This window comes from Notothenia rossii (assembly GCF_949606895.1).
Source record: "Notothenia rossii genome assembly, chromosome: 9".
Lineage (NCBI taxonomy): Eukaryota > Metazoa > Chordata > Actinopteri > Perciformes > Nototheniidae > Notothenia > Notothenia rossii.
In genome coordinates, this window is record NC_136907.1 from 54,073,013 (window position 1) to 54,206,801 (window position 133,789).

General features: G+C 43.8%; 6 protein-coding genes and 1 long non-coding RNA gene across 8 annotated transcripts in view; 6 read left to right on the forward strand and 1 right to left on the reverse strand.

Moving 5' to 3' along the window:
- Positions 1 to 35,175: 35,175 nt before the first annotated feature.
- Positions 35,176 to 36,256, forward strand: LOC307020041 (uncharacterized protein). Its single transcript, XM_079651131.1, has 2 exons — positions 35,176 to 35,300; positions 35,665 to 36,256. Exon 2 carries the CDS (start codon positions 35,811 to 35,813, stop codon positions 36,153 to 36,155), a length of 345 nt encoding a protein of 114 aa, XP_079507257.1. The 5' UTR covers positions 35,176 to 35,300; positions 35,665 to 35,810; the 3' UTR covers positions 36,156 to 36,256.
- Positions 36,257 to 43,160: 6,904 nt separating this feature from the next.
- LOC307020737 lies at positions 43,161 to 45,025 on the forward strand. Its single transcript, XR_013802974.1, has 4 exons — positions 43,161 to 43,338; positions 43,657 to 43,851; positions 43,981 to 44,060; positions 44,125 to 45,025. It is a non-coding gene; the product is annotated as an uncharacterized lncRNA (long non-coding RNA).
- A 13,229-nt stretch (positions 45,026 to 58,254) lies between these two features.
- Positions 58,255 to 60,710, forward strand: LOC307020534 (nuclear factor 7, ovary-like). Its single transcript, XM_079651954.1, is given in 2 exon segments — positions 58,255 to 59,255; positions 59,258 to 60,710. Coding segments are annotated over 2 exon segments (1,389 nt in total). The 5' UTR covers positions 58,255 to 58,504; the 3' UTR covers positions 59,896 to 60,710.
- A 4,788-nt stretch (positions 60,711 to 65,498) lies between these two features.
- LOC307018756 (WW domain-containing adapter protein with coiled-coil-like) lies at positions 65,499 to 82,839 on the reverse strand. Of its 2 annotated transcripts, none has more exons than XM_079649163.1 (13): positions 82,509 to 82,839; positions 82,028 to 82,061; positions 81,225 to 81,414; positions 79,628 to 79,719; positions 76,887 to 77,002; positions 75,093 to 75,190; positions 74,109 to 74,393; positions 72,704 to 72,820; positions 69,562 to 69,710; positions 69,333 to 69,424; positions 68,613 to 68,802; positions 67,331 to 67,458; positions 65,499 to 67,241 (listed from the first exon to the last, which is right to left on the reverse strand). In XM_079649163.1, exons 1-13 carry the CDS (start codon positions 82,547 to 82,549, stop codon positions 67,172 to 67,174), a joined length of 1,602 nt encoding a protein of 533 aa, XP_079505289.1. In that variant the 5' UTR covers positions 82,550 to 82,839; the 3' UTR covers positions 65,499 to 67,171. The 2 variants fall into 2 exon arrangements, with proteins under 2 accessions (XP_079505289.1, XP_079505288.1); XM_079649162.1 differs by having other exon boundaries at positions 68,613 to 68,805.
- Positions 82,840 to 83,480: 641 nt separating this feature from the next.
- LOC307020738 (MAGUK p55 subfamily member 7-like) lies at positions 83,481 to 121,442 on the forward strand. Its single transcript, XM_079652263.1, has 18 exons — positions 83,481 to 83,814; positions 85,045 to 85,079; positions 85,333 to 85,451; positions 86,280 to 86,357; positions 88,465 to 88,545; positions 91,947 to 92,081; positions 94,280 to 94,361; positions 94,491 to 94,576; positions 95,602 to 95,676; positions 96,339 to 96,535; positions 97,691 to 97,749; positions 98,421 to 98,465; positions 102,013 to 102,186; positions 116,380 to 116,460; positions 116,560 to 116,653; positions 116,788 to 116,896; positions 118,867 to 119,010; positions 120,651 to 121,442. Exons 2-18 carry the CDS (start codon positions 85,049 to 85,051, stop codon positions 120,882 to 120,884), a joined length of 1,824 nt encoding a protein of 607 aa, XP_079508389.1. The 5' UTR covers positions 83,481 to 83,814; positions 85,045 to 85,048; the 3' UTR covers positions 120,885 to 121,442.
- A 2,268-nt stretch (positions 121,443 to 123,710) lies between these two features.
- On the forward strand, positions 123,711 to 127,007 carry LOC307017545 (uncharacterized protein). Its single transcript, XM_079647142.1, has 3 exons — positions 123,711 to 124,596; positions 124,993 to 125,645; positions 125,732 to 127,007. The coding sequence occupies exons 1-3, from the start codon at positions 124,077 to 124,079 to the stop codon at positions 126,497 to 126,499; spliced, it is 1,941 nt and encodes a 646-aa protein (XP_079503268.1). The 5' UTR covers positions 123,711 to 124,076; the 3' UTR covers positions 126,500 to 127,007.
- Positions 127,008 to 132,950: 5,943 nt separating this feature from the next.
- Positions 132,951 to 133,789, forward strand: part of LOC307019909 (uncharacterized protein) — a 9,972-nt gene continuing 9,133 nt past the window's right edge. The window contains exon 1 of the mRNA XM_079651009.1: positions 132,951 to 133,275. Within this exon, the coding sequence (XP_079507135.1) occupies positions 133,055 to 133,275 (221 nt within the window). The 5' untranslated portion in view covers positions 132,951 to 133,054. The remainder of the gene's footprint in view (positions 133,276 to 133,789) is intronic.

The window sequence follows — 133,789 nt, forward strand, 5'->3', positions numbered from 1 at the left end:
CATGGCCCGGGGGGCAAATCAGGCCCGTGGTGGATTTAATTTCGGCCCACGGGATAATTTCTAATTACTATTAGATCTGGCCCGCCGGTATATTGCACGCACACCTTCACTCAATCCTGAGGGTTTCATTGATGGGCTTGCACCCAAGATGAGATGCCAAGTATCTGGCTTGAACTAGCATCACAGCAGCAAACTGAGTTTCATGGATGTTTCCTTCTGCACTTTCTCTCACGACAACAGGGCAGGTTTGGTTTTTTCTTTGAGAGAAATATTTTTTTTAAGCTGTTGTTGGCCTGTGGAAAAATGTGATCATAAGAAATGACTCCGGAAAAGCTGCAGATAGAGCCATAAGAAATGAATGCAACCGATTATTGAATGTTTAATGTTGTTTTATAGGCAATAATTTAAGCTTTGTTAGTTCCAGGTTTAATATGTGCAATAAATTCATTTCAATACGTTTTGCAATAAACATTGAACCAGTCCGGCCCTCGACTAGTACCCATTTTTTTATTTTGGCCCACTGTGTATTTGAGTTTGACACCCCTGCTGTAATCTATAATTTATTTATAAGTGCCTCGTAATTGCAGAGTTTCAACCTCATTATTCTCAGGTATCTTGTTTTTCCTAATCAGTGTTCACCACAGTTATTATTGGGTGCTCAATAATGATGATGTTGTAATTTAGGTCTGAAATTTTAAATCCTTCCTCAGAAATCGAATCATTGTATGCATTCAAGTGCTCTAATTCCCTTCTCAGTCATTTCGCTCCCAAGTTTCCCATGTGGACCCGCATTCATTTAATATATTGATGTACGGCAAAAAGACACAGAAGTGGCCTCAGTGCAATTAAGCCGAGCGCAGCAAGTATTGTCTACATCCTCTGAAAGGATTAGTTTTAATGAGGACACGATAAGAGTTGTGGACGGAGGAACTCAATCCTTATCTTAATGCCCTTTTTATTTATTCAGTGCTACTGCAAACATATTCTTTCTGCGGTCTCTGATAAAAACAATAAAGTGTCTTGAGGATTGGACATAAATATGCTGTTTAAACAAAGGTATTTGTTCCCGCGTTTGTACAAATCCTATGTGTTCACCATACGTTTCCTCTCAGTTGTGTGTTTGCCACTATATTACACAAGGGAAAAGTCATGAGTATATAATTAAGGATAGTATTTGCACATGTAAGGCATCTATGTTGCCCCCTGAATTGTTGTTGCAAGTGTTACTTCCATTAAGTGAACACACAAAGGAGACTCAACATCCACATGCTGGAGATGATGGGGTCTTGAGTAAGTGCCGCAACGTAACAACATTTGTTTTGTATCATGTTTACACTCTAAAGCCAAAGAGGAGATTAAGGAGGACATTCATTCAGCGGTTTACTTTGAGCAACTGATTCAATTTTTCATGTCACGTCTGATTTAAAAACAGACAGTCATATGAGCTGATCAGATTTTGGCCACTATACGTATGTCACAATGTTTATTTGGGTTGTGCAACCATTAGCCAATAACCAACCAAGGTACAAACCATCCAGGCTCTTTCCAGGCTGTTTTTGCCACTGTGTAAAAATGCCTTTAAACCAGCTGAACACTTATCATTAAAATACTGGCACAATAATTTTTTGATGAAACAGTGCAACCTCTTCTTGGGCACTCTAACAATAGACCCAGTAAGATTTCCCATTCACTGGGATTTATATTTGTCCAGTCATGCTAACTATCACTGGAGGGTCAGAGGTCAAGCAGCCCTTCAAAAGTAGCTCTACAACGTGATGTAATGTTTTGTTCTTCAGATTAAGTATTTCTTGCAATCAATGTGGCTGCATCTGAAGTTTGTCGGGCAAGGCTGTAATTTGGTAGCGTATGCTAATCCCTTTCCCTCTTGCTCGGGTTGCAGCTGCACACATCGCAATGAATCAGCATTTAACGCTGTTTTTTCCAATTATCAAACGCATACGTACCAAAAAGACAAATTAATTCACCTTCTACATCAGTCTTGGTCTAGCGTTGCCAGATTACATATCAGAAAAAGGACATGTTTGTCAGCAGGGAAAATTATTTCCATATCCGAGTGAAGTGTATTTTCAATACTGCCTACACCTCCTGGCTCACTAACTCTCACCACTTGCCAAGTCTTTTTAGAGAGATATTCTCCTTTAAAAAAAATGGTATGTGTTCTCCACAACATTTATTTGTTCTCATTACAAAGAGGTAGGAGAGAAAAAGGAGATAAAGGGATATAATCAGGTAAAGGTAGAGTCACAGCCGACATTTCTTCAAAGCAAAAAATGAAGGACAAAAGAACTTGGAGGAAGAAAGTCTATTAAAAAGCCAGGAAGTAAGATGAAACCAACACAACTTTTGATGGATTCTTAAAACAAGCCATCTATTGATTAGACCATAAAACTAACCTTTCATGTTTGCCGATCTTTCATTTCTAAAAACTCTTAAATCATGTTGAACTGCACCGAATGCAGAAGCCAAAATGCATTGAAGTTTAATGGCCGGCTGTAGGACTTCAACCATTCCTGGGTTTGCTCGAAATCAAACTAGCGTGAAGTGGGAGGAACTCGGCTGATTGGACTGCACATTGCTCATTTATATTTATTTATGTGTTGACATACAGACTTGATGAAAAAGGAAAAATACTTTTTAAAGACATTACATTTTAAAACCTTAATCACATATAAACTCAGAGAAAAAAAGGGAAGTTGACATTTAAAACAAAAAATAACACAATCTTCCTTTTACAAGTGAGAAGTTGAACTCATAAGCAATCAAACACTCTTTCACCATTGACTTAACCTCCGGAAATTATTAATATATTTTAAAACAATGTCCCATTAATGTAGACAAAGGAAGGTGATCGGGTTAGCCGCAGTTAGCTGGCTAATTAAGCTAAAGATATCTTCATGAGTTGGATGTAAGAAAAGTAATTTTATAAAAAGGAATCTTTTAAAATAGGTGCTAAACATATCAGCTACATACATGTCAAGCTAAAAGTCTGAATCTAATGCTAATTGAAACAATAACCCTATTTGTTGTTTGTTGTTCTTTTGTTTTCTAAGTATCTCATTAGGAAAGCATTATACGTTGAAATTATGAAAACTTCCGCATTTGTGCTTGAGGTGTTTTCTAGCTTAAAGACCCAGAGCTACAATGATTTTTTTCCAAACATTGTAATTGTGGAGTTGTATACAAGTAATGACTATAAATAATATAGTAAAACATAAAATCAAAAGCCTTGCCTGTATGTATTGTATTCTCAAATAATATCAGGAATCGCTACCACTTTACAATAAGACTACCCTTACAAAGGATTCATAAAGGGTTTATAATTAAGTTGTTAATTAGGTTGTAAACACTTTATTAATCATTAAGAACCATTTATAAACCAGTTCTAACATAGTTTTCATACATCAACACAGGCTCACTATTTGGCAAGAAGAGTAAGCCTTATATTAGCACTAGCTTACTTTGTCTTCTTCATCAGCCAGCATCCTTGGTATGTGTTGTTCACTGAGTTGATTCCCCCCTTCCATCTTTATGTTTTTTGGCATCTGTTTATGACCATTTATTTATGAGTTACTAACATTTATAACTGCCAAAAGGGAGCCTTGAAAAGTGTTAAAAAAAAATCACCATTTATTAATGAGTTACTACCATTTATAATGTCTTTAAGTTATATTAAGCCTTAAAGCTATGCATAAATTAGGGCGTGGTCACATTGAGTGACAGGTCTGTCCAGTGACTGCTGCTGTTAGCTTCCTGCTCTGCTAGCAGCTCTGTGATGCTGAAGGGGCTCAGCCTGCTCAGCTCATCCGGGGAACATAACTTGAACTCGGCCGTGTTTGTTGTGCTGGTGCCTTGTGGACTATTCTTCATGCTTATATCGGAATATTGTGACTCGCTCTGCGGTTAAAACAGACGGTGCATGAATGCAGTTTTGCGTTAAGTGAAATCCTAGTACTTTATTTATGTGTTTATCATTTTAATCAGCTAACGTAATGAATGTTAAGGCTTGGGTTAGCATGTAAGCAAGTGGTAGCTAAATATGTGCTAACGATGCTAATCGTAGCCTCAAGTTAACAAAATAGAGAAGTGTTAAGCGTTAAGTGGGATAATACTGTAGAACAGACGGCTTCTGTTTGAGGTTGGTAAAATAAGGTCATCCTTGTAAGTAAGTAAGATATTTTATCAGTATTAAAAGTTGTATTTATCATCTGAATTTGGCAAAACGAGTGTAATATTCAAAAAACCAAGACTTTGTTTATTTGAAATCAGATGAAAACAAACTGTCACGGACCCTGCCGTGTTATCTATGATTATTACTATACGCTTTTCATTCATAATTTCAGCGGGAGAGAGGGGGAGTGGCGCTGAGGAACAGCAGAGAGTGGGTTGAAAGGTGTCTGTGTCTTATTATGGAATAAGGGGAATGCAGAGACAGGCTACAAGGGTTTAAGGTTCAAGTTAGACAACTAATGTCTGGGTTAGTGTTCATGACTTCATGTTTATGTCATCTTAATGGTTAATCTCAATGCACACACATTTTCTTTGCTTTCCAATAGTTTATATTATATTATATATATTGTTAAATAACCTGTTCAATACAAACATACAACTTGTAAAAATTAAACAAGATTTCTGTGAACTGATATTTGTTTAGTGAGCTTATTAGAGGATGTTCCTTGAAATATTGAAAAATGTCAATGAAAATGTCAGAGTTAGTATATTTGTTAATAATTACATACAATACATGGAAATGTACCAATACGCGGAGCCGTTACGTTACGTCACTATACCCAAGAAGAAAAAAATGGAAAAAGAGAAATCTCCTACGAGGCGTGGATGGGGGGAGAATCAACTCAGTGAACTACAGATACCAAGGATGCTGGCTGATGAAGAAGATGAAGTAAGCTAAGTAGCCAATATAAGGCTTAGCAGTACAGATACATGTGGGCTCACTATTTGGCAAGCAACCAGTCACAGTTGCCCTGTTTATCTCATGTCTTATAAAAGCTTATTAATGATTTATACATTGTTCACAACCTAATTAATAAGTGAATTAAAAACTATTCGTAAACCCTTTATAAAGGTAGTCTTATTGTAAAGTGGTACCGTCCCTGTTCACACTTTAACAGAAGCAGGCCCATTGGTGAGTCAACATAATATTTTCTTTTAAAGCACTTATTTACACTTCTCTAAAAATAAAACCTTCTTTAGTCACACTAAGCAACTGGGAGCCCCATGAGCTTTACAAAAGTTTTGTTACTTTTTCAAAGATTAACAGTTTTGCAAAGCAATTATCTCCCAGCTAATTGGCCATTGTTCTTGTGAGGCCAAATTGTCCGTAATTGTAATGGTGCTCCAAACTGTCTGAGGACTTTTCCTTTGTTAATTGTTATTAAGCATTAACATTATTGTCTGGCATATTCTGTCCGCATAATGCACCTCTGCTGGATAGTGTCAGCTCAGAGCTTTTTTGAAAATGTCTTCAACCTATTCTCTTTGCCTCAGGAGGAATGAGTCTATTGATCCCAGTTGGATTTTAAATGGGAAAATGGTTATTAAAGACAGGGCAGTACACTTTACAGTATCTGATGCTTGAATTCAAATACCTAATTGACTACACAGATGTCATAGGTCAATACAGGTAACTAGTGCAGAAGCCAGTTGAGGACAAGCAAGAGAAAATGCGTTAGAACAAATGTTAAATGCAAAATACACATGAACTTCTTATAAAACCCCTTTTTGAAAGGTTAGGGAAATGCCACATGTCTCACTCACAAACTAATCACACCAATTGTCTTGCACTGAAGTATTCCAAAACACCCTTTGTTTGAAGGAACACACAGCAAGTGGTTCTTAGACCTCAAGTAAATTCCTGATTCACTGAGTTTATTATGGATGAATAAGGAGAACTGGAAAAAGCGTTGTTGCGTTTTCCTCAAGCCGCAGGGTCACAGCTGGTCTCGGCTCAGTCAAATGAATGGAGGGAAAATTACCCTGGATTGTGCTTTAAGCGCATTTGTTTGTTGATTAAAACGCGTCTTTTACGGTTCTTTCACTGCTTTCCGTTCTACAGCCTTCCAACGGCAGAAGGGTTTCATCTATGCATTGCTCTGGTCTTGACTTTCACTTCACTGATTGCTTTCATACACTTTTGAGCTTAATTAATGGCTATGCCAAACCAGGGGCTCATTATCCAAAGAAAAAATGAATGAACTTTTTTACAGATAACAAAAGTGGCAAATAAAGCTTTGTTTTAAACAACTGAAACGCATGACAAAAACAGGCATACCAAAAACAGGCATTCCAAAAAAACATGACGCAATAGTGCCTTTTTATGGCAATTTTGGCCTTACATAGTTACGCAGGCTTGCTATTTTGTGATTTTTGGTGTTATTAAGTGGCCTCTTTTGTTGATTATGAAGCCTTATATTTGCACTTTCATGGTTAAGCGCAGGTGCTTGCTAAAGCCTGGTCTACCCAACAGCTGATCCAAATACCATCACGTGTGGGACTGCACTCCCCCGGGTCCTCAGCAACAAACACGCCAAGTATGAAGTTGCTTGGTTTAAGGGTTGGCGAGATAATCTAGACTCTGATACACACACACATACAAACAATGCTCTAACCTATTTCTATCCACTGTAATTTCCCTATAGCCAAACTCTAAAGAACAAAACCGGTATGATTCTCTGATGAACGCCTAATTAGTTCCATCTTCATTCTCAGTTTTATAATATGTTTAAGCACTAACTAGCTCTCTGGTTGCATGGCAGGTGGTTATTTGCTCACGGGTGTGTGTTAGACTCTCAGTAGGAATACTCATGAGGAGCTTGCTTGCTGTGAAGCTTCATCAGTAGGCCTGACCACTGACTAACAGCACTCCCCTGTGGTGAGTCTGTATTGTTAAAGTTCCTGACAGTCCTAATGAGACTGTCAGAAACAATATCCTGCCCAGTCAGAGGATGTATGAGGGATATAGCCTTCATCCATTTATATATGTGCCTATGTGGAATTGTGATTTGTCTATCTTGCACACAACCAGGAGATTAATGTTTAAATAAGCAGCGTCACGTCAGTTCAAATGTATCTGACTGAGAAGTAAAGCAATCCACTGCTACTCTAAATTGCCCACCAGCTCTGGGTTGTAGCAGATCTAACTTATTACCATAAAACGTCATTTTTGTAAATACATTTAGCCTCTTGTCATTTTGCTTGGAAATTCTCCAGCATAATTCTCTGCAAAATGGGGAATAAGGAATCAACTTTAAAAAAAAATCCTGGATGAATTATGGCTTCTGTGTGCAAAGCTTAAAGAGACAAGCCATTATGTTTCAACAGACAGATTTCAGAAGTCTCCAGGGTTATAAACAGTAATTAGTCTTGGAAGTAAATTAACACATGAATGATGCAAACAGGCACTTGCAGAACATCACCCCCACTCTCTTCAACCTCCACTGGCTCCCGGTCAAGTCCCGCATCACCTACAAACTCCTCCTCGTCACCTACAAGTCCCATGCCCTCTCCTATAGTACCTCACAGATCTCCTCCCCCCATACATCCCGTCCCGCACCCTTCGATCCTCAGATTCCGGCCTGCTCTCCATTCCCCATTCACGCCTCCGCACCTTCGGGGACCGTGGCCGTTTCTCAATCGCAAGGAAACTGGCTTCCAAGCCAATATTTCAAGGATGCTACGTCATCGAGTGCCGCCGAAGGACTGTTCCAATCTCCAGTATGCTTGGAATTCCACCGAGGCCGTGTCCTTGGTTAGGGGGACATTTCGAGGCTGCACATGGGTAGACTTCGCGTTCTTAAAATCCCCACAATGCTTTGCGCACAGACCAATTTCCCCAAATCTGTGGCAAAAAAAAGCTGTAAACACGATACTGACATAATCCACTTTAAGGATTATGCGTTATTATCGCGTAAAAGCATTAATTAATTAATTAATGCCGACAACTATTTTATCGCGCATTAACATTTTTTTTAATTTGTATTAGTAATATAATTATTTAGAAAGTCCATTGCTCACTGGCTCTGACAACACATACAAACTGTGGGTCACAGGAGGGGTTTCAGTATTGAGTATTGGCTTGTTAGTATGGGCGTCATCACGTCTCAACCAATTTGAGATGTTTGGACTGCTGTATTGCTCAAAGGTACCGAACTCTTACATGGACATTTGAAATCTCTTCCGGCGGAGTTGATAGAACCAGAGTTATGTGTAACCACTGCAAAGTTGTAATTTTCTTATCACTGGACTCTGAGGGTAACTTGTTCTTCTATAACAAACTAGATTAAACGTTAATGCCCTGGCAGTGGCAAATAGCTTTGGTTTTATGTTTGATTTGATTACATTAATTCATGTTGAAGTTGATATTAACTGAACTAGTTTAACGGATACTGTGTAAAGGAAATACTGCTGTTTACAGTTAAACCAAATGTTTTTGCACTTTTGTTCATATAGCAGTACTTTTAAAATAAAAGTGCGCAATACACTACTTTTGAATTCATTATTACATTTTGCGCATAACAGTAAAAAAAATTAAACATCCAGCATGCAGAGGGAACCATTTCAATTACTTTGTGTTTTGTGTCAGGCACCCAAATAAGTAGAAGCCTCCAAAAGTCCTGAGGGAAATTCCTGGCTCTTTAATTGTTAAATGCTCCGCTATTTTCACTTAATATTCATTAACTCCCACTCATCTGCTGATTAGCGCTGCACAAAGTGTAGTTGGTTATCAAAGCTAGTTCTCTGAAAAAGCTGCCTGTCAAGAATACTGATGTGAACACAAGTGAGCCTATACTGTATAATCAAAACAATGAGCTGAAAGACCCTAAAAAGGTCCTTTGAGATGGTTGCAAACTGTAGTAAGAAGATAATTATGCTAAATCCTTATTGGTGGAAAGAAATATACAACTGTTATTAAAGAGAGTTTACAACAGAGCCCAGCAGACTTAAACCCAGCGAGAAAACCACAGAAAGGAAGCCTTTAATATTCTAGTATTCTTAATAAACAACACCATGAGACATATGTGAACTCAGACATTCTTTCATAAGAGGATTTACTGTACTATACATCACAGCCAAATTGCCCCCGGGGTTGAGATATTCAATCACAAGATATGATTTATAGCTCACAAACAGATTTCCAATAAGAATGCCTATCTCCACCTGCTACCTCGAATCCACAAGTGTGAATATTCTTGTGTAGAGATGACAATAAAAGATACAGTGTGTACGGCATATAGGCATAGTACATGTAGTATCGGCATCTTACATCTCACTAACAGTCTACAGCAGGGGTGTCAAACTCAATTTCATCGTGGGCCACATTAGCATTATGGTTGCACTCAAAGGGACGGTTGTAACAATATACATATATAAATACATAATATATATGAAATAATGTATTATATTATATTTGTTCCTCTGCATTGGATTATTATTGGATAGGGTAATAACTTTAATTATAACATAATTAAAGTATACGTCTGAAAGCAGAAGTCTAGGGCAAATAATTTATGGGAAACATGCTTCTGTAAAATAAGATAAGATAAGATGGACCTTTATTAATCCCCATGGGGACATTCAGTGGTTTAACAGAAACAGGGTAAGATTGAAAAACAGGACAGCACAGATTCACACAGATTAATACAATTAAGGATAAATCAAAGATAAAAAAAAAAAAAAGATAAATAACTATAAAATAAGAAATGAATTAAAATGAACATACAGTATATAGATATACTGTAAAGTAGTATGTATATTTGTATATTTGCAAGCTCCTGCAGGCCACATAAAATGAAGTTGCGGGCCGGATTTGGCCCCCGGGCCTTGAGTTTGACACCCCTGGACTACAGGATGTGAGCTTTAAAAAGGCAGCAGCCACCAGCTCTGTCATCCATCAAAAGTTTTACAAAGTCAACCAAAGTGTACCCCCCTTCGACTCGAAGTTCACTTAGAGGGGAGATCGATCACTTTAATGCCAGCCCCCAGGCAGTGACGAGCGGAGAGGAGTTAGTCGATGGTGTCGGAGGTTGGAAACGGTCAGTGGAAGGGTGGGGAAGAATGACAAGGACATAGCGAAAGGATGACAAAAAAACAAGGTTGAGATGAGAAGGAAAAAACACAAGGGAGAGATAAGAAGTGAGGCGGAGAAAAGTCAGATGGAGAGGGAAAATGTGTAATCAGAAGAGGAGGGGACGTGAATAAAAAACTGAACTGATGGCCAAGTCCACAGCTGGTTCGCTTGGATTATTGGGTACCCATAAATAAACGCGTGACAGAGATAAATATAGTATGACAGGTCATCAGCACAGTTAACCATGTCCCCCAAGGACACCTTTGGCGAAAGAGGTTATAGGACATGGGGGCTGCCCCGTTGTTCACACAGTGACTGATGAGCTGCTGATTAAAATCCTCAGAGAACAAACTGAACACAGAGAAAATGAAAATGACCTTTAACCGCCGTGTATACAGCAAACACTGAGGGATTGAAATGCAGCGATGGTATCTATCTATCACTTCACCTGGAGATATATTGTTTGTAATGCTATAAGGTGACATTGATCAAGCCTATCAGGGTTTTAAGAAATTATAGAAGGTGCAATAATTCTGAGCCGCCTTGTGGGAAAAAAGCGCATTATCTTGTCCAGAGTGTTGAAGTCCTGCTGACTTTGGCTAAATAGTTCAAACTTGTAATAAAGAAAGAGGAAAGAGTTCAGGAAAAGTTCAGCCTGGAAAAGACCAGGAAAAGACTGAAAATAATAAGTTAAATGTCAATGTACTTGCTATTTCTATGTTGATAATACAGCAGAATAAATCATGATTTGTAAAAGGTTTTGCAAATATAAAAAAAGACAGGGACCAACAGAGAGTGAAATTGACTCCTTGAAGGGGGGATTAAAGTCAAAAACCTGACTTGACTAAACTTTAAAAACTTGTCAGGGCTAAAATGTGAAGGCCTATTTAAGTGAAAAAATCTGAATAATTCGATCGGTATTTGCCGATGGATTGAAAATGTAACACATTTAACACATGTCGGTTAACAATTTAATATAGTGTAACATGGACACTTTGCTCATGCTCATTCTTGCAGCTCATTTAAATTGAAGAGATCAAATACACATCTAAACATAACATGCAAATTAAACATATTAAACATCAATCTAACCATCAAAGCTGGTCAAACTCACAACAAGAATTCTCAAGTGCAGCATTTAGTTCATTTGATGTCTTTGAAGAGTCAAAACCAAATCTACTGAAGTTTATCAGCACCCTTGCTTTTAAGCTGAAGGACATGATAGAGTGTGTAGGTAATTGTAAGCGTAACATTGACACCAGAGCATATGCTGGTCCATCCATCCATCTTCTCCCGCTTATCCGTGGTCGGGTCGCGGAGGTAGCAGTTCCAGCAGAGAGCCCCAAACTTTCTTTTCCCTGGCCACATCAACCAGCTCTGACTGGGGGATCCCAAGGCGCCCCCAGGCCAGAGAAGAGATATAATCCCTCCATCTGGTTCTAGGTCTACCCCTTGGTCTCTTCCCAGCTGGACGTGCCTGGAACACCTCCCTAGGGAGGCGCCCAGGTGGCATCCTAACTAGGTGCCCGAACCACCTCAACTGGCTCCTTTCGACGCGAAGGAGGAGCGGTTCAACTCCGAGTCCCTCCCGGATGACCGAACTTCTCACCTTATCCCTAAGGGAGACACCAGCCACCCTGCGGAGAAAACCCATCTCGGCCGCTTGTACCCGCGATCTCGTTCTTTCGGTCATGACCCATCCTTCATGACCATAGGTGAGGGTAGGAATGAAAATGGCCCGGTAGACAGAGAGCTTTGCCTTCTGGCTCAGCTCCCTTCTCGTCACAACGGTGCGGTAAAGAGACTGCAGTACCGCTCCCGCTGCTCCGATTCTCCGACCCATCTCACGCTCCATTGTTCCCTCACTCGAGAACAAGACCCCGAGATACTTGAACTCCTTCACTTGGGGTAAGGACTCATTCCCTACTTGGAGTGGACAGTCCATCGGTTTCCTGCTGAGAACCATGGCCTCAGATTTGGAGGTGCTGATCCTCATCCCAGCCGCTTCACACTCGGTTGCGAACCGATCCAGTGAGTGCTGAAGGTCGCAGACCGATGAAGCCATCAGAACCACATCATCTGCAAAAAGCAGTGGTGCAATCCTTAGTCCACCGAACTGCAGACCCCCTCCCCCACGACTACGCCTCGAAATCCGATCCATGTATATTACAAACAGGATTGGTGACAAAGCGCAGCCCTGGCGGAGGCCAACCCTCACCTGAAATGGGTCCGACTTACTGCCGAGGACCCGGACACAGCTCTCGCTTTGGGAGTACAGAGATTGGATGGCCCTGAGTAGAGACCCCCTCACCCCATACTCCCGCAGCACCTCCCACAGTGACTCCCTGGGAACCCGGTCATATGCCTTCTCCAAGTCTACAAAACACATGTAGACTGGATAAGCATACTCCCAGGCACCCTCCAGGATCCTTGCGAGAGTAAAAAGCTGATCCGTCGTTCCACGACCAGGACGAAATCCGCATTGTTCCTCCTCAATCTGAGGTTCGACAATCGGCCTGACCCTCCTTTCGAGTACCTTAGAGTAAACTTTCCCGGGGAGGCTGAGTAGTGTGGTGCCTCGGTAATTGGCACACACCCTCTGATCCCCCTTTTTGAAAAGGGGAACCACCACTCCGGTCTGCCACTCCTTCGGTACTGTTTCCGACTTCCACGCAACGTTGATGAGACGTGTCAACCATGACAGTCCCTCAACACCCAGAGCCTTCAGCATTTCTGGGCGGATCTCATCCACCCCCGGGGCTTTGCCACTGTGAAGTTGTTTGACGACCTCAGTGACCTCCCCCCGGGAGATTGGTGTCGATCCCCCTTCATACTCCAGCTCTGCCTCTAACATAGAGGGCGGAGTTGTCGGGTTCAGGAGTTCCTCAAAGTGCTCCTTCCAACGCCTTAACACTCCATCAGTTGAGGTCAACAACGTCCCATCCTTACTGTACACAGCTTGGATGGTTCCCTGCTTCCCCCTCCTGAGGTGTCGGACAGTTTTCCAGAACAACTTTGGTGCCGCCCGAAAGTCTTTTTCCATGTCTTCTCCGAACTTCTCCCACACCCGCTGCTTTGCCTCGGCCACGGCTGAGGCTGCTGCCCTTCGGGCCTGTCGGTACCTTGCAACTGCCTCGGGAGTCCCCCGGGATAACAAATCCCTGAAGGCCTCCTTCTTCAGTCGGACGGCTTCCCTGACCACCGGTGTCCACCAGGAGGTTCGAGGGTTACCGCCCCTTGAGGCACCTAGGACCTTGAGACCACAGCTCCCCGCCGCGGCTTCGGCAATAGAGGCTTTGAACACCGACCACTCTGGTTCAATGTCCCCAACCTCCACAGGAATGCCCGAAAAGCTCCGCCGGAGGTGTGAGTTGAAGGCCTCCTGAACTTGGGCCTCCTCCAGACGTTCCCAGTTCACCCGAACTACACGTTTGGGCTTACCAGGTCTATCCAGAGGCTTCCCCCGCCACTCGACCCAACTCACCACCAGATGGTGATCAGTTGACAACTCCGCCCCTCTCTTTACCCGAGTGTCCAAAACATACGGCCTCAGGTCCGGTGATACGATAACCAAATCGATCATGGACCTTCTGCCTAGGGTGCTCTGGTACCACGTACACTTATGAGCATCCTTATGTTCGAACATGGTGTTTGTTATGGCCAATCCATGACTAGCACAGAAGTCCAGTAACAAACCACCACTCCGGTTCAGATCAGGGGATGGATAAGTGTCTCCATCATTGCCCACATGTGCGTTGAAGTCTCTCAGCAAGATTAAAGAGTCCCCTTCAGGAGCCCCATACAGGACTCTTTCCAGGGTCTCCAAAAAGGCAGTATACTCTGAACTGCTGTTTGGTGCATAAGCACACACAACAGTCAGAGTTTTCCCCCCCATAACCCGCAGGCGTAGGGAGGCAACCCTCTCTTCCACTGGGGTAGACTCCAACAACGAAGCACCCAACCGGGGACTTGTGAGTATCCCCACACCCGCCCGGCGCCTCACACCTTGAGCAACTCCGGAGAAGAATAGAGTCCAACCCCTATCCAGAAGTAAGGTTCCAGAGCCGACGCTGTGCGTGGAGGTGAGCCCAACCAGATCCAACTGGTAACGCTCCACCTCCCGCACAAGCTCCGACTCCTTCCCCCCCAGAGAGGTGACGTTCCACGTCCCCAAAGCCAGCTTCTGTCGCCCGGGTCTGGTCTGTCGAGACCCTCTGCCTTCACTGCCACCCTTCTGGCAGCGCACCCGACCCCATCGCTGTTTCCCGTAGGTGGTGGGCCCGCGGGACGGAGAAGCGGAGGTGTTGCCCACGTCGCCTTTTCGGGCTGTGCCCGGCCGGGCTCCGTGGCAAGCCCGGCCACCAGACGCTCGCCGACGAGTCCTCCTTCTGGGCCTGGCTCCAGAAGGGGACCCCGGGCTTCCTCCGGGCCGGGTATCCTCACTTCGTGTGTCGTCTTTCATGAGGTCTTTTGAACCAATCTTAGTCTGGCCCCTTGCCTGAGACCAATTTGCCATGGGAGACCCTACCAGGAACACAAGGTTCCAGACAACACAGCCCCCAGGTTCATCAGGGCACACAAACCTCTCTACCACGGTAAGGTGCTGGTTCTTCTGTGATCAGTTTGTTAACGAAGTGGACAGAGGCTGTTTTTTCCCCCTAAAAGTGACTTTTAATGGTGGTTTTTGCATTTAAATGATGGGTCTTATCATTCACCAGGGTCCCCGACACAATGCACATAGTCTGGAGCTCGCTGGGGTCCCGCATATGCTTTAATCACACTTTTGTCCATTTGCCTAACAGTTTGTTAACGAAGTGGACAGAGGCTGTTTTTTCCCCCTAAAAGTGACTTTTAATGGTGGTTTTTGCATTTAAATGATGGGTCTTATCATTCACCAGGGTCCCCGACACAATGCACATAGTCTGGAGCTCGCTGGGGTCCCGCATATGCTTTAATCACACTTTTGTCGATTTGCCTATCAGTTTGTTAACGAAGTGGACAGAGGCTGTTTTTCCCCCCTAAAAGTGACTTTTAATGGTGGTTTTTGCATTTAAATGATGGGTCTTATCATTCACCAGGGTCCCCAACACAATGCACATAGTCTAGAGCTCGCTGGGGTCCCGCATATGCTTTAATCACACTTTTGTCCATTTGCCTATCAGTTTGTTAACGAAGTGGACAGAGGCTGTTTTTTCCCCCTAAAAGTGACTTTTAATGGTGGTTTTTGCATTTAAATGATGGGTCTTATCATTCACCAGGGTCCCCGACACAATGCACATAGTCTGGAGCTCACTGGGGTCCTGCATATGCTTTAATCAGGCGTTTTAACACTTTTCCCCACGAAAATGATTTTTAATCATTTTTTGGGGGCTATATAAATCAAATTTCGGTTAATGCAGAGCACAATCGTACCTTTTACTATTTTAATGTATTTGCATTATATATCTTTGGGCTATAAAAGCGACATATTTGGATGACTTTGTCAGTTTATGGAGCTTATCCCACAAATCCCGGAGGATCCGGGCCAAATTTGGGAGCTCATAGGCGGCCTGCCATAGGCCCCCACCCGTGGAAAGAAAAAAAAATGAAAGAAAACGGTCAATTATATGTTAAAATAATCAAAAAATGAACTTTTAAAATTACAACGGACAAGGGGCTCAGAGAAGGGGCTCAAGTGTTCGGCGCTTCGGGACGAAGCCCCGAACACTTTTCCCCTCCCCCGTTGCAATGTACAACGGAGAGGGGAATCCAGACTTCCCCTCCTCCGTTGTAAAAAAACGTTCATGTTTTCCAAGCTACTGTCTGCACGAAATCGGAAACCCGGTTTTTGAGAGGACTCAGAAAAAAAACGGCTGTGTAACTTCATGGAGGAATTCATCCGCTGTATGTGCACTCTGGCTCGGATACATTTTGTTGCCCGGAGACCCCCCAGCATGGTTCTTACCAAACTTTAAGTTTTTGAACTGGGCTCCGGAGGAAGGCAAGGGGAGTTGACAGGGGACTCAATCCGCCTCATGAGGCACTATTCTCGGATACATTTCAACACTTTTAGCCATTTTTGATGGTTCTCCAAAAAATAACTCTGACTTTTTCAGAGTGTGGAGGAATGCAAGGGGAGTTGACAGGGGACTCGATCTGCCTCATGAGGCACTATTCTCGGATACATTTCAACACTTTTAGCCATTTTTGATGGTTCTCCAAAAAATAACTCTGACTTTTTCAGAGTGTGGAGGAATGCGAGGGGAGTTGACAGGGGACTCGATCCGCCTCATGAGGCACTATTCTCGGATACATTTCAACACTTTTAGCCATTTTTGATGGTTCTCCAAAAAATAACTCTGACTTTTTCAGAGTGTGGAGGAATGCAAGGGGAGTTGACAGGGGACTCAATCCGCCTCATGAGGCACTATTCTCGGATACATTTCAACACTTTTTGATGGTTCTCCAAAAAATAACTCTGACTTTTTCAGAGTGTGGAGGAATGCGAGGGGAGTTGACAGGGGACTCTACCCGCCTTATGGGGCACTATTCTCGGATACATTTCAACACTTTTAGCCATTTTTGATGGTTCTCCAAAAAGTAAAGTGTTACTTTGTGAGTGTGGAGGAATGCGAGGCGAGTTGACAGGGGACTCTACCCGCCTTATGGGGCACTATTCTCAGATACATTTCAACACTTTTAGCCATTTTTGATGGTTCTCCAAAAAGTAAAGTGTTACTTTGTGAGTGTGGAGGAATGCGAGGGGAGTTGACAGGGGACTCTACCCGCCTTATGGGGCACTATTCTCGGATACATTTCAACACTTTTAGCCATTTTTGATGGTTCTCCAAAAAGTAAAGTGTTACTTTGTGAGTGTGGAGGAATGCGAGGGGAGTTGACAGGGGACTCTACCCGCCTTATGGGGCACTATTCTCGGATACATTTTTTCATTTTCACCCATTTTTTATGGAACTCCAAAAAGACAAGTTAGTCTTTTTTTCCCTTCCTCTTCTGATTTCTCACTGATTGAATGGCAAACGCGACCCGCCATCGGAGGGCCTCCGCCAGCCCGGCCTCGTGCCGGTGCTATGGCGGTCAGTTCCTCCGAACTGCGGGTTCGACTCTGATGGCCGGGAGGGACGAGGGAAACGTCGGGGGGGTCTGCTGGAGGCTCCTGCTGGGGTCTTGCGTTTCACTGGGACCTGGCTCGAAAAACTCGAAACAATGACTCCAGTGCGGTGTTGCGGCCATGCGCCTCCGGGTACCAGACTCCCCTGCCTCCTCCGTGTTGCGTGGGCTGCGTGGGGGTAACCCTGCGTGTCTGTTACCCTGCGTGTCTCTTACCTCCCAGGCCGACCGATATGAAGCGTTTCCAGGACGAACCGTCTGACTCAGGGGTCCCACCACGGGTTCCGTAGCGGGGTGGAATTTCCACCTCCCCACTTCGCCGCGGAATGCAAGACAAACACCTGTTTCTCTCATCCTCCACTGTGGCATAGCGGCCTTAGTCGGCTGCGGCATTCAGCAATTGGCCTTGCTCCGGGCACAGGACCCTACTTCATCAAACTACCTGTTTGATCCTGCGTAACAACCACATATATGCTTATCTGCAAAGACATTGATCGAATGGCAAACGTGACCCGCCATCGGAAGGCCTCCGCCGGCCCGGCCTCGTGCCGGTGCTCTGGCGGTCGGTTCATCCAAACTGCGGGTTTGACTCTGCTCCTGGGAGCGCATATTATGCTTGTCTGTAAAGAGGGACATGCCTGGTCCCGCCCAGGTGTTCTTCTATGGCTAGTGTCCAGCCAGCTGCGGTATTATCAAATTTGACCCGCCATCGGAGGGCCTCCTCCCCGGGTCCAGCTTCCGGTGCTTGGCGGTCGGTTCATCCAAACTGCGGGTAATCCTGGAGCGGACAAAGATATGTGTATTTGCCTGAAGGATGGAAATAAACAAAGAATGATATTTTACAGGACATGACGGATATGTGTTTTTTCCAGGCTTTTTGGAAATAAACCAAATGTGATTTTGCAGTGCATTATATAGCTCATTTACCCATGAGATGTTGTGCAGTACATTACTGAGCTCATTTAACGATATGGTCTACCAGGCGGAGTGGGATGCTGCCATGTCCCAACTGGTCTCCGGAGGAATATAAGGAGAGTTGACAGGGGACTCTGCCCAGTGCTCATGAACCAAATGAGGGGTGTGTTAGAGGGGAAGGCTCTGGCTGTTTCTGCAGCCTCTGCTTCTACCTTCTCTCCCCACCCCGATACCAGCACGTGCCTGCTGTAAAAGGCAGGTGCACAGGCTCTCACTGCCACTAACTCTGAGCCTGGCTCCCAAGCAGCACGTTCTCCCCGGCAGTCCGCCAGCAGATGAAAAACACCCACCTCTCCGCCTCTTCCGAGGGACGAGGGAACCACGCGGGGGGGTCTGCTGGAGGTTCCTGCCGGGTGCTCCGTACTGCGTTTCACCGGGACCTGGCTCGAAAAACTCGGAACTCTGACTCCAGTGCGGTGTGGCGGTCTTGCCCTGACCGTCCACCGTGCGCCTCCGGGTACCTGACTCCTCCGGGGGCAGGTGCGAGGGGTTCAATGCACCAAATGAGGGGTGTGTTAGAGGGGAAGGCTCTGGCTGTTTCTGCAGCCTCTGCATCTACCTTCTCTCCCCACCCCGATACCAGCGTGTGCCTGCTGTAAAAGGCAGGTGCACGGGCTCTCACTGCCACTAACTCTGAGCCTGGCTCCCGAGCAGCACGTTCTCCCCGGCAGTCCGCCAGCAGATGAAAAACACCCAACTCTCCGCCTCTTCCGAGGGACGAGGGAACCGCGCGGGGGGGTCTGCTGGAGGTTCCTGCCGGGTGCTCCGTACTGCGTTTCACCGGGACCTGGCTCGAAAAACTCGGAACTCTGACTCCAGTGTGGTGTGGCGGTCTCGCCCTGGCCGTCCACCGTGCGCCTCCGGGTACCTGACTCCCCTGCCTCCTCCGGGGGCAGGTGCGAGGGGTTCAATGCCTCCTCCCCCCGCTGCGGCGAAAGCCGGAGCGGGACGGAGCACCCGGAGGTACTGTTATCCCCACGTTTTTGTACCCAAAACTGTCTTGTGAGCTCGTGGCAGAACCATGAAACAAAAAACAATCAATGTATCGGACCCATCACCAGCCCCGCGTTGGTGCGGAGGTGGGACCATTTTAACCAGGTGGTAACCCAAGTCCTCCCCTTGGTCCGTGTTCCCTGCATTGAAGCATCGGACCCATGGTTGCAATCACCAGTTGGCTAACGCATATAAACGGAGAAACAGAAAACCATTTAAATATAATTCATTGTGTGTGTTTTGGGAAGGATGTTGACCGAATGCCCAGTGTGCAGTCTCCGCTATCTGGCTTTGAATAAGCACCTTAAGCACAAACATGCAGTGCGGAACCTGGAGGAAAGAGGCATCATTCTTAAAATGGCCAGTGGTAGAATAAATGTTCGGACCAAACCCTGTCCCATCACAGGGTGTTCGTATGCTGGGAAGAAACTACACCGTCATGTAACTCGTGACCACCCTGAGTTCTCCCGAGATGAGGCGCATCAGGTCATGGCAAGGCTGAAGCATAGTGTGGCCATGCAGTTGCTCCATGACCTCCGAGAGACTAATCCCATCATTGGAATGGCTACATTATTGGATATAGACAATGAGGAGGAATACCCGGTGCACCCTCCACCCTTCTCCCCACATACCGAGTGTGACGAAGAGGACTGCATGCAGGTGAGGCTGGACAATGTGGCATTGAGGGATCAGAAGGATGCCCTCATTGATGAGGTGAAGACCCTGCGCTCCAGGCTAAAACAGGGTCTAAAACCCAGGAAGCAGAATGCCACTGCTGCTCTGCTTGAGGAAGACGAAGAATGTATACGATTTAAGGGCGTAGCAATCTCAAGTACCCCCGACATGAACTCAGTAGCCTCCGGCAGTAGCCTCCCTCTCAAGACCCCGGTGAAGACTGTCATGCGGTCCATAGAACCCTCTGCGAGTGAGACCCCTCTCAAGTCTGTGATGCGGTCCCCAGAATCCTCCGGAAGCAAGACCCCGGTGAAGACTGTCATGCGGTCCGACAAAGCCTCCGGTAGTGAGACCCCGGTGAAGACTGTCATGCGGTCCCCAGAATCCTCCGGAAGCAAGACCCCGGTGAAGACTGTCATGCGGTCCGACAAAGCCTCCGGTAGTGAGACCCCGGTGAAGACTGTCATGCGGTCCCCAGAAGCCTCCGGAAGCAAGACCCCGGTGAAGACTGTCATGCGGTCCCCAGAAGCCTCCGGAAGCAAGACCCCGGTGAAGACTGTCATGCGGTCCCCAGAAGCCTCCGGAAGCAAGACCCCGGTGAAGACTGTCATGCGGTCCCCAGAAGCCTCCGGAAGCAAGACCCCGGTGAAGACTGTCATGCGGTCCCCAGAAGCCTCCGGAAGCAAGACCCCGGTGAAGACTGTCATGCGGTCCATAGAAGCCTCTGCGAGTGAGACCCCTCTCAAGTCTGTCATGCGGTCCCCAGAAGCCTCCGGAAGCAAGACCCCGGTGAAGACTGTCATGTGGTCCCCAGAAGCCTCCGCTAGTGAGACCCCGGTGAAGACTGTCATGCGGTCCATAGAAGCCTCTGCGAGTGAGACCCCTCTCAAGTCTGTGATGTGGTCCCCAGAAGCCTCCGGAAGCAAGACCCCGGTGAAGACTGTCATGCGGTCCGTAGAAGCCTCCTGTAGTGAGACCCCTGTATGCCAGAAGACCCGTGCGTCTGTCTCCAATAAGCTGAAAGCTAATCTGGCTAAGGACTGGCCCTCTCCCCAAAATCAATGGTCCACTGGGAAGGGACGGCGGAATACCATGCGTGAAATCACGTTGCCTAAAAGCATGGAGACGTACATTCAGACATACAGAGGTCATTGTGAGGGTCTCGCACCGACAGTAAAACGGAAAGAGAATTGTATGTCCAATGTCAGCCGGATAAAGAAATTCATAGTATTCATGGCCCATGGTGTTGACCGGCTGTCAGACTGGCTGTTTCTAAAAGACACAAAGAGGGTCCGTGGCTGGAGCGAGTATATTTCAGAGTCGGGCCGGACAGTCACAACATCGCTGTTGTTCCTGAAGACTGTGAACCATTTCCTGAGGTACTTGTCTGCATCAAAGCTCCGGGGGTGCAGGCTCACCCAGTCTGATATGACCCACATCATCAGAGAGGTGAAAGCCAACATTAACGATTTGAAAAAGTCTGTCACTCTCCACCAGTTTAAGGTGAAGAGGGACAAGCTGGATCGTCTGCCGAGCCAGGCGGAGCTTCTCGCCGCCATGGCGGCCGCTGAGAAGCGCATCCCTGATCTCCTTGACCTGATGGCTAGCAATCCGACCTCAATCACCCAGTACCTGCTATATGGCTATCTAACCCTCCATTGGAGCCTCCTGTATGGCCACCGTCCGGGTGTGTACGCAAACATGACCAACACGGAGGTCTTTGAGGCGGACAGAAGGGGCACTGCTGAGGGCTACATCATCCACGTGCAGGATCATAAGACTGCCAAGACATTTGGTGAAGCACAGCTGGTGCTTACAATAAAGGAGTTTAGCTGGGTCATGCGGTGGATGGGGATAAAAGAGGGCTTGTCGGGTCCTCAGAGTGAATTCTTCCTTTTCACATCGGGGAAGCAGGCTTCCAAGAACCTGAACGCTCACTTGAAGAGGGCTTGGGCTGATGCTGGGCTAGAAACAGCCGTCACCTTCACCATCTTGCGCACTGCCCTGGCTGACAATATCAAGCATCACCAAGATCCAGAAAGCAGGTCGATTCTCGCTAGGTTTATGTGCCACGACGTAAGCACTGCAGACCAGTTCTACGCAAATACGCCTGGAATAAAGGAGGCATTGAAGATCCGCTCCATGTTCAGGGCGGCGGCAGCAGCTGCAGCAGCATCATCATCAGAAGGAGGTCTACCACCGTCAGCTACCTCCGAAGAGGACTCAGGGGCGGAGAGCAGCGATACCTCTTCTTCAGGACCGATTGATACTCCTGATGAGGGGAAAGGGGCCGTGGACTCAACCTTTTTTCCCCGGTGCACTGTACAAGTTAGACGGCTAATATGGCCCCCAGGCCCCTGTTAATCATGTTGTAATCATGTTGTTATTAGCTTTATTTTGTATACTGTTTTTGTAAAAATGGTGTGATAATTAAATAAATAAATAAAAAAACATTAGTATAACCTTGAAGGTTCCCAGGGGCAAATACAGTGCCAGCTATCAGACTATTTAAACAATGTGTACCAATGATTAAGACACCTTCCCTGGCTTGTAAAATGCGGTGATGCGCCCTGGACGTATCAGACTATTTTAAACAACTTTTCCCTGCCTTTCAAACACGTATCCCTGGGTGTTTTAGCCTGTCATTTTGCAGGATATCATTTAACATTGACCCTCTCCTGAAAATGGACATATTCTGTGCATTTCCGGGAGAGGTTACATGTTAAATTATATCCTGCAGAATGACAGGCTAAAACGCTCTTCCATACGTTTAAAAACAATTTTCCGACTATTTTAAACAACTTTTCCCCGCCTTTCAAACACTTGTTCCTGGGTTATAGCCTGTCATTTTGCAGGATATAATTTAACATGGAATCTCTCCTGGAAATGGACATATTCTGTGGATTTCCAGGAGAGGTTACATGTTAAAGGCCATGTAATGCATCTAACACAGGTGTTTTTTAACATGTAGTTTAGATATCACCAGAATGAAAATAAATAAAAATGTTTAAAGTTTCGTCATAATTAAATGACATATACGTTAAAAACCGATGTTGGTTCCGAAGTTTGCCGAGTACGCCCCCGATCACTCCCGAACGAGCGGTGACGTCACACGTGGCAAACATTGCCATTTGATCAAATCAGTCCAAATGGCAAGCAACGCGATAACTTCAGACAGCGACAGCGACAGCGATCATTCAAGCTCAGATTCGGTGGGTTATCTGGATTCAGTTACAGAAGTAGAGAGTGAACCAGCTAGCCTTTCACTTCAAGGCATCTTGCCTTTTAAGTACGAGCCTCCTGCCCAGCAATCGAACAACGAGGCAGAAACTTGTGAAAGAGAAGCGGATTCCGCAGCCGGCGAGACTCGAGTCGGCAATACTGAATGGTAAATTCTGTTTTATTTAATTTGACCTGCACTAAATGTCGATCTTAATTTGTCATCTGTTCCTCACACGTCCGGCAGATATTGTTTTGTTTTTTAATGTTATGTAGGCCTACAATATTCAGGTGTACATGTCAATGCTGTGAAAGCATGCCCACTGCAGATGAATGTGTATGCTGCAGAGAGATCTGGCAGGTGATGGAACAAATAGACAGTTTGCAACCTACTGACCAGATAGCAGAGTCCTGCATCGGGTCAGGTATCCGCGGGTACCCGACGGGTGACCCGCAAAAAAGGTGATTTGCAGGTGGTATTTTTTCAAACGCTTTTTTCCGGGTTCGCTTCTGGGTAAAACAAAGATGATGCGGGTCCGGTTGCGGGTGTTGCATAATAAATATATTTAAACAATAATAATTTAGTTTAATGTTTAAATCCTCAGACCTCTCCTCCGCGGTACCGAGCATAATCATAACCTCTGCAGTGCATCTATCTGCTGCTGAGCGCACCACATTCTGAATGGCTGAGGTGAAGCTCTCTAGCGGAGAATACAGCATTTTCAATAACTCTTCCTCAAGAGCGAAATCCAACGTCTGGGAGGCTTTTGGTGTCATCCTAGATGGAGAAAATAAACAACATCCCAGGCTTTTTGAGCCAAATATGCAACTGCGTGTGTTAATAATTGCACGTTGTCACTGCTTATATGCGGGTTCGGGTCGGGTTGCGGATCATGTGCCGGCGGGTCGGGTCGGGTTGCGGAACTAATTGGCAATATGTGCGGGTAGCGGGGCGGGTTCGGTACTGCACGTCACGGGTGCGGGGCGGGAGCGGGTCTTGAAAATCAGACCCGTGCAGGACTCTGCCAGATAGAAGACACCGACGAGAAACCAAGGTGCATTATTAGCCACCCAGGCTTTAGAGAAGGCTGTCTCAGTGTTTGGACACTGAAAATAGCGTATCTTCAATACAAACAACAACACAGAGCAGTTGATGGCCCACTACACCAGTAAGTAAATATTGATTGACCCAACTGCCTATTGCAGCTTTGCTTTCATATAATACTTTTAGTCGCTACAGATATGGTACACTTTTAAAGATACCATTAAACTCTTTCAAGCAGTCAACAACAGCTTGGCTTTTATTTTTTCTGTGTATGCAAGTTCAATGTATGCTTGGGAAAAGAAACAACTACACAGGTGAGGAAATATATAAGAGGTCTATGATTCTGTCAAGCAGTCATGTAGGCCTATAACCTCATATTTATTTTGTAGCCTACAAGTAAAATACAAATATCATGTTATAAGCCAATTTGTAACCATTGCTACATAATAGTACTACATAACATTTTATTTTTCTCCAAATATATTTATAATCTGTATACTTTTTTTTCATTAGGAAGCATCGATATACAGCTTATCGACAGTTTGTACGTTGGTGCTGGGGTGTAGGCCTACTCGGCCCAAAAATCAGAGTCCCGCTGCCTGCATGTGCAGTAACCGAGATACGGAAGACTTACCCTGAACCGGGAGGCCGCTATCAGGGATTTCAATGGACAAATCTGTAATTTGACATAAGTCATGCAGCTGAACTGGTTAAAATGGTTTCGCATGATGTAAATAATTTACAAAGTACATCATTTACAATATTATTTTTCCAAAGAAACATGTAAATATAACAACATTTTCCAAATCACAAATTTGTAAGATTGTATTAATTTACTGTTTGATAAATAAAAAAGGGTTCTTTTGTTAATTTTTCACTTGTAACATTTTATCTTTATTGCAGTGTACATTAGTCTTTTTGGTATATGTGCGAGCCCACAAATAATTAAAAGTGGTAAAAATAATAAAGATATTCAGACGTAATTCATTTTTGGCCTTACTTATTTCACTTCAACTTTTATATATTTCAGTCACTAGGCAAGTTCACTGTACTCTGGTGACATTTAGCTCAAGCTGTCATAACACCTGTAGTAACTTAATTCTGACCCGAGTTTTGTGCACAATCTTCCAGCACCCATGATCAATGTTTATAGCAATCAGGAAACATTCACAGCTCACAACTACACATCGCTTCCCCATCATGAATTGTTAGATAAAAAAAGTTTAGCGAGGTCCGGTTACACATATGTTGAGCGAAAATAGCGGAAGGATACAAAACAAACAATCCAGACGAGGCTGGTGTTTGCCACGTGTGACGTCACACAGCTGGGTTAATGGCTGGCAAGCTTTTCGCTACCGGAGCGGAATAACACGGGAAAGTGGCACACATTTCATGTTATTTGGGGGGTATTTATGGAAAGAATCATTGATGTTGATATGTCAAATGAAACAGTGGAAAGTGATGAAGCGATTTATTAACACAGAATAACATTTATTTTGGACATTACAACTCTCTTCCATACGTTTAAAAACACTTTTCCGACTATTTTAAACAACTTTTCCCCGCCTTTCAAACACTTGTTCCTGGGTTATAGCCTGTCATTTTGCAGGATATAATTTAACATGGAATCTCTCCTGGAAATGGACATATTCTGTGCATTTCCAGGAGAGGTTACATGTTAAATGATATCCTGCAAAATGACAGGCTACAACTCTCTTCCATACGTTTAAAAACACTTTCCCCGACCATTTAAACATTATTTCTGGCTTGTAAAGTGCGGTGATGAGCCCTGACAGTATCAGACTATTTAAAGGGTTACCAGGAGCATGAGAATATCCTCCAACGAAGGGGTGGTAGTGTCATGAATAAGGCCGAATATGGATGCCGATGTGCGGACGGTAAATCACCGCAAAATCCACCCCCTTTAGGGTAACCAGGGGCATGAAGTTCTGTAGGGTGTGAACATCTGGGTTTAGTCCGTGGGGGAGTGCTTAAGTCCGGGGGCCCGGGGTCTCACGGTGCACGAGGTTATGGAAGTACCACTGTTGCCGGAGGTCCTCAGTCCGTCCTTTGGGGCTCTGTCAGGGGCTACAGAGAGGTGGTTTTCCCGGTCCCTCTTCTGGAGGTATGAAATAACCTGAGCTCCATGTGAGGGAGAGAGGCTGGAGGTCATTAGGCCGTCCTTTGGGGCTCTGTGAGGTGCCCAAAAGAGGTGCTTTTCCCGGTCAATTTGAATGGAAGTCTGACATGAGCAGAGTGTGCATGTGAGGGAGCCGTGCTGGAGCTGCTTAGTCCGTCCTTTGGGGCTCTGTGAGGTGCTTTTCCCGGTCTATTTTAATGGAAGTCTGACATGAGCAGAGTGTGCATGTGAGGGAGCCGTGCTGGAGCTGCTTAGTCCGTCCTTTGGGGCTCTGTGAGGTGCTTTTCCTGGTCTATTTTAATGGAAGTCTGACATGAGCAGAGTGTGCATGTGAGGGAGCCATGCTGGAGCTGCTTAGTCCGTCCTTTGGGGCTCTGAGAGGGGCTAAATAGAGGTGTTTTTCCCAGTCTATTTTAATGTAAGTCTGACATGAGCAGAGTGTGCATGCTTTGAAACTAATCCACCCACGCTTAGCATGCTATGTTAGGGTATAAATCGTACCTTGTCACCATGCACTGTGCTCCCTGGGACGACGCGCCCTCCTGTGGGGACACATGAGAACTGCACTCAAATCACTTTGTGCTTTTTAAACAGTTTAACATATTTTTTTCCACATGTAAAAAACGCTTTCTGCCCTGTAAATCATTTCTAATCATTATTACCGTTATGGAGGGGCTGCAGGAACACTTTCCCCGCCTTGCAAACATTTATTCCTGGTTAAAATAATCAATTTGTTCCGCCTGCTTTCCGTCAGCACCTCTGCGGCTGTCGGATTAACACAGATGAATGCACTTTTAACACTCACACAGCCAGAATTCCTGCTCTTTTCCTGGGTTACAAAGTGAGGTGACGCAGCCTGTCCTCTGAGTCTCCCCGCCTCTCATAGACTTATTTCTGGGTAAAAAAAGCCATGTGCTCCGCCCCCTGGATCTCTGCATGTGTGTGTGCCTGTGAGTCTCTGGCTACTGTCCACATGCCCGCATTATGAGGCACTATTTTCGGATACATTTTCTCATTTTCACCACTTTTCATGTTTTTATTATGTATATTGTTATATTATTATTATTATTATTGTATATATGTATACTGTGTATACTGTTTTTGTAAAAAATCATGTGATTATTAAATAAATAATAAAACATGAATATAACCTTGAAGGTTCCCAGGGGCAAATACAGTGCCAGGTGTCAGACTATTTAAACAATGTTTACCCAGGATTCAGACACCTTCCCTGGCTTGTAAAATGCGGTGATGCGCCCTGGAGGTATCAGACTATTTTAAACAACTTTTCCCCGCCTTTCAAACACTTGTTCCCGGGTTATAGACTGTCATTTTGCAGGATATAATTTAACATAGAATCTCTCCTGGAAATGCACAGAATATGTCCATTTCCAGGAGAGATTCCAAAATGACAGGCTACAACTCTCTTCCATACGTTTAAAAACACTTTTCCGACTATTTTAAACAACTTTTCCCCGCCTTTCAAACACTTGTTCCTGGGTTATAGCCTGTCATTTTGCAGGATATAATTTAACATGGAATCTCTCCTGGAAATGGACATATTCTGTGCATTTCCAGGAGAGGTTACATGTTAAATTATATCCTGCAAAATGATAGGCTACAACTCTCTTCCATACGTTTAAAAACACTTTCCCGACTATTTTAAACAACTTTTCCCCGCCTTTCAAACACTTGTTCCTGGGTTATAGCCTGTCATTTTGCAGGATATAATTTAACATGGAATCTCTCCTGGAAATGGACATATTCTGTGCATTTCCAGGAGAGGTTACATGTTAAATTATATCCTGCAAAATGACAGGCTACAACTCTCTTCCAGACGTTTAAAAACACTTTTCCCGACCATTTAAACCTTATTTCTGGCTTGTAAAGTGCGGTGATGAGCCCTGACAGTATCAGACTATTTAAAGGGTTACCAGGAGCATGAGAATATCCTCCACAGAAGGGGTGGTGGTGCCGTGAATAAGGCCGAATATGGATACCGATGTGCGGACGGTAAAGCACCGCAAAATCCACCCCCTTTAGGGTAACCAGGGGCATGAAGTTCTGTAGGGTGTGAACATCTGGGTTTAGTCCGTGGGGGAGTGCTTAAGTCCGGGAGTCCGGGGACTCACTGTGTGTGAGGTTATGGAGGTGCCCATGTCAGGGACACATGCTGGAGGTCTGTGGTCCGTCCTTTGGGGGTCTTGGAGGGGCCATAGAGAGGAGATTTCCCCGGTCTCTGTCCTGGATGAGTGAAATAAACAGAGTCTCCATTTCAGGGACACATGCTGGAGGTCTCTCTCCCGAGAGTGGACGTCTATTGCCTGTAAATAGGTCTAACATTAGGTCTGTCACTTTGGCTAACCGCACCACTGTCGGTCGTCTACCGAGAGTGGACGTCCATTGCCTGTAAATAGGGCTAACATTAGGTCTGTCACTTTGGCTAACCGCACCACTGTCTGTCGTCTCCCGCGAGTGGACATCCATTGCCCCTAAATAGGGTCAGGGAAGCCGTCCGACTGAAGAAGGAGGCCTTCAGGGATTTGTTATCCCGGGGGACTCCCGAGGCAGTTGCAAGGTACCGACAGGCCCGAAGGGCAGCAGCCTCAGCCGTGGCCGAGGCAAAGCAGCGGGTGTGGGAGAAGTTCGGAGAAGACATGGCAAAAAGCCTTTCGGGCGGCACCAAAGTTGTTCTGGAAAACTGTCCGACACCTCAGGAGGGGGAAGCAGGGAACCATCCAAGCTGTGTACAGTAAGGATGGGACGTTGTTGACCTCAACTGATGGAGTGTTAGGGCGTTGGAAGGAGCACTTTGAGGAACTCCTGAACCCAACAACTCCGCCCTCTATGTTAGAGGCAGAGCTGGAGTATGACGGGGGATCGACACCAATCTCCCGGGGGGAGGTCACTGAGGTCGTCAAACAACTTCACAGTGGCAAAGCCCCGGGGGTGGATGAGATCCGCCCAGAAATGCTGAAGGCTCTGGGTGTTGAGGGACTGTCATGGTTGACACGTCTCATCAACGTTGCGTGGAAGTCGGAAACAGTACCGAAGGAGTGGCAGACCGGGGTGGTGGTTCCCCTTTTCAAAAAGGGGGATCAGAGGGTGTGTGCCAATTACAGAGGCATCACACTACTCAGCCTCCCCGGGAAAGTTTACTCTAAGGTACTCGAAAGGAGGGTCAGGCCGATTGTCGAACCTCAGATTGAGGAGGAACAATGCGGATTCCGTCCTGGTCGTGGAACGACGGATCAGCTTTTTACTCTCGCAAGGATCCTGGAGGGGGCCTGGGAGTACGCTCATCCAGTCTACATGTGTTTTGTAGACTTGGAGAAGGCGTATGACCGGGTTCCCAGGGAGTCACTGTGGGAGGTGCTGCGGGAGTATGGGGTGAGGGGGTCTCTACTCAGGGCCATCCAATCTCTGTACTCCCAAAGCGAGAGCTGTGTCCGGGTCCTCGGCAGTAAGTCGGACCCATTTCAGGTGAGGGTTGGCCTCCGCCAGGGCTGCGCTTTGTCACCAATCCTGTTTGTAATATACATGGATCGGATTTCGAGGCGTAGTCGTGGGGCAGGGGGTCTGCAGTTCGGTGGACTAAGGATTGCACCACTGCTTTTTGCAGATGATGTGGTTCTGATGGCTTCATCGGTCTGCGACCTTCAGCGCTCACTGGATCGGTTCGCAACCGAGTGTGAAGCGGCTGGGATGAGGATTAGCACCTCCAAATCTGAGGCCATGGTTCTCAGCAGGAAACCGATGGACTGTCCACTCCAAGTAGGGAATGAGTCCTTACCCCAAGTGAAGGAGTTCAAGTATCTCGGGGTCTTTTTCTCGAGTGAGGGAACAATGGAGCGTGAGATGGGTCGGAGAATCGGAGCAGCGGGAGCGGTACTGCAGTCTCTTTACCGCACCGTTGTGACGAAAAGGGAGCTGAGCCAGAAGGCAAAGCTCTCTGTCTACCGGGCAATTTTCGTTCCTACCCTCACCTATGGTCATGAAGGATGGGTCATGACCGAAAGAACGAGATCGCGGGTACAAGCGGCCGAGATGGGTTTTCTCCGCAGGGTGGCTGGTGTCTCCCTTAGGGATAAGGTGAGAAGTTCGGTCATCCGGGAGGGACTCGGAGTTGAACCGCTCCTCCTTCGCATCGAAAGGAGCCAGTTGAGGTGGTTCGGGCACCTAGTTAGGATGCCACCTGGGCGCCTCCCTAGGGAGGTGTTCCAGGCACGTCCAGCTGGGAAGAGACCAAGGCGTAGACCTAGAACCAGATGGAGGGATTATATCTCTTCTCTGGCCTGGGAGCGCCTTGGAATCCCCCAGTCAGAGCTGGTTGATGTGGCCAGGGAAAAGAAAGTTTGGGGCTCTCTGCTGGAACTGCTACCTCCGCGACCCGACCACGGATAAGCAGGAGAAGATGGATGGATGGATGGTTATACACCATAGTTCCTTCCAGTCTCATCACAAAGCTCAAGAACCCCTTAGATCCTCATCCTCAGCAATGGAGCACCCAAGGGATGCCGGTTAGGCCTACTGTACTTGCCGAACACACACAAATGTGTAGCCACCTTAAACTCCATCCTTTTTGTGGTGGGCCTGATCACAGATACAAATAAGAAGGGTTATCTGAAGGAAGTAAAATATCTGACGTGCTGGTTTCAGGGCAATAACCTTCTCCTGGCAAGACCAGGGACATGCACAGACATTTGGGGGGGGGCTCAAGTGAGAAAAAGGGCACTTCCCATAATCATTTATTAAAACAAATTAAAACAAAAAGTTAAATATAGTTGTGTGGCATACAGAGCCATCAGTGGGTTGATATACCTACATTATTAGTAATTACATGGTTAACATGATTTGCATTTAGTACAGCTCATGTTCAGAGTGTGGTGAGAATTGTCTGTGTGTTTTCTGATAAGGAATGCTTGGTTTATTGTTTGAAAAATGTATTGTTATCTAGCAGTATGTAGTGTCTAACTCCGACCAGCAGAGGGCGCGTTCGGGGACAAAGAGAAGTCTCGCGATGACCTTACATTTTTTGATGTTAAACACGAACAAAACTGAAGTTATTGTACTTGGCCCGAAGAATCTACGAAACAAATTATCTCAAGATATATTAACTATGGATGGCATTAATTTGGCCTCCAGTGAGACTGTAAGGAATCTTGGTGTTATATTTGATCAGGATTTATCCTTTAACACCCACATAAAATCAATTTCAAGGACCGCCTACTTCCATCTACGTAACATTGCAAAAATCAGGCATATCTTGCCTCAAAACGATGCAGAGAAACTAGTCCATGCATTTGTTACTTCAAGGCTGGATTATTGTAACTCCTTATTATCAGGGTGTACCAAGAAGTCAGTCAAGTCGCTTCAGCTGATTTCAAAATGCTGCAGCTCGTGTATTAACCAGAGTTAGGAAAAGGGACCACATTACTCCTGTTCTGGCTGCCTTACACTGGCTCCCTATAGAACACAGGATAGAATTTAAAATTCTTCTTCTCGCCTACAAAGCCCTTAATGGGCAGGCGCCATCTTACCTTAAAGAACTCATTATACCCTATTGTCCTACTAGGGCATTGCGTTCCAAGAATGCAGGGTTGTTGGTTGTTCCTAGAGTCTCTAAAAGTACAATGGGAGCCAGAGCCTTTTCTTATCAAGCTCCACTTTTGTGGAATCAGCTTCCCGTTTGTGTTCGGACGGCAGACACCCTATCCGTTTTTAAGAGTGCGCTTAAGACCTTCCTTTTTGATAAAGCTTATAGTTAGGGCTGATTAGATTCAGCCCCTAGTTTTGCTGATATAGGCTTAGTTTGTCGGGGGACATCTTACTTCTTCCTTCTCTCTGTCTATACCTGTGTACTCTCATGTTCCGATTAACCCAGCTTCCCCAAATGTCTTTCTTTTTGGTGTCTATATACGCCGGGATCCGGAGTCATGGATGATCCTGCGGTCCTGTGTCATGGATTGCGAGTCCTGGATCTTGAGTCGTGGCTGTGGTCCTGGATCATAAGTCCTGGATGGATATCCTCGTGGATTCATCTTCCTATTATACACACATGCATTTCCAAACATTTGGACTACCTATGTTGCAAATGTATTATCTTTTCAATTTATACACGACATCTATTGCACGTCTGTCCATCCTGGGAGAGGGATCCCTCCTCTGTTGCTCTCCCTGAGGTTTCTCCCATTTTTCCCTTTAAACTGTGGGTTTTCTCTGGAAGTTTTTCCTTGTACGATGTGAGGGTCTAAGGACAGAGGGTGTCGTATTGTCATACTGATATTCTGTACAAACTGTGAAGTCCACTCAGACAAATGTAACATTTGTGATATTGGGCTATATAAATAAACATTGATTGATGATTGATTGATTGATCGCGTGAATACGTTCAGAGAACGTAAACACACACTTGAATGAAGTCACGGGTTGCGTTCCAATAGTCCATTTAGCTGAGGAACCTTCCTAACCAAGTGAAATGACCCGGAAGTACGTCAGTGGCAGCCATGTTAAGTGCCGTTCCAATTCTCCAAATGAAAGGAAAGGAGGTTTCAAACTTCCTTTATAACCTCCTTTAGCTTAGGAACCACTGGACCTCCCTTACCGAAAGGAGAGGAGAAAATGCTGCCCCACAATGCCTTGCAGCCGCAGTATTAGCGTCATACCACAGTCAGCCGTTCACGGAAACAAATGATCATGACGGAGAAATTATATCATGAAAGTTACGGTGCTTATTAAGCATTTTAAAACGTATGTGGTAAGTTGCCAAAGTGCTTTGTTTTGAACGTTCATCAGTATTATAATCAAAAAGAGAAATATGAACGTTAGTTTTTACTGAAATGATCAAATAAAGTCAACATTTCACAGTCTATACTGAGCTGTGTGGGGTTTGTTCAACTTTTAAAAGATGTTTGAATGGTGATGTACACAGTGATAGGTGTTAAGGACTAACGTTTATAATAAATACATTTGTATTGATTTTAAGATATTTTCATAGTTCATACAATCATACGTATTGGGATCATTTGTATTAATGTGGACCGGAGGGAGAGGGTGACGAGCATAAATTTCACTTTCCTTTTTTATTTCCATTACAACTTTGGTCATGAAGAATATGTTTCTCTGTTGTCCACGTTCATAAAGCATAAAACAACAGCATCAGAGCACGGTGCAGAGTCTCTAGATGAGTCCCTCGTTCTTATTAAACATCCATGTAGTGCGTTGTATAGAACACTGTAGTTTCCATAGTTTCACCACAGCAGCAGACGCACACAATGACGTGCGCTGGCGCATCATAAACACGTCAGATAGTGAAAGTGCATTCGGATTCTCTAAAGTACCGCAGTCTCTTCTCCTAAGTCCTTTTGAATTCTCCTATCCACTATCCCTTGACCCTGTGACGTTTCACTCAGAGGTCAAGGAATAGGAGATAGGGTTAGGGCCCGTCTACACTACAGGCATCAAAAAATCTTGAAGCTGGGCGTGTCTGAAGCTTGGCGATTTTTTGCGAGCAACGCGACCAACAACCAATCACATGAATGTCCCGCCCCCGACATTCAAAGCAATAGCAATGTTAAAACGAAGTAAACTGGATATAAACTCTCCAAACAGGCGAAAAACCTACCAGTTTCACCCACTGTCTCTGCCACCTCCCTCCATGCCTGGTTCCTCCGGTTTGTATCCAGGTAAATAGTTCTGGTCGCAAAGAACCGGGCTATTTGCTACCGTAATATCTCGTTTGGAATATGAGGAAATGAACTGCGGTCTGGCTCTCCCAGCTTGCACGCGGTTTGATTGGCTGCGCTTGCACTGGCGGGATTTGCATAAACTGGATTTGATTGGCCGATGCCAAGCATCGAACCTCAAAAGTTGAACATTTTTCAACTTTTGATGCCGATAGATGCTCGTGATGCTTGCAAAGCCATGCCATGCTCCCCACAATGCAGTTCGGCGAAGATTAAAAATCTTCTACGCCACCCCATTCAAGTGAATGGGCGAAGCGTTGAAAGCATTTTTCGATGCCTGTAGTGTAGACGGGCCGTTAGAATTTAGGAGTTGATTTTTGGATTATCGGAACGCAACCACGGTGTGTGTGTGTGTGTGTGTGTGTGTGTGTGTGTGTGTGTGTGTGTGTGTGTGTGTGTGTGTGTGTGTGTGTGTGTGTGTGTGTGTGTGTGTGTGTGTGTGTGTGTGTGTGTGTGTGTGTGTGTGTGTGTGGCGAACAGTTTTAATAAGATACATATTTTTGCTCTTTGCAGGTAAGAACGGAGAGTTGGAATTGTGTAATTGATGGATGAATATGTTATGTGTGAGTTTATGATCCCGGTTGGACTTTATGTTGTAGTGTTTATGAACGTTACTTGTTCAGCAAACGTAACGTATTGAAAATGGCTAGCCAGTAGTTAGCATTGGTGGCCTAGTTAGCTTGAGCGAGCGTGAGGCGGGAGAGTAGAACTATGAGCCGGTCTAAAGAGCCCGGACGTGTATAAGTAATAGATAAATAAATAAGTTAAAAGAGATACATAATTGATTTGGTTAATGTGACAATGTTCGGTAGACATGATTGGCTGACTTTGTATCGGAGCAACAAATTGATATTGAATGCACAAGATGAAACTGGTCTGGAATAGCAATGCAATAGACATGATTATTGTTTGGATGTTGATGCAGATGTTCATTATGTTTCTATGTTAGTATAGTGAATACGTTGAGAGAACGTAAACACACACTTGAGTGAAGTCATGGGTCCTTTCTCATTTCGTCAAATCCCCCTCCTCGACTCCTCTGTCCTTCGGTAGTGACCCGGAAATGAATTTCAGCGCACCATGTTGAAGGACATCTCATTTCTCTAAATGCACTTCGAGGACCGAGGATCGAGCGTCGAGGAGGTTTTCTGGAGGAGCTATAACCGAGGATACACTGATGAGTCCTCCACGGTCCTTCGCGGCTCCTTCGCGGATGCATTTCCGGGAACGTTGGGTATAAAATAGGCGTGACACACCGCTGGAATCATTTCAAAACCATGGCGGGAGCAATGAACATATGTAAGTGTTGATAATGATACGTTGCATTAGTTATTTAAGAAGTGAAATGCGCGATCCAACTCCGCCCGTCTGTATGCAGTTAGAGCCCTCTACAGTAACCGCATTCCTTATTGACATTTCACCTGATATTCTTTATGTTTTTATCCACATTTTAACTACACCCAATCCTGCTACAGCATGCCATGATGTTTAAAAGTGCAAATGTTAATTTTTTTGTAAGAGTGTTAAATCAACCAGAACTTTGTTTAGCATTCAGCACCATCATTTGGTTTGGGCTATGTTGTACACTAGAATCCATCACTCATTACAGTCTGTAAATCTTCCAACAGTTTTAAGCTACACCTTTTACTTTGTCTTTTCACAGGGACAGAGCAAGACACTCTGACCCTCATCAAAGTGAGGGTCGAGAACGATAACCTTTTTACTGGCCGAAGGCACACTGCCAAGAAAGCCTGGGAGTGAGTGACATTTTCCTGGATTGGGAACATAATAGATCCGTATTTTACGGCCATGCATGAGGCCATCGGTGGGAGGCCATCCATCGACCCTCCCACCCTGATGGACTCGGCCACTGCTGCCGTGGCTTCTGGCAGTGGCTCAACATCCACTGAGGCTGTCCAGAGCCAGGCCACAGAGGATGAGGAGGCCACAGAGTCTGGCTCGGACAGCCAGGAGTGTGTTGAGCCATCCACCTCTGCCGGTCCCCCTCCCCGAAAAAAAAGAAAAAGCGCTTTGCAGTTCCTGGAGGCAGAGGCGGACAAGGAGGAGGACCGCTTCAACCGCCAGCAGGCAGACTCGGAGGAAGCCTCCGCCAAATTCCTCAAGCTCTTCGAGGAACTAGTTAGGAAGGAATAGTGTCTTTTTTTTCTTCTTTTTTCTGTACTTTGGATGTGTTCATTTATTCTTTATTTATATATGTTACAACATTTAGTAAACATATTTAAGTTTGACCTTAACTCTTGTGTGGTGTGTTCATATTTCTGTTATTCAGCCAGTGTTCGTGGGTCTGGTGGACCCGAACACCCTGTATGTAATATAAATTTGTAGGGGGGGGGGGGGGGGTACAATGGGTGGTCACTGAAAATGTGTTCTGATATCTGTTCTTCACAGAAAATTCAATTTAAAACCTTTATTTATCCAGGTGAAATCTCATTGAGATCATTGATCTCTTTTTCAATGGAGACATGCAGAACCAAGGCCATTGAGTGAGTTAGAGAAAATAAATTATCAATTTTCTTTAGAAAAATAATAAACAGGTCCCACAGACCCAAACACCATACAAGGGTTACATCAAGCATGAAGCCTTCTTTACAATTAGACATACAGAAACACACATGTTTACTGAAGATACAAGGAGATATTTATTTTATACAAAGCTGAATATACATTTTATGATTGTGACCTGACTGAAAAGCCAACGTTTTTAAAGTCTTTTTGCAACCCAAGGCATAACTGTCTATAGTCATACAGAAAGTCATGGCCACTGATTTCCGCTTTTTAAATCTCCACCTCAAATAATTCTGCGCATAAACCAACCGTGTGTAAAGTATCCAAATGCAATATCAGGGATGTTTTATTATAAATAATATATACATTAACATTGAGGCAAGTTACTGCATGTAGCTCAAACCCTACATAAGTAAAATTGCTAACACGTGTCTCTTCTTTCTTTTCAAGTTCAGTCAAAGCATAACAATATTTTATCACTGAACATTACTAAATTTCAACACTAAACGTAACACTTTCTTAAGAGATTGTGTGATGGCCTATTTCACATACAATTTGTAATAAAGATATGGTTGTGTAAAGTCCTTTGCTCTAAATAAACTTGAGCAAGGTGAAATTGGAAATAAGGCATATAAATGGACGAACAAAAGAACTGAGTAATGCATCTGGCCAGTACATTTTTCATCGGTGAAGAAAACAAACGGGTAACAAAAAAACTGGGTCCGGGTGGGGTCTTTATTCTAATGTGGCACCCATCAATGGCACCCTCACATGAACTAAATGCCGGGCTATGGGCCAACTGCTGGAAGCCCTGCCCGACCTCCTCCAGCTCTGGACCAGCAAGCAGCGAGATCACAGACTGCCTGAGAGCAGCGATGTCCTCCACTCCCTGGTGGACCAGTCTGTGGACCGTGGAGAGGGGTACCTGAAAGGCCCGGGACACCACACTGTATGACAAACCGTGTGCCAGCCAGTAGGCCTACACAGTTGTCAATACAGTCATGTGGTGTCCCCAGGCCTGTCTCCTCTCAGGCCCCAGACACCGCATCAAGGCCTCCAGGGAGTCTCGGATCATCCTGAAGTCCTTCAGCAGGCACCCATCTCCGAAGTACAGCTCCAGCGCCGGGACACTGCTGTTCAAACTTTTGTATGAGTGTGGGTGTTGAACCTGCAGGAAGAATAAAATGTACAGGTCAATACCTTTATCCATCAAACTAAACTGCACATACATATTCTGTCATAACAAATTAATCCATTGTTTTATTCCAATGAAAAAAGCCAGCTATTTTTCAACTATTTAAAACAATTGTAATCGCACACTCAAATACCTCAAGATGAAGCAGGATGGCTTTGCGCATTCTCGCTTTCCAGCGCTGGGATCGGCGTCTCTCCTGATTGCTGTTGTTGGTCAGAAGTTTTTGCCACTGCTGTAAGGCACATGCTACAGCGGGTTTCATGACTCAATTTGTTTCATGTGGTCACTGAATCTGTTTTTCGTTGTTGAGATTTAAATCACAGGTGTCCCTGGACCTTATATAGCCTGTCAGGTCCCTCATGATTCGTTAATTAGCCTACTTGGATTAGAAATTTGTTGCAGGTGTTTTGTGAAAGAGGTGTGAGTTGATGATTTATCATGTCATTTAGCCTACTAGTTTAAAAAGGTTAACATAGCCTATAGTATAGTGTATAGACAGTCATTGTTTTTTTTTGTGTGTTTGTATGTTTGCATGTGTGAATATATGAAACGTACATAAGCCTCATGTAGCCTATATGTCTCCCTTTATTTGAGGGTACTTTTTATAATAATGTTTTAGAGCTGCCCAATACAGAAGAGATGCTAGTATGTGTCGAAAATACTCATACATTTGTGTCATACTTGTTGCAAATGGAATTAAAAGTAAATATGTGGGGGAACAATGTTCAGCTGATCTAACAGAGATTACAAAATACAGCGCTTTAACAAAACACTCACAGCTGATGCAGCTGTTGCCACGTCATAATTAACGGATGTCGCTTTGATATGACCGCGCAGAGGAGAGGAGTTCTCATTTCTTTAACCGCCTGCTGCTTCCCCTCCTCTCTCCTCGGTTCCCCTCCTCGGCTCGCATCTCCTGTGGGCTGGACTAAGTATCGAGGATAGGAGTCGAGGAGGGGAGTTGGAGAAATGAGAAAGGGCCATGGTGTGTGTGGCGAACTGTGATAATAAGATACATATTTTTGCTCTTTGCAGAACAAAATAAAAGACTTTCAAATTAAATGTGTAGTGGAGGGCTACTTCACTCTGTACCACGCTACAGTTGCACATCTCTGACTTACTGACCAATTTATTTTAATACCCTCACGCAATTGGCTAGTTGCACAAGATGGCGTCTATCAACTTCCGGCGGCTGGGTGTGCGGTTGTGAACTTCCGGTCTACGGTGTGGAGTGGTTGAGCAGAGCGGGTAGGTAGGTAGGTAGGTAGGTAGGTAGGTAGGTAGGTAGGTAGGTAGGTAGGTAGGTAGGTAGGTAGGTAGGTAGGTAGGTAGGTAGGTAGGTAGGTAGGTAGGTAGGTAGGTAGGTAGGTAGGTAGGTAGGTAGGTAGGTAGCATACAGATAGCGGTAGAGCAAAGTGAGAAGGCTAACGTTAACGTGATGGCACTATTTTAAACTCGATGTCTCCAAGACCTACCGAAGGTTAACATCAGTGATGTACATCGGCTGGTACAAGCGGCAGGCTCAGCCCCGAGGAGCAAAAGAGAAAAGGGGTTCAAGATGTACATATCCAGTTACATCGACAATTATGAAGGTAAGTGACAAACAAAGCTGTAGTTACTGGCTAACTTTGACAACTTGACAGTCTTGATACAGTGTAAAGCATTTTAATGATGTACTATTACGTTTTTTGGATAAAATGAATGATGTCCAATTCCCCACAGTTTCAAACAAAGATCTACCTTCAGGGAGAGTGAGCGTCAGGGCTAGCTGTTACAGGTCCATGAGAAAGCATGAAAAGCCTCAAGATCTCAGAGTAGGGAGAAAAATAAAAAGTGTTCATCGGTTCAAAGCCTACATCGGGTTCATGTTCTGGGGTTTTGATGTGGCTAGAGTAGGTAACCTGTGATTTAGGATTCAAAAAAGCCCAGCTAGCTGACGTTTTGCAACAGATTCGTGATAATAGTGACAATAAATTAGCTCACATCAACTGCTATGTGTGTGTAGCATGAAGGGGCTACAGATTTATTTTCGTTTTGTAACCCTGTCGTGTAAAATGATAAATACATTAGCTAAACCCAAACTTAGCTTTCATCAAAGATTCTTAATGAGAGGTTGAAAACTGTCTCTGCTTTCATGGAAACCCCAGAAACTGGTTGTGACGGCTGCTGTTCTTTGCTGTTTATTTATAGCTTTGAATTCTTTAAAACCAATATTATCTTCTTAAACTTGTATGGTAGTCAGGAGCATCACTTTCTAATGTTTATTGATATATTTAGAGGGAGGGGATCTAAAGGAATGCTTCAAAATTCAGATTAGATTAATTTCTACCATTTTCTTAAATTCATGGTAGTTTCAGTAATCCCATGGTAATTGAGGACACAAGTTATCTAAATGACTAATCTCATCTTTATGGCTTTCAGAAAGGACAGGAGACCGACAGGTGACTATCAAAGGACTAGCAGCAGCAGCAGCAGCATGATGATGATGATGATGTTAAATGTGTTGTTTTAGGAACATCCATTGCAAATACATGGAATTCAATAAACATTGAATAGCATATCATGCAGTTTGTCTGTGCCTTTTCCTCCGTGTTGTCCTGGTTTGCTGTGCTGCCTCCTAGTCGCCACCATGGTTTGCTGTGCTGCCTGGGGATGCTCAAATCGCTCCAAGAAAGGAGTACGAATGTACAGCTTCCCCACTGACACAGAGCGGAGGAAAAAATGGCTGGCAAAAAAATATGTGAGGTAATTATATACAAACACTGCATTTGCACTTTTTCACAAAACAAAAACCACACCATTGGGAAAGCTTAATGTTTTGCTTTATACAAAAAAACGGAAAGGCTTGAAAAACACTGAGAGTTGAGACTCAGGGTGCAGGGTGAGGGTCTCATTGCAGGTATTCAGGCTCCATTGAATCCCCCTCTGGTTTTTGTGCTGAAAGAGGGAGTAACAGACAGGAGAAAGGGTTATACACACCTATATAGCACACCTATTGGATGGGAAATTGCCTTGGGGAGATAAGGTGTGGTCTTTGTTCCCAACTGAAGTTCTGGAACTTTATTATTTGTGAGTTTAACAAAGTATGACAAATGGCATCAGTAACATATGTGATATGAATTTCTATAAAGTTGTCTCACATTCTTGGTCATATTTTATATACAGTATGTAATGAGTATAACATGTCCAGTAAGTATAAAGCGTTTCCTAATACTGTGTGTTCAACCACTATGGTATGTACTATGGTATGGTATCCTAGCTTAATCTGTTATCTGTAAACGTTCCCTAAATCTACTAATTTAGGGATAATCCACTGACATCCTTTAATACACATGTTAATTTGAATCAGATGTACTGATAATATCCGCAATATAAATCTTTAAACTTCTTCTTACCTTAAATCCGTCATGAACGGTCTATTATGCTGCAACTCTACAGCTCTGCTAGCCTTGGCGCCAGTGGCGGCTGGTGGAAAATATTTTTGGTGGGGCTGTTGATATAGTGAGTAAAAGAATTTTTTGGGGGAGAAATTACCCCTTAAATTGGGACTTCTGGTGATGTAATGGTCCCATAAAATTGTGGTTCTAGGGCCAGGAACAACCAGGCTGAGTCGGGCTGAGTATGCTAAACTAACTGCGGTGAAGCCAGCCTCCACTCGGGAAAACCTAGTCAAGCCAGCCCTCACGTGATATTGCAGTGCGCGAATATCCTATGCATTACGGTAGAATAAAAAAAAAATCATCCCTCTGTGTTTAGATGAGAATAAAACAAAAACTGTCCAGTATCAAAGACTCATTTCACTTCAGGGTGATAGCAGGACATCCCATCTAGTCACTCAGAAAAAATCAGGACATTCTGATGTAGAGGTTCAAAATAAAAGACCTTGAAATCTCTATTGTATGAGCTATCATCCCTGTTTTTGGATGAGAATAAAACAAAAACTGTCCAGTATCATAGATCCATCTCACTTCAGCGTGATAGCAGGACACGCCATGTCATCACTCAGAAAAAATCAGGACATTCTGATGTACAGTTTCAAAATAAAAGACCTTTGAAGTCTCATATATGAGCTATCATCCCTGTCCCCAAAGGTATTTTATTTTGAAACTGTACATCAGAATGTCCTGATTTTTTCTGAGTGACTACATGGGGTGTCCTGCTATCACCCTGGAGTGAGATGGATCTATGATAATGGACAGTTTTTGTTTTATTCTCATCTAAAAACAGGGATGATAGCTCATATATGAGGCTTCAAAGGTCTTTTATTTTGAAACTGTACATCAGAATGTCCTGATTTTTTCTGAGTGACTAGATGGGATGTCCTGCTATCACCCTGAAGTGAAATGAGTCTTTGATACTGGACAGTTTTTGTTTTATTCTCATCTAAACACAGATCTAAACACTCTACCGTAATGCATAGGATATTCACGCACCGCAATATCACGTGAGGGCTGGCTTGACTAGGTTTTTCCGAGTGGAGGCTGGCTTGACCGCAGTCTAAACTAGAGAGAGAATCGCTGTCAAGGGGGCTACAACTTACAACAAGATGAACATATTTAACCGTGATTTAATTGTAATACACGTTTCAAAATGATGCCAAAGTAACAACATACTGATACCGGATAGTAAAAACCATGAATTAAGGCTTTGACAAGTCTGCAGACAGACGGCAGGTGAAAAACCTTTTAAAATGCGTGTTTTCTAATGGAGATTTGGCTAAGCTTACGTTGTAAATGCTCCGACCGTCCACACTCACAACAACGGACTGTAGACATAAATAAACCAGCGACTGTATTCACCATGACACAGACAGTATGTGGTTTGTACTTGTTTAACTTTTGTCTAGTTTCTGAACAGATATGAAGAGCTGTGAGCTCTGAGTGCTAAGAGCTAACAGCTGTGTTGTTTTTCTGGGGAGCTCATTGAAGATGACGTCACGGCTCCGCCTACACTGCGTTACTACCCCAGTTCTTTACGAGTCTAAAAAACAACTCACGTCAACGCACGTAAGCAACGTGGGCGCCAACGTGGGCGCCAACGTGAGCGCTCTCGTGACCAAAATATTTGACGGCGCTGATTGGCTGAAATTATGTTTCGGCGGCACAGTTTACTATTGAGACTTTTGCAACGTGCTGGTTGCTGCTGTTTGGCTCGGGGGCAGCGCCCCGTAATGATAAACTAATGCCAAGGGCAAGGCCAGGCAGGAAACATGTGACTTATCAGTAACTTTAGACATCGTAATACAATTTTAAACAAGATTTTATTGTAGATTATACATTTTACTGATACCAATTGTATGATATTTACCTTGTTCATTAAAAATAAAAAATATAAAATATATATATTTTTTAAATCTTATTTTTTTAAATATATATTTTTTAATTTAATATTTTTTTTAATATTTTTTTTTGTATGTGGGAAGAGGTGGGGCGGCGCCCCTAGCGCCCCTATGGGCCGGCCGCCACTGCTTGGCGCTAACTTCCGGGGAACGATTGAGAGGCTCCACGATCCGCCATTGCTGTAAAAAAGTGGTCCATTGGAGTGAACGGAGATGACGTAACTCTCATTCTATATGGCGCTGGTATAATCCATGTAGGGTCCAATTATTTGTGTTAGGTAAGTGCTGGTTTTGTACCCTACATCTATGTTAAGCTGTTCAACGTTCTACTAACACTATTTTATGTAGTTATAATATAATAAGATAATCAATTGAGACATCTGAGAGAGCTTATCTGTTTGAATGTCCTTAAATTACAGTATTCCAAACAGCAGAACTTCTGTGTATGTGATGTGACTGATAACCTGACATGGTTTAGCCTTTTCCCACACCTACTACTTGCCTGATCAGCCTGCTCTCAGCTTTCTCATTTGTCTGTGTTGTATTGAAGCAGTGTCCTAAATGTAAAATGACTGACATTTTGTTTTACTGTGTAGATTGTCTTTGAGAACTGCTCACCTGTGAAGATTGCAGTGGCAAAGTGTTCCTGTGTAGCTGGAACAGCACTCTGCAACCACAATGTTGCACTGCTGTTCCAGACCGCAAACTACTCCACACTCAACCTGGCTGCTGTACCCCCTGTCCTCAGCTGCACTGAAACAGAGCAGCGATGGCACAAGCCAAGAACCATGGTAAGTACAGTATGTGTTCACAACCAATCCACGGTTTAATGAGTATTTCCTTTGTGCCAAGAGCTGATTTAGTATGTTGCATCAACAACCTTTTCAATTAATTTGACAATTCTTTTGTGTAATTAATAGGGTGTGAAACCAGGCAGAGTGAGTGACATGGTGTTCATTTCCACTAAGCCAAAGCAGTTTACAGTTGCTGACGGTGTAAGGTAATATCTATTGTCCTAAGTAATTGTATGTAGCCTGCTACAACTTTGTGATTGTTGTTCAAAGGAGTACATGTTACAAGGCCGTGCGGGGGGAGCTGCCAGACCCAGATGTCCTCAAAGTCAGCGAGGCATACAAGGACTTCTCAGCAGACATCGCACCACGAAAAAAAACGAATGGCTCACTACTCAACTCAACGACTAACACTCTTTCAGAGGATATGTTGGAAATGCACACATTATATATATTTTTTGCATCTACTTTCAGGATATTGTACATCTGTTCATCTGTTATATAAACTAGCATTACTTAAATATGCAGAGACTAATTGAAATGTTTAAATATGTATTTTTCCCCCCGATATAACATCAACCTATGTTTTGTAAAAGTTTATTAAATGAATCTGTAAAATGTTATCATATTGTGGATTTATTAAATTATGTATTTTCCTTTGTTATTTATGTGCGCGTTTGTTTTGAGGATATAATTCATTAGTACCTAAACATAGTGTCATGTCCAAGAAACTTATTGTGAAAGTTTATTCTTTATGTTAGAGTTGTCATGTCCCTTTGTCTTGTGCTTTATGTCTATACCCTTAATTATTTCTTCCTCTCATTTCAGGCCTCCACGCTCCCCGCCCCTTTTCTGTCTCCTGCGTCCTTGATTATTTTCCCCGCCCTGATTGTTTCCAACTGTGTCCCCTTTACCTGTGTATATATTGTGTTAGCTCCCTCCTGTTAATTGTCAGTTCGTTGTCTCTCGAAGACCACGTATCGGCTTACCTCACGGACCTTTTCACGGACCTTTCACGGACCTATGCTATAGATCGCATTATAGTTTTCCTCGAAAGAGTGGTTTTGTTTTCCTTGTTTTATTACTGTGCAAATTCCAGTAAAGTCTTTATTTTGAAAAGCTATCTGAGTCTGAGTTTTGAGTCGTGCAATTGAGTTCATGCCTCAGTGTTCTCCCCTTGACAGTACGAACTGACCATCAAAATGAACTCAGCCGACTCAGATCAGATTAAGAACGCTATCCGTTCTCAGGGCCAACGTCTTGGGCAACAAGAGGAGCGTATGGCCACCATGCAGCAGGGAGTGCAGGATCTAACCAGCAGCCAGGGGGAACTACAAACATCGTTGACGACCCAAGTTAATCTACTGGCAGCAGAGGTTCAGCGTGTGCTCACTCACCTGCAGGCTGTTTCTCCTCCTACGACTCCTCCGGTTCCAGCGGTGACCGGATTCGATCCCAACCGGGTTACTGAGCCGCACAGTGCTTCCATGCGTCTGGCTCCACCCGAAAGGTACTCCGGGGACTCAGAAGGCTGCCGGCCGTTCATCGTGCAGTGTGAGTTACACTATCACCACCAACCGGCTGCTTTTCCCACGGACATTTCCAAAGTGGCTTTTATGATCTCTCATCTCTCCGGCCGAGCAGCAGCGTGGGCCACGGCAGAATGGTCCCGAGGCTCGCCTATCTGCGGGTCTCTGGAAAACTTCATAGACACTATGAGGAAGACCTTCGATCAAACCACGCCGGGCAGGGAAGCAGCTCGGGCTCTGATCAAGCTGCGACAACATCAGCGGAGTGTGGCTGACTACGCCATCGAGTTCCGGACTAAGGCAGCCGACAGCGGCTGGAACTCCGCTGCATTGTTTGACGCTTTCGTCAGCGGTCTCTCGGATTCTTTACAAGACCAGCTGGCGCCTCTCGATCTGCCCGCTGATTTGGACTCTGTCATATCCATGGCTTTACGTATAGACAATCGTTTGACGGAGAGGAGAAGGAATAAATCCAAGGATGCGGTTGATCCACCTCTCCAGAGGAGACGCTCGCCGCTGGATATTACTTCTTCTTGGAGGCCCCGTCACCCCTCACCACCTGCGTTCCGGACAACAGCGCCCCCTGGCTCCGTGGAGGAGCCAATGCAGTTGGGCCGCGCCAAGCTGTCGCTGGCAGAACGTCAGCGTCGATTCAAGGAAGGTCTGTGTTTCTACTGCGGGCAGCGCGGACACCCACAAGCGGCTTGTCCGGTAAAAGAGGAGGCTCACCAATGAAGAGGAGTACGTTGGTGAGCCGGATCTCTTCCTCTGACTTTCCTCCTCGCACCCTGACCCGGATCCAGGTAAAAATCAGAGACAATGTAGTTACTCATGGTGTTCTCATTGACTCAGGGGCGGACGAAAGTCTTATGGATTGGGGTTTAGTTAAAAAATGGGACATAACAACTAAACCTCTACCCCAGCCTCTTGAAGCGAGTGCTCTCGATGGGCGGCTGTTGTTTAAAGTGACTCACCAAACGGAGCCTTTAGAAGTAAGATGTAATGATAACCACCATGAGACAATGTCTTTTCACTTATTTAACTCAGCCCAACATCCACTCATTTTGGGGTTTCCCTGGTTGAAACTTCATAACCCTCACATAGATTGGCAATCTGGGAGGGTGGAGGGGTGGGGAAAGAATTGCATTGATCTCTGTTTTAAGCAGGTAGCAGAGATTGACAGGGGATGTAACACTGGGAGTGTTAGGCAGGATACAGTCCCAAAAATATATCTTCCGGATGTACTTTCAGTTCCTTCCTGCTACCACGACCTTAGTGAAGTTTTTAGTAAGTCCAAAGCTCTGGCTCTTCCTCCTCACCGCTCCTATGACTGTGCTATTGACTTGATTGCCGGGTCTCCCATTCCTAAGGGTCGACTTTATGCAATTTCAGGACCTGAGAAAGAGGCCATGAAGGACTATATTGATGCCTCCCTCAAGACAGGGCTTATTCGTCATTCCTCATCCCCAGCAGGGGCAGGTTTTTTTTTCGTGGGCAAAAAGGATGGGTCTCTTAGGCCCTGTATCGACTACTCACCTCTCAATGACATTACGGTTAAAAACCGGTACCCCCTCCCTCTCATCTCGTCCGCTTTCGAGCAGCTTCAGGAAGCCAAGGTTTTCACCAAATTAGACCTGCGGAACGCCTATCATTTGGTCAGGATCAGGGAGGGTGATGAATGGAAGACGGGTTTTAACACCCCTTCAGGACATTATGAATACCTGGTCATGCCGTTTGGATTGTCAAACGCTCCTGCAGTCTTCCAGGCTATGATCAACGACGTGTTGAGGGAGTTTCTGAACCGTTTCGTTTTTGTTTATCTGGACGACATTCTGATCTACTCCCCTGACCTTCACACCCACAAACAACATGTCCGCCTGGTTCTACAGAAACTGCTCCAAAATAAGTTGTTTGTCAAAGCTGAAAAGTGTGAATTTCATGTGGAAACAGTCACTTTTTTGGGCTTCATCATTTCCCCAGGTCAGGTTATGATGGACCCAGAGAAGGTTAGCGCAGTAGCCTGTTGGCCTACCCCTGACTCTCGCAAAAAAGTGCAGCAGTTTTTAGGCTTTGCTAATTTTTACAGACGTTTTGTGCGGAGCTTCAGCGCTATTGCAGCCCCTCTTCATGTCCTCACGTCCCCTCAGGTGCCTTTTGTGTGGTCTCCTCAGGCTGAGGAGGCTTTTTCTCGGCTGAAAAAGATGTTCACCACTGCCCCCATACTTACCATGCCGGATCCCACTCGCCAGTTCGTGGTGGAAGTGGATGCCTCCAACGAGGGGGTGGGAGCGGTCCTCTCCCAGCAACAACAGAAGGACAACAAACTTCACCCCTGCGCCTTCCTGTCCAGGAAGCTCTCCCCGGCAGAGAGAAATTATGACGTGGGAAACCGTGAGTTGCTGGCCGTGAAGTTAGCGTTGGAAGAGTGGAGGCATTGGTTGGAGGGAGCCGAGCATCCTTTTGTGGTCTGGACCGATCACAAGAACCTGGAGTACATCAGAAAGGCCAAAAGACTGAACTCCCGCCAGGCTAGGTGGACCTTGTTTTTCAACCGTTTTGACTTTGTTCTTTCCTACAGGCCGGGGTCTCAGAATGTCAAGCCTGACGCTCTGTCCCGTCTGTTTGACCCTGTGCCTGCAGCCAAGGAGCCGGAACCCATCATCCCATTGAACCGGGTGGTAGGAGCGCTGACTTGGCCAGTAGAGAAGGAGGTAATACGTGCCAATGCTGGAGCTCCTGCACCAAGGGGTTGCCCGCCTAACCGGATTTTTGTTCAGGAGGCCGAGCGACCACAGGTGATCCACTGGGCTCACACTTCGCTGCTCACCTGTCACCCCGGAGTCAAGAGAACTATGTTCATTGTTAAACAACGTTTCTGGTGGACATCCATGGAGAAGGAGGTGAAGGAGTATGTGGAGGCGTGCCCTATCTGCGCTCGAAACAAGACCTCTTCCAGGTCGCGAATAGGGTTATTACAACCACTCCCTATTCCCAACAGGCCCTGGTCAGAGATCTCCATGGACTTCGTCACTGGCCTGCCCCTCTCTAGAGGTAAAACCACAGTTCTCACGGTAGTGGACAGATTTTCCAAAATGACACATTTCATTGCTCTGCCAAAGATGCCCTCAGCTAAGGAAACGGCGGAGGTCATGATGCAGAATGTGTTTCGGCTTCATGGTTTCCCTAAGGATATTGTCTCCGACCGGGGCCCCCAGTTTGTGTCACGCTTCTGGAAGGAGTTCTGCAGCCTCATCGGTGCCACGGTCAGTCTCTCGTCTGGATATCATCCGGAGTCTAACGGCCAGACAGAGCGCCTAAATCAAGAACTGGAGACCTGCCTGCGCTGCCTGGTGTCCCAGAATCCATCCTCCTGGAGCGAGCACCTCACCTGGGTTGAGTATGCACACAACATCCTCCCTACTTCTGCCACGGGCCTGTCCCCGTTTCACTGTGTTTATGGCTACCAGCCGCCACTGTTCCCAGCCACGGAGAGGGAGGTCACGGTCCCGTCTGCCCACGCTCTGGTCAGGCGTTGTCGGCGCGTGTGGGCTGCGGCTAGGAAGATACTCTGCAGGAATTCACAACTGGTTAAAAGAGCAGCAGACCGAAAACGCCGACCAGCCCCTGTATACCAGCCAGGCCAAAAAGTCTGGCTCTCTACACGAGACCTTCCCCTCCACGTACTCTCCCGAAAACTGGCTCCCCGGTTTGTGGGTCCTTTTCCCATCACCAAGGTCATAAACCCAGTCTCAGTGAGACTACGGCTTCCCAGGGCCATGAAGGTACATCCCACCTTCCATGTAGGAAAATTAAAACCATTGAAGGAGAGCGCTATGGTTCCCACCGTCAAACCCCCCCCGCCCCCCCGGATGATCGATGGAGGTCCGGTTTACACGGTCAAGTCACTATTGGCTAGTCGGAAAAGGGGTAGAGGACGACAGTTACTGGTTGACTGGAAGGGTTATGGTCCTGAGGAGCGGCAATGGATTCCTTCCCGCTTCATCGTGGACAAAAGCCTCATTGAGGATTTTGACCGCCTCAACTCAGAGGAGCCTGGGCCGTCAGGAGCCGTCCCTAGAAGGGGGGGTACTGTCATGTCCAAGAAACTTATTGTGAAAGTTTATTCTTTATGTTAGAGTTGTCATGTCCCTTTGTCTTGTGCTTTATGTCTATACCCTTAATTATTTCTTCCTCTCATTTCAGGCCTCCACGCTCCCCGCCCCTTTTCTGTCTCCTGCGTCCTTGATTATTTTCCCCGCCCTGATTGTTTCCAACTGTGTCCCCTTTACCTGTGTATATATTGTGTTAGCTCCCTCCTGTTAATTGTCAGTTCGTTGTCTCTCGAAGACCACGTATCGGCTTACCTCACGGACCTTTTCACGGACCTTTCACGGACCTATGCTATAGATCGCATTATAGTTTTCCTCGAAAGAGTGGTTTTGTTTTCCTTGTTTTATTACTGTGCAAATTCCAGTAAAGTCTTTATTTTGAAAAGCTATCTGAGTCTGAGTTTTGAGTCGTGCAATTGAGTTCATGCCTCAGTGTTCTCCCCTTGACACATAGTATGGTATAACTGCTTTTTGTAATGAAATACACAATTGGTTTGGGAGCAAGAAATCTTTTAAAGACCCAGTGAAGTGCATGTTTTTGCACCAAAATGAAATGGCAGTTTCATTCCTTACATATCATTGTGCCTGTTCATGGCTAAAATAATTTTTAATAATTCATAATTAATGAATTAATGAATTATTAATTGTGCCGTCTGAGCCTAACGGAAGTTGCAGACGATAGTGGCTGTGACGTCACAAGATGTACCAGTTGCGATTGTAAACATGGCGGAGACTTTGGAAAGTGATACTAGTGTGAGAGAAATGATTGATTTGGACAGCTTTTCGGACAGGATAGATGAGGAAAGTGATCAATTTGGTGCACTTTGAGGGCAACATTAAGAGATTTATGGATACAGCTCTCAACACTCATGAAACATTTCAATAATCAAAAAACATTGGAAGGATTTCTTCACCTATTTTATACAACTAATATTACATAGATGGAAATATTTGTTTACATAGATGACCAAACCCACTGAGATAAATTAGGCTACAGTTTACCTCCCTGAGCTGACGTTATCTCTCTCAGTCCCACAGGAGAGCACTCTCCCTCTCCTTATTGTTGAAACAGCTAATCTCCGTTAGCTCCGAGCTAGCACCAGATGCTAACGACAACCCTGTAACTCTCTCAGTCTCTCTTTCTCTCTCTCTCGAATCGACCAGTGGCCTTTATTTATCATGATCAATCAAAGAATCTACGAAACAATGACACCAGCCAGGCTCACCTTCATCTTTTGGGAACAGAAACATCGCCACTTCGGCAGACTTGACATTACTACAGCCAGCGGCAATGCATCGTTTCCCCTGTGTTTTTCATCCCTCTTTCTTCACTGTCGCCTCCATTGTCAGGTTTTCTCGATTGGCAATCACTTCCAGTCGACTCCGACACACTTTCCAGGAAAATACTAGCTCAAAAACGTTGAGAAATTCGACTTTGAAAAAGAGAAAAAATGAACGGTGGTGAATGTAAACAGTGCGGCGGCGTCCATCTCGTGAAGTCACGTAGTAGATCGCAAGCCACGCCCACGAAGGCGAAGGTCGACTGCAGATTTCCCCGGCAAATTCAAAACTCTTCAAATTCGTTGCTATTCCAACATCTTTTGATATGGGTTCAAATGGACAATTTTGGTCATTACTATACGTATTAGCATAACAGATCATGCACAGGTGCACACTTCACAGGGTCTTTAATCGTTGTTGCCCAGGCTTGCCGAAATGAATGGAAACTTATCTCCCGATTATAACATTGTATAACTTGCTGCTGTTAAATACCGTCAAAATATGTGCAATATGTGTTTTATGTGCAATATATACTTTTTATACATATGCCATCTTTAATAACTGTAATATATACCGGGCTGCTAAATCCTAAGAACTGCTACAGGATTTGATTTTTGATTTGTTTTTGATCTGTATTTTTGAAAATTATGTAACTTTTTTTAGCATATTGTTTATTATATTATAACTTAGTACTTTTTTAGCATATTGTTTATTATATTACAACTTAGTACTTTTTAACGCATGTAAGATATTCAACACTAAGCTGTCTCGGTGGCTCTTTCCTGCTTCAACGCTGCAAATTTCCCCTCTGTGGGACTAATAAAGGTATTCTGATTCTGATAACGGGATGAATTTGTACAAAGGGGCACACAGCAATGTAGTGCCGACTTTCTTACACGCTGGAAGGCCAATCGCTTTTCTTTACCCCGAAATCCGCTCATTCTTGCTCTCGGTGTGACATAACAAACTGTCAAGCTGTCAAAACTCTGTCCTCAAACCGGAAGTACTCAGCCGCACACCCAGCCGCCGGAAGTTGATAGACGCCATCTTGTGCACAGAGCCAATTGTTTAACAATCAACAGAATTCTACAAAAATAATCTGTAAACACAGAGACAATGGTCTTCTTTAGTATTCACAATGCACACAAGCAGACAACAAACTAGTACAATTAATAGTTATTAAATGAGCAGCCAACAATCAAAATTATGAAGTTACTGTTTAAGGACATTACAGGCTAAAAGATCGTTTTTTCATGTGCTTGTACAATTTATTTATTTTTGGTCTATTTTGCTCCCATGTTTTCTTTCACTCTAATGGAAAGAAAACGTCAAAAAAACACATAAATGGTGTTCGTCTTACTAACGTGTCTGAATTCATCTATAGACTTAAAGCTAATCTGCATTTAAACATAACATTTCAGGGGAAAATATTGACTTGACGTAAGTAACTATCTGGGGAAGTTGTGAGGTGATATGTTTTTTTGTTTTATCCTTTTTACCTGCAATACCTTGGTAACTGTATGCAAATTAGCGCATTTTAATTAGGTCTATTTCACGTCTAATTTGCAGATCAATGTAGCAATTGTGATGACGTTATTAGATACACATTTTACAGTATTCACCTTTAGTGTCTGTCTCCCCTTAAGTACAGTACATTAGCCTGCTGCCCATGATAAATTGCATTAGCTAAACCTTGAGCTAACAACTTATCCATTAGCTAGTAGCCTACCTTACTTAACCATAATTGTTGTTGTCTTATGGCCAATTAGCTGTAAACTTGAGGCACTGGCAGTTTAGTCATTTGTTCATCACCACTCACTTTCAAAATAAGCCAAGAAAAGCGGGCATAACATGGGAGAGTAAAGTGGGAGGTGCTGCCACCTGTCTGTCTGAAGGGACTGTAAAGTGGGAGGTGCTGCTACCTGTCTGTCTGAAGTGACTGCCGATTTCCGCTGTGCGCGAGACGTGGAGGGAGGGAGGGAGGATAAAGAGAGCATCAGAACTTCACAGTCTCATCTCCCGACCTGATATTTTTATTTTGTATTCAATCAATATATTTTTGGAAAGGGAAACTGTGCACAAAAAGCAGTAGATTTATATTCATTTATTTATTTATTTTAAAGGGAAAAAAGGGCTCTTTTCTGGAGGAAGAAAAAGGGCAGGGGCTCAAGCCCACTTTGATGTCTATGTCTGCACGTGCCTAAGACTAATGACTTTGTTTTGCACTTTGGAAAAAAGCTGAAAAGTCACTAAGCCCCGTCTTTAACATCAACGGTCCTTGGATGGATCGGACGGAAAGTATAAGCAGTGCTGTGCTTATTTATTGTGAAAGTGAATAAAAATAGTTAGACCCTAGAGTCAATGATTCATCTTAATAACTCAGGATCTCAGTATTTATAAAAACAATTGTGATTATTACTTGTGCCATAATGTTGCAGCCCTAGATTAATAGTCAGATTTTATTCATACTAGAGAACAAGTTTTTTTCTGTGTCTTGGTCACAAATCTTAAGGTTCCAAATGAAGTCCCCCAACAATGTCTAATATGATTATCTAAATACAAACAAAGTTAAACAAAAATCATAGTATTGTAGTGCCGAGAGACGGGAGTCGGAGGCGGGGTATCGAAGGTACAAGCTAGACTTTTATTTAACATCAGAACAACATGTAAACAGCTTTCAGCCCGGGAAGATAAGACCGGGGGAAACAGGAAGTCCGGTCAACTCACTAATGTCCGTGCGGAACAATACCCCAACCCATAGTTCCGTGGGTGAATAATGTCAATCACCACACAAGCCCCCCCAGAATTCACCCATAGTCAAAACCCTCGCGCCTGGGAGGAAGTACCGCCCGACCCCGGCGCGTACGGACCACAGGGGCTGAGGAGGGCGGGGCCGCAGGCGAGGGCAGGGGCAGGGGCGCCAACGAGGGCGAGGGCATCCCCACAGGGGGTGGGGGGCGGGACATGGGAGGGCGGCCCCGACGTGGGGGCAGAGCCAACTCCAACGGCCTGGAAACGTCCACGTGAGCAGGCTTAATCCGATCAACGGACACAGTCTCAGGCCTGCCACCAACGTCCACCACCAGGCTCTTGTCCCCGTGACGTATGACCCTGAACGGACCGTCGTAAGGGGGGCGCAGGGGACCGCGGTGAGCGTCGTGGCGAATAAAAACGAAATCCGCCGACCGTAATCCGGGGGACACCCGGAAAGCTGGGTTGCTGTGCTGCGACGTGGGGACGGGCGTGAATGTCCCGGCGGTCTCCAGCAGGGAGGAGCGCTGCCCGGCTGCAGACCAGGGCACAGTGGCGGTGGGAATGAATTCCCCGGGGACCCGTAGCGTCTGGCCATAGACGAGCTCCGCCGACGAGGACTGCAGGTCTTCCTTGGGGGCACACCTGAGGCCGAGCATAACCCACGGGAGCTTATCCACCCAGTTGCTGTCTGTCAATCCGGCACGCAGTGACGCCTTCATGGATCGGTGAAACCGCTCACACAATCCGTTAGCCTGGGGGTGATATGCGGTGGTGCGGTGCAGCTTGACCCCCAAACCCACAGCAACAGCGTTCCACAGCTCCGAGGTGAACTGAGAACCGCGGTCAGAGGAGAGGTCAGACGGGGTCCCGAAGCGCGCCACCCACGTGCCGATGAAAGCGCGGGCGACGTCGGAAGCTGACGTCGAGGTGAGGGGAACGGCCTCGGGCCAGCGGGTCGTCCTGTCCACCATCGTAAACAGGTAGGTGAAACCGTGAGAGGGGGGAAGCGGACCTACGAGGTCGACATTGACATGGTCAAACCTCCTCTCAGGAACCGCAAACAGTTCAAAAGGGGCCCTAGTATGGCGGTGGACTTTAGCCCGTTGACAAGCCACGCATGCGTCGACCCAGGACTTCACGTCCTTCTTAAGCCCCTGCCACACGAACTTCTGCGACACCAACTTCACGGACGGTTTCCTACCGGGGTGGGAAAGATTGTGAACCGCCTCAAAAACGGGTCGGCGCCAGTCCGTAGGGACTAGCGGTCGAGGCTGGCAGTGGAGATGTCACACCACAGCTTCGCGCCCGAGTCACCGACCGTGACCTCCTCCAGTCGCAATCCCGTGACCGAGGCCTTGAGGGTCTGGACCCCGTGGTCAGAGGCCTGGTCAGCGCCCATGCGGAGGTAATCGAGGCCCAGCTGCACAGCTCCGATGACCGCTCTGGAGAGGCAGTCCGCGACCACGTTAGCCTTGCCAGCGATGTGTCGTATGTCCGTGGTGTACTCGGAGATGTACGAAAGCTGGCGTTGCTGTCGGGCGGACCACGGCTCGGCCACCTTGGACATGCAGAAAGTAAGTGGCTTGTGATCCACGAACGCCGCAAACTCCCGGCCTTCCAGCAGGAAACGGAAGTGGCGAACAGCCAAATAGAGACCAAGGAGTTCCCTGTCGAAAGCGCTGTACTTGCGCTCCCTGGGAGTCAACTGGCGGCTGAAAAAGGCAAGCGGTTGCCAGGCGCCGTCGACCCATTGTTCATGCACCGCGCCCACAGCGTAGTCAGACGCGTCGATGGTGATAGCGATGGGGGCCCTGTGTGACGGGTGAGCTAACATGGCGGCTTCGCTCAGGGCGGCTTTGGTGGCATCGAAAGCGGCTTCCCTTTCAGCCGTCCAGTCTATGGCCTGGCCGGGGGACTTGTCCTTGAGGGCCTCGTACAGCGGGCGCATGGTGTGGGCCGCCCGGCGGATGAACCGGTGATAAAACGTCACCATCCCGAGGAACTCTCGGAGCGCCCGAGCTGTAGACGGTCGTGGGAAGGCGGACACGGCCTCCACTTTCGATGGGAGGGGGGCGGCTCCATCTTTGCTGATGAGATGCCCGAGGAAGTGGATCGAGGACAACCCGAACTGACACTTTGCCGGGTTGATAATCAGGCCGTGTTGGCTGAGCCTCGCAAAAAGGACACGGAGATGTGCCTGGTGCTCTTCAGAGGAGGAGCTGGCGACAAGGATGTCGTCTAAATAGACGAAAATGAATGGCATGTCTCTGAGCGCCGAATCCATCAGCCGCTGAAAGGACTGAGCTGCGTTCTTAAGTCCAAACGGCATACGCAGGAACTCGAAAAGCCCGAACGGCGTAATCACCGCAGTTTTGGGGACGTCTGAGGGGTGCACCGGAACCTGATGGTAGCCCCGCACCAGATCCACCTTGGAGAAAACCAGCTTGCCCGCCAGGTGTGAAGAGAAGTCCTGGATGTGAGGGACCGGGTAGCGGTCTGGCGTAGTGGCGTCGTTAAGGCGGCGGTAGTCACCACACGGTCGCCAGCCACCGGCTGATTTAGGGACCATGTGGAGCGGCGAAGCCCAAGGGCTGTCCGAGCGGCGGATGATGCCCAGACGCTCCATGCTGTCGAACTCCGACTTGGCGACCGACAGCATGTCAGGGTTGAGCCGCCGGGCCCTAGCATAGACTGGGGGGCCTTCAGTGTCAATGTGGTGCTCTACCCTGTGTTTGGTAGTGGCAGCGGAAAAGGTGGGCTGCGTCAAGTCGGGAAACTCACTGAGAAGGTGCTGGAACTTGTCACCCTGTGAGAGTGAGCTGGAGAGCCCGCTGAATGACGCCTCGCCGCGGGTACATGCGAACGAGGCAAACGTCAGTGCGTCCACCAGGCGGCTGTTCTTGACGTCCACCAGCAGTCCGTGAGCGCACAGGAAGTCTGCGCCAAGGAGGGCGAAGGAGATGTCAGCCGTGATGAAATCCCACTTAAACCGCTGACCCTCGAAACACAGGTCCACTGTCTTTGTGCCATAGGTGCGGATAGGGGTGTCGTTAGCGGACGTCAAAGGTGGGCCGTGGCCCTCACCGGCGGCGTCCTCCACCGTAGCCGGCAGGACGCTCCGCTGGGCTCCTGTGTCACAAAGGAGTCTGCGACCAGAGAGGGTGTCCCTGATGAACAGGAGCCAGTTGGATGTGCCCACGCTCGCGGCCACTACCGAGCGCAGGCCTTGGCGTTTCCCGTTTCCTTGTAGGTGCAGGGGGGACGGCACATCCTCGCTTTCGCCCCATAGCGTGCATGGTACTGACACAGGCCAGGGCTGGAGTCGCTGACGTCGGCCCTGGAGCTTCTGCTAGGTGGCATGCCTCTACCAGGGAAGGAGCCGCTGCGTGTCGGGGCCAGCACCTCAGGGGTAAAACGCTGGGTGGCCAGGAAGAACCGGTCAGCTTCTTCGGCTAAAGCGCGTGGCTCAGTAATAGCCGTGTTAGCGAGCGCTGTCTGAACATGCGGCGGCATGTGCCGAAGAAACAGTTCTATGAACAAAAAATTGGGTTCTTCCGTACCTAGCAGGTTGAGCATCATTTCCATGTGGTCAGAAGGCTTGCTGTCTCCCAGGCTATGAATAGCGAGCAGGCGTCGGGCCCGTTCCGACCGAGACAGCTCGAAAGTCTTTAGCAGGAAAGCCTTGAACGCTGCATATTTATCCTGGGCAGGGGGAGATGTAATAAAGCCCACCGTCCGGGTCGCAGTGGAGCTTCCCAGTGCCGAAACGACGTGGAAATAGCGTGATGCGTCATCAGTTACTCCGCGGAGGGCGAACTGAGCCTCCGCCTGTGCGAACCATGCAGCCGCAGATGTATCCCAAAACTCCGGCAGTTTGAAAAAAACGGCGTTATTTGCCATGCTCGGTTCAGTCTCGGATCCTTCTACGAGACTTATGTCGGGGTCACCAATGTAGTGCCGAGAGACGGGAGTCGGAGGCGTGGTATCGAAGGTACAAGCTAGACTTTTATTTAACATCAGAACAACATGTAAACAGCTTTCAGCCCGGGAAGATAAGACCGGGGGAAACAGGAAGTCCGGTCAACTCACTAATGTCCGTGCGGAACAATACCCCAACCCATAGTTCCGTGGGTGAATAATGTCAATCACCACAGTATGTTATTTAGCACAGAAATATGACTCCTCTGAAAGTTTGCCAAGAGTGTGTAATTGACCTGTTTTCAGAAGGCTGATGTGGAGCAGTGCCAGCAGGAAAATATGATAATCTTACTAAAGAACAAATATCAATGTCATCCCAGACCAACCTGATCTCACCAGAATGCGTGACTCCACCACGACTCCTTAACACCGCATTGCGTGGTGGAGTCACGACATTTGTTACATTTACGTGTCGGCACCACGCAAACAACGCCAATGTAAAGTGAATGAGGCTCCTTTGTCGTGGTGCACACACACGCATTTCTACAACGTCCTGCAGTGAGCTTTTTATTCTATAAAACGTTTTTAAAATCTACTTTATAGCTTGTAGTAACTCACGGGAGGCTTGTTTTATTTTATTTGTATTCATAATAATTTGTATTTTTCCAGACACACCCCTCTGGGCGTAATACATGCTTTTGGCTTATCGATTAGCAGCCGTATTTCTAAAACAAAGCACACAACACATAGGTTGCTCCACAAAGCTCCACCCCTTCGATAACATAATGTGAGACAAACCAGGAAACAAGTTTATGACTTCTCAGGGCAAGGACACACCGACAGACAGTTGGTAAGATTTACCTTCATTATAAATCTGTCAATATTACCTGAGCGAAGAGACTTGTAGGAGAAAGTTCTGAGGGACTTAAGGAAGGAAATACTCATACCCTATTTCCTGTTGGGGACTGAAAAACACTAAAGGTTGCAAAGTGAAAGTAACTCAGTCAGCTTTCCACGGCAGGGAGAAAATCCAGCCTGTGTTCAGCTTTACTCAGGGACAAAATGGCTTCCAGATCAGAGGAGGATTACTGCTGTCCGGTCTGTCATGAAATCTTTAGAGTTCCGGTTGTTCTGTCATGTTCCCACAGCTTCTGTAAAGACTGTCTGAGGATCTGGTGGAAGGCGAAACCACTGTGTGAGTGTCCAGTTTGTAAGAGACGATCCTCAATGGTGAACCCACCTGTTAGCCTGGTGTTGAAGAACCTGTGTGAGGCCTTCGTACAGGAGCAAGACCGGAGAGCATTGGAGATCCTCTGTAGTGTGCACTCTGAGAAACTCAAACTCTTCTGCCTGTACCATCAGCAGCCGACTTGTCTCGTCTGCAGGGACTCGGAGAAACACACCAACCACAAATTCAGCCCCGTTGACGAAGCTGCGCCAAAGCACAGGGAGAAACTCCGGGCCACACTGAAACCCTTAAAGAAGAATTTAAATGTTCTCGAACGGGTTCAAGGAAAGTTAAGCAAAACAGCTGAACAAATTAACGTCCAAGCCCGACAAACTGAGACTCAAATTAAGGAGCAGTTTCAGAAGCTTCACAAGTTTCTAGAAGAAGAAGAGCAAGCCAGGATGGCTGCTTTGAAACAGGAAGAGGAACAGAAGATGCAGATGATAACGGTAAAGATGGATGCTCTGGGCGTAAAGATAGCCGCTCTTTCAGACACAATCCGAACCACAGAGAAGGAGCTGAGAGCTGAAGATGTGTCCTTTCTGCAGAACTACAAGGCAATAGTGGAAAGTATCCAGCGGCAGCACCCCTACTGGAGGAACCACAGCTGGGCCCGGGAGCTCTCATAGATAAGGCCAAACACTTGGGCAACCTGACCTTCAACATCTGGAACAAGATGAAGGAGATGGTCTCCTACACGCCGGTGATTCTGGACCCAAACACAACAAATTTAGAACTCATCGTGTCTGATGACATGACCAATGCGAGAGGAGGGGAGAAGAAGAATCTTCCCGATAATCCGGAGAGGTTTGACGATTATTACATCGTCCAAGGCTCTGAGAGCTTTAACTCGGGGACTCACACATGGGACGTTGAAGTTGGCAACAATACATTCTGGTCAATAGGTGTGTTAGCGGAGTCATTCCAGAGAAAGGGACCCACACAGGCCGGATTATGGGAAATGCGGTTCCATAAAGGGGAATACTCGGCACGGGCACTACCAGCTGCAGCCACTGATCTGGGTTTGCAGAGGAAGCTGAAGAGAATCAGAATGAGTCTGGACTGGAGCAGAGGAAAGCTGACCTTCTCTGATCCTGACACTAACACACTCTTACACACCCTCAAACACACCTTCACTGAGAGGCTGTTTCCATACATTAGCACAGTGGATAAAGTACCGCTGAAGATTTTACCACTGAAGGTCTGTGTGAGCAAACAAGTGTGAGAGTTTTTAGTTTGAAGGCGGTGATAATAGTAGTGAAAAGCTCTTTATTTCTTTTTTATTTAATATGTGTCCAACTATTGATGTGAAAACACATTGAGCACATATCTTCAATGACAGTAAATTAGTGCCAACTTCATCAATCTCGTTTGACAGTAAGATATCCGCAGCAGCAAAAAGAATATAACTACAAGTCCAACTACAGAAGCTATCTGAAGATATCTGAGTTTGCGTTAAAAGGAGAATAAAATCAGGACTCAATATGTTTTTTTACATGTGGAGTCGTGGACCTAATTATCTTCCACTATAGAGTAAAAATAAGAAGTGGATGAGAACAGTATATAAATAAGCAGTCACCTAAAGAAATGTTCACTACATTATTTGTATGGCCAAAATAATTTGTGATAGCAATATAGAAAATGTTGGCCTTTGGGAGGAAGACAAAAAAATATTGGAAATTATTTATGAGGAACTGCATTATTTACACAATGTCATAATGTGCATATTTGTATGCATTTTTCAAAGATCACAGTTATTGTCAATACAGGTATGTGGCCCTTTGAAATATTGATGTTTAGATAAATCGAGAATACAATTCTTGTTTAGTATTTTTTTGTTTGTTTTTATTATGCCACCTGTAGCACCTTGGGATTGCTGTTAGCAATGAAAGGTGCTTTAAAAATCGAATGTATTATTATTATTATTATTATAGTACTTCCTGTAAATCGATTTAATTTGTTTTAATATGTCTACACTTTGAACAGTCATCTGCATTTAATCTTCCAGACAGTTTTACCGACTAACTTAAATAAACTGCTAAAAACGTTGGATGTATTTGGATTATTAGTAATGTATTTAATGGTTGAACTGACATATGAGACATTAATGGGTTTTGGCCAAGTGTTCAATTATGTAAGAGGGACAGTTTTGAAAGAGAGAGGATTTATGTATATTACTAGGAGTTTAAAAAAGACCTAAACTTATCCATAAATCCGAGCCCTCAAACTATTTTTGGCTCTGAAATCCAATTTTGCACAGAACTAAGAGGGCTTACCATCACTTATATTGAAAAAGGAACATGTCTTTGGGGCTGCTAAATTAGAATGGATATTTGCATGCCGGACTAATAGGAACACGGAAAATGGAAAAAAACAACCCCTATGCAAGACTGCTGTTCATCGACTTCAGTTCAGCCTTCAACACCGTCATCCCCTCCAAACTAATCACATAACTCAACGACCTGGGCATGCACGCCCCCCTTTGTAATTGGATTTTAGACTTTCTAACCAATAGACCCTAGTATGTCAGGTTGGATAATCTCTCTTCCATGACCCTCAGCCTAAATACCAGTGTCCCACAAGGCTGCGTGCTGAGCCCCCTCCTCTACTCCATCTTCACCCATGACTAGGGTTGCAAAATTCCGGGAATTTTCAAAGATAGAAACTTTCCACGGGAATTTATGGGAATAAACTGGGAATTTTCCAAATTGAAGGTTGGCTCTTCATAGGGAACTTAAACATAGTTGGGGAAAGTATATTTTTAGCATAATCTTGACTAAAACAAACAGATGCCATTCAAGTACACTTGAATATCCATGCCATAGCACACTGCTTACTGCATGGCTATTGAGACCACACAAAGGTTCGCAACAGGCTCACAAATGTGAGAGTGGAAAAACTGGTTGGCATTCGGGCAAACCTAAGGCTGTTTGAACCTGACACAGAGCTATCCTCAACAAGGCTGGACAGTGACACTGAAGAGCAAGACTCAGAGTTGGATGTTGATGAGGCCCAGGAAGAGCCCGTTGACTGAAAGGGTTTAGCAAAAATGCAGGGGAGGATTGCTTGAAGGAAGATTTGCATGTTTACAGTTTTTCTCGATTGCTAACACACTTTTTTTTTTTAATTGCTCAGTTTCTCAGAACACTAAACACAATTCACAAAACCCCACACCCAAAGCGCAAAACACCTCATTTCTCCTGCTAAATTAAGAACTGCACTCAAAACTACATAAACACTTACCAAATGCAAACGTTTGCACCAAATATAACACACTTCATTCATAATACTAGATTGTTTGACCACCCAACTACACACTGCTGAGCATAATCTAAAGCACGTTCATCTGTTATGGGCTATGCTCTGTACATAGAGGTTTCTGCAGAGAAAGATTGCTTGAGTATACAGAAATACAGTAAATGAAGAAATACAAATGAGTTGTTGAAAAAAAATCACATTTTATTCAAAGATAACATTGTGCAACATGCATCTCAGCACATAGTTAATCTGCTTCGGAACTCTCTAAATGTGATGGCATTGTTTGCCAAAACCAAGTTTGTAGCTGCTGCTTCCTGTGCCTCATTGAACATCCTTGGCCTTCCTCCTGCACCTCTTTGTGTCTCAGTCCTTCAGATAAACAACAAATACATAGTGGTTGGTCAGTGTCTGTGTTGCATACAAGTAAGTTTACCACAGTACATTGTGCAGGATTTTTGTACAGTTATCGTATACAACATGCTAACAATTCAGTTACAGTAATGAAGTAAATACGTTTCACACAACAGATATAAGCACTGATATATCACGAGAGTATTCTTCTTTTTCCACGTCCTCTCCCTCCAGCTCTACCTCTACCTCTCATTCTTCCTCCTCTCACTCTCAGCCCAGCTCTTCCTCTTCCTCTTGCTCTTGCTTCCATGTTGGCTTCCATTGTTGCTGTAAGAAAGTACTCACCTGTGGTGTTTTTATAGTGCTAACATCCTGATTGATGAGCCAACAATTATGCTATCAGGTGTTTGGTCAGGTGGAACGTGTTTCTTGATTATTGGTCCATGTTTGATGCATTTTGAATATCAGTGTTATGTATATCCTTTGTCTTACGTGGAGAAACGTGTGCAGTGGTTTGCAAAAAGTGCCATGTTGATTTGCAAATTGTGTGAAAAGCTGAAAACGAGTTTAGCGTTTTGGAAATTTGAGCCGATGTTTTGCTCTTTGAGTGTCAGTTAAAATAATTGTGCTTTATGTATCATTTTAGTGTGTTAGCAATCGAGAAAAACTGTAATGGGACTTTTTGGAGGGAGAAGGGCTCTTTTCATTTAACATTTTGAATAGGACTTTGTGGGGATTTTTGGATGGGGGGTGCATTTTTGTTCATTTTTTAATGAGTGGGGTTGGGGTGGATGAGTAACATTTAACTCAACATTCCTGTTTTCGTTCTTCAATGAAACAAATAATTGTTCAATAAAATAATTAAAACTTTTTCTGTTCTAATTTAAAAAAAAGAAAATTCAAAAAAAATCTGTTGAAATTTAATGTTTTTTTTGTTTAATTTTGCATCGAATATTTCCAAAATTCCCCAGTTTAACTTTCCATGGAAACTTTCTGGAAACTTTCCTCCCCTTTGCAACCCTACCCACGACTGTACCCCTTTACATGGTTCAAACACCATCATCAAGTATGCAGACGACACAACGGTGATCGGCCTCATCCACAACAACAATGAGACGGCCTACAGGGAGGAGGTTCAGCACCTGACTAAGTGGTGTGCCGACAATAACCTGGCCCTTAACACAACAAAAACAAAAGAACTCATTGTGGACTTCAGGAAATCGAAAGGCAACACACACACTCCCATCCACATAAATTGAACGGCGGTGGAGCGTGTGTCTAGCTTCAAGTTCCTGGGAGTCCACATATCCGATGACCTCTCATGGCCCAACAATACCACCAGCATATTAAAGAAGGCTCACCAGCGTCTCTTCTTCCTGAGGAGACTAAAGAAAGATCCCCTCTCTCCTCAGATTCTGGTGAACTTTTACCACTGCACCATTGAGAGCATCCTGACAAGCTGTATCACAGCCTGGTATGGGAACTGCACAATGCTTGCTCCCCTCACTACAGGACATATACAACACCCGCCTCACCCGCAAAGCACTCAGCATTGTTGGTGACCCCTCCAACAGCCTCTTCAGCCTCCTGCCTTCAGGAAGAAGGTTCCGCAGCCTCAGCTCAGGCACCGTCAGGCTGGGGAACAGCTTCCTCCACCAGGCGGTCAGGATGCTGAACTCTCTCCCCTCCCTACCTCCCTCTCTCCCCCCCTCTGACATCTCTCCCCTGAACTCTCCACCCTGCCTCCGACCTTTCTCCCCTGCCCCAAATGGTCCTGGACTCTAACCAGCACACACACACACACACACACACTCACACACACACACACACACACACACACACACACACACACACACACACACACACACACACACACACAGAACCAACCTTCCTCATCCAGCACCAGTCACTTTTCTGCCATCTCCGCTGAACACTTTAACATATTATTAACATTTTAAACTGTATACTATACCCCGGTTATCTAGGCCCTTTTTTTTTTTTTTTTGTGGTTTGATGTTTGATGTATATATGTCACACTGTAGGACCCTCGAGAAACGATATTTCGATATTTCTGGATTTACAACATGTAGAATTCTTGACAATAAAGCTGACCTTGACTTTTGACTTTGCTCAACAGGAAGGCATTGCAGAGGGTGACGAAAATCGCCCAAAGCATCATCGATGTCCCACTCCCTGCCGTCGAGGACATCCAGGGGACAGAGTGTTTGCAGAGGGCGCACAACATCTTCAAAGACACCTCTCATCCTGCAAACTATCTGTTTGTCCTCCTACCCTCTGGGAGGCGCCTCAGGAGCCTCCAGTCCAAGACCAGGTTCAGGGTCAGCTTCTTCCCCAGGGCTGTTACCCTACTGAACTCTGCTCCCTGATAGACTCAAGCCCATACCCACCACCCACCTGTTTATATATTTTACTGTCAACGCCGTTTACACTGTATATATTCATCTGTTATAGCCTATTTATAATTATTCTATTTATAATTATTCTTAGTATGTTAACTCCTGCACTGCTATTTTGCACTTCTGGTCAGATGCCTACACTTACATTTCGTCATAGTTCATGTTCTATGTAATGACAATTAAGTTGAATCTGAATCAGAATTTCGGATATCGACAGGGGTAGCCAATGATTGTTTGTTTATTACCAACTATTATGTCCAATATTAACAAAAAGCAATTCTTCTTTCCATGTTTTTGAACCATTCATTCCAACCTCCAGCTTTGATAGCATTACAATTCAGTTTCCATCAGTTCTTGTAATGCATTTCAGCTTGTTGGTCTTTATTCCTGACAGTTTTACAAATTCAGTTTTCAGGAAAGCAGGACTGAAGTTTAATTCATTTGAGCTGTAAAAACCTTTCCAGACATGTTTCCTTTTCTGCATTTTTCAGCAATGCTTCAAATCGGGTTCATATGCATTTTCATAGTTATAATCATAATGCAACAAGTGTGTACCTACAGGAGTATATTATGGGTAAAAGAAAACATGCTTGTGTCACATAACTTTGCAGTGAGGTCTGAGTTCAAGTTTAAATCAGTTAACTCCAGCACATCTGAAATCTTGCACTTGGCATTTAATGTTCCATGCAAACTTACTTAAATGATTGTCTCAGAGTTGGCCCAGAATATGGACATGGGTCATCTCCATTCGGATATTATCCAGCGTTCTGCTTTGGTTTAGCTCAATTTCAATGACGACATGTTTAGTTATAGCTCATTTAATTTGAAAGTGCAGAGAAAGAAAAAACAAATGTGAAGATTGTTCGCCATCTCGTGGCCATCAATGGAACTGCATGGTAAACATTCTGATCCCATCTTACTTACATTTTCCCAAAGCAATCAGCTTTACTATTCTCATAAGACATTCCACACTTTAATTTAGAAAAATTACAAAATGCATTATTCATAAAGATATGTATTCACCAAAAACACATTACTCTCGTAATTAAAGTCTACAACAGCTGAACTGTGAGTACAAAGTCAAGCAGGAGTTGTGGTATAATATTTTATTCTCATATTTTATGGAATACAAAGCCCCGATCCCTTCCCCCCCACCCCCCAAAACAAAACAAAAAAGTGTGCACATCAGATCTGGTGGAAACTAGTCAAGGACGAGGAAAAGAGGAAAAAAAAGGGGAAGTTGCTTTATGGGGTGTGGAAGTGTACGACTGAAAATTCATGTTCATGTTCGTAAAAAAAGTAAACCCTCTCATGATGAATGAGCCCTTAAAAAAAAAAAAAAGTCTTGCTTGAGTCTGTTGATAAAAGGGCTCCAAACAATGATAACAAATAAAAGAAAACGTCTTTCCATCGACCTTTGTATAAACCATTATGACTAGAGGGGCGTAATCAATTGTGTGCAACAATAATTTAGCTTTACATTACTGCGAATTCAGTCGCTTTACTATTCTTTTACACAATCTCCTGCTAAGCTGCAAAATAGGAATGAAATAATTCTCCCAATTTGACTTGGGAGAGAAACGAAAATACTAACAATTATAAAAAAAGAAAAGACAATTAGCAGAAGAAACTAGCTAGCAGGGCTACGAACGACCACAAATATGTTCTAGCAGCCAAACTAGGTCCAATAATGTGGGCTTTTCCTCAAAAATGGCTCTGAAACATCTGGAGTGTGTTTAACAAAGCTAGCCTTAGAGTCCCAGCTAAATCTGCACCACTGGGACAAAGCAACTGAAGCACATTTAAAGTATTTATTTTCGAAAATCTGGCCAAAAGTGGTCTCCGCTAATTTCATGATGTGTAAAAGCAACCAGCTTCGAAGACACACTGGGTATGGCAAAGAAAATCACGGACAAGTATAGTGAATTAAAAATAACATTAGTAACATCACTGCCATTGAATCCATACATTTCAATGCAATTTCTAGAAGATCAGGGAGCATGATCAACCCCCCCCACCCCTCCGGGACTGTGCCACACTGATTATTATGAGATGGTTTTTTAGTTCATTTTCCAAAGAATGTAATCTTTTCCTGACCACTACACATCAAAAACACACCAGAAAACAAGTTAACCCGATACAATACACACAATCCAAGGTTCACGGTCCCGAAAGGTGCTGTTTTTGAAAAGAAAAAAAAGAAAAAAAAGGAGCCTCAGGTCCTCCGTGTCCACTCGGTTAAAGTGTCCGACGCGCCGAACCGGTACTTTCAGCGAGAGCAATTCATGTGGTGGACAATGGAAAAAGATTTTTTTGTTAAAGAAAAGAAAAAGAAAAAGACGTGCTCAGGATGGAGGTTCTTTAACAGCTTCTCTGCTAGGGAGAATTAACAGGCTGCAGCAGCTTGCTGTCCGTGTCTGTTCCGATCATTATTTCAATCCATCCATCACGGTTCTTTCTCCTCATGTAAGGTCCTCACACCATGTACGAGTTCTGGTTCTTCAGCTTGTCCAGCTCTTTGCTCTGCTGCCTCAGAAACAGGATTCTGTAGTTGAGGAGGAAATAAGTAAATCAATGTAATGATATGAATGTTTACTTTAGCTAATGTGGATGCTAATGTCACATTGACCTCACCTCTGTTCCCTCAGTGTGGCCTGAATTTCACACACTCTGACCAAGGAGCGCAGGTTTTTCATCTCCGTGCAGATCTCAGACATGTACAAGCTGCCCATGTTGTGGATGTCCTCGCGCAACCGAGCCGCCTGAAGGAGAGGGATGAAGCGTATTGTCAATGTTGCATACTGGTGGCACAAAGGACATTCGAGGCATGCATTGGTTTTTAAAAAATGTGATTGAAATACAGAAACATCGGGCCATTGGCTCAAGGGGTATTACACTGATCTACCAATCAGAGGATCAGTGGTTTGACCCCTCCCTCTGCATTCAGCACATCGGAGTTACCTTGGACAAGATACCTAACTCCAAAAAATGCTCCCATAGTCATGGCTTCAGTATTGAAGTGTATGCAAGTCGCTTTGGATAAAAGCGTCAGTTAAATAACATGTCATGTGCTGTCTGCCAGGTCTAGTGAGTGGGGCATCCATAAACATGTGCATTATAAGACTTGCAAATAACATAACATTATCAAAACGTTTGCTTGCAATTAACCTGCTGAACACAATGACTGATATTCAGCACAACTTATTATTAGCAACAGGTGGTTACACTACTGGCATAAGTCATTAGCATTAATAACATTACTGAGAGTTTGCAACACTAACATGTTCATTATATCTATGTACAGATTACAGGTAATGAAATAAAACATAATCCAATTACAGAAATGTTAAGAACTTCTCAAAAATAAGACCCAATAGGGCCTTATAATACTGGGGTATCTACGTGTTTCTTTCACACCTGCTAGATTTGATTCCTTTTCATAATTTTTCCTTTAGGACTGAAACAAATTATTCCAAAATAGTTTCAGAATGCCGCTTTAAATGTCTAGTCCTATTTTTGTTATTAACTTTAAATAGGTGTTTTTACGGTTATTGTAGTAGTAGGAATTGAATTTAAGAGTGCTGTCAGATTACTGCAGTTTTGTCACAACAGTGAAAATGTTTAACATTTATTTGAAAATATTTCACATCCAAGTTAATTATTGTTACAAAACTGATTAATTGCATCGGGAGAACCGGCAAGCTCAGAGACAAAGATAGAAAAATATATATCAAAAGTTTATTTTTTAATTTGTATTAAATAACATATATTAAATAAACGTTCAATAACCCAGGTATACTGTATTTGTTTTTTTCCCCCCAAAACGTTTCAAAACCCTGAGTTCCCCTCACGTCAAAATCACAAACTTTCAAGGATTCAAAAGGACCATGCAGTTTTTTTGTACTTGGGGCAGTACCTGTTTCTCAGTGTTCTCTGAAGGCCATCCTTGGATATGTCTGATGAGGCTCTCGTCAAAATGAGTTGCCAGGCTGGGGGTGAAGGTACCGGGGTTGTCGGGCTGGGTCTGGCTGCTGCTGCTGCTGCCGGGGGGGGCGTGGGGCAAGGCAGCGCCGGGTGCGTTTGATCCAGAGCACAGGAGTTCCTGGCTGCTGGGGCGAGACAACGAGTGGGGGGGTTCAGATGCATTTTCGCTTTGGATTGTGTAAACTTTAATTTATCCATGCGTAGCATTTACTTCTCCGTAATATAACCTTAGAATAACTCAAACACTGCTTCGTTATTACATTTGTGTGAATAAACATCCTCAACGTTGTATTTACCACTTTAACTGCCATGAGAAATTCAAGTGAGATGAATAATTGCTTGGCAAGTATGATAAAATACTGCTGGACAAAAGAACTACCGAATGATCATGTAATGGTATGCCTCAATACTGGACTATAAGTAACTACGTCTTTCCAGAAAATAAAACACCTTTGGAAACTAGAATTTTCTAAAGGACTAAACAAATAGTCCCTTTGAAAACTGTTGATGTTGCTGTTGAGGTCTGTAAAATATGTTTTTGGAATTCAGTCGTTCTTTTAGTTTACTTTCTTCTGGTTGTTTTAAGCGTTGAGCTTACCTCCAGGCAATTTTTTAGCACAAAATAAAAATGGCGTCTTGAAGTGATTCCTACCTTCTCTGCTGGATAATTCTGGGGTCCTCGGGACGCTTCTCTGCAGTCTGAGGCACAGGGACTGGTCCTTGTTTCGCTGAAGACATGCTGCCCTGTGGAGGGGACAAGAGACGGCAAGAGATGAAGAAATGGGAGTGAAAACAAAAGGGTGTTTTGTCAAGGAAGAAAGTGGGCTTGAGTCATGAGCAAGGGGAAGTACTACTCGTCTACTTTAGGTCCTGCGACTCACCCTTGTTTGTGAAGATGTGACGCCGCCAGGGTGCATGCCCAGGGGGGGTTTCTGGGAGCTCTGCGGCGTGCCGTTCCGTGGTGAGACGTACGGCCGCGGTGATGAGGCGTCCGACGTCAGGGAGACCGGGGACTGACTGGAGTGCTGGGCTGAAGGAGGGAAGGCTCTCTCATTACTCACAAACACTCATCAGCTGTGACCATGCATCAACCCTGGCATTGTACAGTATCAACCCAAAGCCTGCAGTCCATTCCTTGCAAGAAGTGAACTATTATACACATGAAGAATTGATTTAGCAGCAAAATACAACTAGCTCATTAAAAAGGCTAGTCATACAAGTAGGGCTGCACAATGTATTGAAACGTTATCAAAAGCGCAATGTGGACTAGTGCAATATTCAAATTGCTGTATGCACAATACTGATAAAAATTAGCATCACAACTAGGGCTGCAACAAACGACTAATTTGATAATCGATTAATCTATCGATTAATGAAACGATTAATCGACTATTTGGACTATTACTGTATGTCTTGCACAATTTCTCAAACGCTCTTATTTAGCCGTCAACTTTTAGATTTAGCTTGAGGTTGTTTTAGGCATGTGGAAACTAACAATGAAGACAATAAAGATGAATACTTGATTCAAAAATACATATATTATTAAATTAACTAAACACATTTTGAACTAAATTAACACTGCTTTTTATTTAAATTAAATAAATAATATTTCACATCAAAAGAAACAACAATGTTTTAACAAATCGTATTAAATAATCTGAAGAAAGAAGTGTAAACAGAATAGCTGAAACTTTAACTAAATAAATAACTCTTTGTATAATGGAGTTAACTCCGTGTGTTGCTGCTAGCATACATAGCACCTGACGTGGAAACGTTACTCGTGGATGGGGCTACAGAGCTACTAGAAAGACAGTTGAACCCGGTGCATTCCTCCGTCTGAATGTGGTGCACTTTTGCTAAATGTTTTGACAAATTGCTTGTGTTACCGCCCTTACATGCTAAACTCTTATTGCACTTTTGGTAACGAGCATTGTCCACATCGACACGGGTAAAGTTTAACCACACCTCGGAGCGCTTCTCTCCGCCATCTCCTCAGTGTGTTGCTGCATGTAGCAGCCGCGTGTGTGTAAACTGCCCCGCCCCCTCACACACAGACGGGGGAGAGAGATCTCGTCTGATCGAAAATACATCATAGACGCATTTGTTTGTCTTTTGCATATTAGAAACTAGTTGGTGACACTAAGACTGCGATATAATGTTTTTGTAGCAATAATACATGACATATTTTTGAAATGTCTCCAGTACCGATAAAAAGACCAATAACGTTGGAGCTTAATGGCGCGTAAAACACACGTGATGACGTCACCAACGAATCAACGACTGAATTAGTTGGCAACTAATTTGGTAATCGATTTGAATCGATTACCGTAATTTTTGGACTATAAGGCGCACCTGAATATAAGCCGCAGCAGCTAAATTGAATGATGTGTACATATATAAGCCGCACTGGACTATAAGCCGCAGGTGTTTTAATGTTTAATTACCATATGTAAGGGTTTGTGCACAGAGGGGATTGTCGGGAAAGAGATGGCTGTTTGAGGAAGCTCCAATTTATTAACATTTCAACAAACAAGTTGCATATTTGCATAACGTATTCAAGTGTTACCATTTAGTGCAATAGTAGCTACAGAACATGTACTGTGCTGTGTAAACTGTACTGTATCACATAGCATTTCAGACACACAAACTTTTCAACTTTCAAACTTAAACGGTGCGCTCCCAGCGCACGTACCGGCAGTGATCTACAGCAGTGGTTTTCAACCAGTGGTACGGGGACAAACTGTCTTGCTCTCGTTCTGTCTCTCGTACCACTCTCGGTTCCACTTTTACTTTTGTGCGCTACCTGTCTCACTCTTTTCCGGCCTCCAGCTTTTCCTGCTGGAGCCCGCCGCTTAAAGGTGGGGGGCGCGGACCGGCCATAGAGCCCATAGAGTTAAAGGTGGTGGACTGTAACCTGTAAAATCCATAGATTTAGGAGGTCCCCTAGTGGCCGTTAGCTGTAAAAATCCATAGATTAGCCGCACCGTTATATAAGCCGCAGCGTCGAAAAATGGGAAAAAAGGCGCGGCTTATAGTCCAAATATTACGGTAAGTCGATTAGTTGTTGCACCCCTAATCACAACAGATCCCTTGACAAAAAGCAAAGCGATTTTCCTATTGAATTTTGTATTTTGCAGAAAATAAGCTGTCTCTCTCACATTCATGATACTTAACACGTTTTGTTTAGCAGGATATCCAATATAGTATCACCACTTTGTGATTTTTTTAAGTGTAAATGCAATTTGCAAAAATAAATGTCATGCTATAAACAAACTACATCATGGTTGCATGGCGGACTCGTGTCGACCTGAAGATGTTTTGTAGTTTATTCGGCCCCTTTGAGCATGCGTCGTTTTTAATGACACATAGAAGCATCGGACAATCACCAGTGGGGTAATTACTGACGTATTTGATGTCTAAGTTTTTATCTTATTTCAGGCATCAAACCAAAAATAAAACTGTTAACTCAAGAAAAGGGAACCAAAAGTGGTGAAATGCGAACTCCAGGTCTCATTCGTGAACCACTCTAAGGGCTAATGCAATATCAAAATCACAGAAAGCCCAATATTTAAAAATGTAAAATGTTATTCTGGATCAAGTATTGTGGTGCTGAGAGATATGGCTGCAAAATATCTTTATACAGACTTCATTAAAATACTTATTTCAGTTGAGTACAGAACTCCATCTATATGAGTACACCATGATTAGATTTCATTTATTTTTAAAGGAAATGTGCGCACCAATAGGATAATACAAAAATGCCTCTGTCAAATGTTACTGCCACACTTGTTGCATTGCTCTCCAGGCGGTTCATGCAAATATATTAGAGGACATGTTTTTTAGACAGCTATTAATCAATCTGAACATCCCTTAAACGATCCACGCTGTTACCTTGCATTAAAGAAATGCAGAATTGAATTAACTGAAGGTCAAAAACAAATTGTTTCTTAAAGAAAAACGGACAGGGTCACTTCAAAAAGTACAATATTAAATAAGGACATAAGTATGGGTGGAAAAGCATACCTTGGTTGGAGTGCTGAGCGGCAGACAGCAGAGCAGTGATGTTGAAAGCCGGTCCAGCAGTGAGGAGCTTATGAAGCACAGACCGCAAGGAAGCTTGGGTAACGGCAGCTGCCAAGACTGGAGGGAGGAAAGAGTGGACACACACACAACCACACACAAAGGTGAGCGAGCTAGGACGTGCAACAGGTATGTGTAAAAACACGCACAGTAATCAGAAAAAAGTAGTTCCTGATTATTTTTCAGCATATGATTGTTGATGATGTTTATAGAATAAAGTAAAACACATTTTCATTTTACTCAAACCCATACCGATAAATAGTAAAAACCAGAGAGATCTGGTAATGCCATGGTGGCCTCTTAACTTTCTCAAAAGCTGTATATTGTCAGGTGTCATTTGTCTGCACCATAGTGGCTCGATAATAAGACATGCTTTGATTTTTTTCCACACCGTTTCCTCAAAAAGTAGTTCTCACCCTTTAGGTATTACCTCTCTACAAATCAGACATAACAATATCTTCCCCAGCAGTTAGCATTGAGAAACTCCCTCTGGAGGGAACTTTGGGTGTTTAGCCTTTCCAGACCACTCACACAAACTAGAACACATTAAAGGAAAGGGAAAACCCCCAAAAGCATAATAAGGCCTCTTTAACCTCCCTTAAAGATTCCCGTCTTGGCAGCAAAACAGTTACCTGTGCATTTGGGGAACTTATGCATTATCCTTCCGTAAACCAGGGAAAGGGTAATGGCAGCAAGAAAACCTGGTTTTAAAGCACCAAGACGCTGGGATCAGAGAATATCTCTCCTACCTTTTTTGTCTTTTCACCATTTTCTCATATGCTTTGGAAACTCTTAAGCCTCTTAAATATCCTCCTCCTAAAATGTTTCACCTTTAGAGCTTTATTTAGTGCTTGGACGCTGTGTGAATAAATGTTATCTTTACCAGGAGATAGTCTTAACTTTAACGGGACAATTCTCAGATTTTTTTTTATTTTTTTTAAATCTGACATTTGTTAGGAGGAGCAACTTTTCTAACACGGTAGATTTAAATCCTAAACAATGTAGCCACCCAGTGGCCACAACAATTGATGAAAGGTTGCTAAATGTATCAACCATGTATATATTCTTTTAATCATTTTATAGACAAGGCAAAGGGGAATTTCTCTGAGTGTGTGTGCTCTTAGGATAGGCTGGGCTAACGTAAGACTAAATAAAAAAAACAGCCTGTGTAGGCGCAGGTGTTTAACTGTTGTGAACAGGCTGGTATTCTAATATAATACAACCTCAACTTTTCCAAATACAATCAAAACAAGTCTTAAATATGGTCCAGTGCAGATCAAGGGGAACATTTCACCCTCTGGAAGACAGGCATGTGAAAGTGACGTGTTGTGTTTCTGTTGCGCCTCACCCTCGTTGAGTTTGGCCATGTCCATGTTGCCGTTGTTCATCTGCAGAGTGGCCTGCAGCGCGGGCAGCAGCTGGTGGAGGAGGGCGGGGTCCTGCAGCAGCGCCGGGGAGGGGGACTGGACAGACGGAGGCGCCTGGCCCGAGGAGGAGGAAGAGGAGGTGGAGGAGGACATGGCGGAGGGGGTGGAGCCTAAAGCACCAGGAGCAGAGTTCAGGCTCTGAGAAGAAGAGGAAGAGGAGGAATGGCCGGAGTTGGACGCTGTGGACTGGTCCCCTGATGTGGCCTCTGTGAGGGAGAGCGGAGGAATACTTAACACGAGATTTGACGAGGTAAACCGAGACGATGTGCGGACCAGAGAAGTAAATGAAAAAAAATTAAGATATTATGAATAAGTCTCTTTTATTTCACCTTTTTATTGTACATTTATTGTAACTATTGTTATGTGTGTGTACACACACTTTCTATTATACACTTTTTTTTTTTTTTTTTAAATGGGGAAACTGTCACAAAACCCAATTTCGTAAAGCGTCATAATTATTTCCACTATGAGATTTTTTATTTTTAGATGATCACCGACTCAGTGGTTCAAGACAACAGAAACAAATACAAAAATTGTCATTATTTTCAGAAAAATGTAAAAGACAACACTTTTACAATATAAAAAAATCAAACATGAAAAATCTCATATCATGATATTAATTCAATATGAATATAATAAACATCCCTATTTTGCCTATAAACTTATTAAAGTTCAATAAATGCATATTTCGGATATTTATAAAGTGATAGTTCAAATATTCTTCATTTTGTCAGAAGACATTGAAATATTTCAGGATGTGGACCAGCAACAGGGTTTCTAAAGCAAACTCTGAACTACATACAATGAGGATGATGATGATGATGATGATGATGATGATGATGATGATGATGATGATGATGATGAAAAAAACAAATAGCTTTGTTTTATGAATCTGTTTAACTTACTTGTTGAGGCTTTGTCCTGCAAGGCCTCTTGTCTGTAGTCCATGTCCCGGGGGAAACTGTTTGCCGGCATCTTGACTGGGTCTTTCTGCCGTTGTTCCCTGAAGCAGATTAAGCAGAAAGTGACAATTTGCAGGCTGCAGTTAGACTCTGAACCCTAAGCTAATGATATCCTGAGAAGACCTGTGTGCTGCGTGATCTGTGAGGGAGTCACTAATGACGTAGTAAAGAAAGCATCTTATCCAGTAAAGTTCATCAGGAAAATATGTACTTAAATGTGGGTGATTTCTTATTAAAAGCTTGAAAGTTTAATACAACCTAAAATAAGAGTTGTTTAGGGACTTATGTAAAATAATTGCCAATAATACCCAGGGCAGTTTTTAGTTATATTACCCATCAGGAGGGAGTTCCATTTTTCCTTTACTTATTTCAAAGTTTGAAGTAGGTGATCTATATGCGTGTGATTTGTTTTGTTGGCTGTGCATTATGATATCTAAAACTCAAGATATAGTGAAGAATATTTCCTAAAAGTAGACAGTACTGTTTTACTAGTTCAGCTTTATAGAGTAGTGCAGGAATGAGTGCTTAGCCTGAAAATGGGTTCGCATTTTAGCACTTCTGGGCTCCTATTTAAAAGCTACTTTTTGGACACGTTTTAGCTAGATTCCCAAAATAAAGTCTGTGGGTAATACAAGCTTACGATATTTCAAGTTTGTATAACGACATAAAATGCCTCCGTAAACACCACACCTGTGAACATTTGAAGCTTTCACACATCTTGAAAAATGGCAGTTGCAAACAAGTGACTAAATAAGACTACTAAACGTCATCAAGCCGAAGATTAGCTGCCTTTAGCTTACAGTGTGTTGACGCATAGTCATGTGACCATTATGTAGCTTGTTTATAGCCTTAATATTAGCCTGTTACTCCACCGATTGCATTTACGCTTCAACTATTATAAAAGTGCCGTAAATATGTGGAATCATAAACGTATTTGCCACAGATCTTATTTTCTACAATGGAAATATCCAGTTGCTATTTCCAAGTCAGCCTACAGCTAAATGACTTACTCCATTTTAAGTTTCGCTAGCAATTTATAACCCATTACATTTCGAAAGTAACCTGCCTAACGCTGCATGACTTGGCCTTAGAATGAGATTCTTGATTAGCAATTCATGTCAATGATCTTGAGAAAGTCACCCACGCCTTTATGTCGTCCGTCTTGACTACTGCAACTCCCTATATACTGGGACCTGTCAGTCATCCCTGTCCCGCCTTCAACTGGTCCAGAACCCCGCAGCCAGGCTCCTCACAGGTACCCGGAAGAGGGACCATACAACCCCCATTCTGTCCTCTCTCTCCACTGGCTGCCAGTGCGCTTCAGAATTGATTTCAAACTAGTCCTATTTGGGTATAAAGCCCTAAATGGGCAGGAACCCTCCCATGTTGCAGACCTCCCAATCCTGTTTTCTAGCTCCAGGCCCCTCAGGTGGGCTAACCTGGAGCTCCTGGATGTCCCACACTCCAAACGTAAACTCAGGGTCAACCATGCGTTTTCTATTGCAGCCCTGACAGTGGAACAGCATCCCTCTCCCTATCAGATTAGCCCCCTCCATTGACTGCTTTAAAACATACTTTTATTCTCTAGCGTTTGACTCCTTATGTGGCTGATAGTGTCTATGCCTATGTATTTGTGTACTTTGGTCAATGTGGGTTGTTTATAAATGAGCCGATTGATTGATGTTTAAAAAAAAAAAAAAGTACGCATTGTAACATTTCAATTTAAAAAGGACTTGCCTCTCCAGCAGGTCCTTGGGCTTCTCCCACTGGGAGACCTCAGTTCTACAGTTGTAGTAGTACTTCTTCCCAGAGGAGCTGATGTGTTCTGTCCAGTCATCTGACGGCTCCTGGTGCTGAGAACACAACACATGAGACGTTAATAGGGGTTATTGTGACAAGTTAAAGAGCACTACAGAAAACCTCCTTAAAGTAGTAAATAAATAATGACATTTCCAAGACGTATATAATCCAGTGTTTCCCCTACCATTGTCTTGGCGGGGCGCTGCGCCCTGCCAACGGAGCCCCGCGCCCCATTTGAAATTCGAGTTGTTTTTTTAAATAAAAAATATATAAATATATATAGCACCAAATTGCAACTGAAGTAATCTATCTACGGTCACTTTTCACATTGAACATGTGCTCTTTTATTAAATAAACTAAACGCCTATGTTATTTATCCAATGTATGCATGTTTCAGTGTCCACTGCTTTGCGTATTCACATTCTCCCTCCGCTCTGTTTCTGACGGGCGGGGCTAATTTCGCTCAGGATAATTGGATGTTCTGTCTACACCTGTTGATGTGAGGCTAATGCAGGATTTGCTAGCTTGATGCTACCGGCATTTAGCGGCAGTGACTCAACAAATTGCCTCTTAAAATGTATCGTCAGCAATGTATGACAAGCAGACTGCTTGTTTAATGTTAGACTCACACCAATAGCTCAATATGATCCTAACACGATTGCTCTCATATCAGAGATCAGATGAGGTGGAGCTGCCTCCAGCAATAGAGGATGAGGCAGAGAGAAGCAGCAGCAGCAGCAGCTCAGGGTTGCAGCAGGTATGTTATATGCTGTAGTTAGGTGATTTAAATGTATCAATGAAAGGAAGAAGTGTAGGCTACATGATAAGAAGGGAATACAGTTTGAATAAAATTAATAAAGTACAGTGTAACACTGTACTTTATTGCTTTTTAATGTACAAGTACTTTGTTACTGTACGATATCAATAACAATAATCCAGAGCTCCTCTCTCTGCTCCAGAGGATAAAAACATTTCAAAATTCAAAACAAAGCACCCTGCCAAGACAGTAAACCTAGGGGAAACACTGTAAATCATAATACAAGGAAGCTAATGGCCTTTAGCAACAACACTGATAGGAAAACTATGCTCCCCTAAAGATAGTAGCATTTAACAAAAAAAAAAAAAAGATTACAACCGAACGGGGGAAAAACTGTCCTTGCGTATGACTGTTCATCTGACTGTAAAGACTCCCAAGTTTCTGTTTACAAAAATAAGTAATCATCCATGTACTCTGGCAGGCATCTCTTGCTTTTCACCCTCAATATCGATTAGCTTTTAAGTATGGATGGCAGCTAGTAATATAAATAACCATGATCATGTTTACGCAAACAGTTCCGGTCATGGTGACAATTCAAGGGAGAGAATATACTTAGCATCATCCTGTTGTTACCATTTAAATTGCATCAAATTCAAAACAGACTAATTTTTGTAGAGGCCACAACAATACATTATTTAAAAAAACAAAAAGGGGTTAGCTGACCTAAACTAAGATAAAAATGCACAATTACTCTAGATTATAGCGGTAATGGTATTACAGGATGTCATTTGACACTTACTACTGCAACAACAAAAGGCTTTAAAATGCTATAATTTGCAGAAAATAAACAATAATTAAGAAATAATGTATGTTCTGGGCCTGGAAATCTCAGCACAGAAAGGCATAATTATCAGTGTGCATATATTAGCAAAACGTAATCTATAATAACTTAGTCTTGCTAAATCTAAGCTGAAAAGCACCTCTGTCTCTTCCTGTGTGGATTTCCTTTCGTCTCATCTGTCTATCTCATGACTGAAGCATAAAGGTGAACACATGAAGAAAAGCTAGCCTTTTTGCAACACATGTGTCACTTAGTTGTAGAAGTCATGCTGTGTATACATATGCACCACTCCCTCCTGTCTACTTCAAAATGACAACAAATAACAGTGAACACAACTATTGGTTTTGCAGACTAGCCATCGAACAGCATGAAGATTCTATGTCACATTATCCCTGTCTAACTGGTTTGCGATATTATCCCGTTAATCATCAAACTATGCTTCTTTATATGATTCCTAAAATGGCACTTGAATCTAATTGTATTTAAGAATCAAATAGTTTTTGCATCACAGATAGGATTCATCTTTTTAAGTGAACAGCGTTTGTAGTGAAAAACAAAGACTTGACCTATTTTAATGACCCCAAAGAATAGTCCACCTACATAAATAAAAGTAATTCAAAACTAAATCAATATTGTGAGTCTGTTCTTACATGATTACTCCTACTATGCATTTTTTCGAGATTAAGGCTCTTTCTTCACTTATCCAGCATGATAGTGAGCTTTTTAAATAATATTCATGATTATCCTTGTCACCTACATTTTTATTGCTATCTGCAAAATAAATCCTACATCATCTTATCTCTGTCCTAGGAAACGTCAAATATTTAGTATCCGGTCTTACTGATCAGTAAAAAACAATGACGAAGTGAGATGTATGATGAGATTTCCTAAATGTCTTAAAGACAAGCCTGTAACATGAATAAAAAGTTATAATCATGCATTGTTTTGGAGAGAGAACTGTCTGCACAGAAAGATGCCTCTATATAATGTCCTGCATACCATGTTTCCCAGTGGCGTGACAGTTATTTCTACAGGAAATGCTGAGGGCATATCATCAGATAACAGCGGACAACGTCTTACCCTGTCTGCAGGCTTGCTCTGAGTCGCATGCGAGTCGGAGGCATGGTGGGAGCTGTTGTTGTGAGAGTTCTCCTGAGGAGAGCCGCTGGTCCCTGCAACAGAGACATTCATCAAGTCACAGAAAACACACAGTGTTCTGCAGAGGACTGAGACTTAGTGCAGCTGAGTGAAACGCTTTGTAAGGTTGTGTTTGCAGTGTTCACATTGAGCAGTGATAGCTGTATTGTGATCTGATGGTTAACTAATCTTAAAGTGCACCTATCATGCTATTTTTAGGCAATAGCATAGATCTCGAATATATAAAAATATATAAAAAACATGTCTATGAAGTGTTTTGCTCAAAATACCAAACAGATCACCCATTATTTCACTTCCTGTTTCAAAAGTGCTGATTTTGGGTATAAAGCTTTAAAAAATAAAAAGTCTAAACTAAATACTACGGTGATGAAACCCCATATCATGGATTATTTCTGAAACAGTATGGAGCTCAAAGGCTTTCTCTCTTGCCGGTTATACCACAAGGTGAGTTCCTTTTTATTTCCTGCTTCTTCACACAAGCTCTGTGCAGTCCAGGTTAGCTCTGAGTGTTAGCGATGCTAATGTAAACATGCACCGACCATATTACGTCCAAAACAGTCAGGCATTGTTTCTGATAGCAACGTTTCTGATAGGGCCGTGGGTCCACATTTCCAATATTACGTCATATCGGACACAAATCTAGATCAGCTCCATTGTAACCCAGTTTTTAGAGATTTGGGTACGGAGGACAGGAGAGAGGGTTTTATTTCCTGACGCTGCGTGAGTTCCCTGACACACCAGGGACACATATTTATGTATAAAACACATCAAAAAGTGCATTTTGCATGATAGGTCCCCTTTAAAATGTAAGAAAGTCTTAATTTCCCTCGAAAAGAAGGCAAGAAGATATCAACATTTTAAAAAACACATTTAGCAAATTGCTTTTTTTAAAGAAGACCCATTATGTGTTAGAGTTTCTCCTCTCCTGTAGTGAATTATATAGATCTTTGAGCATGTAAATGGTCTGCTAAGGCTAAAATATCATATTTCGTGCCAGGGGGAGTTTCTCTACCCTGCCTGAAAAGCCTAATTTGGAGTCCTTTGTTTACCTCACATCACACTTGTGCTTCTATTGGCTAGCGCTCAAACACATTGTGCGTGATAGGCTAAGGGGGGGGGGGGGGGGGGGGCATCTCTAAGCGGTTTACCAATCAGAGCAGACTGGGCTCTGGTTTCAGACAGAGGGTGAAAAGAGGTGCAGCAGCATATTTGACACAATTGAGCATAATATGTACTCTTTAAACAAAACATTGGCCGAAAATGTCACATTCAGTGCATCCGAGCATATACAAGTCCACAATGTAAGTTAAAAAAAAGTTTAAATGAACAAAGCAAAAGCTAATACTCATCAAAAAACCCTACATAAAATGAACTACAATAAGATAAGTCCTACAACAATCTGATATATTCTATTTGCCGTGCAATAGCTGAAGCAAATTGTTCCCCTTTCCTTTTTGTCTAGAAACCTTTATACATCATACATATATCCACGTGTAAGAATAAAAAAATCCATGCTTACCATTTTTTCCTCTAACCGTGTGAGAGGTTTTTGCCTTGCCATGCCCCGCGCCGTCTCCATGTCTGCTGACAGGACTTTCGTCAGAGCGTCGCAGCATCTTGTAAGGGGGCGTGGGGTCTGATGAGCCATCGCGCACCTTGTCATAGCGGTGAAGGCTGCTGGATTGGCTCTTTGGCTGAGATTTATGGGTCTGGATTGAATAAAGCATGAGAGAAAGGCTTGTTGGGATATGGATGTGTCATCAGATTGTTAAATACATTTCTAATGTGTGAAATCCACGTCTCTAATAAATATTACAATTTTAGTCTACAGGAGATGTTCTCTGCCTTCGAGCATTTATTTAACGCTACAGGAAGCCAGTATTAGGAAGGTATGTTCAAGGAATACTATGGTGTCAACATGTGTCCTAACTGGACAAGCCTGATGCCATATCAACACAATTTAGAGAGAGAGAAAAAACTCTCCTAAGCTTTACAAAAACATTACACAAACTACCACAGCAGGACTTCCTATGGAGCGTTTTGTAAGAGCCATGTATATGAATGTAAATACAATCTTAAGTGGTTTATTTTGTTCAAAGGTATTATTAAGTTACATTATAATTGGGAGTTTAACTGGAGTGGTAATTGAGACCCAACTCATGCTTTATACGTGAAAATGTATGTTGAGTTCGATCAGGGTTGATGCATTCACCACATAACTACATGGATATTAATTTACTTTAATGGGAATACTGCACTTTAATTAGTCATGTTAGAGGAAACTGATGACAGTTGACTGTTAACAGATGTCATATGTCATACCTGATAGGATTGTGAATCCCTTCTGTCGTTGCACCTGGGAAAACACGGAGAACAAAAATGTTTAAAATGTTAGCATTTTAACGGTGTAGTTCGTTTTCTCAATTAGCAACACACTTTGTGGAACATATTAAACGTCAGCTACCGGCTATTGATAGCCGTTAGCAAAGTTAGCTTGATTCGCTACCTTGGAAACAACAGTTTTTTTTGTCAATAGCGGAATGTAACCGATCATTTTTTTAATGTATTATACATAATGTAGACTATATACGAGAAGTGTATCTGTATCATGTTAGTTAGCTAACATTACGTTTACGATAAGCTTTAGGAAATAACCGGAATCCAAAGCTAATTGCATAAACTGTTAGCTTGTAGCACTGAAAGCTAAAGGCTACAGCCAAAGATAAATAACCGGCTAACAAATGAAATATATGGTAAACCAAAGGACTAACTTTAACTATGTTACAGTGTGTGCTTAAATTACCCATCGCTGACTCTTGCTGGTTTCCTTGCATACATCACCATCAAGGCCGTGGTGATGTGTGTGTGTGTGAGAGGGGGAACCGTGGCCTCCTGTATGTCTGCTCTCACAGTTCTCTTTTCTTCAGCTTCCTGATATCTGGATTTTCTATAACCTACCAAACAGATACCTACAAGCTGTGCATCGGGCACAAGCACTGCATAGTGGGTGGTCTTTATCACAAACCACCCTCAGTGCATCGTCTGGCATATAGTTACGGTATACGCTTAGTTCGGCCGATGTAGTTCAGCGAAAAGCAGCAGAGTCAGGAGGAAACGGAGAAGACAGACTCCTCGGTAATGTTTAGCTAGAGAAAAAGAAGTTCCGCTTCTATATTTCAAAATAAAAGAACTGGCAAATATGCTATTTAAGGAAAGAAAAAAGAGAGAGATGAAGAATACATTGTTAACTTCTTCAAGTGTCATTCAATTCCGCATTTAAAAGCAAAACAACCCAACATATTAATGGTATCAATAAAGTGTAAACAATGACGGCTGAAACAGTGCAGAACCATAGTGCAGAACACAAGTTATGTATATTCCTAGTGTACTTATGACAGAACATTTTCTCAATGGGACGTACAGTGTGTACACAAACATATAATAATAAGTAAAACTGTACATCCCATTGAGAAATAATGTCATGTTTTTTTATCAAACAGAATTGGCTACCAGAACATATGTATATATTTTTAATGTTTTTGTTGATACATTGAAAACGAAACTCTGTTATCATTCTTGTCAAAGAAAATCGACCTCGTTAACCATACATTTACCATGTTCTTTCGGTTCTTTCTTACGTATTTATTGCTTTGACCATTTAAAGTTTACGCTCTTGTTTTGAAGTAAGTAACTCCATTTCCGGTATTAGCCTAGCTGTCTCTGGCTAACGTGACGCAGCTATAAACGGAGCTAGTTGTTGCTGTGGACTCCTCCTACGAGTTCACATCTCGTTTGCTGGACATTTTCTGGGACACACCTACGGTCTGTGCTAGTCTGCTCTGTTGTCTCCATCCTCTTGGAGCTACATGAACACTTGACTACCATACACTGTATGTCTAATACTGTGTTCTCCTCCTTGCACTCAGTTGGTGTGGTGTGGGTAGTGAGGCAGTACATTATACTGAATGAATCTCTGGTCAGTGCACAGATGAGCTACAAATACACCTTTATTTTTGCATGTATCCTATACACAACACATTTATTTTGATAAACTCTCTGTTAGCTTCCCCACAGAGAGGTCAATGGTCTTGAAATACACACTGAACATGGTAAGTAGTGCTTTGAATAAAGTGTCCTAAAGACCCCAATGAAAATAATTATAATGAAAGCCCCCCAAAATAGGGTGAATATTTGATATTTTGACATCCATGACCCAAAATCTCCCTTCCTGTGATTGCTAAGGTTGATGCACACACAATTATTATTCCTTTAAAAACAAAAATATGTATATAATTCATTACCAAAGCGAACCATTTGAAATAAAATAGCAAAAATGAACTAAAAGGATGCAAATGCTGACCTAAAAAAAAAATGTAATCTTAAATCTGGAAAGTGAACTAGTATGCAAACTTTACGCATCATTCTCTTTGATTGCTGTATTGATTATCTGTCGGCTTGATTTAGGTCAGACCTGACACCTATTGACAAAATAAAGGACAGTCTCTTTTTAAAATCCAACCAGTTGATCGCATTACAACCGTTCTCTGCAAGTAGATGATCAAATGCAGCTACTCTTTGGGTATTAAGGGATAAGGCCTGTCTGAACTGGGCATGATGGAATGGAGCGTCTCTGGTGAGTGCATCTTACATTTTGTGTGGGAGCTGCTTTACTTAACTTAAAATGTGTTGGATTGATCGTAAACATTACACTCCTAATCTGTAAACTCAATTATTTGTCAAAAACAATTCATTATTTACTCACAATATTTGTATTTTATTATTAAATTACTGCTATTGAGACAAGATAATAAAACTAAAATAAATATCAGATTGCATTTGATATTCTGACTGTTTCTCTAGCTGTGCTTATTGAAGGATACATGACAATATTTATTTACAGTTTAAGTATAACAAGGGAAATTAGATGGAACAAATCTTCAATTCAACCAACCATTACATTATTTTAAGCGTTATATATATACAGTATATGGTTTGAGTTATGTTTTCATATTTCGTTTGATGCAATTTTAGGTGAGTAAAACTCACCTGGTTGTAGTCTCAATATAATGCAAATGTACAGGGTATTAAAAATATAATGAACAATTTAATGTTTACTCATGTATTGACATTGGTGTATGGACAGTGAAAAAGTGCAATAGAACAGATGTTGAAATATGTAATTCCAGCATTAGGGGGCAGTAATATCTCAGAAGAAGCATATATTGTGGAAAAAATAAACATTTATTTTTTATTTTTCTGCCACACTTTCTTTTACCAATAATAAAAACAAAAGAAATCTGGAGAATATTATAATATTACTTTTTCTCCTTTTTTTCCAGAGTGATGAGGATGCTGAGCCGAACAGAAAACAGAGGTGGGTCCAAAGTGTAGCAGGTTATTTGAGGCGATATGTTGGTAATTTGATTAGATATGTCATTTTTCACCTCCCTTATATCCTTAGAATACTTGCAAAGCTGTACAATAAAGTAATATTTTATAGTTTTTCTTATAACTTGTAAGATATCACCTCCGTCTTTGGGTCTTTTGACCTCACCTCATAGCATTAAAATAGGATCAGTAACTTAGGAGCTGTGCTCATTGGTGTATGTGTTCTGCTACTCCTGCAGGCGTGTGCAGGCTGCTATCTTCAGTGATGTCCGGAACAGAGTCTCATACGGACAGAGAGGAGGACTACAGGTTCCTCCATAGCATGCTGATGGAGAAGAAGCTCCACCTGCTCTTCAAGGTGGAAACACATTTGTGCTTTAAATTGGCCTTATTATGCTTTCCGGATTTTCCCTTTCCTGTAGTGTACTATACAGGTTTGTGTGCATCTAAGTGGTCTGCAAAGGATAACATCTCAAAGGTCCCTCCAGAGGGTGTTTCTCTCATACACCCTCCCCTCCTGCCTGAAACGCCTCCATTGGACTTTGTTTACTGCATCACAAGCAGTATGAGATAATAAATACCTCTATTTACATCAAAGCTTGTAGAAATGTCACAGTAGAGGCACAAAATACAAATATGTAGCTGAAAATGAGCCTAATAGGGCCCCTTTAATGATTCGTGCTTGAGTTTTTTCCACTTGTTACTTCTTATTTAGTAGGTCAAATAACAAAAGTATTATCCACATGCAGTGGTTGACAGTAACATTTAGATCTACTAAAGTACTGTACTTACAATGTTATGTTATTGTACTTTACCTAAAGTAAGTATATACTGTATATATTACAACAATTGAAGCACTTTTACTGCACTGCCTTTATTTATAAACTTCAATTACTTTCGAGTTCCAGATCCAGATGAATAATACAAAATGTAATCTTATCTGTAATGTCTTACTACAAGTTAAGATACACTTTATTGAACCTAAGCTAACTTGCAGAAATAAATGTAATTAAAAAAACTCCTCATTTACAAGCTTATAATAAATTATATTTTATTTCTATAAATAAATCATTCAAGATGGAAAAGTAGTAGTTATAATAGTAGTTGTAGCAGTATTAAGAAATGCATAAAGTGCCTTTTTTACTGAAGAGAAAACCTTCATTGTGATACCTTCCTGACTTGGCAGATCCACGAGCGTCTGAAGCGTTTTGAGAAGCGGAGCCCCATCCCCATCCAAGAGCACGCAGCGAGTCTGGCTTCAGAAGTAAGTGACTCTCTCCAAACATTTTTGCAGAGGATGACAGTTTGACAGCAGAGGGAACAGGGAAGACATTGTTCAAATCGTTTCCTCCACATCGAGACATATTATCTGTCGCACAGAAGCACGAGTGGATCGACCATCCTTCTTATGTGCATCAAATTATGAAATGTTATCTCAAAACTCTCTGTCACCTCTGATTTCGTCACTTGAAGTGTTGTGTTATGTCTTCAAGCCAGGAGTAAGGTCAGTGAGGACGGTGCAGAACAAAAGGCTGCTAAAACCATTTTGTGTGCAGTCTAATGTTGCAGGTTGGATGAATACAGTTAACTTCAGATTTAAAATGAAGTGACAGAGAGTGCTCCCACTGCGGCACCACCAGTCTCGATTCCCATGAAATAGATGTGAATCATCTTTCAAATAGCAGTCCTTTTTGTTCATGTTACCAACCAATCACTGCTATATTTCCATCTCACACAACTATACCTCCCTTGAACCACTTTGGTAATTTTACATCTTCATTTCCTCATTCCCCCTCTTGTTCCTGGTCAAAGTGTTAAACAAGGACATTCTAGATAACACTTTGTTTTTACTCTCCACCTTTTCTTATATTCATCCCCAAATCAAACAATTATCTCTACTATAGAGGAGTGCAGGAATGAGTCCTAAACCCGTAAATTAGTTCGCATTTTAGCACTTCTGGTTCAAGCCGTTCGAAGCCGAACATGCTTTGGGTTAGATGCCTAAAAAAAGGTCTGTGGTTAACACAAGCTTAAGAGAGTGTCACGTATTGTTCTTCAACATAAAATAGGTGTGTAAATATGCATCATATTAACGGCGGTGGTAATGAGTGACTTAACAAAACAGTTAAATGTCATCATGCAACACAAGTCTGCTTTTAGCTTAGCGGTGGTGACTCACAGCCATGCGAATGTTATGTAGTTGTTAACTTTAAAGCTGCATTCACATCACAAGTGGTACACAGCTCTCCACTGACATTGCCGTTGTCTTCCTATGAAGAGAGCGGTGCTGCCATATTAGAGTAAAGTGCAACTCAGTGTAGCATACTGCTCAAAGCTATCATCTTGCGCTGTGCTTAAAGTTCAAATTATGAAAACTTTGACGCTTTACCACTTACCTTTTGACGCGCAACCAATCAGATAACAGCTTGAGAAAGACGCGCAAGCTAGCAGGCGAAGTCACCACATGAACAAAACTTTACTTGCCGTTTTCACCTAAAGGCCCTGAGCCTAACTTCATGCTGAGCAAAATGTCAATGTTAGCTCTTTATATATAGTCAATGCATTAGCTATTTAACGCCTAAAAAATCATGAAATGGGTGTAAATATGTGGATATTATCCAGCTGAAGAAAATGTATGAATTTTTTTCTCCAGAATCCAATTGAAATGTCCCATTATGTTTTGTCAAGGGCCCCTTAGCGATGCTAAGCTAACCTGCTGACTGTTATTCTCGCCATGTTATTGTCTCTTTACCCCCATATCCTAGCCCTGATACTCCTCTCTTCACTCCCTTAACTTCAGATTCTGTTAGACAGCCACTCTCTGCCTGGCTTAAATGATCAGGACCCACTGGACGGGCCAAACCACGGCTCTGTTTCCCCTCAGAGAGGCTTCTGTTTGCTCACAGTGAAAACTAATGACCTTCATGCATTGTGTCTCTGGAGTGTGCCTGGACATCTTGAAGTATGAGAAGTCATAACAGTAATACACTCGACAGGACGGCCGACTGCCCACAGTCCCTCACCGCCTCTCCAGTCAAAACTGACGGTCAAGGCTGTTCTGTTTTAGCGGTCACCGCAGATGCCGTGTAGCCTTGAACATTTGGGAGCGTTTTTTCCAACAGTGCCTAAAAGACATGAAACCAGAACAAGAACACGGACAAATAATTTACATAAAGAAGAAAAGCAAAAAAGTCCCAGTGACGTGAACGGACCACATTAAATATGTGTCACTACAGTCTGAATCAGATACAAGTTTCAAAAAAACCTTTTTGTCTCTCTTGGCTAGTACTGTAGACTGGAGCAAACCTCACTCAGGCCATGATAGGATTTGAAACCTCTAATTTCGAAATGATATACTGTCTTACTTCCAGTTGGCGGAAGAGCTGATAAACCAAGGCTGGACAGATGAAATCAAAGAACTAGTTGGCCTCTTCTCCCAACCCGACTTTAAGGTGAAGAGTATCTCCTTCTATGATGATGATGTGTTCCTGTAGCTTCTAATGTGTGTCAACCTTAAACTCCCCCAGTCAAGTCTTTTGACCAGTATCGCATCATTTCTACCCAAAGAAAACGTTAAAAATAACTTAACATTTTAGAAAATATGCTTCTTTGCTTTCTTGCCAAGAGGTATCAGAGATGTTTGTTTAACCCTTTAACCTAAGCCTTTGGACAGACATATTGAGCAATCTTCTCAAATGTTGTGACAATTCCAATGGTGACCTCTTCTCAACAGTACTTTGTCTCTTACAGGCTAATAACAGCAATAAAGGGATCATAGCACTGATTCATCAAACCTCGAGAGACTTGGGTGTATCTTGATAACCAGAAGCATCTTCTTTAAATGACCATTCATTTTTTCTCTCTTGAACAACACATGCATTGAACACATGCTCCAAAATTGCATGTCGTGCTGGGATGGCGGATGAATAAGTGGTTCATTGGGTTTATTCCCTTTTTCTATTTTCTTTCTCTTCCTTTCTCTCTCTTTTTGAATGTACAACATTTTGGGAAATAGTGTTATAATTGAAGTAACGTTCCATATTCTGTTTGAGTATCTAGATTTTTTTGCAGAAACCCTGCCAATAATAATATTTCAAACATAAATATTACTACAGATAGGGAATGGTTAGCTTACCTACAGACTTGAAGACAGGTAAAGTGCCTGACAAACCTGTTGCTAGCTAGAGATTTGTATTGCTCTTCTCATCTAACTCTTGACTAGAAAGTATAAAATAGTATTTTCCACGTAAACATGACCCTTAACTGTGCAGTATTCTGTTCCTGAAGCATATCCTTTAAATTAATCCAACTGTAAATTATATTTGTATGTATTTCCCCTAATTATTTTACCAACTGAGAGGTGTTGACAACTATTAACCACACTGTAAATGAAGCTAAATAACTCCCTAGTTGTGTCTATTAGTTTTCACTCATAGAGGCACAGACAACCCCAATGCATGTTTCCTTATGTCAGATCTGCTGACAGTCATATTTCAGACACTCACACACATCCACACACACCCAAATAACAAAATCACACACCCAAAAAACAAAATCACACACCCAAAAAACAAAATCACACACACACACACACACACACACACACACACACACACACACACACACACACACACACACACACACACACACACACACACACACACACACACACACACACACACACACACACACACATTATAGAAATCATTGCTGTTCTTAATGAGAAGCCAAGGCCAGCCGAGAACTAACAGGTTTGTTTAAACAGTCCTAATGACCAGTTTGTTCTTGGCCCCAAAGCTGAAGCTCACACATACTTATGAGAAACTCAGGGTATAATTTTCTGTGAATGGATGTTTGTTTTTTGAAAACCTGTCTCTGAAAGTGGCCAGAAACACATTGCTCACGCGCTGGCAGCTTCTGAGCCAGACAATTGTTGATGGACAACATGGATATTTAGACTAACTGACAGATGTATTGGCTGGTTGTTAAAATCAATTTGATGAGCACATAATTCACCATTCTTCTTATTCTTTATTATCACAATGAATAACCTGTTTTTTGAAATCCTACCTTTAGGCTCACGGGAGAGATAACCATTTATCCAGAGTAGTTTTTTTCGGCAAGCAAACTTTGAGTTTATGCAAGGCCAAAGTTAAAAAAGAATGAACTCAAATTGTCAAAACTGGCATTGATAGACTGTTAAATATCAATTCATTGTCCCTTCAAAGGATTTATTTTCTTAAGACGTGTGTTGTTAGAGCGTAGCCAGTATGACTGTTAGCAGTGTGGGGGGTTGTTTTTAGGTGGCCCAAATGCTGGCAATACAATCCAGACTAAATCAATTTTGGCATGTTGGCACAGACAAAATTGAAGTCTTGCAACCAAGAGTTTGCTGTATTTGGATTACGTTGCTGTAGTTGGTGCAGGCAGGCCAGCCAAACCTATTGGAATTTTTGCACAGCCGCAGTCACCTTTTATTAGTCAACATGGATTGTTTAGTGGTTATCAATTTTTAACCTTACAATTATATTATACCATCTGAAGCCTAACAAGTTAGCCCAAAATTGTTGTTCAAAGCAGAACATGTATACAGTATAAGAAGTGGAAATAGTTACCGTGACGCCATTCATTGGTTTATGGCAGGGGAGTCCAAACTACAGCCAACTGAGGCCTGTGGCGCATTTTTTATTGGCCTGCAGCAAATTCTAAAAGTATAATGGAATATGTCGCACTTGTACTTATACTTGTCTTATAATGAACTTATATAACATACAGTATATGTAAACATTTGTTACACAGTAGTATTCATGTGTTAATAAGCCCAATTTTTCTATAACCTATTTCCATAACAACCTTGAAATATACCCTTCCTTTTCCCCCTTATTATAAGCAATCCGAGGCTTCTATTTTAAGGAATGAGCTGCCAACCCTTTTTGTCACAAAATAAAGGAAACCCTATGGGGAGCTGTGATGTATGCTCTATATATTCAAATAGCAAGCATCATTTAATTTATTTGATTGATTTTGCTAACTTATAACTTAAAGTCTTAACTTATGAGGCAATATACCTCACCTCTAGTGAAATGTTTTTCTGTATGTGGCCCTTATTGAAAAAAGTTTAGACACCCCTGGTTTACTGATTACGGTATGCTTGAGCTTGGCACTTTGGCCATTGCCATTTTGGTTGATGGCCATCACTATCCCATTTCTATGGAACCAAAAGTCATTCGAGAAGGTGAAGCTAAGCACAACTGAACGCCAAGAACAAGACATTTTTTGGAGGCCAAAATGTTACAATTATCTTTCCTGAACTGTAAACACACTGAAAGGGTAAAAGTTCTTAGATAAAACCATGTGGAGCACTAAAGACGAACAACATCATAGTAGTCACCTGTCAATCTCAAATTGGCTTAACCCCAAAGCAAGCGCTGCTATCATCTATTTATTCTGAATGAGACCATTTACAAAATGAACATCATGCTGTATTAAAGAAGACATATAGAAAGATATAGACTGTAATTTTGTCAGGGAATTGTTAAACAATAGAATACATAAAGTTAGAAGCAGGGTTATTTTCTCATAGACTTCTGGACAATAAGATTTTATTTTGAAACAAGTGAAGTCACCCCCTGCTGGCTAGCGAGAATGCACGTTTTCAGAAGGTTGGGTAAACCTGAACTGGTTAAAGTTTTGTGGTTTTCCGTGCTTTTGACTTAGCCAGTGCCATTTATCCATACAAAGTGAGATGCATTACAGGATATTAGACCCATTGTCCCATCTACTCACATTACCTTAAATCCGATGTGACCTACCTGAATGCTGATCCTTCAATGTTTTAATGTTCTGTCCTCAGAGTCTCCTGTGTGTCCATGACGCTGTAGCTCAGAGAACCTTTGAGCCCACTCTGCCACCAATACCTGACACTGTTCTGGAAGACGATGAGGATTCTGTCAAGATTGTCAGTCTGGTCAAAACCAAAGACCCCCTGGTCAGTAAACATGTCTTCATATTTCAGAGGTCAAGTTAATATTTGGCTTGAACAAATAGTATCATTGTATGGGCTTTCTTTATGAGAGGTAATGAGAAGTTTGACACAGTTTGCCTCTTCTGCATGCAATAGTATATACTGTATATATGCTATATTTCAGGCAACATGGTAAGGTTACAAACGTTCATGAACTCACTGTGAAAGGGTTTAAGTAAAAGATGAAAGAGGTGACAGCACTCATACCTCTGGGTGGTAGCGACTTCAATCCTTTATTTTCTTTTTTCACTTGAATACACCTAATTCATTTACCGAGGTAAAAAATCAAATGAGAAGTAGATACATTTTCTCATAGACTTCTATACAACTGGACTACTTTTTGCAACCTATGGTGTTGCAACTTGCTTGCAATTAGAGTAAATGCAAGATTACATTTTGGAGCTGTCTTAAGGCTTGGGCTGTTTTCCCCCCTGTTTCCCAACCTCTATGTACAACTAAGACAATCCTTCTGCGGGCTTTAGCTGCATATTTATAATTTTTGGGTGAGAATGGTGTCAATCTTCTAATCTAAATCTCGGCAAGAAAGCAGATAGCAATACTTTTATGTGGCTTTTCTTTTTCTTTTTCAGTAGAGCTTAAGAGCCTGTCAGCCTGTTTTGGTCTACCTAGCCTTGGCCTGTAATGTTCACAAACTGAACACAAATGTAAGCATTTAAGTTAAGACAACCATGTGACATGGCAACTGCGCTTGGACATATCTAATTTGTCCAGCTGCAATATCTGACACACACAGGCAGGGCAAATAAATAAACATGTCCAGGGGAGAGCTGAAGTTTTTTCTCTGTTGACTGAATTGATGTTGTGTTGTCAAACTGCATGACTGCTAAAGCCCTGCAGCCAAGGTGTAGCAGGAATACAGCCCTTGGAACGACAGGAAACACATGAGTAGATTCCTGCAGCTGCCATGAATTTGCAGTCAATTCTTCCACATCTTTTTCGCCATTTATCTGCTGTGACGCACAACGTAGGTTCTGTATTGTTTGGGTGCATATTGAAGCATGTGTATATGTTTATTCACTGATAAATTATGTCATTCAAATGAATCCTTTAAGGCCGTATTCAAATTGATTGGGATCATTTGTTTTATGTTTCTGCTGTAAAACAAGTAGTTTTTATGATCTTTAATCATAGCAAATTTGTCTTGATACTACCGGAATGATCTGTCGGTACCACTTTCTTCCAAGCCATTGTCAATTATTTCTGGACATTTCCTGGATTAAATAAATTGAGTACAATGTATGCATACTTTCGCCAAGGCCGCAAAATCCTCTAACTTTGTTATTTTATTGATAAAATACATTTCAGCTTTTTTTTGGGATCGAGATCTCCATAAACTCACATAGGGACGGACAACTTGGGCTTACATGTGCCTTATTTTCTCCCTCACTAAAGTGGATCCTGTTGCTCATTAAAATTACACAGAAATGTTTCAAGATTCAAAGGTAAAATTCCTTTAACAAAATAATCCTGAATCCACATCGAAAACATGTGTGTCTTAGCCTGTGGCCTGAGAAGTTTCCTTAGAAAAATGTCTTTGATACGTTCTTGAAGGCAAACAGAACCAAAAACATATCGAGATAAAAAGGCTTATCTTAAGGGTAAATATATGACAATAATTGACTTAATGATGAACATTTCTTGCAGTGTGTATGCTTGTATGTTTGAGCTTTGACAGTGGAATGTTTTTTCCGGACCAATAATAGAGAACATACTTTTGTATTGATCCCAAAACTAGATTGGAAAGGGGATTGACCTTTTTATGACACGGCCTCTTTGATCGATCCAGCATGTTCCAGTTTTCCAGACAACAGGGTTACACCCGAGCGTGAGCTGATTGTACTCAGCTATAAGATGCTCTTTCCATTGTGATTCACTCCACATCAATAACATCTGTTGAAAAAAAAATCTGATTTGGATAACCGTTTTCCAGTGCTCTGTGTGTAACATGAAGGCAGTCAGCTTAATAGTCCCGTCTTGAAACAAATAACCTTCATTCGAATGAAGCGACTCCAAATGAGAAGCTTGTCTGGACTGTAATAAAACCAACATGTTATTTTCACCGTCCATTGCTTGACCTCTTTGCCTGTGCTCTTCTGTTTGTCCATCAATCATCCTTTCATTCGCTAATCCCCATCCTCAAGGGTGCAACAATTAAAATGGATAAATCCACAGGGACGATTGTTGTGGCGAGGATCATGAGAGGAGGTGCAGCTGATAAAAGCGGTAAGCTAAATAACTATTTTTTACTACAGTTTCACCAATATACTCTCACAAGTGGTTGTGGTCAAATAACATGTAGGCCTACGAGAGGAGCATGTGGTAATTTCCATATGTATTTCCAACACTTGGAAGGCCTGATCCATGAAGGAGATGAGCTGAAAGAGGTGAATGGAGTCTCACTGGAACACAGGAAGCCAAAGGAAATCCTTTCTCTTCTGGTTAGTCTCACCTTCGTGCCTTGGTTTTATACATCTCTTTGTTAAGTGTTTCTGTTTCCTTCTCTCTTTTTGCTCTTAACCTTATCTCTCTTCCTTTAAATGTGTGAACTCAAAGGATAATGCTGACACTGTCAACAAAATCGATTAAAAGACAAAAACCAACAGAGCTTCAGTCTTTCTGTCAATGACGTTAAACTGTTTTACCATATCTGTATCCCTCTTAACTCTAGCACAATTTTTTCAAATAAAATGATAGAACCTTAAAGGTGGGGTATGTAATTTTGGAAAACCAGCAAGAGTGCGCTAATATTGGAAACTACGCAGCTGAAAAAAACCTGCCCTTTCCTGACTTCCTTACAGAGCCCCTCCTCCAACACACACGAACGTGCACATGACCAATGAGGGCACGAGATGAGTTTGTATTTATTGTCAAAGCATTTAATATATTCATTGCTATCGGGATGTTAAGAGCATTCCATGGAACATAACAAAAAGTGTTTCTGAAATAAATTACATACCCCACCTTTAAATCACAAGCGTACAAATATATAATGTTTCCTAAAGGATGTCAGTAATTTCCTAAAACAGCACCAAACGTTAGCAAATGTTACTAAAACAGGAGTAAATAGTACATTTTGTTCAGGACTACTTCCTGCTGCGGATGAATCCACGTTTGGCGAACTTACTTATAGTATGTACAATACAATACACTGTATTGTATTATAGAGCACTTTACAGGTTTAAAGTGCTGTATTGAATACAGCTTTATTTATAGAGCACTTTAAACCTCCAGACCAAAGTGCTAGATGTAGGCCTAGATTGTTGTATGGCCATGTTCTTTATTGTGTGTTCCATAGTTCTGCATTTGGCTCAACCTACTTCCAGTCTTTATATTGTGCTAGGCTAAGCTAATTAGCTTCTGGGTTTTAAGCTTTTTAGCGATTTGTATTCGTCTTCTAATCTAACTTGGCCCAAAGCAAATAAGAATCTCTTAAAATGTATAACCACCTCTTCTTCTCGTGCAGGCTCGATCTCAAGGTGAAGTTAGATTCACAATCATTCCTGCCTCCACAAGGGAAGAAATGTCATCAAATAAAAAGGTACAATACATATTCAAACACATATCACCATGCAGTGTGTTTTTTACGTTAGTTTAACATGCAATGTGGCTGCATGAGGAAAGCAGCCCCAGCTGGTTTCAGTAAAAAGAGATTAAATCAGTGGTATCTTGTGTGTTTGGTTATATTTAGTGTTTTTGCCATGGTGCTGTCACTACAGCAGCGCACTGTCAAGAACTCAATTCAGATCAGACAGTCAAGTATAAGACCATAACAAATTTTATTACAATTTCCTGGTTTTTATAATCTAAGCACTTGATTTATGATTTTCCACACATCACATATGTTGAGCCACATCAACTTCATTTATCATTAACGATCAATTTAAACACTGTATGCGGAAAAAATTGCAAATCCTTTTATGTGTTGGAATAGTTCTAGGCCACTACTACCAAATACATGATATCCAACCTGGAACCTGATAGAGCAGGGAGCATTTGCTCTGGATTAAGATAAATTATTTTCTATGATCATGGTAATATTTCAAAAATGACACCAACATATGTTACAAAGCACCAGTCATAGTTGTTGTGCTGATTGCTAGGATACAGAAGTTCATAAGGTTGCAGTAGGAAAAGATAAGAATGAATCGATTACGCGGTAACCTGTTTTGTTTAAAAGAAAATAATATTTTCTTTCCTCAGCTGTTTATGCAGGCTCTTTTCGACTATGGTCCCAATGAGGATCCCACCGTTCCGTGCAAAGAAGCAGCAGTAGCCTTTAGAAAGGGTGACGTCCTCCAGATAGTCAGCATGGAGGATGACACCTGGTGGCAGGCCCGTCACCTTGGGGACAGCAACGATCGGGCAGGACTCATCCCCTCGCAGCAGCTCCATGAGAGGTACTAATTTGATATTTTTTATACTGTGGCTGACAGGTACAAACTACAAAGGCCAAATACACACAATAAACGAAAAACTGCAGATAAAAAAACTCTGCAAGAATCTCAAAACACAACAGAAACCAGGGGACACTAAAAATGGATGCACACAGCTGGGACCTGAGCGATTGCGTTCAGGCAGGGAGTATAAAGTTGGCCGCTTCAAGTGTTTTGTCAGTATACTTGAAATGACTAGGTTAGCTAAGTTAGCTAGCAAGTTTACAGCAGATTGGAAATCAAATTGTTAAAATAAGCCAATAAAACTAAACATTTTAGGTACGTTTCCAGTGACAGTGATTGCTGGCCAACTTTATAATCCCGAAACGTCAACACGTGTGCTCCGTTCCCAGGTGTGTGCATCACTTTTTAGTGTCCCCTTGTTCCTGCTGTCTTTTGGGCTTCTTGCAGCGTTTATTATTTGCAGCGTTTCGCTAATGCAGCACTTTTAGTAAATGCTGCACATGTTTCTTCAAGTTGGTGAATGTTTTATAAATGCTGTGCATGTGTTGTCAAATTGGTTAAGATGTTTCTTCATTTGTTTTGGCACATTCCTGTTATTAATTTGCCTCGTTTTGCAGCGCTTCTCTTCGAATGGAAATGTGTTTGGCCGTTGTAACGTGTTTGCACCTCACCTGTGGACTGCAGTATTTTTAGTCTATAGAAACACATTTACCCTCTTAAACCACTGTCATCTAACATCTATCTTAAAGGTGGGGTAATTAAGTTTGAGAAACCGGCTCGAGATACACTTTTTGTTATATTCCATGGATCTTAAGTGCTTTGACAAAAAATCCATAAAATATCATATAAAATGTCATTTGTGGAAGCCGTAGTACTGTAAAAAAGCACGACCAATCATCTGAGCCGGCCCGGCTAAAATAACTGGATGGCCTACCTGCCTGTCAGCCTTCCATCAGTGCACAAACTTATCTCGTGCCCTCATTGGTGATGTGCGCGTTCGTGTGTGTTGGAAGAGGGACTCTGTAAGGAAGTGGCAGATTTTTTCCGGCTGTGCATTTTCAAATTGTAGCGCACTCGAGCTAGTTTCTCCAAAATGACCTACCCCACCTTTAAATTCTGTTTTGATACACCCTTGTTTCCTTCGTCTTTGTACAGGAGAGTTGCACTACAGCGACCTAAGGCGCTGTTCAAGCCCCGACCAGTCAAACCACCAGGTGATGAGTCGACATTTGTCAATAAAATCAACCACACCTGAAAATAATAAAAACTTTTAACACTTTCTAATAAACATGTTAAAGCTGCTTTGGCGCTAAGCTAAGAGGTGACAGGTCATGTCTGAAGATCCAGTCAAGGTCACGGCTGAACTCTGCTGCCCTCCCGTTGTACTCACTGCTTTTGTTTTCTCCACATGCTCCACAGATGTGGCGGAAGGTAGGCCTACTGTCTGTTCGAATTTGCTTTTGAAAACTTACCTCGAGAACAATTAACTTGATGTAATACACGTGTATATTTTAGGTTTGGGGTTTTTAAAGATTTAAAGAGGTGGATTATCCAAAAATAATATCATGTAATGCTTCTTGGAAGTACGGCGCGGAAAGGATTCTGTTATTTGTTTCCTCCAAGCTGGTTTATCTGGCCCTCTGCGTTGTGCTCGTTTTTCAACCAATTTGTAAGAGCGAGGTAGTTATTAATATTTTCTAAATTGTAGATATCATTTCTAAATGAAACTGTTATTAGAATTCCCAAAGCAAAAATATTAGGACGTATTAGTCAACATATGTTAATGCTTTAAAAGATACATTTCAGAAGGACGCACGTGTCATGTCTTGTGGTTTGTGTTCATGGTTTTCTCTCTCTTTCCTCTTCTCTCTTCCTTTTTTTTCAGTCATGGATGACGTAGACTACGGAGCTATAACAGGGATCCACATTGGTGAGATGTTTGACTTCTTCCAAGTGAAAATGAACTAATGTGATTCAGGGCAATTGGACTTGAAGCAATAAAATAAATTGAGAAAAAACAGCAACAAAAGGAGACCGGGCTTATATTTAAATTACAAACCAGTTTATATGATGATGTAATTTTGTGGGTTTGGGGATTTAGTGTTTTAGCTGTCCAATTTATCCCATTTGATCTCATGGATTGCGTGTGTGCATATGTTGGATGCTCATATGGGGGATTGCACTTACGGCTGATTGTAAAAAGGTTCCAAGCGTCTGTATGAGAACGCTAATTACAGATGTTGCGTTATATCAGTTCAAAAAGTAATGTGCATTTAATAATGTGCATTTCATCTTATCTCAGGCCAGCTTCCACCTGATGACATGGTTCAGAGTCTGTGTTTCCTCTTTGTCTGGCATGTAAAATGTTATCGATGCGGCACAACCTGACTGAATGCAGAAGAATCTGAGCAGAGATGGCTTAACAACAAGGCAAATAGTGGGGTTTGTTTACAATAAAAGTCATGGTTATGGGGCGAAACAGGCTAACAGCTTGTCCCCGGGTTAGTTTTTCTTAAAGATTTGGTTCTGGTCGATCTTAGAACTGTTTGAAATTAGACAAGAAGATTGATACCGCACACATGTTTGTCTGTTGAATATTATGCTTAAAGCTAGCAGCCAGTTAGCTTAGCATAAAGACTGTAGCCCCATTAGCCATGTATTTGTGATACGGCAAAAACAAATGTATGATCAGGAGAAAATTACATTTCCTTTTAAACTTAATTTACTATAAAGTTTTGTTGGAGACCAGGCTGGTACAATATTTAAGTCAGTAAAATCTTTGTTTACATTTCCAATAATTTGTTGTTGAGGTCTTATTTTGTCCGATCATATTTAAGGGATTTGATTAATAAACATAACATTATTTCATCCATTTGCTTCTACTTGTATACGTAATTGAAATTAAGGTAGCCAAAGTGAAAAAGTTAAGATACTTTTGGAAACAACTTTATTGTGTGGTCAGTAAACAAAACCCTCTCTCTATTCCTCCGTAACCAAATCTCTAAAAACGGGGGTAGCCTACAATGGAGCTGATCCAGATTTGCGTCCGATATGACGTAATATCAGAAATCTGGGCTGGCTTTACACCCACGGCCCTATCAGAAACGTTGCTATCAGAAACAATGCCCAACTGTTTTGGACGTAATATGGTCTTTGTTTACATTAGCAAGCATCGCTAACACCCAGAGCTAACCTGTACTGGAGAGAGTATGTGTAAAAAGCAGGAAATAAAAAAAGGAACTCGCCTTGTGAGAGAAAAAGCAATTGAGCTCCATACTGTTTCAGAAATAATCCTTGATGTGGTTTTGAACACAATATGGCATTTCAACATGGCAGCTTTTTTTTTAAAGCTAAGTACCCAAAATCAGCACTTCTCTAATGGCGCATTCACACTACAGCGCGGAGCTCGCTTTAAGCGTGCCGAGCCGTGCGGGGCTGGTTTTTGGTTGCGCTTACACTTGGCCTAGTTCTGGCCCGGGCCTACTTTTTCACCTTTTTTCTGGCCCGACTAAATCGTGGTTCTATCGAGGCCAACAAACAGGGCTGAGTCGGGCTGAGTTTGCTAAACTAGAGAGAGAATCGCTGTCAAGGGGGCTACAACTACAACAAGCGGAACATATTTTACCATGATTTAATTGTAATACACGTTTCAAAATGATGCCGAAGTAACAACATACTGATACCAGTTAGTAAAAACCATGAATTAATGCTTTGACAAGTCTGCAGACAGACGGCAGGCGAAAAACCTTTTAAAATGCGTGTTTTCTAAATGGAGCTTGGCTAAGCTAACGTTATATATGCTCCAAACGTCCACACTCACAACAACGGCCTATACAGACATAAATAAACCAGCGACTGTATTCGCCATGACAAAGGCAGTCTGTGGTTTGTACTTGTTTAACTTTTGTCTAGTTTCTGAACAGATATGAAGAGCTGTGAGCTCTGAGTGCTAAGAGCTAACGGCTGTGTGGTTTTTCTGGGGCGCTCATTGAAGATGACGTCACGGCTCCGCCTACACTGCGTTACTATAGATACTACCCCAGTTCCTAAACTGTAATGTGAGCGCAGCATTAAAGTGAGCCGGGCCTAATAAGGCCTAACCAAACCGAGCGAGGCCGAGCGAGGCCTGCAGTGTAAATGCGCCATAACAGGGCTGACACAGAGGGGTGTGAGGCTTGGCTAGAATCTGTTTGGTATTTTTTAGCAAAACACATCATACTGTAGACATGTTTTTTATATATCTGAAACCCATAATATATGCCTAAAAATAGCATGATATGAAACCTTTAAGGTCGGGTCCTAGAATAACCCGTGCAGCTTCATATTTCGCGTCACTCAGAAATACAGTATGTCCCGTTATATAAGCGAACTTCCGATAAAGCTAACTTCCGTATCAAAGTGACTTTGGACTGAGTGACCTTCTTGTATAATTATTTTACATTTTGGGAAATATGCCCATCTCCTTTCTTGCCAGGTTTTTTTGTTTTGTTTAGTTCTCATGGTAGGACTGACATATTCAGTACCACTAAAAATGGACTCAATGGTCTTGGACGCCAATCCTTCATACTGAGAGTATATGTCCACTCTATTGGACTGCAGGTTGAGGCTCATATCATATCATCTTGACATAGAGGGCTCAGGCCCAGTTCATGACATGCATCGCATGTATTGAATCTCCCCACAGTTTTATCTGACCCTTATTTCATATTTTAAAATGTGCCTTACAGCATTTCCAAAAATGTCCTACAGTTTTACAGCTGAGAGCATTTTCAGTGACACATGATGAACTTCACTGCCAGTTTTCCTTAAGATTGACAATTACGATATGCTTTCTTATAGACCTTGTTTCATGCTATAGGCTTTCTCATTTGTTGTATGACATATGTTTTAGACAGTGTGTATTACACTGACATTTCTCAGTGAATTCATCAGTTTCAATCCCATGTAAACAAAAGTTTGAAATCTCTACTAATTGTGCCATGTTTCTTATGAAGCCCAGAGAGGGAACGGACAGATATGCTTACAAAGAGAAATTACAGCTGACGTCAAAGCAAGTCTGGCAGCGCCACTTAGCAGCAGTTAACATTATGAAAAAGAGAAGGCCTGCCAAGCCAGACCACAGTTGCATGGCAGACGCTGGCTGTCAGAGAGCCTACAAGCGACGCGTGACAGATGGAGTTGTCGTCTACTGCAGGGTTAGGGCTTTTCAGGATTGGTGCTTTACAGAAGAGTTTGGGTGGCAGTGTTGTGTTAGTGTTGAACACTTGTATTGATTCACTTTACCTGCATGTGTAAATTAGTAGGGGATTCACCTCAGTTACTTTATATTAATTCCAGACATTGTCTTGCACTGCAGTCACGAAGCCCCAAAGGAAAATCAATGAAAATTGTTTCAGGGCAATTTCAATGAGGCAATTTTCAGCTAGGTTTTCAATGATACGCCTGGCAGGTCTGAGATCCATATCTCTTTTTTCCAGCTGGGTTGAGAAGAAGTTTCCGACTCGGAAGAAAGAGCAGTTGGGCCAGAGAAGCGGCTCGGTCCAGGAGTTGGAGCACAGGGGTACACAGCTCAGTTCGACCCCCTACCTACAAACAGGTGACCCCCTACCACAGAGACCCCAAGGACCCACACCGCCTGGTTGTTCTGGTTGGTACGTATGAGGTTAACATACGGTTGCGCAAAGAAACAGGAATATTCCCATATTTTGTGGAGATGTTTAAGAGCACACTGCCAACATCTCGTTAAATAGGTTGCTGTGCTATAGTCTAATGCAGTGGTTCTCAAATGGGGGTACGCAGCCCCCTAGGGGTATGTTGGAGTACTGCAGGGGGTACGAGAAATTAATTATATGTTAATGGGAAAAACAACATAAGTAATGCATTCAAACAAACTACTAATAGTAGATTAACTACTGTATTCAAAAGTTACAGTAATTCTGGATAATAAAATGGGAAAAATAAACAGGGTGCTCTCTTTTCCTCTCCCTCTCCTGACAGCCCGTCAGTCTCGTGCAGCTCGCTGAACCTGTAAGTGACCCGATAGTAAAGAATAAATATATTTATAACTAGTTTAGCTAGTTCCAGAGTAAATAAACTAGCTAAGTGTTGGGTCTAACTCTTACCCCTAGTTTCCACCGGGTTTGTCTGCGTCGTGTAACGGCTGCGCCGCGGTTTTGGTCCGGCCTCCTCCGGCGTCATACCCTACCGGGCGCATTTCAGAAGCGGAGCGTCTTGCCTGCCGGCTCGCCGTTTTAGTTGATTTGGGCATATTTCCTGGACAGACTACTTTGTACAGACAAAGTTAATAATAATTGTAATATCCCAGTTATAAACAACATTAATCAAAGATGTGTTGCTGTATTTTAGTGGTAAAAAATTCATTCATCATCATAATTATTCAATATATATTTACACAGTGCCTGTAAACCGGAGGAGAACGCTGGCATTTCTCCTACTTGAAAGACTACGGAGGGATAGGGTCTTCCAAATTAGTTTGTGTGTGTGTATATATATAGGCCTATATATGTTATATATGCTCTGAACGTTCCACTTCCTGCCTGCCCGACATTACCTTACGGCTGCGTCGCGTCGAAAAATAGACTTCAATCCTATTTCGAGCGGAGCCCAGCGGCGAGACGCTTCTGGTACGCTTCTAACGGCCCGTCTACACTACAGGCATGAAAAAATCTTGAAGCTGGGCGTGTCTGAAGCTTGGCGATTTTTTGCGAGCAACCAATCACATGAATCTCCCGCCCCCGACATACAAAGCAATAGCAATGTTAAAACGAAGTAAACTGGATATAAACTCTCCAAACAGGCGAAAAAACTATCAGTTTCACCCACTGTCTCTGCCACCTCCCTCCATGCCTGGTTCCTCCGGTTTGTATCCCGGTAAATAGTTCCGGTCGTAAAGAACCGGCTGATTTGCTACCGTAATATCTCGTTTGGAATATGAGGAAATGAACTGCGGTCTGGCTCTCCCAGCTTGCACGCGGTTTGATTGGCTGAGCTTGTACTGGCGGGATTTGCATAAACGGAATTTGATTGGCTGATGCCAAGCATCGAGCCTCAAAAGTTGAACATTGTTCAACTTTTGATGCCGATAGATGCTCGTGATGCTTGCAAAGCCATGCCATGCTCCCCACAATGCAGTTCGGCGAAGATTAAAAATCTTCTACGTCACCCCATTCAAGTGAATGGGCGAAGCGTTGAAAACATTTTTTGATGCCTGTAGTGTAGACGTACCGTAAGCCGTAACGCGGCGCGTCTGGTGGAATAGCACCCATTGACTAGAGTGGCCGCGATCCTCGCGGACGCCGCGGCGCAGCCGTAACGCGGCCGTAACGCGACGCAGACGGAAAGTAGTTTCCACCGGGTCCGTCTAGTTTCCATCGGGTCCGTCTGCGTCGCGTAACGCAGCCGTAACGCGGCCGTAACGCGACCGTAACGCGACGCCGGGTCCGTATACTTGTCAACCCTCCCGATTGTCAATATTGCAGATTCAGTCTTCCCAGCCTGGTGCAGGTCTACAATTTTGTTTCTGGTGTCCTTTGACAGCTCTTTGGTCTTCGCCATAGTGGAGTTTGGAGTGTGACTGTTTGAGGTTGTGGACAGGTGTCTTTTATATTGATAACGAGTTCAAACAGGTTCCATTAATACAGTTAACAAGTGGAGGACAGAGGATGCTCTTAAACAAGAAGTTACAGGTCTGTGACAGCCAGAAATCTTGTTTGTTTGTAGGTGACCAAATACTTATTTTCCACCATAATTTGCAAATAAAGTCTTTAAAAATCCGACAATGTGATTTTCTGGATTTTATTTTCTCATTTTATCTCTCATAGTTGAGGTATACCTAGGATGAAAATTACAGGCCTCTCTCATCTTTTTAAGTGGGAGAACTTGCACAATTGGTGGCTGACTAAATACTTTTTTCCCCCACTGTATATAGGCCTATATATATACACACACACAAACTAATTTTGCAGACCCTATCCCTCCGTAGTCTTTCAAGTAGGAGGAGAAATGCCAGCGTTCTCCTCCGGTTTACAGGCACTGTGTAAATATTGTAGCGACCCTGATAGGATGCTGAGGGGGTCACTCAGGCATCCCCCGTCTCTCTGCCAATCACTGAGCTGCACAGTGATGCTGGTCTAGGTGCGGACCTGAGGTTGGGGGAGCAGACGGGGGAGGGCGGGAAGTTGTGACGTAGACAGGGATATATATATGGGTATGTGTGGTGAGTTAGTTTCAGAGTGTGTGAGGTTGAACCCACAAGCTATCCCTGTACCTGTGATCATCTAGAAAATAAGAGTTACTAAAGCCTAATAACTGGAAGCCTGTTTCCGACTCCTTCTGTGAACGTTACATTGGTGTCAGAAGTGAGTTTTCGAACGGAGGACGTCTATCCGGACGAGTGTTCGTAATTGCGTCATGGAGCTAACAGGTAAGCTAGCGGAGATGGAAAAGTTCAACAAGATGGGAGTGAAGCAGGAAAGTAGGGATGGAGAGGAAGAAGGAGCATGCGGGTGGTCTAAGGACATGAGTGGGGAGTTTGTGAAGGCACGAGAGGCGAGAGAGCGCCTGAGGGAGTCGGCGGTGAGGATGGCTAGAGACGCGGGAATGTCGCCATCTTCAGCTGCGTTTCGCGCCAAAACTAAGCGGGATGTGAACAGCAATGGCGGCGCCCATCAACTGGTAGCAGCCGCCGTGTCCGTGAAGACACCCAAGTACTCGGGTAAGGCTGACTGGGAGGCTTTCCATGCCCAATTTGAACTGCTTGCACATGCCGGGGGGTGGTCAGTAGAGACTAAAGCACTACAGCTAGCTCTGTGCCTCACAGATGAGGCTCTGTCATGTCTGCTGCTGCTTAGCCCTGAGGACCGGCACAACTATGAAGCGTTAGCGGGGGCTTTGAAGAGGCGGTTTGGACAGTGTTTCCCGCCAGAGCTGCTCCGGAACAAATTGAGTAACAGCTGTAGGAAGTCTGGGGAGACGCTGCGTGCACTGGCTAATGATGTGGAGAGCCTGACGCGGCGGGCGTACGCACACATGCCGCCCGGAGTGCAGAGTGAGCTGGCCCGTGATCAGTTCATCAGGGCTCTCCTCCCTGTGGACTTGAGGGTCGAGGTACAGCTGCAGCATCCACAGTCGTTGCAGGCGGCCCTGGAGATGGCTGTGGAGAGAGAGGATGTGTGGAGTGTAGCTGCGAGGAGCAACGGAGGGCCAGTACCACCGGCTGTGAGGAGCTGCAGAGAGGAGGAGAAGCCTGCAGGGGTTACCGAGATGACGGAAATGATAAGGGCTGTTTCTTTGCAGCCAACACGCGGAACAAGTACCAGGGTCTGCTGGGGGTGTGGTCAGCCGGGACATTTGGCCAGAGACTGCCGCAAGGCAGGCCGGACCCAGGGAAACGACGGGGGGTCCACATAAAGGGGAAGATGCGGAGCCAAGCCCAAAAACTCCTCAACCAAACCACCGTTTTATTGTCATCAACACAGACATCAGAGGAAGGAGCCGGCTGCACAGCCGGGGGAGCCAGACGCTACGCCTTCCTGAAGAATATGACAGCACGGGCTTGGAGCCTGTCGTCGCGGTGGGCCGTGCTGGTGGTGGGGATTCCTGTTATGTCCCTGTCGCTGTGGAAGGGGTGCCCTGCACTGCACTGGTGGACACAGGATCTACAGTAACCATAGTGAGACCAGAGGTGTGGCCCAGTGGAACTATGTTGGAGCCGACAGCGGTGCGTCTCCGCACAGTCACAGGAGAGCTGGCGCCTATGAAAGGAAGAGGCATGCTGACTGTGTCGGTGGGGGGAGTTGAAGTGCAGCACCCCGTGTGGATAGCGGAGGTACAGGACCCGTGTATTCTGGGTCTGGACTTTTTGAGGGCGGCTGGCTACCGTCTGGATTTTCTAGCAGGCACAGTTAGTTTCCATGGGGGGCCGGTGATCACTATGACCCGTATCCACGTCCCTGCTGAACCTGCGGGGAGACCCCCTACACACACTGTGAGTACTCTAGAAACGGAGGAAAATCCTACCTCCTTTCCCGTATCCACGGTGACGCCCACTCTGGACAATTCCGCACCGGTCACCCCCGGACGGTGCCACCCGATCGCAGCCCCCCCTCAGTTACCCCAGACTGGGGTGGAAGAGGCTCCGTCTGCAGTATTGGAGGTGTGGAGAAAGAACTGTGGCGGCCTAAATCCAGAGCAGCAAGAGCAATTGTGGCAGCTAATGCTAGAGTTCCAGGGCAGTTTTGCCATGAAGGAGGAGGAGGTGGGCCGAACGCATCTGGTAGAACACGAGATTGATACGGGGGACACGGCGTCCCATCAAGTGTCGCCCGCGCCGTCTTCCCATAGCTCGTCAGCAGGCTTGTGACGAGGCAGTGCAAAGCATGCTGCGGGCAGACATCATCGAGCCCTCCGACAGCCCGTGGGCCGTTCCGGTAGTCATGGTCCCGAAGAAGACAGGTGGCTGGCGGCTGTGCCCAGACTACAGACCGGTGAACGGGGTCACAAAGAAGGATTCATACCCCCTTCCCCGCATCGATGAGTCCCTAGACCTGGTCGTAGGGTCGTCATGGTTCTCTTCCTTGGACCTCCACAGTGGGTATTACCAAGTTCCTCTGGCCCCAGAGGCTAGACCAAAAACGGCTTTCTGTACCGGCTGGGGACTATGGCAGTTCAAGGTCCTCAGTTTTGGGCTTTGTAATGCCCCGGCCACTTTTGAGCAATTGATGGACAGGGTGCTGTCGGAGATTCCCCGCCAGCAGTGCTTGGTTTACCTGGACGACATCCTGGTGCATGGCAGCTCGTTCGAGGCGGCCCTGGGATCGCTACGAGTGGTGCTGGAAAGGATCAGAGCTGCTGGTTTGAAGCTACATCCAGATAAGTGTCATTTCATGCAGAGAGAGGTCACTTTCCTGGGCCACAAAGTGGGGGGTGAAGGCATCGGCACCCTGCAAGAGAAAGTGCAGGTGGTCGCGGGCTGGCCAAATCCTCGCAACCAGAAACAGCTGAAGAGCTTCCTGGGCCTGGCTTCCTACTACAGGAAGTTTGTACGGGGTTTTGTTTGCACGGCTGCACCCCTGTTCCAGCTGCTGCAGAAGGACAGGGATTTCCTGTGGTTGGAGCAATGTCAAGCAGCGTTTGATAGCCTTCGGCGTGCCTTGAGTGAGTCCCCGGTTCTCGCCCCAGCCATCCCCAGTCTGCCGTTCACCCTGGACACAGACGCTAGCGGTGTGGGTGTAGGTGGAGTGCTCTCCCAGACTACATCAGAGGGGGAGCGGGTGGTGGCATACTTCAGCCGGGCGTTCAATAGGGCTGCACGATTTTGCGATTCGAATTGCGATATTTGTTTTTAAGCGACCCAACGTAAGTTTATTGTAACATGCGGCCATAACTCCGGCTAGGAAGGTGGTATCAACATGCTCCCGTCTCCAGTGGTGTTTTCTCCTGGAGGCCAAGGGAAGCCAGGCTTCCCCTGTTTTTTCGGATTGTAGTTATGATTTTAATAAATACATAAAAACACTTCGTCTAGTTTCGGACATTTTTTGTTGTGTGTTGCTGCCGGCCCGTCTCTCCCCCATTCTCAGAGTATTTTACAAAGAGTGAAACAGCACCCCTCTAGATGTTATGGTGAAACAGTAGATTGCACTCTGTTGCGAGAGGAGGCGAGCCGAAATTGGCTTCCCTTGGTGAAAAAAGATTGAGGGATTGACCAATCAGATGAGGCTCACGTCATGCCCCTGCCAACCTGTGATTAGTCAGGGCCATGCCAAGGGAAGCCAGAGGCGGCTGACTTCCCTTGCCTCACAATCCAATCAAATCGCATCAACTCAGTGTTGCAGTGACGCATCCTAAAACCTGGAAGTAAGCTGCGCTCGGTTTCCCTCTACAAAAAAGCAATGGGATTTCTCCATAGGATTTTGGAAAATAGCTCGAAATAAGTTCAGTGGAAAACGAACCTGTTAGATAAATGCACGTTTTGTTCAGTCGGATAATATCCAAATGTCTACCCTACTTTTATAATTTTCGAATCATAAATCTAATCGATAGATAGATAGAGCCACTGCACCACTCTCACCGCCGTTAGAAAGTAGCAAGCAACTGAAGCAAGTGAGATTATGGAGGGTGGAGATTTGGAGTAGTTACAAAAATAATTGTACTTCCGCTACAGCAGCAACAACAAATAAAATCTGATGACAGGCCAATGCCGAAACTGGAGCTGTGTACAGCGAGGAAAAAAGGAGCGAATCGGACATAAAACGTTAAAGGTCTCCTGATTTAGTTTGTGAATGAATGCTTATTAGAGTATGCTTATTAGAGTTTCGGCTGGAGAGTGCGTGCGGACCTGTCGGTTAGATAACAGGCGTGTGTAAGTCGGAGTCCTGCATCTGTATGATACAAATGTGTGTAAAATGATACCGGATGCTGTAATCACTCATCTGGTTATGTTATTACATTGACCACCACACCCCCGACCCAAAATAAAGGACGTATTATTGGCTTCCCCTCATTCTTTCCCCACGCCACGCTACTGCCCGTCTCTAACACCGACGCAGCCCGAGCTACGAGAGAAAGAACTAAACTTACATGAAACTTCCGTTGGGTTGCTTTAAAGTCAAGCTTCAGTTTAAGATTCACCCTGTAATAGATGTAAAACATGTGATGGAGCATTACTAACCTGACTCAGATGGTTTGTTTCACCAAACCATCTAGGAAAGCTCCATTGGAAGCCATTTGGAAAAGGGCAGGCACTTTCAAAAAGACTTGGCAGGTGATTGGATCAATCTGTCTATCACCTTCTATAATGGGCCACTTCTGATTGGTTAACAATGGCTGGTACATGTGGAGCACAGCACTTCTGATTGGTGTGGATGACTGAAACACAAGAAGAAAAAAAAAAGGCAAACACATATGCGGATGCTCTCTCCCGCCGCCCGTGTGCTGCTGGCGGATGCCACTACTGTGAGAAGAGAGAGACTCGTGAAAAGGAGTTGCTGGAGGAGGACGTTGTCTGTGCGGCAGCGAGGCAAGTGGAAGAGGTTGTCTGCCGGGAGCTCCGGTCAGTGGACGGGGCAGAGTGGAAGCAACAGCAGGAGCTGGACGCTGTTCTACAGCCTGTACTGCTGTGGGTCGAGTCGCAGCAGCGGCCACCGTGGGAGAAAGTGGCCATGCTCTCTAAAGCGACCAAGGGGCTGTGGTCGCAGTTTGAGGCTCTACGCCTGTGTCAGGGTGTGCTACAGCAGGCGTGGAAGGAGCCAGCAACGGGGGAGAAGAGGTGGCAAGTGGTGGTCCCGAGGGGTCTGCAAGAGGCCGTACTCAAGGCCATGCATGGAACGGCAGGTTCTGGGCACTTTGGCGTCAGTAAGACGCTCCGGCGCCTTCGTCAGGGCTGCTACTGGGGGCAGTGCCGGAGGGATGTCGAAGACTTCTGTCGCCGCTTTGACCCGTGTATGGCTCGGAAGGGTCCCCCTGGTCGTTCCAATGCTCCACTGCAACAGTTTCCCGTGGGGGCCCCGATGGAGAGAGTAGCGGTTGATGTGGTGGGTCCTCTACCTTTGTCGAACAGGGGTAACCGCTACGCGCTCACGGCCATAGACTATTTCACAAAATGGCCAGAGACGTATGCCCTCCCTGATCAAGAAGCAGAGACCGTCACAGATGCCTTGGTGGCCGGCATGTTCAGCCGGTTTGGACTACCGGAGACCCTGCACAGTGACCAGGGGTGAAATTTCGAGTCCCGGGTGTTTGCACACAACTGGGCCTCCACAAAACATGCACCTCCCCCTTGCGACCTCAGAGCGGCGGACTAGTCAACAGATTCCATCGCACCATGGGACAACAGCTGGCCATCCTCACGTCTCAGCATCAGCGCGACTGGGACGAGCATCTGCCCCTGGTGCTCATGGTATGTCGCTCTGCAGTCCAGGAGTCCTCAGCCTGTTCTCCTGCCCTCCTCATGTTGGGGAGAGAGCTGCGAACTCTGGCTGTTTTGGCGTTTGGTCAGCCACCAGATTCCCTGGACACGCCTCCAGGGCCTGAGTACGCCAGGAGACTTCAGGACCGCCTTGATTCCACTCACGCCTTTGCCCGCGATCAGCAGAAAAGTGCTGGGGTGAGACAAAAGCGGAACTACGACACCCGGACAAGAGGGCAGCATTTCCGGGCCGGGGAGCTGGTTTGGGTCTCCAGCCCCCAACGCAAGAAAGGCCGGTGCCCAAAACTGGACAGCCAGTGGGTTGGTCCGTGCAGAGTACTGGAGAGGGTGGGGGAAGTGGTTTACAGGGTGCAGCTGCCATCAAGGGGGAGAAAAGTGGTTCTCCACAGAGACAGGTTGGCTCCGTACCGAGGAGTCACTTCCCCACAGGCCCCAGGAACACCGGGGCCCACAGCCGGCCCTGCAACATCCTCACTCAGGTCCCCCGGCGAGCGGAGCAGCAGTGCCTCATCAGGGACTGAGTGTCCCCCCATTTTCTTTCCCCTTTCGCCGCCTGGGCCGGAACCGGCCACCCCACTCCCCCTGCCGAGAAGGCAGTCACGACCCCCGGGTCTTTTCAGAGACTTTGTGTGTTGGTAAAGTTTTTTTTAGTGAGACCCAGTGGTTAATTTGAGCCGGATCCTGCCGGAACAGGATCCGGCACCTCTTCATTTTGGCCACCCTGTGTTCCGGCACCTATTTGGGCAGATCCGGTACCTCTCACAAAAAATAAAAAATAAAAATGGTTAAAATGAAATAAAATATGCAGATATTAATTTACAGAAAAAATCCCAAGAATTTTATGTCGTTTATTAAGATTAAGATTTGAAAGAGTCGGAGATCTGTGTTGACGCACTGAAAAGCTGGACCAACGGACAAACGTCTTTCACTTTTGAAATTCGCCACATGAGGAGCACGTCGCAGAGAGGAAGAAACGGTGATTCAATGCAAGCATGTCAAAAAGACAGTTAAATTTACTGTCTTTCTTCAAAAAGAAGGAAGAGGTAATAGACACTTCAAAACGAGTCAGAAAAGCCTCCACAAGCAGCGACGAGGGCAGCTGCAGCGGTCATGTTGATGGTCAAAACCAGGAGGAGGTTAGCGCCGCAACAGCTAGCCAGCTAGCTAACCGACAGCTAGCCAAGCCCGGGCAGCGGGTCAGGTTCACCGCCAGCCGGAACAGTAGCCAGCTACCGTCAGCCAGGTGGACCACCAACAGCAACGGGTGGGTACCCTGGCATCAACTAGCCCGGTACAACAGCCGGAGCAAGAGGCGAGCGGAACCGCGACATCAGCTGGCTTACAGCAGGAAGATTCAGTAGGAGAGGAGAGCGCATTGAGCGTAGAAGAGTGTGGGACGTCCAGCGACAGGTCAGTTTTTTCTAACTGTGGCCAAGAACTTGGAGGACCGTATGTTATCTCAAGGAGGCCGGATGCCAGATAAAACTGGATATAACAAGTTCATTGAGGAGTTGAAGGTGCTTTACGCACAATACTGGCCCGAGGACGCAGGTGCGCTGTATGGAGAGACTGAGGTCGAGTCACTGTGTCAGCGCTTCAACATTGCCAACCCGCGCGCAGTCATACGGGCCAACAGAACGTACAGAGACTCAGATGGTAAAGACACCCCCGATGAGCTGATGGAGTTACTTGTTGCTGTCAACAGCATTCCCATTGCAAGTGCTGAAGGTGAGCGCGGATTTTCTCAAATGAACTTGATTTGCACTCCCAACCGTAGCTCTTTGCTCACATCCACCATGTCATCTTTACTCTTCCTAAATCTTGTTGGACCCCCCCTAGCTAAATTCAATCCAGTCCCGTACGTGAGGTCCTGGGTGGCCAAAGGACACAGAACTGCCACAGACACACGCAGTAAAAGCAGAAAAAAAGAGATAGAGGACAATCCGGACATGCTCGTGATGTGGGGTGTTTTAAACAACTAAATATGGTGAGCAAACATACTGTCTATTAATAGGCCGCCGTGCCAATCTTTGAATAGGCCTAATAAATATTTTTTTTACACGTTAAACCTGTTGAGAAATTAATTGCTGGCTGTATACTGAAGTCCCACCTGTGGTGATGTGGGCATTTGCCTATGTTGTGCGTACTAGCCTAAAAAATTATAAATTATCGTCATAACATTTATACCATAGATACTATTTGAAATTGAGGCTTGTAAGTCCCACAGCGTTGCAAGTGGACATTTTCATGTTGTTTTCAGCACCTTTTCTGTATACGTTCCGGGACCTGTACGCGTCTCGTCATCCCTGAACTGTCATATGTACTTTGCGTTCCGGCACCTTATGATTTACAAATTAAGCACTGGTGAGACCCCTTGTTTACGGTAGAGGGCCAAAATGCACCCTGGTCTCACTGGAAGGGATGGTAGTCCACCCAGACCTTCCTAGTTAAAGTTCAGTGTGTAGTTGTAGTGTTTGTGCTGGGTTTTGTTTGTTCCTCGTGGGCGAGGAACTTTGTAGTGGGGGGGTAGTGTAGCGACCCTGATAGGATGCTGAGGGTGTCACTCAGGCATCCCCCGTCTCTCTGCCAATCACAGAGCTGCACAGTGATGCTGGTCTAGGTGTGGGCCTGTGGTTGGGGGAGCAGACGGGGGAGGGCGGGAAGTTGTGACGTAGACAGGGATATATATATGGGTATGTGTGGTGAGTTATTTTCAGAGTTTGTGAGGTTGAACCCACAAGCTATCCCTGTACCTGTGATCATCTAGAAAATAAGAGTTACTAAAGCCTAATAACTGGAAGCCTGTTTCCGACTCCTTCTGTGAACGTTACAATATATATTGAATAATTATGATGATGAATGAATTTTTTTTACCACTAAAATACAGCAACACATCTTTGATTAATGTCGTTTATAACTGGGATATTACAATTATTATTAACTTTGTCCGTACAAAGTAGTCTGTCCAGGAAATATGCCCAAATCAACTAAAACTGCGAGCCGGCAGGCAAGACGCTCCGCTTCTGAAATGCTTCTGAAACGCGCACGGTAGGGTATGACGCCGGAGGAGGCCGGACCAAAACCGCAGCGCCCTAGATTCCACCGGGTCCGTCTGCGCCGCGTTGCGGCCACGTTACGGCCGCGCCGTGGCGTTCACAGCGATCGCGGCCACTCTAGTCAATGGGTGCTATTCCACCAGACGCGCCGCGTTACGGCTAGAAGCGTCCCAGAAGCTACCCAGAAGCGTCTCGGCGCTGGGCTCCGCTAAAAATAGGATGCAAGTCTATTTTTGCCGCGACGCGAGGCATTGCATAGCGCCGGGCAGGAGGTGGAGCGGTCAGAGCATCCATTAAATCCCCAAAATAAACTAATTTTGCAGACCCTATCCCTCCATAGTTTTTCAAGTAGGAGGAGAAAAGCCAGCGTTCTCCTCCGGCTTACAGGCACTGTGTGTAAATTATATATATAGAATAATTATGATGATGAATGCATTTTTTTTACCACTAAAATACAGCAACACATCTTTGATTCATGTCGTTTATAACTGGACTATTACAATTATTACTAACTTTGTCTGTACAAAGTAGCCTGTCCCGGAAATATGCCCAAATCAACAAAAACTGCGAGCCGGCACACAAGACGCTCCGCTTCCGAAACGCTTCTGAAACGCGTCCGGTGAGTTATGACGCTGGAGGAGGTCGGATCAAAATCCCATGCTCATAAAATGCTCATATATTTTTTTCTCTTCATTCCCCACCCCCCAAAATAAATAAATATACAAATTTTAGGAAAAGTAACGAAGTTTGAGCAGTGCGGGTTTTATATTAACAAAGTTACACATATTTCAAAACGCCAAGTGTAGGCCTAATAACTGCAGTTTGCCTTCCTTTCACCGAGAATGACAAAGATCCTCAGTGCACAAGCACAAGCCCATGTTTCTCACTAAATTGTACAACTTATTAAAAACATCAGTTAAATGCAATAATGTCGTCTTAGTGTTATTGCATGATGTTAAAATTGCTTTGCCATGAATTTGGCTTGTAAACATTTGAAATGTAGCATTCAAGTGTTTCTCAGTTACAATGTTGTTGTTTTAATAAATCGGACACTGATGGTGCGAGGCTGTACTGTATATAGGCATTTTCCCCCTAACAAATTGTTTTACTACAATGATCAAGGGGTAGGCCTACTTTTCAAAGGGGGTTCATTATTGAAAAATGTTGAGAACCACTGGGCTAATGTAGTACAATGTGTTCATAACATTTCACATTGATTTAATATTTAACAAAAAATGGTAGTTACTTTGGCTTTATGTGCAATAGTTTTTTGTTTTATATCATCCCCAGCCTTCTTTTGTCCATATAAAAAACAACATGATCCCATTCACTAAAAGAACACTATTATTTATATTGTAGCAGTTATTGATCAAAAGAAAAAGTAATGTCCTGATGAAGATTTATTTCCCGACTCTTGAGTGCAAGAATAATCCTTTCCCGTCATAAGCACGTAAACACTGTCAGAGAACTCAAGTCAGAATATATTTTGTTCTCTTACGTTACCAAGTGGCCCACCCTAGACTCACTTCCCTGCCAACCTTGCCGGTCTGCTCTATGTATTTCTGAGCTATATCTCTCCCGCGGGAATTTCATATTGAGCCCCGCTGAAGGTCTTTTTAATGTCGTATTATGATACGACTGTAGGTCGTCTGTGACCGAGGAAAATCAAAGAAAGAAGAGAAGGGCAGAAGAGGGACAGAAAATCGAAAGTGGAGGGAAGAAAGAAGCGAAACAAAGTGAATTAAAGAGGCGAAAAAACATTAACCAGATATAGTAGATTAATGATAGTGAATGGAGAGAAGGGGAAGAGTGGATTGTGAATTATATTCCTCATAATGTCAGCCAAGTGCTCCATCATTAAACTGGAACAGTTAAGACAGCTTGGATTTAGATTTAGACCTCTTTAATTGAGTTGGAGTTTACCCTAACTCTGGACTACGTTTTACTGTCTGCTGTGAAGGCTCTTCGTTGACCGGAGTTCATCATTAGCAATATATAGCTTATTGGCAATGAGATTTATGGACAGGAATACCAGAACCTGGATGGCTAAAACAGCATCAGATGGATAATGTTGGACCAGGTTGGAAATATGTCCTCTTTTGTTTGCATTGCATACGCACTTTGAATGGAACAATAGCCATAGGAAAGTTGGTGAAAGCGACTGCCAGCCGATTTAAGCTCTACAGATCGTGTAACTCTTGAAAAAAAAAAGGTCAGGAGAAAGTATCCACAGTGCCCGATGATGCTCCTCTCCAGCTCGGTGGAGCAGCTGTGGAAGACATCAGTGGTGTAAGAGTGGAGAGTCCATAAACCTGATATTTTGTATCGAGCTCATGCATCCCTGTGATGGAAAAGGCAGGTATGTCAGGAATCTTACTTTCAGACGGCGCTCCATTAGAGTCTGATGCAATCTGGGGGCTGCGAAAAGCTGCTTTAGAAAAGAAAATCCCAGATGCTACAGTATGTGTGTGTACAGTTGTGTGTATGTGCTTTATCCTGTGCATCCTACACTTTAATGACACCGATACTGTGTGGCTTTGCAGATGTCAGGTTTAGACGGGATGCTATGGATTTTCCAGAGGGCTTCGGAGCAGTGAATGTTCAATAGAGAGACACCGGCGAAGAAAGAGACGGAGAACCGTTTTCAGACTGAAATCAGTATGAAATCAGAGCTCTGTCTGTCTGACTCTCTCCCGCTCCCCTTTGTCGTTCTCTGATTATAAAGACAGATGTGTCACCAGATCACTAAGCCTATTTGATGTTGTAAGGCAAACAATAGTACATAGTGATTTTGGGAATGAATACCTACATACAGAACACAGTGTTTTTATCTCCGTCTCCAGGGCCCAGCGGCGTTGGCGTTAATGAACTGAAGAGGAGGCTCCTGCTCTCAGACTCTGACCACTATGGCGTGACTGTACCGCGTAAGATAGACTTCCAGAAATGTTACCTTTACCTCCTGCGCACTAAATGGTTTCTCATCCTTAACAGCTGTCCTAAGCCTCTCGTCTCTTTTCTTTCAGACACCACACGTGAGAAGAAAAGGCAGGAGAATGAAGGGGTGGATTATAATTTTGTGTCAATATCCATGTTTGAAGAGGATATTCTCAATCAAAGGTACATGAGCAGGTGTTTCCTTTCCCATGGTGTTAACAATGGTCCCCCTTCATGAGAGTGATGTTCATTTCTACTGCTTTCTGATTACATTTTAGGATATTTTCTGTTCACGGACTGCTTGATTCTGTTTCTAGGTTTGTAGAATATGGAAGATACAGTGGACACTACTATGGAACAAGTATAGATTCTGTGCACAAATTGATGGCTGAGGGCAAGGTGTGCCTTCTGTGTGTGCACCCTACTGTAAGTACTAAGCCATTTAAAAATTGTTCATGTTTACAGAAATTAATTTGGACAATTTTCAGAGGAGTAGGATGTTTTTTGCCAAATAATCCACATTTTCGATGGTAAATCACACCACAATTGTGCTGTAAAGGTTAATTGCGAAAATTGCCCTTTCAGTTATAAACCTAGACTTTCAACATCTTTCAACTTCATGTTTGAACTAATAAAATAAAGTTTCCAATAGCCCAGGTGTGTTTCCCACAGGGTTTAGTTCTTGGTAATCTAGAAACCAATTGGCTAGGTGATGACAATAAGCCTCTGGGGGCAAGGGGCTATATTATGTTGGGCTTTTGGTCTAGCATTCAGCCAAAGCTTCCTCTCTCATGTCTACAGTTAGCAACTTGAGACTCAAAAATGAAGTTGGAGTTGCGAGACTGTGTCCCGTTTACAATCTAACAAAGAGCTATTGTCAACTGATAACCATTCAATCCAAGATTTCACAATGTTTTGCTCTAACCCTCCTGTTGTGTTCGGGTCAAATCTGACCGATTTACTACTTTCATCAATCATAACTTTTTTGTTTTACATTCGATTGCATTAAGGCTTTATTATATCCTCCACAGTAGACATTTGAACATATACAATTCCTGATCACCACTTTCATTGAATTTTGGATGATTTAGTCAACTTGACCATGGTGTTCCCGGTCAAAAATGACCGCTATAAAGAAAAGGAATTAGTAACCATACAGATCAGATAAAACACACACACACAAACGCCCACACAAACACCCCCCCCCCCCCCCACACACACACACACACACACACACACACACAGACACACACACACACGCACATTTGAATGCTTTATTTGGTTCCACAAATTATATTACATAAGACAGGGAATCAAATATATCGGGGCTAAGCAGCACAGAACACTTAGGGGAACACATAGCATCTCCCTCTCCACACGGCTAAGCTGCAGCTTTAAGGGAACACATAGCATCTCCTTCTCCACACGGCTAAGCTGCCAATAATAGCTGAAACAGAGCAATTTGTTTGGCTTTTCTCTTTGACATTCCAGAAATTCTCAGACCAATCATAGTGCATTTATAAATGCACAACAAACACACACACACAGAACAATTTGACACATTTCCCGCTCTTATGTGCCCATCCCCCCACATGGATCACAGCACACGCAATACATGTTCAGTGTCTATTATTTGTATATATTTATTGCAGTTTTTCATGTATACCAGTAGTCTGATACAATATTTACAGTTTGAAAGGGTGTTAAATGAAATTTGGTGATGATCAATGGTTTTTGTGTAAATGTAATAGCAGTTAAAACAGGACCGGTCAAATTTGACCGCGAACACCAAAGTAGGGGGGGGGGGGGGGAACGAACACAACAGGAGGGTTGAACACAGAAAGTAAACCTGCATTCAGAAAAAGTCTAGTAAAATGTGATGGGCATTATTATTCAGACTACTAACAAAAACAAGACCGCTTTGATACCAAAATCTTGTCTTGTTGCCCCCAGATACTGTATTCTTCATTCATACAGATCTATTAATAAAGATGAAATAATTGGAAGAGGTAGGAAGCCAGCATGGGATCAAATGCTATGGGTTCTTTTGAAACAAGAAGGAACTTGTTACTTACTTCATCAGAGGAATGATATAGTGCATTAACTAGACCTACCCAAACAGTGGGAACAGTTATGAGTGCTTTGGTACCGTTTGGTACACAATAACTGTCCATGTGTGGACATTTGAAGGAAAGAAAGGGTGATCAAATGCGAAACATAGGGGAATATATATTTTTTTTACTAATGTAATCTGCTATACACATCATTGCCTGTTTGGCATTTATAGTCTGGAAAGTGATCCCTTAACGATGAAATGTAACCGTATTTTTTTAATGTGTTGAAATTGTTTAGATCACCAACTACTTCTGCCTTCTTTTTGGTCTTCCTCACCATAGAAAATAAAGCAAGTGTACAATTCTGAATTCAAACCATACGTGGTGTTCGTGAAACCTCCGTGTATCGAGGAACTACACCTCACCAGACGGAGAGTGCATTTTGTCTGCGATGAAGTCGACAAGAACTCAGTCAGGGTATTTTCGGTAAGAGAAACAAAAACAGAAACACACATATACATGTTTGAAAACCGTTGCTTGTTCCATGTCTTGTAACATGCGAGGCGGTGTGAGGTTAAACACTCTGGCCTAGATGGACCCACCCAACCTCAAAGACATGCACACACCCAAACCCCCCCTAACTGTTGCGCACACCTTGCCGTACATATGGTTGACCCCTTGGTTTGCTTTTAAGAGACGTTTAATAGATAGGTGGAGTTAAAAGCCTGCTTGGTGGGTGGCTTCTTGTTCCATTACTAAGGTGAGTACAGTTTGTCCAGGAGATAAAGGGTCACATCTTGTGTTGGTTTACATGACTTGTGTCAAAGCATGAGCACATATCTGTGATGAAGCGTGTTTTGGCCAAGACAAAAAAAGATTTTCTGTCACTTTGGTAATCTACATCTGGCTTCTCCTTCACTCTTTGACCTTGGCTGCCCATGGTGCCCTTATTAAACCCATGAGGTCACACACCTGTGTTGCAACATGGCTGGAGTTTGCCCGGTGCCACCACAGTCTTCAGAGGGTTCAGGCATTTCTTATTGCGTTCAACTTGTACCACAGCTGGTGTGAAAAGGTCTCTTATCCTTTACTGCAGCATGAAACGACGTGTTACGCCTTGGTCTGTATAGCTGAATGGTCACAGGGATCCGTTCCATGTCCTGTTAGGTTACAGTATGTGCAGATTATTGTAAAAACAACCTCTCGGAGAACGTCACCATATGGTCAGGCTTTCACTGTTCTGTTTCCATCAACAGTATTTCTCAGATGAACATTGAAATCATCATTAATCATCTATTGCTGTTTTTTTTCCTTCTGCACCGATTATTTTCGTCTTTCACTCCATCGAGTTAATTAATTAAAGAACACACAAGTAAAGCTTTGGAAAGAACTGATTAGATGTAATATATAGCCAGAGGTGGGACCGAGGCACTTGTTTCCAAGTCACAATAAGTCTCTAGTCTTTGCACTCAAGTCCTTAGTCAAGACAGTAAATTCAAGTCCCAAGTTCATTTGGAAGTTCTAAACTTTGAGTATTCAAATTGTAAAAACATTTTTTTATCCATTGTCCTTTCTTACTTCTTGTTTGGATGATGTTAGATTGTTTCAAACAAAGTATATCTTGGAAATTGAATGTGGCGCGGTGGATAGAGCGTTGGTTTTTGGATCAGGAGCACAGGTTCAAACCCCACTGCAGTCAGCATGTTGTTGTGTCCCTGGGCAAGACACTTCACTCCAAATTGCTCCTGTGGGGATTGCCCACAGTATTGAGTATGTAAGTCGCTTTGGATAAAAGCGTCTAACAAGTAACATGTAATGAATGTCGACTTGATTGAATGAATAGTGTTCGAACATTAGTAGATCCAGGAAATAATGGGAAATCAGGTATGGATCCGTGGAACACTTTTTAAAGCACTATCTTCGGGCTTTGAGTAGGAAACAAGTAGTTTCAAGTTAAACATTCTCAAGTCCAAATGAAACCACAAGAGTTAAAGTCGGAGTCCAAGTAACGTTTTTTGTCTTTTTTGTCTTAAGTCATCAAATTAATGACTCAAGTCTGATTTGAGCCCAAACCACTGTACCTCATGTTGCTACATTTTATTTACCAAGGCGTTCTCTTGCCACAGGAGGAGGATTTTGAGGACATGATTACCTTGGCTGAAACCATGGAGAAGCAGTACGGACACTTGATTGACAAGGTGATTGTTAATGGAGATATCGTGGTGGCGTTCAGAGAGCTGAAGGCGGACCTCGAGAAGGTACAAAAGGCAGAAGTCCACTGGGTTCCTGCAGAGTGGAATTGCTCGTCATCACCAACGAAAGCACGCAAAAGTTGCGGTCATCTGGACAGCTGGATTTGAACTCTGAATCCCAAAAATAATGTATTAGTTATTTTTAGTTAGAATTAAATACCATGAAAATCGAAAATGTCCGTTTGTAAACAAATCCTGGGATTACCACCATTTTGCAAAGTGTCCCTTAGTGTATCTCTAATTAGGCAAACAGAATCCATCTCTTCCTCCGTGTATTTGAGAGACAGTTTTTCTGTTGGCTTAAAAACGATGGCTCACAGGGCCGAGAAGTAGAGGAAAGAACGAAAAAATAAGGAAACTCTCCAGAGCTTGTGGCTAAGTGTAATCCTTCCCTGCCAAGTTGCAAACATCAGCATGTAATTATTCTGACAGCTGCTGCACTTCAATTAACTGTAATGTACACCAGAGAAATATTATTAGTAGCAGTCGGGCAGGCATTGTGCCAACAACATGCTATACGAAATCGAGACATAAACAAGAAAGGAGTTAAATAAAGAATGACCAAGAAGTAAAACATGTTTTAATGGCTCTAAGTTTAATACATTTGTATATATTCAAGGATTATAAATGCTTTGTGTATGTCTCACAATTATTGTACCACTGTAGAAACATGGTTAAGTGTTTGTATTCTTAAGCGCCCTACGCAAAAAAATATACTCTATTATGGACCATTAACTGTAGCAATGTCTTTTTTTATACACAAAGATATCGAGAAAATAAAGAATATTGGCAGAGAGCCACCATTAGTTAACAAATACTCATATTTGAGCATCACAGCTGCCTAACGGGTGCAGATTCTACTGTTCTCCTGCACACAAGCTGCTTAATCTTGTTCTGTTTAATGGCCACATTCCTCTACATTCATGGTGTTTCCTTCCCCTTTTTGAATGCTGTGCTCAATTGGGTGGGAAGGAGTGTTAATGTGTCTATCATGTCGTGTTTTGGAGGAAGAGGGAGCAGCATGATGTAGGGAGACGGTAATAGCTTTCTAGGGACTTGGTTCTTAGCAGAGAAAAAGGTTACGAGGGCACATAAAAGCTTACTGTAAAAGCATGGTGAGGCTGCAAGCTGACTAGGCTGCAGGGAACACAACATTTTGTCTCAGGTTTTTTATTTTACCCTGGCATGCTGTGTCAGAGTCCCAAATAGATGCGTGGAGATGCACTCAATAGTGTGTCTTCATGACTCCTGGTTACCAAAGCGCACATATGAGACAAAACAGTTGCACTTCTGCCAGGCCTGAATCTGACCTGTGCCAAACCATGGCAGTATAACTTCATCACACCACTGAGAATCTGCAGGCACCCTCTGAGATCATAACCATGCCATTTAAGACACCGGAGTGATCCAATGAAAACCCACAGCTGCCTTATGTTCACTGCAGCTCCCACACACTACACAGGTGTATGATGTCAATTCGTCTCGGATAATTTGGTTCAATCATCTATCTGTCTGAGGTATGCAAAAATAAATATGACTGATGTTAAACAATATCTTCATCTTTGCATGAAATATCCATAACTTAAAACACAGTAAAGCACATGCTACAGTAGAGCAATGATTCTCAAATGGGGGTACGCGGGTATGTGAGATAAAAAAAAAAAGGTTAATAAAAAGAAATACCATGCATGATTACAAAAATAATCTTAGTCCAATGAATTAAATAGAAAACACAATTGTATTAACACATTAAAGGTGGGGTAGGTAAGTTTGAGAAACCGGCTCGAGATACACTTTTTGTTATATTCCATGGAATGCTCTTAACATCCTGATAGCAATGAATATCTTAAGTGCTTCGACAAAAAATCCATTAAAAAATGTCATCTGTGGAAGCCGTAGTACTGTAAAAAGCACGACCAATCATTTTAGCTGGCCCGGCTAAAATAACTGGATGGCCTACCTGCCTGTCAGCCTTCCATCTGTGCACAAACTTATCTCGTGCCCTCATTGATCATGTGCACGTTCGTGTGTGTCGGAGGAGGGGATCTGTAAGGAAGTGGCAGATTTTTTCCAGCTGTGTATTTTCAAATTATAGCGCAAGCTGGTTTCTCCAAAATTACCTACCCCACCTTTAAAGCCAGACTATGCAACTCTCATACCCCTTGCTCAATTAAATACACTCACATGTTTTGTTGCCACAGTCTTTCTTGGTCTATTAAGATAAGAAAGATCTATTTTAAGATAGATAATTTAAGGTAATGTTAGCACAATGATGTACGCTGTGGAACTAAAACCATCTCCTCAGTTCATTGGCTGTATGACACAGTTAGCTGTGACATGCTAACATGTAGCTTACCTTTCAACCTTTAAACTACAAGTTAACATGTTTGTATGTCTTTTTTAGTTTATAGTTTTGCTAGGGATCCACCAAATCATCTGTCCTTAGCCTCTGCATTCCTCCTTTAACAAAACACGCTAAAATGATTTAAGCTAAAAGCTAGCCAGTAGCTACCTGCATTGGCGTCAGAAAGTAGATCAGGTAACAATTTATCCAGATACATCTTGCAGAATGCCTAGGGCTACGTTGAAACTCAGCTAGCGTTAGCTTTACAATAATCAGTTTCAAGTCCTGCCAGTAAAAACGGGAGCATTTCAGCTCTAAATGTAAAAAGCCTGTGACACGATTTTCCCCCATCATCCAAACCCATCAATTTGAGTAAATATTGTCCCCTTGAAAACCGTTACTGAAATGATTTTGGATATTGGTACTTTGATAACCATTAATCTGCCCTTCAATGTTGACCATTTCCTGGATCTTCTCGGGGATTCTTCAAGTCCCGCCAAATTATGTGTGACGTCATTGCGGGCACAGCGCTCCAGCTGCACCGTTCAGGATCCCAGCATCTGCATGTAAACGCACGATGGCTAGGGTGACCACCCGTCCCGCGTAGCGCGTGCACGCACAGCGTTTGAACCCCAATTCATGCGTCCCGCAAATTGAGACCATGTCACGCATAATCAATGCTTGCTCAAAAAAGAATTGCTCGCTCTAGCTTCTTGAGCTCTTGGCAGCCAAACTAGCATTACTTGAGACTAGTTCAGCACGCTACAGTTGCCACACCCACCCCCCAGTATAACTGCTGACTAGGTTGTCAAATTTTGCGTCGTCGTCATGACAGCAAACGGCCGCACGCGCGGCGACAGACGCTGTGCAAAAGACTTCCGGCGGAAATGAAGTGCATTTGTGTAGGGTTATGCCGCGCTACCCGTGGTTTTGTCGCGTGAACTTGTCTATAGAAAATGGCGTCTGAAGCACCAGTAAGTAAAAAGAGAAGGTGTGGGTACAGGAAAGAGTGGGAGAGGGAATATGTGTGGCTGAAGGCTGTTGAGGGGGATAGTGAGAGGGTTTTCTGTGACATTTGCAAAACGTCCTTCTCAATCGGACATGGAGGCGAATACGATGTCAAACGACACAGACTGACTGACACACACAAGAAAAATGTCCAACAAAAAGAGACATCGAAATCTATGGATGCTTTCCTCCGACCCAAAAACGACTGTCTAGCTGACAAAGTCACTGCTGCAGAGGTGACGAGTGTGTATCACACTGTCCAACACGCTACATCATATCGAGCAGGAGATTGTGGCATAAAGCTAGCCCCAACGATTTATCCGGACTCGGACATTGCCAAGAGGATGGCCTGTGGTCGGACGAAGGCAGAAGCTATTGTCACTGATGTGCTTGCCCCTGCCTCTGTCGAAGATTGTTTCAAAGTCCTCAAAAGACCACTACATGAGCAACGAGAGGCAACAACTAAAGGTACATTTAAAGTTATGTTCATGGATGTAATATTGTGTTAGCTATTTATCTGACGTTAGCTAACTGATGTCTAATCATATTGATATTCTTCTACTATGTTAAAAGTCAACGTTTCCTTCACTTCAATGAAATTAAATAGCATCAGTAGCCAACGCAAACATAAAGGCTAAAGGCTCTTCCGTGCCTTTGTGAAACCAGGCTCTGTGTACCTTATATGATTTCACAAAAAAAAGCAACTATGATTTTTGAAAAGATGTAGGCCTAAATAATTGTATAGATTATATTTATATAAAATCAATAATGATCAAAACAGTAAAGTAGTGTCTTGTATTTTTGTAATAATCTGTTTTTAGAGAATCTCTCTCAAGTTCACCCCATCTGTGTGTGTCTCCACAGCCCACACGCCATTCTTCTCAGTGGCTTCAGATGCCTCCAATCATGGGACCACCAAGCTCTTCCCACTGTCAGTGCGTTACTGGACGCCAGACTTGGGAGTACAGACGAAGGTCATTGATTTCTATGATGACAGTGATGAAACATCTTACGCGATCCACAACCAGATAGTCACCAAGCTGGAGGAAAACGGACTGGGACTAGACATGATATCTGCGTATAGTGCTGACAATGCTAGTGTGAATTATGGGAGATACAACTCTGTCTTCCAGAAACTGAAAGAGAACAACAGTTCTATTTTGAAGGCAAACTGTGTGGCCCACATCGTTCACAACAGTGCAAAACACGCAGGAGATCGGCTAAATATCGACATAGAAAATGTTGTCAACAAGACCTTTAGCCACTTCTCCTCATCTGCCAAACGCGTTGAGGAACTTAAGTCAGTTCACACCTTTGTGGAGATAGAGTACCAGTCCCTGCTTAGACATGTGCCCACAAGATGGCTGAGCCTGTGGCCTGCAGTGAAGAGGCTTCATGACTGCTGGGCTCCTATCAAGGCCTATTTTCTCTCATTGGGAGAGGAACAGTGCCCAAAGTCACTATGGCGGCTGTTCAGGGATGACCAGGATGGTGAGGGCAACCCCCTTGAATTACAGGTAATTATTTTGAATTGCATTCAACAGGGATAAGAGAAATTATGATAATGCAAAGAGTGATCATTGACTCATCTTACTTCTTTTAGGTTTACCTGTCCTTCCTCAGCAATGCGCTGAAGATTTTCCACGACACTGTGCTGGTGCTGGAGCGAGAAGATGGGACTGTCTGTGAGCTCTACGATATGATGTTCACCCTAAAAACCAAGCTACAGCAACGACAGAGTGATGGTTTCTTTGGGGCCCAGACGGGTGTACTCTTCCAGGAGTTTCCAGACAGGCAGGCAGCTGTGCTCAGAGAGGATATGTGCAACTTCTACCAGTCCTCTCTCACTTACCTGGAGCAGCGCTATGACTTCTCAGACTCCAACTACCAGAAGAAAGTGGCTAGCCTGGCACTACAGAAGAGCCCATTCAACTTCACCCATCTCTGTGAAGCTGTAGAAGTCCTGCAGCTAAGCAAGCAATTGGACATGGATGCACTATATGATGAGTATTGTGTTGTTCTGCCACACCAACAGGCCATTGTGCAGTCAGAAGCTTCAGTCGTTGAGAAGTGGGCCACCTTACTCAAGCACACACACACACCAAACATGACAGCATTAGCTTCTTTCCTCTTGAGTGTACCAATCACCAATGCTTCAGTGGAGAGGGTCTTTTCACTGATGACAGGATGCTGGACAGACACAAGGAACAGATGTTCGGTAAACCTCATCAAGTCAGAAATCCAGGTGAAGAGCAACTTCACATTCAGTTGCAAGGACTTCTACTCTTATGTAGTGAAAGAGAAGGCTCTCCTCAATGCTGTACGCTCCAACAAGAAATACAAGTTCAAGAAGAAACCTGAAGAAAACTAGTTAATATCCCATTTCTCTAAGATGTAGTTTGATTGATTTTGAACATTGGTGGACTGTTTACAGGGTTGCAAATTTACCATTTTTAGGTTACAGTTGCCTTTTAGGTGAAAATGTCATTGTTCTGCATAGGATTTTATGTTGGCAACTTTTTGCATTGTTGTCACCTTGTGATGTTGATGGGTTCGCACTCCTGTGTCTATACTGAAAAAACATTTGGAACCTTCTCATGAATGTTGCTTGAAGTGAATAAATTGCTTAAGTTAAATAGCATTTGCCAATTCATTGTTCAAAATGTTATGAATCTTTATTTAGAAAGAAATACACATTGGTGGCCTATTGATGGACATACATCAGATATTACACATGTCTAGTGGAATAGGGCACTATTAATGTACTATGTAAGATGGTATGTGCTAGAAATAGGTAAACCACTTCCGCGCCGGGCAGTGTCCCACATTGTCCCTCAGAAACATACCCCTTGTCCCCCCTTGGGCTTCTTAGCAGGTGGTCACCCTAACGATGGCGCACACAGCAGCAAGCTCAGACAGCGATGACAGTTTAATTTTGAACGTGTCTGAGAGCTCATATGAGGCTGAAGGATCGGTTTATTTTGTATCTGTTAGAAGTTTAGGAATTAGGTCCGTCAATATGGCCGATCATACGGTCATGTAGCCAGAGGTGGACTGGGACTAAAAATCAGCCCGGGACTCTCGACCGGCCCACTTCGGTACCACTAGTAAATTGTCAACGGGGGGAGTGGGGGATGTCTAGTGACTTATCCGACCGGCCCACTTCGGTACCGGCCCATCGGGATTCGTCCCGATGGCCAGTCCGCCACTGCACCCAGCCCAACCCACGTAAACTGTCAACGGGGGAATGAAACGGTGGACCTAGTGTCCCGATCGGAGTGGGAATAATAATAATAATAATAATAATAATAATAATAATAATAATAATAATAATAATAATAATAATAATAATAATAATCCGTGCATTTTATACATTAATTTCCCCAACATTGTGGTAAAAAAAAACACACGTTTAATCCATGTTGGTGTACTACTACAACTAGTGGTGTAGTGGGGATGTTTTTACTGGGTGGACGGGGTGGTGGGTGGACGGGAGACACTATGGACGCTCTCGTGAACTGTCAACGGGGGGGGGGGGGCTTGGGGACCTCTGTGTCGCCTGTCAGCGCAATTTACATGATGCCGTTTAGACAATATAATAATAAAGGGCGGTGCCGGCTGTCAGCGAACCGATCCGGCCTTTCTGCGCGACTATCACTCAAATGCGGGACATAGTCTCAATGTGTGGGACGCGGGACAAATAATAAAAATGCTGTGTGTGCAGTCCCGCACAGTGCGGGACACCTGGTCACCCTACACACACAGTTCTGCCCCTCACACACACGCTTCAAATCAAGTTGCATAAATGCTTGAGCTACGTTTTTATTATAATTACTGTGAAATCTGCCTATTATGTTTTCGTCATTATTACAACAAACACACACTTGCAACTGATAACACTGGCAATGATTTTAGATGTATTAGACTATTAAAAAAAGAAATCATGCTTCAAATAAGTGGGGGTCCGGCGTACCCCCGCGTCCAACGCCCACTACACCGTCTGCAACTACAAAAAGCTAAGGTTTGTTTTCTCATCAGGAAATGCAGACCGGCTCAAACAAAAGATTTTTAAATCATCATCCTCACGATCATTTAATGTATCATATGTTCGCCGAATTGACATGAAAGCACTAATAAATGTAGTTTCATCCACTTGAGTTTACAAAAATAATCGATTTGTTTTTATATCACATCCGACGGGAGGAAATTCAGCAGCTCTCACTACCGATTTTTAATCCTAATTTAATTGTCATCTTCACCACGATCATTTATGTTTATGTTCGCCGAATTGACATGAAAGCACTGACAAATATGAATATACTGTAGTCAACTTCATTAAAACGTTATTAACGTGCCCTAAACTCAGTAATTCACCATTTCTACGCATGACAACACACTTTGTCCGTGTTTGGCTCTCTCGCCGCACAGTGAAGCGTTCCCGCATTGACGTCACTTCCGGCTTCCTCCAAAACCTCAAAATGAGTCGAAGGAATTTTCCCGCGATGTTCGAAATTATTTATATTTATCGGAACGGTATCGCTTTTTCTTTTTTAAACTGACGGTTCGAGATTACTAGTAGCCCACTATTTCATTGCACAACAGTTGTTGGGTTTGTGTCACAGGCTCTTTAAGTCAACTCAAGTTGTTCAAACAAAAAAAAACTCAAGTTGTTCCGGACAGAGGGCCAAACATGCAGAGAGCGATAAATGTTCAAAAGATCAGTTATGCATAAGCAGCAAACAAAAACACTTACATTTAATTGAAAATAATAACATAAAAACGTGGGTAAAGAGAGGGGATAATCGGGTAAAGAGAGGGGCGGAGTTCTCAACTGATCACCATCTGGTGGTGAGTTGGGTCGAGTGGCGGGGGAAGCCTCTGGATAGACCTGGTAAGCCCAAACGTGTAGTTCGGGTGAACTGGGAACGTCTGGAGGAGGCCCAATTTCAGGAGGCCTTCAACTCACGCCTCCGGTGGAGCTTTTCGGGCATTCCTGTGGAGGTTGGGGACATTGAACCAGAGTGGTTAGTGTTCAAAGCCTCTATTGCCGAAGCCGCGGCGGGGAGCTGTGGTCTCAAGGTCTTAGGTGCCTCAAGGGGCGGTAACCCTCGAACCTCCTGGTGGACACCGGTGGTCAGGGAAGCCGTTCGACTGAGGAAGGAGGCCTTCAGGGATTTGTTATCCTGGGGGACTCCTGAGGCTGTTGCAAGGTACAGACGGGCCCGAAGGGCAGCAGCCTCAGCCGTGGCCGAGGCAAAGCAGCGGGTGTGGGAGAAGTTCGGAGAAGACATGGAAAAGGACTTTCGGGCGGCACCAAAGTTGTTCTGGAAAACTGTCCGACACCTCAGGAGGGGGAAGAAGGGAACCATCCAAGCTGTGTACAGTAAGGATGGGACGTTGTTGACCTCAACTGATGGAGTGTTAGGGCGTTGGAAGGAACACTTTGAGGAACTCCTGAACCCGACAACTCCGCCCTCTATGTTAGAGGCAGAGCTGGAGTATGACGGGGGATCGACACCAATCTCCCGGGGGGAGGTCACTGAGGTAGTCAAACAACTCCACAGTGGCAAAGCCCCGGGGGTGGATGAGATCCGCCCTGAAATGCTGAAGGCTCTGGGTGTTGAGGGACTGTCATGGTTGACACGTCTCATCAACGTTGCGTGGAAGTCGGAAATAGTCCCGAAGGAGTGGCAGACCGGAGTGGTGGTTCCCCTTTTCAAAAAGGGGGATCAGAGGGTGTGTGCCAATTACAGAGGCATCACATTACTCAGCCTCCCTGGGAAAGTTTACTCTAAGGTACTCGAAAGGAGGGTCAGGCCGATTGTCGAACCTCAGATTGAGGAGGAACAATGCGGATTCCGTCCTGGTCGTGGAACGACGGATCAGCTTTTTACTCTCGCAAGAATCCTGGAGGGGGCCTTGGAGTATGCTTCTCGGTCTACATGTGTTTTGTAGACTTGGAGAAGGCGTGTGACCGAGTTCCCAGGGAGTTACTGTGGGAGGTGCTGCAGGAGTATGGGGTGAGGGGGTCTCTACTCAGGGCCATCCAATCTCCGTACTCCCAAAGCGAGAGCTGTGTCCGGGTCCTCGGCAGTAAGTCGGACCCATTTCCGGTGAGGGTTGGCCTCCGCCAAGGCTGCGCTTTGTCACCAATCTTGTTTGTAATATACTGTACATGGATCAGATTTCGTGGCGTAGTCGTGGGGGAGGGGGTCTGCAGTTCGGTGGACTAAGGATTGCAACACTGCTTTTTGCAGATGATGTGGTTCTAATGGCTTCATCGGTCTGCGACCTTCAGCACTCACTGGATCGGTTCGCAACCGAGTGTGAAGCGCCTGGGATGAGGATCAGCACCTCCAAATCTGAGGCTATGGTTCTCAGCAGGAAACCGATGGACTATCCACTCCAAGTAGGGAATGAGTCCTTACCCCAAGTGAAGGAGTTCAAGTATCTCGGGGTCTTGTTCTCGAGTGAGAATCGGAGCAGCGGGAGCGGTACTGCAGTCGCTTTACCGCACCGTTGTGACGAAAAGAGAGCTGAGCCAGAAGGCAAAGCTCTCTGTCTACCGGGCGATTTTCATTCCTACCCTCACCTATGGTCATGAAGGATGGGTCATGACCGAAAGAACGAGATCGCGGATACAAGCGGCCGAGATGGGTTTTCTCCGCAGGGTGGCTGGCGTCTCCCTTAGGGATAAGGTGAGAAGTTCAGTCATCCGGGAGGGACTCGGAGTTGAACCGCTCCTCCTTTGCGTCGAAAGGAGCCAGTTGAGGTGGTTCAGGCACCTAGTAAGGATGCCACCTGGGCGCCTCCCTAGGGAGGTGTTCCAGGCACGTCCAGCTGAGAAGAGACCAAGGGGTAGACCTAGGACCAGGTGGAGGGATTATATCTCTTCGCTGGCCTGGGAGCGCCTTGGGATCCCCCAGTCAGAGCTGGTTGATGTGGCCAGGGAAAAGAAAGTTTGGGGCTCTCTGCTGGAACTGCTACCCCCGCGACCCGACCACGGATAAGCGGGAGAAGATGGATGGATGAACATAAAAACTAAGGCTAAAAAGCGCTCTGCCGTTTTGGGCCTAAAACAGGAAGTAAAAAAACATGTGTATTTTTTTCTGCTTAGACACCTTAAAATGTCTTAAGCAGCTCTTAACCAAAGCTCAAAACAACATTGACAGTCTATCAACACAATGCATCTAGCAGATACAAGCCATTAGCAATATTTGCTAATGCTTTTGACCTGGCATATTAGTCAAATATGCACTCTTCTTTTAGGTCTACCAACTTCTGAGGCAAATATTTGGTTAGGCAATATTAGGCCTATACAATAGGTTTATCAGAGCTTTTAGCTAAAAACTGTTGAATTGGCTGGAATGTAGCATTTTATAATAACCCAATCCTTCAGAATATCTGAACATACAATACATTTCTATAACACACACTTTTCTTGATGTTTGGTCTTTTGAATAGGCCTGGTTTGAAGCCTGGTCTGGAGTTTGTGAACCTGCAAGACACACACGCACACACAAGAGTGCCAAAAAAAGATATATGTCCGTTCACAGTGTACTTTACTGCTCTCTTGGCTGCCGAATGAAGGTGTGTTCCCAGCTAGTATCAACAGTTGAGCCGGTGAACACATCACAGAGGGATGGGAGTCAATGGTGTGTGATAGCATTTAGCATTCTCCAACCACTGCTGAGGAATGTGAGCGAGGAATTTACTGCACCTAAAGGGGATGCTTCTGCTCCATATGTTTTTCAGCTTTGAAACTATTGAAACTCAACCTCTCCACTGATACTGCTGAATTATGAACAGTGGGGACGGGAGTTAAGGAGCCCTTTAATATGTTTAACGGTTCAACAAGTGCTGCTCGGATTGTAGCCATAACCTTCAAAAGTTAAGGCAGGAGAAACGCATTTTATCACGTGTTTGCATAAATATTATCACGTTTTGCATGTGCATGGTAAAGTCATTATATATATCCAAACAGTATGTGCTGTTTGGACATCAAGAGGGAAAAATACGTAGATTACAACTAAAGTCAAACCACAGTCTTCAAATACTGAACCCATTGCCAGCATGTTGTCATGAATCACGCTATTGACAACGCAAGCTTCTGTCAGACCCATTTTGTAATTGTTTACAGTCCTTGTTGCCTCGAAATTGATGAAAATATTCCAGAAAAATAAGCATTATGGTTGGATAAGCCCTGCTTAGATGTATAATTCTGACACTCAAATGCACACGCTGACACACTTTCTGACTCCGTATGTGCAACAGTCTGAGGATTACACAGGCTTGGATTCATTTTCATTTTCCAGTGTTTGTGTTACCCACGTGAGGAGCCAATTTGTAGTGAAATCCAGTTCAGCTCAGCAGGATTCACTGTCTAACACGAGGCAGGGATTGGTGGTTTGTCTGGTTATTAGCAACCATGCAATTACACCCATACATTTCCAGAATCCCCTGGTGTAACATGCATTAATATCTGCTGACACCATTTTTGTCGAAACCGCAAGAGATTCGTACGCCTCGTGTAGAAAATATGAGGGCATGTCGGAGCAACACCAGGCTAAATCTCAATAGTAAATCTGACAACCGCATTTGCTGATAGTCATGTGTAATATTTTTCATATCCCAGAGTGTGCAGTAGAGGCTACTTTCTCTGCAAGGTTTTGCTTTTACAGGGCTCTCCAGAGAAGTGATTGGACGGTATGAGAGCCAATAGGCGGCACAGCAGCAGGTTATTTGAACTCTCCTCACACAGCTCAACCAAACCATCCTCTCACTTTTCAAACTTTATTCTTTCACAAGAGTCTGTCATCTGTTCAGTCCCTGCTCCTGTGGGGACAGAAATACTTTTTTGTATTATCTTTACACTTTTGGGTGTATTCAGAATGGAAACCAGCTGTTTCTATCTAGAAGTCCTGAGATGCACCTGTTGATCGAGCAGAACTTTACTTGTTTGATAATGAGCAAAGTTGCTGAGATGAAGTGTGACACTCTTGTTTTTGAGGAAGACATTAAGGCAGAGGAGAGGAGCAGGCTGAGCTGTGTGGATTTGCCTCAGAGCAGTTTACCAGACGGGCAGAGCGCAGACCTGCTGAGGTGCCAGGAGACCAACGGGGACATTTCTCCCATCAGAAGATACGGGTACGCCCTTTTTTTTTGTGTTGGAAATTGTTTTAAGCGGTTAAACAGAGGCACATCTTTTGTATACAGTTGTAATATACCTTTTTTTAAAGTGATAAAGTGACGTGGCACTAAGTGTTGTTTCTGACTTTAAATGCATAGTTCAATAGTTCTTGGCATTTCTTTACTGCAGTGGTTCTCAATTGTTTTTAAGCAAGGACCCATCATTTGTTTCTCTTGGAATAATTTGATGTAGTGCTTTTCTTATATTTCTTACAGTACATCAGAGAAAGAAAAATTCAGAAAGATATTGGATATGTATTGAAAATAGTTGCAAAATCTAAACACAGAAAAACTCCAATGCAATTGAAATACATTTAATTAGCTACAATAAACAACATAGGCTCCCATACACATCATGAAAGAGCATGTTGGCACACAGACACAAGGCTGGCTTCTAAATAATACAAAACAGTTCAAAATGAAGACATACCGTAGAAAATGTCACAGATTTGTTAAAACAGAAAATGTGAAA

What these genes read in the sequence shown, in the direction of transcription:
- LOC307018756 (XM_079649162.1), bottom strand. Translation starts at nt 82,549, where the DNA reads ATGGTGATGTATGCAAGGAAACCAGCAAGAGTCAGCGATGG. An exon ending in CATGGCCAAACTCAACGAGG is followed by an intron (nt 72,821 to 74,108) that starts GTGAGGCGCAAC and finishes TCCTCCCTCCAG; the next exon opens with TCTTGGCAGCTGCCGTTACC. An exon ending in AGAATTATCCAGCAGAGAAG is followed by an intron (nt 68,806 to 69,332) that starts GTAGGAATCACT and finishes GTCTCGCCCCAG; the next exon opens with CAGCCAGGAACTCCTGTGCT.
- LOC307020738 (XM_079652263.1), top strand. Translation starts at nt 85,049, where the DNA reads ATGAGGATGCTGAGCCGAACAGAAAACAGAG. An exon ending in CCGACCAGTCAAACCACCAG is followed by an intron (nt 97,750 to 98,420) that starts GTGATGAGTCGA and finishes CTTTTTTTTCAG; the next exon opens with TCATGGATGACGTAGACTAC. An exon ending in TATAACAGGGATCCACATTG is followed by an intron (nt 98,466 to 102,012) that starts GTGAGATGTTTG and finishes TCTTTTTTCCAG; the next exon opens with CTGGGTTGAGAAGAAGTTTC.
- LOC307020041 (XM_079651131.1), top strand. Translation starts at nt 35,811, where the DNA reads ATGCATGAGGCCATCGGTGGGAGGCCATCCATCGACCCTCCCACCCTG.
- LOC307017545 (XM_079647142.1), top strand. Translation starts at nt 124,077, where the DNA reads ATGGCGTCTGAAGCACCAGTAAGTAAAAAGAGAAGGTGTGGGTACAGG. An exon ending in ACGAGAGGCAACAACTAAAG is followed by an intron (nt 124,597 to 124,992) that starts GTACATTTAAAG and finishes GTGTCTCCACAG; the next exon opens with CCCACACGCCATTCTTCTCA. An exon ending in GCAACCCCCTTGAATTACAG is followed by an intron (nt 125,646 to 125,731) that starts GTAATTATTTTG and finishes TACTTCTTTTAG; the next exon opens with GTTTACCTGTCCTTCCTCAG.